This window comes from Prionailurus bengalensis, chromosome D1 (genome assembly GCF_016509475.1).
Source record: "Prionailurus bengalensis isolate Pbe53 chromosome D1, Fcat_Pben_1.1_paternal_pri, whole genome shotgun sequence".
NCBI classification, from domain to species: Eukaryota; Metazoa; Chordata; class Mammalia; order Carnivora; family Felidae; genus Prionailurus; species Prionailurus bengalensis.
The window spans coordinates 90,528,257-90,650,152 of record NC_057346.1 but is presented as its reverse complement, the minus strand read 5'-3'; the positions used below and the strand labels follow the sequence as shown (position 1 = coordinate 90,650,152).

The 121,896-nt window shown below is 47.3% G+C and overlaps 2 protein-coding genes across 2 annotated transcripts; one reads left to right on the top strand and one right to left on the bottom strand.

Annotated features, from left to right (window-relative positions):
- Positions 1-310: 310 nt before the first annotated feature.
- Positions 311-23,697, top strand: TRAF6 (TNF receptor associated factor 6). Its single transcript, XM_043580976.1, has 7 exons — positions 311-515; positions 4,021-4,338; positions 8,180-8,330; positions 11,418-11,576; positions 12,991-13,062; positions 15,060-15,137; positions 16,629-23,697. The coding sequence occupies exons 2-7, from the start codon at positions 4,043-4,045 to the stop codon at positions 17,496-17,498; spliced, it is 1,626 nt and encodes a 541-aa protein (XP_043436911.1). The 5' UTR covers positions 311-515; positions 4,021-4,042; the 3' UTR covers positions 17,499-23,697.
- Positions 23,698-37,944: 14,247 nt separating this feature from the next.
- PRR5L (proline rich 5 like) lies at positions 37,945-111,340 on the bottom strand. Its single transcript, XM_043580974.1, has 9 exons — positions 111,145-111,340; positions 90,878-91,166; positions 89,465-89,545; positions 75,116-75,164; positions 62,532-62,589; positions 57,544-57,635; positions 54,187-54,324; positions 49,205-49,331; positions 37,945-40,736 (listed from the first exon to the last, which is right to left on the bottom strand). The coding sequence occupies exons 2-9, from the start codon at positions 91,039-91,041 to the stop codon at positions 40,342-40,344; spliced, it is 1,104 nt and encodes a 367-aa protein (XP_043436909.1). The 5' UTR covers positions 91,042-91,166; positions 111,145-111,340; the 3' UTR covers positions 37,945-40,341.
- Positions 111,341-121,896: the final 10,556 nt, after the last annotated feature.

Below are 121,896 nucleotides of genomic sequence, written 5' to 3'. Positions count from 1 at the left end.
GGAGCTGGGGAGCTATTTAAGAATTCCCGAAGGTCAAGTGATCTAAGCCCATTTGGGGTTTTCTCCTGCTTGGATAGGGAAGCTATAAAAACACACCACCACCACACACACACCAGTTCAGGACTGCGGTGCAAGGAATTCCCAGATGGATACCTATCCAAGCGGCAAAGGAATCCCAGGCGGTGTGCACGAGATCCACAGCTGGCCCTGCCCCGCGCCTGCGCCGAAGCCAGCGCGCCCGTGGAGGACCGCCGCCAGGGGGAGCCCCACCCCGGCTCGGCCGCTCTGTCCCCGCCCCCGCCCGATCCCCGCCCCTCGCTGCCCAGGGCAAGCAGAGAAGGCGGAAGTAGGGCCGTCCGCGGCTGGGGCTGGGGCTCCGGGCGGCCCGGGGTCGCGGCCGAAGAGGCCTTCGGGTGGAGAGATTCGCGTGCAGGCAGTCTCAGCTCGGAGTGAGGAGTCTTGGCGGAGCGGAGTCGTGCGGCCGGGTGGAGTCGGCGGCCCAGCGGACGGGAGCGGTGAGTCTTTCTCGGACGTCTCCTCCCAGTGGCCGCGGCCTCTCTTCCCAGAGGTGGCCGACGCCGCCCCCTCTCCTGTTTCTCACTGGTTGGGGTCGCCGCGCCCTGTCCTCTTGCTTCCCTGAGGTTAGGGAGGCCGCCCTTTGTCCCCTCGCTCCCCAGAGGTAGGGGAGGCCGCTCTCTGTCCCCTCGCCGCCCCCTCTCCACTCACCTCTGCTCCCCCTGCTTGTGGGGGCCTCGTCATTCCATCTTCCGACGGGAATCCCGCGCCCCCTTCCTTAGCCCTACCTCTCTGCACCCCGCGTATTCCCCTTCCCAGAAAAGGACATCGCCTCCTGGATTTTCCCGTCCCTCCGAGTTGTTACCAGCTTTTTAAAAAAGGGGGGTGGGGGAGACCTTTTAAGTTCCCACCGTTTTCTGTCACTGTCATGGGAAAGCTGTTTTCAGGTTCCCTGTTGAACTCGATAGACATCCCAGGCAGAAAGTAAAAGAAAACAAAAAGGTTCAGATGACACGAATGTTTCCTCCCCCGCCCCTGCATTCGGCAGTGGTAGCGATTGTTCCAGACGCGGCGTTGATAAAGCTGTTCCTAGTATTTGGTTTTAGGGGAACTCCAGTTAAGAGCTAGGACTGTCTTGAATGTGAACAGAAAGCACCTAAAGTATGAGCAGCTTGAATGTATAGCCTTGGCGTGTTTCTCCGGAGAACTTGTTACTAATGTCTTGCTACACGGGCGTAGAAACGAGAAAAACTTGTAAAGAAAATCTGAATGTTGGCCTTGTGAACCTCACCACTGCCATATTATCCGCTCCCCTGTGATTACTGGGGAAGATAGAAGAGGTTTTTCTGATTTTGAGGTTGTGGTGGCCTTTTTGTGATTCAAGGAAGGAATGTGTGTATGTTTCATTCAGGCACTGGTTGCCCTTATCAAGAGCAGGGTGTCAGTCTTCATTCATTATATTCTCAGTAGCTCAGAAGTGTAAGGGCGAGGTCTTTGCAGTTTGGGCTACTTTGATTTCAAAAGAAGTTGTTCAAATCCTTGCCTCCAGAAGGAAAATTGTTCGTGCCTAGGAAGGGGAATCCCTCTTGAATTTATTCAAAATTAAGACGTAACGGTGGACTATTTTGCAGCACTTCTTGGTCATTGCAGGACATTTAACAAGTCTTTGCATTTTAGGAATAGATTTTAAAGAGGTGGTGAATAGTTCTGTTTCTGAAGCTAGTAGCAGATTAAAGGTACTTGCTCAGTATTTTGCTTTATATCATTTTACTTCATAGGAGTTCTGTATTTCGCCATGAATGAATTTTCCATTGACTTAAAATGGACCGATTCAAGACCTACCATGTTGATTTCTTTATCTTAGAACCTTTCTCCTTAGCACCTGTTGATCTTAGAGGAGCACATTTTTGTGCATCACCATACTACACCTGTCCCTTGCCTAAGATATTTAACAGTATACTCTTTGGATTATAATATGTACCCAGATACCATGGATGTAAGCCATGATTTATGACAAGGCCGTTTTCAATATTTATTCACTTTGCAGTAAAAATAAGTGGTTGCATCCCACAATATTTAAGGCAGTGCTTTGTCAAAAGTTCAGAAATAATAGAAGTAAAAATCAGTGAATCACTGAAGTAGTAACTGGTAAAAGTTTATTGTACACACCAAAATACTTCTGCAAACTAGGAGCAGCCAAACCAAAACATGGAATGAGGCCCAGGATATTATTATAAAGCAGCTTACATAATGAGAAGGCCATGACTGTGTATTCCTAACAGTAATTGGTTATAATATTAGAATTTTTTTTAATGCTAGGGAATTGGTCAGTGGATGTTCCTATGAATGTTGGGAAACAATTCAAGTATTACCTGTAACTTACTAGCAAGTTACTTAACCCTTTTATGCTCCATAGTTTCCACTTTGATAAAATGGGGACAATAAAATTATTAAATAAAATTACTGTATAGAGCTGCACATAATAATAACTCATTCTTTCAGGCACAGTTCCAAGTGCCTTGCACATATAATGCATTTAATCCGCAGTAATTCTGAGGTGGATTCTGTTATTATCCCCATTTATAGATGAGGAAACTGAAGCATAGAATGTTACCTAACTTGTTCAGGTCATACATCAAATGATGGAGAAGAGAGTGAAACCCAGATCGTTAAATTCCAGTACCTAAGCTTCTCATCACTTCACACACTGTCTCTCTAGCCAGAACAGTGCCTCCTCCTTTGTAGATCTTTTTGAGAAGAAGAAAAAGGTATCTGTAGTCGTAAAAAGATGCAGGATTACTGTCTTAACCCAGTGTTTGGCATAGTGGCAGCCAGGATTTTCACAGGAGAATGAAGCAGGCAGGGGGATAATTGTCTACCATATTGACTAGAGCCTTACAGTAGTTTCTAGAACTATAGCATATGTTAGCAGTTTCCCTCAGGTGTAATTATCTACAACAGAGACTTGGTTACATAGGCTGTGAGTTGCTTTTAGACATTAGCTTATACTTCATAAATACTATAATGGTTTAGAATTTAAAGGTTTCCCACCTGCCCGTGAAAGCAATAGTTTTCCTTAGGCAGATGAAACCTCACGTGTTTTTCCAGTCATTGATAATGAGACACAGTCACTTGATCTGACTGAAGGCAGAAGGACATACACGTATATATTTTTAATTCCATTCTTTCTACGTAATAGAAATCCCCACACTGAATATTTAGAAATACTTGGAGAATTTTAAATCTAGAAGAAACCAAGATCCAAATTGTTAGGTTGCCCCAAATCACGCATCTAGTAGGGCAGGTGATCACTTGATTCCTTGTTTAGTGCTCTTCCTTGCAGTGCTTGCTGGTCACACCATGCTCTTCGGTTTAGGATACTTGAAGGAACTTCCGTAGCATAATTCAGTTCTTCAGTAGATGCTTAATGAATACCGATTATGTGAAAGATCTTGTGCTAAGTACTGAGGATATAGAAATTCTTGACTTCAGTGACAGGAAACAGACATATAAGCAGATAATTATGATAGAGCTAAGCTTTACAGTTGAGGTGCTTCTCTTCTGTTAACTTCGTATCCTCTCTTTCTCCTAGATCATGGACTCCTTAGCTCATTATAAAATCATAGTCATGGGGCGCTTGGGTGGCTCCGTTGGTTAAGCGTCTGGCTTTGGCTCAGGTCATGATCTCATGGTTTGTGGGTTCGAGCCCCACGTCGGGCTCTGTGCTGACAGCTCGGAGCCTGGAGCCTGCTTCGGATTCTGTGTCTCCCTCTCTCTGTGCCCCTCCCCTGCTCGCACTCTGTCTTTCTCAAAAATATAAAAAATATTTTTAAAATAAGAATCGTAGTCATGAAGCAAAACTCAAAGAACTTTGAAAGTCTTCTGTGAATAACGTTAACTTAGCTAATGCATATCAACCGAAAGGTGAAGTGTACAGGTAGGCTATGGCATACGTGTGTGCCTGTGTGCACATGTAAATGCATTCTTTTCTCATTGTTCCTACAGAGCGGTTGATAATTACGTTACTATGAGTCTGCTAAACTGTGAAAACAGCTGCGGATCCAGCCAGTCTGAGAGGGACTGCTGTGCCGCCATGGCCAGCTCCTGTAGCGCTGCGGCGAAAGATGACAGTGTGAGTGGAACCGCCAGCACGGGGAACCTCTCCAACTCTTTCATGGAAGAGACCCAGGGGTATGACGTGGAGTTTGACCCGCCCCTGGAGAGCAAGTATGAGTGCCCCATCTGCCTGATGGCTCTCCGGGAGGCAGTGCAGACACCGTGCGGCCACAGGTTCTGCAGAGCTTGCATCATCAAATCAATAAGGTATGTAGGTGTCAGGGCCGTGTCCTGTAACGGAGCCAAGCACAGACAACATTATCACCTAAAACACAGGCCCTTCTGGGACTAGTCTTACACATAACAAGTTACTTAGGGAAAAGAACACTGGACAGCAAGTGGAGCAATTTAGATTCTTATTTCAGTTTCTCCTGCGGTGAGAAAAGTAACTGCTGTCTTGTCCCCTCCTGACCCTCAGGTAAATAAACAGGTAGATCAGCTACTTCTACTTAAAACACTTCTGTTGCACACTAGGAGGTGAGTCTCTATGCTCTAAGAAAATAATATAAAATAAATGTACCTTAGGGGCACCTGGCTGGCTCAGTTGGAATGTGCAACTCTCAGTCTTGGGGTTGTGGGTTTGAGCCCCACATTGGGTGTACGGATTACTTAAAAATAAAAGCTTATAAAAAAAATAAATGTACCTTAAATGATGATGCTACTAGAATCTGACAGTCTCAATCATACAAGGAATGCTACTCTTAAGTGATCAGTTATTTTAGTAGCCCTGTAAACTTGTGTTACCTGGTGCCTATAGACAACTGTAAAATCACCAGTATTTTTATTTTTTATTTTTTTAAGTTTCTATTTATTTATTTGAAAGAGAGAGAGAGAGCAAGCACGAGCAGGGGCGGGCGGGCGGGAGGGAGGGAGAGAATCCCAAGCATGCTATGCATTGTCAGTGCAGAGCCAGACATGGGGCTCGAACTCACAAATCTCAAGTGAGATCACGACCTTAGCCCAAATCCAGGGTCAGACGCTTAACAGACTGGGAGATTCAGGCACCCATAAAATGACCACTAGTTTTAAGGAAGTGTTAGTTGATGGCTGTACCTTCATAATACACCTAAAATCGAACTCCTTCTCATTGCCTCCACTGCTATTGCCAGCTGAATCACCATCAGCCATCACAGGCCTCTTGCTTCTACCCTTGCCTTCTTCCAGACTGTTCTAAATAAAACCTGGTAAAATAAGTAGGATGATGTCATCTCTGCTAAGAATATGGCATCAGGTCATCTGGGATGATAGGCTCAGTCCATTTGCTGACTGCCTCTCTGCTACGCTCCCCTTCCTTCCACCATTCATTCTGCTATTTCTTGGGACATGTCAAGTGTGCTCTTGCCCTGGGGAGTTGGCTTTAACTGTTCTCTCTGCTTGGAGCCCTCTTACTTCAGCTGACTGCTTAGCTGACCCTTCCCTTCCTCCAGTGTGGCTCACATCTCACCTTCTCATAGGTACCCTGGCGACCCTGTTTATACCACAGCATGCCTACCTTCCTCCACACTCCCAATGTCCCTTACCTACTTTTCTTTTTTCCTTAGCAATTTCCATCCTCTGAAATACCAGACAATTTGTTGTCTGCTGGTTTAACTGGAAGAAGGCTCCTTAAGAGCAGAGGTTGAGATCTGTTTTATTTCTTGATATTTTCTAAGTACCAAGAACAATGGCTGACACACAGTAGGTACTCAGTAAAACATGAGTAAATCATGGTTGCTTTAACCGAATGAAGGTGTATGGGATTTCCACAGGTGATTCAAGTTCATCTCCTGAGAAATAGATACATTTTACTATAATTCAGAAGTAGATGGGAATATTTCTAGGTGACTAAGGAGTTCTATTCAGAGCAAAAATATTGGAAGAAGTGGGGGTATTTTATGTTCTTCAGTAAATATCTAGTTATATTGGTAAAATCATTCTTAAGCTGACTATTCACTAGTCTTCAAGTTTTTCTCTTTCAACTTTTAAATTAACTTTGCTATAAAACTTGAATTTGGGATAACTACATCCGTATTTGGGACTTGGCTTAATTTAAGTTAGAAGGGAACATGTGGCTTGTATCACTTTTTGAAAAAGATGTGTCACCCATTATTGAATTGCTAAGGTCTGTTTAGGGCAGGTTTTCTTATCCTCCTCACTTTCTGTTTTGGGCCAGAGAACTTTTGTCATGGGAAGTTATTGTAGGATGATTTAGCAGCATGCCCAGCCTCTGCTCATAGATGCTGTGGTATCTCCGTCCTCCCTAGCTCTGAGACCCAGAGTGTCTCCAGATATTGCCAAATGTCCCATAGAGGACAGAATTGTCCTGGTTGAAACCACTGGTTTAGAATATACACGAGAATGATGTTAAAGGCTCAATTTTTTGTTGTTGTTTATTATGATTCTTATCTATATTGTATGTAGGTAACAAAAATGGATTGTTGATTTTCCTATAGGTAGAAATGTATAGTATTTTACCAAGTGTCATGCATCCCAGGAAGGTAACGAATCTTTAGCAGTTTTTTAATAGCAAAATATTCATGCAAGTAGTGGGACAGTGGTCTGAAAAGGAAGTAAAACCCACAAAAGGAAGTCTGAGCCTTTTTTTTGTTTCTCTCTCCCTCTAAGTTAGAAATGACCACTTAGCTTTAACTCTAAAATTCTTAAAGAAACAGCTCTGAAATTTCTCATCTGTTATGGTCATTCAAGGAATCAAAATACATCTCAGTCCAATTCCATTTCCATTTGGAGTGATTGCTAATGCTGTGGACAGTGGTTTCCAGTTTACTCTGTAAGATTGTTCTTATTTTCTTTTAGTCATCCATCACTTAGGTTTGGGGCACCTATTTATTTCCTTTTTTTTTTTTTTTTTAATGTTTTTATTTAATTTTGAGAGAGAGCATGTGCGCAGGAGCAGGGGAGGGGGCGGAGAGAGAGGGGGCAGGGGATCTGAAGCAGGCTCTGTGCTGGCAGCAGACAGCCCAATGTGGTGCTCAAATTCACAAACTGTGAGATCATGACCTGAGCCAAAGTCAGACTCTCAACCAGCTGAGCCACCCAGGCGCCCCTGAGCATCTATTTCTATGCTTGTCAGAAAGTATTTGATAATGTAGTAACAGTATGCATTCCGAGACAGGCTCCATAAAGACCATGCTTCTCACCTTTACTGCTTCTAAGACATTTGACAGCAGACCCCATTTTTTAGCAGTTTTTTACCTGCCAAAGCAATTAGTGCTATCGGTTTATACATAGGAGCTGCTCAACAAATTTTTGAATGATTGTCTAGCCTCCCCAACCTGCCACATTTTGTCAGTTAAAGGTTGAGACATCTCAAAAAGTTAAAAGGGAGTGACAGACGACCAAGCTTCCTGGGGATGGCTTTTCCATCATAAGATCGAATAAACCACTGGGAATCAGGACATAGAGGTTCTCTAACTTGTACCTTGAACATAAAGGAAAGCTTCTGTTGCCTGTGAGCCAGAGGATTGTTCAGAGTAAATCTAAAAATGTGGTCTGGTTAGGGGTACTGCTAATTGGTTTAACTTTTACTTGTAACCGAGCAACACATTGTAGACATGTTAGCACGTGAGCAGCACATCGAGCTCTGTCTCACTAGTACCCAGTACGGCTGCTGACAGAACAGAAACCTGCCAGACTGCCAAAATTCCCACCCTGAACTCTCATTTCAGCTCATGCCAGTCAAAATAAGATTTCGTTCAAGTATTTTTTCTCATTTTTTACTTAAAATCTATCCCCAAATCTAAAATCCCATAGTTTTTGATAGGTAATCAAAATTGGTGCTAGTTGTATTCATTTCAGTGAAGAACAATTGTTGAACTGTCCACCGAAAGACAGTTTATTTTGGTGATATGCAATATAAGGTATTAAATTATTTTCCATAGGAAATAGTAAGTGGAGAGTGTGTATGTGGCAAATGAAAGTTTGTGGGTTGTGTTTTCTTTTCTTTAGTTCTTTTAAATTTATTCAAGTTGTTAACATAAATTTTGTGTTTTCTAACGTTAACATTTGTTTAAATCTAATAAATGTATGTATCTTACTTGTTTTCTTTTAGGGATGCAGGTCACAAATGTCCAGTTGACAATGAAATACTGCTGGAAAATCAACTATTTCCTGACAATTTTGCAAAACGAGAGATTCTTTCTCTGATGGTGAAATGTCCAAATGAAGGTTGTTTGCACAAGATGGAACTGAGGCATCTTGAGGTATTAAAAATTATTTTCTAGCAGTTAGCATATATGCAAGGCAGTTCCTAGAGAATAGGCACTTTGCTGTGTCCCATTTGTGCCTAGCATATAGTGATTGGTTAATAAATTTTTGCTTATTACCCCGATTCTTTCATAATTGAGTATAAATATAATTAGAAACCATAAATTTTTAACGACCTTTTTTTAAAATTTAGTTAATTTTTAAAATTTACGTCCAAGTTAGCTAGCATATAGTGTGACAGTGATTTCAGGAGTAGATTCCTTAATGCCCCTTACCCGTTTAGCCCATCCCCCTCCCACAGCCCCTCCAGTAACTGTCTGTTCTCCATATTTAAGAGTCTCTTATGTTTTGTCTCCCTCCCTGTTTTTATATTATTTTTCCTTCCCTTCCCTTATGTTCATCTGTTTTGTATGGTAAAGTCACCATATGAGTGAAGTCATATGATAGTTGTTTTTCTTTGACTGACTAATTTTGCTTAGCATAATACCCTCTAGTTCCATCCACGTAGTTGCAAATGGCAAGATTTCATTCTTTTTGATTGCCGAGTAATACTCCATTGTATATACACCATATCATCTTTATCCATTCATCCATTGATGGACATTTGGGCTTCTTCCATACTTTGGCTATTGTTGATAATGCTGCTATAAACATTGGGGTGCATGTACCCCTTCGAAACAGCACACCTGTATCCCTTGGATAAGTGCTTAGTAATGCAGTTGCTGGGTCATAGGGTAGTTCTATTTTTAATTTTTTGAGGAACCTCCATACTGTTTTCCAGAGTGGCTGCACCAGCTTGCATTCCCACCAGCAGTGCAAGAGATCTTCTTTCTCCACATCCTCACCAACATATGTTCTTGCCCAAGTTGTTAATATTAGCCATTCTGACAGGTGTGAGGCAGTATCTCATGGTTTTGGTTTGTATTTCCCTGATGATGAGTGATGTTGAGCATTTTCTCATGTGTCGGTTGGCTATCTGGATGTCTTCTTTGGAGAAGTGTCTATTCATGTCTTTTGCCCATTTCTTCACTGGATTCTTTGTTTTTTGGGTGTTGAGTTTGATAAGTTCTTTATAGCTTTTGGATACTAACCCTTTATCTGATATGTCGTTTGCAAATATCTTCTCCCATTCCGTCGGTTGCCTTTTAGTTTTGCTGATTGTTTCCTTCACTGTGGAGAAGCTTTTTATTTTGATGAGGTCCCAGTAGTTCATTTTTGCTTTTGTTTCCCTTGCCTCTGGAGACGTGTTGAGTAAGAAGTTGCTGCAGCCAAGATCAGAGAGGTTTTTGCCTGCTTTCTCTTCAAGGATTTGGATGGCTTCCTGTCTTACATTGAGGTCTTTCATCCATTTTGAGTCTATTTTTGTGTATGGTGTAAGAAAGTGGTCCAGGTTCATTGTTCTTTATGTTGCTGTCCAGTTTTCCCAGCACCACTTGCTGAAGAGGCTGTCTTTATTCCATTGGATATTCTTTCCTGCTTTGTCAAAGATTAGTTGGCCATATATTTGTGGGTCCATTTCTGGGTTCTCTATTCTGTTCCATTGATCTGAGTGTCTGTTTTTGTGCCAGTACCGTATTGTCTTGATGATTACAGCTTTGTAAAACAACTTGAAGTCGTCTTTTTTTATGTTTATTTATTTTGAGAGAGAGAGAGACTGATCATGCACGCATGAGCAGGGGAGGGTCAGAGAGAGAGAGGGAGAGAGAGAATCCCAGGCAGGCTTACCACTGTCAGTGCAGAGCCCTATGCAGGGCTTGATCCCACAACAATGAGAGCATGACCTGAGCCAAAATCAAGAGTCAAGCGCACAACTGACTAAGCCACCCAGGTGCCCCGAAACCATAAATTTCTTATTCCATTTCCTGTGGCTTTGCCCCGGTGATAATAAGAAAGTCAGGGGTGCTTGGGTGGCTTAGTTGGTTAAGCATCTGACTCTTGGTTTCGGTTCATGTCATGATCTCGCAGTTTCATGGGTTTGAGCCCCAAGTCAGGCTCTCTCCCTCTCTCTGCTCTTCCTCCACTTTGCACTGTCTCTGTCTCTCTCAAAATAAATAAACTTAAAAAAAATCTAGGATAATCTTATTAAAAGAAAAATCAGTATTCTACTACAAGTTTTTTAGGTGAACATTATCTGCAGTAAAACTGAGGAGCATAACAATTTTTTTATTTAATTTTTTTAAATGTTTATTTTTGAGAGAGAGAGAGGGAGAGAGAGACTGTGAGCAGGGGCAGGGTAGAGAGAGGAAGGAGACAATCCGAAGCAGGCTCCAGACTGTGAGCAGAGCCCACAGGCACAGAGCCCGTCGCGAGGCTCGAACCCACAAACCGATCATGACGTGAGCCGAAGTCAGACACTCAACCAACTGAGCCACCCAGGTGCCCCAACACATATTAATATATTAACTTATATTTGAAATGCACATATAATCACCAACATCCAAAATATGTCTTGGGGCACATGGGTGGCTCAGTGAGTTAAACGTTGGACTTCAGCTCAGATCATGATCTCTCGGTTTGTGGGTTCGGGCCCCGTGTCGGGCTCAGGAAACTGAAATCAGAACCTGAGCCAAGATTAAGAGATGGGCACTTAACCCACTGAGCTTCGAAGGTGACCCAAAAGCATTTGCTTTTAAATTAAATAAGTCAGTTCTTAGCTTAGTTATTTTATAAGAAATTAAATATTGTTTATGTTCTATTTGAGATTAAGTGTTTAAAACATATTTGTAACTTGCCCCCCCCCCCATAATAAGTTCCTTTTGAAGGAATGGTCCTTTTGACACAATATTCAATTGATCATCAGAAAATCTGACTTCTTTCCCTAATTGGATAGTTTTATTCAAGTTCAAGTTGCCTAATTGGATCCTTTTTGTTCAGGTTCAATTGTGAACTTGAGAATTCACATTCTTTGTATAAATAATTCACAACCGTTATTTTTAAATTCTTTAAGGCCTTTATATGGTGTGTGTTAAAGCAGTCTCGGTAGCCATTTCTATAAAAGAGAACAGTACATTTTTGGAAGAGATTATTTTAGGAAATTTCAAAAGATTGGCAAATATTAATCAATTATTTCTTTCTTATTATAGGATCACCAAGCACATTGTGAATTTGCTCTTATGAATTGTCCTCAGTGCCAGCGTCCCTTCCAAAAATGCCAACTTAATATTCACATTCTCAAGGAGTGTCCAAGGAGACAGGTTTCTTGTGTAAACTGTGCTGCATTGATGGCATTTGAAGATAAAGAGGCACGTACCAGCTTGGATTTGTTAATTTCCCTACTTCTTAAAAAAAAATGTTAATGTACATTTGAGGGTAAGAGATGAAGATGTTACTCCGAATCCGGGTCTCTGTGATCATTTGTGGGGAAGCTTGATGTTTAAGAAAGAAGGTTCAGTAAACCAGTTAAGTAAGTGTAGGGTTTATACTTGTATATCTTTCTTAGAAAACATTGTTTATATGACGTAACCACTATAGATCTGTGAGTAACACAAGCTTCTAGGAAAGACTTGCTAATCTACTTTCCTATGTGATATGTTTTTTTAATGACCAGTCTTGGATTAGAGACAAAAAGTAGAATGATTACTTTATCAGACTCACACTTTTCACTTTGAAAAGAATGGGTTGTTAAAACCTTTAGGGAGAATAAATTAAATTCCACAAAGTGTGTTCCTTTGGTGATAATTCATCGAGCTGTACACATGTAATGAATTCACTTTTCTGTACATGTTACACTTCAATTAAAATGTGTATCTTTAAAAAGAAACTTCATGGTGCTTGACCACACCGTAACCATAGAACAGTTTTCCATTCAGAAACTGAGATGTGGAGAGGTTAAGTAATTTTATGTTAGTGTAGTCCGTGGCAAAGCTAGCACTGAGATCCTAGAACTGGATCCCTGTCTTATGCCTTTACTGAAATAACCTACTTCTAATTTATGTCTTTTTTTATAACTAATAAGATACTTCTTTAAACTTTATTTCTTATAAATTCATCTTGGTAATTTTTCCTACTTAGAAGATCAAGCATATTCATTAGGTTGATGAAGTACTAAAAAAACTCTGCTAACTTGCTAAAAATGTAGAAAGGTTTGAGGCATAATGAGAGCAAATTGATGTCTCTTTAAACTTCAGTAAATTAAATGGACTTAAACTGGAAGCTTAATGATTTCTCGGCATATCGACTGAACAGATCTATTGTGTTCTGGAACACAGAGCTCTCCGTCTGGAGCACATGAGAACCTGGGCACTAAAGCCTCTTGCCCTAATAATACTTGTCTTCTTTTACCCTTCTTGAAAAGAGTTTTACCTAAGTCATCATGCAGCTATTTGAAATTTTTGGAAGGGGGCCTTTGGAGACTCCTAGTATTGGTAAATTTTGTCCAAACTAGTCATAGATGCTGTGCCTCGGTTCAAAAGTGGTGTAGAAGATTCTCTTATGTGTACTCATACTCTGTTAAAGAGCTGGAAGGCGAGATGGATCTCTCATTACTCCACTGGCAGAGGGAGGGCAAATAACCTTTGTATATCATTCTTACATTTTTGTTTTGCACAAACTGAGGTCCTTAGCTTGTTTATAGTGAAAGAATTACTTTTTATAAAAATAGACTGTTCTTTTTCAAATTTTCTCATGCTTTTTACATATTTTTTTAATAAAATTTAGATCCACGACCAGAACTGTCCTTTGGCAAATGTCATCTGTGAATACTGCAATACCATGCTCATCAGAGAACAGGTATAATGATTCCCTTTCCTAAGTTAATATTTCCATCAGATGAAGTAAACAAGTTAGGTTTTCAATTAAAAATTTAAGTCAGTAAAGCACAATGAATATAGGTTGAAGAAGTATTAAAACTGAAAAAATTTTCATGTAAACTAATATAGTACTTTCAGAAAGAACAAAATATTCAGCTGTAAGTACTTAAAATTCCTGTCATTAACATAATACCCATGTTTATGTGTTTTCTTAAAAATTCCCACCAAACCCAGGTACTTGTCAGGTAAAAATAAAAAAATCTCCATGTAAAGAAAGACAACTCTTTGAGAAATACATATTTGTACACTGTGAAATAAGGATCTTGGGTCTGCAGAGAGAACAGAGAGAAAGAGTGAGAGAACAGTGAAACAGAAGAAAGCAGACCTGGTCAGTAGCAGAGCACTACTTGTAGCTGTAGGCCCTGAGAAACGTTGGGACATTTTGAGATTTCCAGGATTGGTAGCGCCTCTGTCATTTGTGCTATAGGTCACTAATGGCCATCATCAGAAGTAGTAGTTATAGTAGAACGCTGTACATTTGTATTAATAGAGAAAGGAAAATTCCATCTGAGTACTATCTTTTGACATTTGGAGAGTTTACCCACAAAATATGAATATTAGTCACTAAATATTTACACACCCATGAAATCTGCAAACCCAAAGATCATAATTGATTACCTTACTAAGTAGCAGCAAGCAAACCAAGTTTAGTCAGTCGACTGAACTTTTCCATTTGTTTTTTAACAGTCTTTTAGTTTCTTTCCCAACAAAGCCTTAATTTGAAGGTGTTAAACTTCTTTTTGCTTATGAAGTCTCACCTCCTTAGTTTTTGTTTTCTCTGTTTTAATATTTAATATGTATCACATATTAAACCCAGTAAAAATAAAACAATGTAGGAAAAAACTCTAGCTTAAGAGAGAAAACCTAGGTTTTGATTTTGGCTGTGCCACTAACCTGCCCATTGATCTCTGACGAGAAAGTTGACCTTCTAGATCAGGAATCAGCAAACCAACACACCAGCCAGTCTGGCCTACTGCTCGTTTTTGTAAATACATTTTATTGGAACACAGCCATGCCCGTGTGTCTGTGTGTTGTATATGGCTAGTGTACCACAATGGTCAGTTGAGTTGAGTACTTGGGACAGAAACCATAAGGCCCACAACGCTGAAAATATTTATTATGCGTCTCGTTACACAACATTTTGTAGACTGCTGTCCTAGACTATACAACATGAAGGATTGGAGTAAGTGGTCTCAAAGGTCATTTCTGATTGAAGTATCTATGAGGAGAGCCAAACTAAATTTCTAAACGGAATTTGGTACCACTTTCAAAGAACATAATTTTGCATAATGGGTGTCACCTTGAAGAATGTGTTTTAGAGTCCCCAAGTCAAAGGCTGTGACTTTCTTTAGAACTGTTTTTAATGTGCTTTAAAATACCTTCTAACATCTGCATCTTCCCATGGCAATCAAGGCATGCCCTGGTTAAAAAAAAGTAAGAGGACATATGAGACAGTCATGAGGGAAATAATGGGTGCAGCCAGTGGTGTCAGTGCATGGTCCCTATTAACTGGTCCATGCAGTTAACTGGTCCCTATTAAATGGCCTGGACCACAGCAGTCCTTGAGTTTGCAGTTGTAGTTGACATCAGAAGATGTTTTTTCTCTGAAGTGTCCCTAGAGGGCATTAGTTTCCCAGCAATAGAAACAAACTCGTTATCTGGAATTTTGAGCGATTTGGGGGGATGGTATGAGATGTTGCTATTTCCTTTCTCTGTGACTTTGGAAGTAAATACTAATCTTTGTGGGCTACACGCTTTCTGTTGTAACCACTCAACTCTGCATTATGCAAAAGCATCCATAGACAATACATGATTTTGTTTAGATGAAATGTAAATCTTTATTTCAAATGTGATCTCATCAAACTAGAACATGATATGCAAGGAAAACCATTTTTTAACCTTTGTTTTGATTTTCAGATGCCTAATCATTACGACCTGGACTGTCCTACAGCCCCAATTCCATGCACATTCAGTACTTTTGGTTGCCATGTAAAGGTAAAGCTTGTTTTTTCTTCTTTAATTATTGAATACCGATGAAGAAAATTCTGTTACATAGTGGATTTGAGAGTACCAGTGGACAGGGAGATGACTGGCATGCACTGTTGTATGAGTTTGGAGCTCCAAACGGAAACTGGGACTCAGGATATTGATGGGATGCCTGATGGTGATGGAAGGTGCGATTGAGATCATAGAGTGAGTGTGTACAGGAAGGAGAAGCAGACCGTCATAGGAGTCGTGAACAAACCGTATTAGAAATTGGAGGAGATGGTATGGTTATGTTCTCCAAAAAATTAGTTTCAAGACTAATGATCAGTTGTGTCATGTTTGAGATTGATGATTATTGTTAAGTCATTCTTTCTGGAGAGTACAACTATGTTTTTGGTTTTCCATTATACTTTTTTTGTCTGACTTTTTTACAATAAGCATGCATTTAGTAATTTTAAGAATAAAAAGAAGAGGGCCGCCTGGGTGGCTCAGTCAGTTAAGCCTCAACTCTTGGTTTCAGATCACGATCTCGTGGTTTTGTGAGTTCAAGTCCAGCATCAGGCTCTGTGCTAGCAGCACAGAGCCTGCTTGGGATTCTCTCTCTCCGTCTCTCTGCCCCTCCCCACTTGCACTTCTCTGCCTCTCTCAAAATAAATAAACTTAAAAAAAAAGAAAAAGAGGAAATGATATATGCCGAGATTACATTTCGTGAGAGGATTCTGTATGTGTGCATAGAGAAAAAGACTTAAAGGAAATGTATCAAAATGTTAATGGTAGTTAGGTGAGATAATAGGGAACTTTCATCTTGGTCGTCTATATTTTGTTTTTCTATAATATACACAAATTGCTTTTATAATAAAAGTTACCATAAGTATTTTTTCATGTAACAGGATGTTCTTGACGACCTAAGAAGAGTGTGGAGGCAGGGAAGATTATACTTTGCAGTAGATTTATAAAACAAATCACTTGGGGACAGTGCAGACGGACTGCTCTTGGTCGTAAAAGAAAGAGGGAGAAAATGGTATTAGCTAAAGAGAGACGTGAGATCAATAGAGAGGTGTGCCTCTTTTTCAGTAGGAAAGACTAATTGGAGGGAAGGGCCAGGGGGAGAGAATGAAGATAAAGGAAAAGGGGGATGACTGAGCAAAACCTCTGCCGTGTTGAAAATGCGAGTGCCAGCAAGAGCCCAGGTGAAGCATTAATGTTGGGCAAGCAGAGCGTCGTCTCTGAGTCAGATGAATGGGTATGGATCCTGATACTTCCGTAGGTGGGAGGGAGGTTTATCTGAGTGAAAGGTGAGAGTATTTGGCACATAGCCTCACTTTTCCAGTGGATGAAAAGATAAGATCGTCTCACTAGGTCAAGAATTTGTTGAAGAAGATGGTAGGGGACTGAGGGAAGTGATGACATTACTTAAAAACCTTTTATTTGGCTTGGCTAGGTCCCTTCCTAGTCCTCACAGTATCTAGTCCCAACCTAAGGCTTGTGCTTGGTTTTTAGATGCAGAGGAATCACTTGGCACGCCACCTGCAAGAGAATACCCAGTCGCACATGAGAATGTTGGCCCAGGCTGTTCAGAGTTTAAGCCTTGCGTTACCTCCTGTACCTCAGTGTGATATGCCTCCATACGATTCTTCCTCTGCGTCCCGGGTTTCCACTGGGTGTCACCCAGAGGTCCAGAATTTCCAAGAAACCATTCAGCAGTTAGAGGGTCGCCTTGTAAGACAAGACCATCAAATCCGAGAGCTAATTGCTAAAATGGAAACTCAGAGCATGTACGTAAGTGAGCTCAAACAAACGATTCGAACCCTTGAGGACAAAGTTGTTGAAATAGAAGCACAGCAGTGCAATGGGATTTACATCTGGAAGATTGGCAACTTTGGGATGCATTTGAAATCTCAAGAAGAGGAGAAACCTGTTGTCATTCATAGCCCTGGATTCTACACAGGCAAACCCGGGTACAAACTGTGCATGCGCCTGCACCTTCAGTTACCGTCGGCTCAGCGCTGTGCTAATTACATATCCCTCTTTGTGCACACAATGCAAGGAGAGTATGACAGCCACCTCCCTTGGCCCTTCCAGGGTACAATCCGCCTTACAATTCTTGATCAGTCTGAGGCACCTATAAGGCAAAACCATGAAGAGATCATGGATGCCAAACCAGAGCTGCTTGCCTTCCAGAGACCCACAATCCCACGGAACCCAAAAGGTTTTGGCTATGTGACTTTTATGCATCTGGAAGCCCTGAGACAGAGAACCTTCATTAAGGACGATACTTTATTAGTGCGCTGTGAGGTCTCTACCCGCTTTGACATGGGTAGTCTCCGGAGGGAGGGTTTTCAGCCACGAAGTACTGATTCAGGGATGTAGCATCCCTGCATGTGTTTAAAAAAAAAAAAAAAAAGCCGTCTGGAGAAAGCCGTCTTTCCTTGCCTTGTTCTCAATAATACGCAAACAAAAAAAGAAGTGGAAAGACATTGTACCCAGCAGCGAATGCTATTACTGAGGTCACTTACCGCTTCTTCCCGTTACAGATCTCGGAAGCGGTTTTTCCCTTGGAACCTACATGTTCCACAGTTTCACAAAGACTGGAGTGCCTGTGGCATATTGCAGCGGCTGTCTGTCTGTCTGTCAGTCAGTATACCTCTTTGTTGCACTTCATGAGCTTTTTTTGCTCCAGTGTGTTTTATTGTCAAAAAGCCCAGGGTTGGAGTAGTAAAGCTCAAACCTTTTAATAATAATGGACGTTCCTTAAAACTTCAGCTTATTTTTATATTATATGTAATATATTAAATTTGAGAATCACTACTGCCTCGTGCTGGTGCCAGCGAGAATTATTACTCTGGAGCTGAGTTCTCATTTATTTGACCTTCAGATTTCAGAGGATTTGAACCTTAATCCTTGGAAAGTTTAAGTTCTCATTTACTCCGTTTCCTCCCCACCCCCAGGGTGCGACTAGGGATATTCAGAAACTAGTTTAAACCCCAGGTATAACCTTACCTATTTAGTGCAGACATGTCTGTTGAATAATTCTTATTTGTTTCATTCTACGTGGCTTGCATATTTCCTTGAAGCTACATGTAGCATCTTCTCCAGAGTTTCGAATGCTGAGGACCATATGGATACTAACTGCCCAGTGTTATGCCATAAATCCCTTTTTGCCTGTTCACTGCAGATTGAATTCCACAGCCTTACGTATGTTCTCTGCTACTCACGGCTTATACGACAAGGAGATGCACATATATAATCAGCAACATACAAAATATGTCATGGGGTGCCTGGGTGGCTCAGTCGGTTGGGCGTCCGACTTCAGCCCAGGTCATGATCTCACAGTTCGTGGGTTCGAGCCCCGCATTGGGCTCTGTGCTGACGGCTCAGAGCCTGGAGCCTGTTTCAGATTCTGTGTCTCCCTGTCTCTCTCAGCCCCTCCCCCACTTGCACTCTGTCTCTCTGTCTCTCTCAAATATAAACATTAAAAAAAAATTTTTTTTAAATATATCAACTAGTCAACCAATATGGCATCTCCTGGTGGTGGCAGAAGCAATCTGAGCCAGAAATTTTCAGCTCTTTTGAACACTCTCTGGGAGTTAGTTAAATGGAACAAAACTGATTTCCTAAAGGCAGAATTTCTTAATATCTGGGAGATCCTTGGTGATACCTGAGAGGTCATCAAACCAGGGTGGGAAATCCTGGTGGTTCTATCAGGACTTAGCATGAATAGGTTCTTTAGTCCAGCAGTATATACCTGAGGAGAGTCATGTGGAATGTATCAAAGTGGCTAAGTGTTCCTAATAGAGATGGTTTTTAGGCCATTTGTTGGTTAAGGCCTATAGATATAAATATGGTGAAATCTCATTCTCAGGGAGTCCCACAGCTAGTCTAGGCTCTTAGAAGACTCTGAGAGGACCCACACACTCTGCTGTTTACACAAGATTGTTTAATAATGTCTGGTCATGAGAGATGGTACTTTTGTTTAGAGAAGCCAAATCTGAGCGTTCAAGATCAGCCTTAATTTCAAGAGAAAGCCAAGAGACCTTGTCTGTGGAGCAGAATGGTTTCAGTTCCAGGCTGACCCAGCAAGTGTCATTGTGGCCTTTCCCTTTACCTGTCTGTCTGCCCCTCTCCCCCAACATTTAGACTTCCTCTCTGATGGGTTCATGTTCTAGAGTGAAAACAAAGGTCATGCAGGGATCCTGTTCCCCAGAGTTACCAACCGTACCACCTGCTCATCACCGGTTCCCAGTTTGCTTCCTTGAAGTCTGTGTCCCTCAGCCGCCGTGCCTTCCATCTTAGCTCCCAGGAAGCGCTGCGGCACCACCATCTAGGTTCGAAACCCTGCACCGCTGCCCTTCTTGTGACTTTTTCAGTGAATAACTGTTGAGTTCCATTTAAGAAGTAAATGGTAGTTACTTTCATTACATAGAAAAAGCCTGAAGGAAATATACTGAACTATTTTTGAGGACTTATTTTTTTCTTTGTGCATTCTTCATATGTTTTACATTTTCTACTGCAAACGTAACTTTTATCAGAGGGGGAAAAAAAGGGGTTGCCACAAAACATTCAACCCTACCAAAAAAGGAAATGCTATTTAAAAGCTTCCTGGTCAAATTTCTATTAAAAGCATGGCTGTGCTTTAGGTTCTGAGGCCAGTCATTTCCTGCTTTGGTTATGTTATTTTTTTTCCTACTATACTTAATCCGAACAAAAACAGTTTTTGCTTGATTTCAACTTCTAGCTTCAGGTTTCTCATCTGTAAAATGAGTTGGTTTAGATGTTTCTAAGGTCCACTCCAGCCATAAAATTCTGTTTTAAGAAATTAAGTTGTAACCAGCAGAGTGTTGACAATACTTACTAAAGAGTTTTGCCAGTAGGAAATGGCCTAACCTTATTTTTTGCTGACATAATATTCTACTTCAAATGTGTCCATCAGCTGGGTCTCCTCTTAATTCAAATAAGCAATTTTTTTTTTTAACCCGCAAACATTTTGTAAGAAACCAGGCACTTATTTTATACTGGCCATTCATTGTGAATATAGAATAAAAGTAATGGTCAAACTGTCATTCTAAATAGAAACTTTTGTTAAGATTTCAACTCAGAATCAAGCGTGGGTTTTCAAATCCGCCCCACTCACACGTGCTGGTTTCACTCAATTGGCTCACCCAGTGTTTGCCCCATGTATTTTCATTTTATTGACCTTTTAAACATGTTTATCTTCTGACGTCATCTTGAACTTAGCGAAATTGTTTCCTCTTTTCCCAGAGGTGTCCAACCCAGTGTTGGATGAAACTTGTTGCAAGTCACATATTTTGCTGCAGGAAAACAAGTCAGGATGTCGATTGGTAGTTTGGTAGTTTTTACCGACCCTCAGCCCTTGCAGCAATGGCGGTTTCTGGCTATGCTACAGTGGGATGCAACTTTTATTGTGGGGATGAATAAAGTGAAGTAGAATGAAAGGCAAGTTTTGTTCCTCTAATACTGGATTAACATAGAGACGTTGGATGATAACCTGGCAGTTTCTGTGACAGGTGGAAAATGATGTTCTCCATTACTGTTTCTGTACCAGTAAGTCTTAGATGAGGTAAGCAGGAAGAGGTGAGGAATTATGCATCCAGTTAGATTACATTCTCCGTAAAGAGGAACAGTTATCCAGGGAACTGTCAATTCTCTGGTGACCAGAAAACACTTTTAATTAGTAGAGAAGTTTTTCTAACTTAAGACTTTCAAGCAATGTTCTTTACTTGTTACTCCTCATTTTTTTGGCTTGCCTCGATTAAGTCACACTCATCATTTTATACAAAACACCATTAGGTGTTTTTTGTGATGCCTAGCTCTACAACGCCTAAGCAGTGCAGTGCCTTAAATGAAAAATGGACAGTAGTCATTTGTATATTTCTTTTGGAATACATTTTTCTCTAAATTTCCCAGAGTCGCATGAAAAGCTTATAGTTAGCTTCACAGTTGATACCATTGCCATCTATGGAATGGGGTCAACACTTCCAAATTCCCAGTATCCAGAAAGATGATTTGATGAAACCTGGTTAGATGGATCTCTACAGATTGTAATATTCAATTCCAGCCTTCACTTATAGTCATGCACTTGCAAGGAGAGGACTACTGGTTTCTCTAAATGTCACCTAAGCCTTTAATGCTTTAAAGCTTTTTCCTCCCCCCAGATTGTTACTATAAATTTCTAAGATACTAAAAAATAATGCCAGATGGGGCATACATTTTGTAGAATGAGATGTGGTGCTCTTTTTTTCTCTCTCAAAGTGCTTTCTCAGCAGGACACTAGCCCCGCCTTGAGGACGAGGGAAGGAGAGGCGGACTCTTCTCCCTCCAGGCTTGCCGCTGAAACAGCCCTCCTGGAAGGTCAGCAAAGCACACTGCATTGCTGCTGCCCAGCGGGGTTTCTGGAAGGGAGCACCTGCTGGAGATTTCCTGCCCCTGCTGACCGATGGCATCCGCCCAGTGCTCCTGCCCATGGACTTCAGGGTCCAAGCTAAAGTGCCAACGGGGAAGAGAAAGTACGGATTCCTGTGTTACAAGAGAGAAATGCCGCTGGTCTTAGAAGCCTGTAATGACTTACTCCAGTCCTCAGGAGAGTGTAAACATTGAGGGACAGGGACACTGTCCCGTTCACCACCGAAGTGGTGAGTGCCACTGCACAGCGCCTGGCACAAAGTACATGCTCATAGACTTTTAGTAAGGAGCCACTAACGAAAATTCTGGTTCACGCCGGCCGATTTCTGGTAGTTTATTTGTCGCATGTAAGTTTTGGGTGGAAGTGTATAGACGGGTTTTTTTTTGTTTTTTTTCTTTTTTTGTTTTTTTGGTTTGTTTGCTTTTTACCTCTGCGCTTCATGATATTTTCAAACATTTCAAAAATGTTGAATGAATTGTACAGTGAACAACCACCACCTAGCCTCTACGAGTAACATTTTGGAACATTTGCTTTCTTACTTAGAAAGTGTTAATTTTAATGAGACTTCCTCAAGTTTGGTTTCTCTTTAAAAATCTAAGATAATTAGCCTCTACCGAGTCATCTTAAACTCTTCGAGGAAACGTGTGATATGTGAGCTGTAGCTAGAATTGTAGTCCTCGCTTTCAGCTCGTCTTCAACTTGGAAATCTATTATGCTGAATTTTAATCTTATTTATTTTGCCTGAAGGGATCCTTTTTATAATGGATTTATGTGAAAGTACTCGATCAATTGTGCAGAATATTCTGATGTTATTTTCGCACTTGATAAATTATCCAATTAATTTCTCTGGTGAGAATGTAATTTGGGGCCCATTTTGCTTACACAGGCTTCCAGGATTATGTTCCCAGAGGGCTGAGGAGGCAGTGTAATTTAGCATATATACCAGTAAATTAGGAGTGAAGAGACTTCGGTGTTACTGCTGACTGACCACGGGCAAATCTGTTCCCTTTGTCTCGGTGTCTGTTTAGGTACCTGTAAAGAGGAGGATAACATTTGAAATTTGGATATTATTAAGTAATGGGTAACATTTATTAATGCTTGGATCTGTTCAGAAAGATGCTTTATGAGCCCGGGAGGCTCTTCTAAGTGTGTAACTGTATGATAAGCTATGGGATGAAAGCTGACTTGAAAATGAAAGCATGGGCCGTGGTCAGAGTATCTTATCAAAAAGCCTGCTGTTGCTCAGAATTTACTATTGCTGTGGAATTTGTGAGCAGTTTTGCTAATCCACCTGGACTCAAAATAATGTGCTTTGTGAGAGGGAGTGAAGCAAAGGTGGCAGGGGGAGGCTAATCACAGAAAGACCGAAAATCAGTGTTGAGTAGGACATATGGAAGGGCGTGTGTTAACGGCATTACCAAGATTCACTGCCACACGCCCTCCACTGCCCCCCCTCCGACCACCCCCATCACCATGCACAACACAGACAGCAAGCCCTGCTGCTGCCCCGGCTCAGCCTCTGGTGATCTCCGTCAGGATGGCGGGGGTGGCCGAGCGATAAGCAGGGTCTACTCCACTGGTAGATAAGTGTGACCTGTTCTTTCCAGCCCAAGGTTATGCATATAGATTCACATGTATCGCACAGAGGCACTTGGAGATTTTACAGTAGATCATGTATTAGTAGTGGTTACAAGAGTATCACCAAAACAGAGTTTCTGGAATGGCACCTTAACTGAATATTAACTTAGAAGAAAACATGCCAGGGGGCGCCTGGGTGGCTCAGTCGGTTAAGCATCTAACTTTGGCTCAGGTCATGATCTTGCAGTTCCTGAGTTTGAGACCCGTGTTGGGCTCCGTGCTGACATCTCAGAGCGCGGAGCCTGCTTCAGATTCTGTGTTTCCCTCTCTCTCTGCCCCTCCCCTGCTTGCACTCAAAAATAAATAAACATTAAAAAATTTTTTTTGTAAAGAAGAAAACATGCCAGACTGACCTGCCTACCTGCTCCCACCTGTTGTGGATATTGTCAGCCTATATATAGCACCAACATCTTTACCAAAGGAGTACTCTTAATTAAAGTGAAATACATATATTAAAATATAACTGTTATTCTGGGTGTTTGTTTTAATAAAATAACTATACTGCTTGGATTTTTGCTTTATCTTTGTTTTATTTTGGAGACTGTAACTCACTATATTGGGAGGGAAGAATGATCCCAGGCGCTGGTTTACACATGAAATACAATTACGGCTTCTCCAGGAAATGGTAAATGAGGATTCATTCTAGCGCTCCATTTAGGCTGTGGTTTTCTTCCTAGGGCTTTTAAAACTGCATTTTGCAAAATAAGGCTAGGCCCAAAGAGAAAACTTTCCTACAACCATCTTAGGCCCAGTGAGAAAACCAGGTAAATAGAAAGTATGAAACCAATTCCAGGCTGTGGCTGTCCCCAGCCACCCCCTTGCTGGCACACTGTCCAGACATGGTTTTAAGCGATAGCTGCCTCTATCATATGCCAAAAAAGCATTTTCAGGAAGCTTCCTGTGGGTCAGTCCTTGTCTTTTCTAAAGGAGGCTCAATTTCCCCAAGTGGGATACGAAAGCTGGTAAAGCATGCACGTGCTTCACAAAATGCCGCCTTCATTTTTAAAGTTCCAAAAGTGAAATCCTGGTATTAATCCCAGAATAAGCCATAAAAAAAATTTTTTTTAAACATTCCACCTCTAATTTGGGTTAGCTTCCTGACACTTACTTCTAGTCCATTCTTGCAGATGTGCTGTTACACTTGTCACATTTTTAAAATTAATTTTTGCATGGCGACCAACAGGAACCAGGATTACTTTATAAAGTGACAATTGTAATCTTTTCAGGAAATGATGCATGATCGCAATAATTTTTGCTTGGTCTGGGTGGGGATTTGCACATTTTAATATAAAACGAGTCAGCAAGTCTGAGCTTCACAGAATTTATACTTCTGGCAGCTAAATAATAAAACCTTGCTGAGATGGTTTTGAAATGCTAAAAAATAATCCTCATCATTTCCCAGACTTTCTCCTGGCCGCTCCACCCTGACCGGCAGAGGTTGATTTAGAAAAAAACCAAAAAACAAAAAAAACCCAACTCTTTGTGGGAAGGTCTGGCGTGGTAATCCCAGCTCTGTTTCCCTCTGTCCAGTCCTCGAAGTGTCTAGATGCAGACAAAGCCCCATCAGCAGTGCTTAAGGAAGCTGAAGCTAGTCATTCTCTTTAGAATAGTTAGGGGCTTGAAAGTAAAGTTTATTTCAAACCTAATCTGATACTCTTTTGGAGCCTTTGTGAAAAAAGAAAGCAGATTTTCTGGGTACAACTAGGGTCAGTGTTTTGCAACGGTTTTTGTTGTGTGTTTTTGTTTGCTTTTTGTTTTTGTTGTTTTGGCTCATGAACCACAGTAAATGATATAGATATATAGATAGATAAAAGATAAATAATAGAGGTAAGATGAATAAATAATATGTACCCTGACTAAACTGTGACAAAAGGTATTTGAAACACTTGCTCTTACGCCATCTGATGCGTTCTGATATTTTCTGTTCTTTTTTAAATGTAGCCCCAGAACCCAGATGAGTTCATCAGAATGCAACTTGTCTTTTGAGTCAAGATCTGAGGATTTAAAATAGCCCAGATTGGAGGCCAAATTCATATGCATTCCATCTCTCTCCACCTAGTAGGGTGCTACCTGTTTGAATACAGGGGGGCTGGAGGGAGGGTGAAAAGAAGAGAGGCAGATTGCTTCCTGCTATGTCAGAGTTACTGGCAACCATTAAGTGTCTCCTTCATCAGACTATGAGCGAGCCTTCAAGGGAAGGGCCAGCCCTTCAAAATCTCTGCTATGATCCTGGCCCTCTCAAAAGAGAGTCTGTCTCCTACAGATCTCAAATGAACACAAGTTAAATTTTTTATTTAATTTTAAATGAGGGAACCAGGTGGACGTTAAAACTAGCAGAATCCAAAGAACAGACACAGTCCAGGAATATTTAAATGAATGTCCAAATGGACGCAAAGCTAGCTTCTTCCTCCACTGGGGAGGGATGTCAAGTGAACCTCTCCCCACAAGATATAATTTGCGCTTCTAAAAACAATAATTATTTTGCATTTTCTCAGTTATCTACAGGACAGAGCTGAAAAATAGCTTCCTTAGAGTCAGAATGAAGGGTGTACTCTAGACAGGATAATGCAGCGTCTCATCAAAACACAAAATTTCCCCCACCCCTGTCCTAGTAATAATTCATTGCAACATGTGAATTGTAAGTAAATACTTCTGGAATACCTGTTCCTGTACCTAGAAGTGGACTACTCTGACAGCTGGAGTGAGGTGACAGCTGGTTGTAGCTCCTACAAAGCTCCACACTGGGAGAGTCACAAGCCAAGCAAACCCAGCTTAAGAACCACATAGCAGTAGGGGGCAGCAAAGCTCCATCCCTAAAGATTGCAGACTTCAGAAAGAAAGTTGTAAAATAGGAGTGACCATGGACTTTTGAGTCCATAAATCTCTCAGAGATTGTATGCAAAAAGTTGTACTTTGTGCATTTTTCTGGTAGGAGAGTCTTTTTTTTTTTCCCCACTTTAAGTCTGATGAAACTACAAAGCAATTTCCCCAAATACTGGAAATTCCATGTCCCGATAATTATAGTCACAACTTAGTTGCCAAATTAGCTTCATATTGGAAACACCTTAGGAGTTATTAGGTTGGCCCCTACAAACCTGCTGTTTTTGTAAGGTCACTAGAAGAGATGAATATTGGCAATTTGTCAAGGTTCAACTTTCATATAGGGATTCCTGGTCATCCTCACTGTAATACAGCCAATGGGTAGAACGTCTGAGATCAACTACCGTCTTCAGGTTGAAGTTTAGGAAAATGGACTATTGGACTCCAGTCCATCCCAAGGCCTAGACGTTTAAGCCCAGCCTTTTCCGGCCACTCTGAACTGTGAAAACCAAGATGGCCTTAGGGCCATCACCCCCTACCCAGGTTACTGGGGGGCTTTCTCAAAGGGTCGGATCTCTGATCAAGGGCCTCAGAGTCTCCTGGGGTGCTTGTGAAAATGCATATCATTAGACCCCATGCCAAACCCTAGAATTAGAATGAGTAGTGGGCAAGGTAATCTGCATTCTAAATAGGCTCCCAGGTGACTCTTCAGCAAAACAAGAGAGTAAGTAATCACAGGAGACCGGAGAGAGAATGAGCTGAGGTTGGTCAGCTATATCAAAGTATAATTGTTAAAATGGTAAAATCATGGCTCTCATTCAAATATAGGATGGACACGTGTCAAAGGTTTTGTTCAGTTCATAAATTTACAACAGAACCAATAGATGGCAAAGCTGATTCCAAGAGCATTTGAGGAAAAAGAGTTGATATAATCTCCCAGAGAAAGCATTTCAAAACAAAAGAATGTTAGAATAAGATTGCTAGGTTAAAAAAAAAAACTAGTTAATATCCTGCAGGCTAATACAACCGTAACCTTTGGGGCTATCTTTCCTACCAGACAGAAAAATACAAATTAACCCATAACTTTGCAGTATCTGGCTATCACCAAACAATAAATAGCAAAGTCAAACACAGACATATTATGCTAGAAAATTAAATAATCCTGGGGTGACTTAGTTAAACAATTCCCCAGTAGGACTTTGAAAGGACTTGCAGCCCAACTTTTTGCCTTATTTCCAAGTTTTAAACACTTCTTTTTTACAGTGAACGAAGACAACACAATATGAAATGTGTGGACTCTGCTCCCAGAGGAGCAGCGAGAAAATTCAGGCTAGAGCAGATCTATTCAAATACAAGAAACACTTGATTCAGAGGGAGGAGAAAACTGACTGATATTCAGAATTCACGTACAGCCTTCTTGGATTTATTTCAGACACCAGCCACAATCACTTCCTCTTGTTTTGTAAATAAAGTGTTTGGTCCTCTTTCTAGTTATCTGGCTTACAACTTCGTCATTCCCTAATAATTTCTCAGAAGTCTCTCTGAACAGCCTGCTAAGGTTTTCAGCTTTGTTCTTTTGTTTTTAATCTAAAAATTCAGGCACTTTATTTGCTTAAACATGAAAAATATCCTCTGATTTTTACAAAACAATTGTTCACTTCGGGTGAACAATTAAACTTTCAGCTTCAAGAAACATGAACCGGAATGGAAATATCGCGTGTCCCAACTCAACCTCCATATTTTTTCATAACTTCTTTTGCCTTTAGAGGGCTAGTTTAGGAATGAATGTATCTCTGTTGTGAGTAAACATCTGAGGTTCAGCAGTATTTCATTTCATTTCAGTTCCTTCTACTAATTTCAGGTAAAATTAAAATTTAGTAACTTTTGTAAAGTAACCTTCCAGCAGGTTTTCTCTACGTGAGATTACAGAGATTTTTTTCTTTGTACTTTTTCGTGTTTTTCCTTTTTGAAAAAACCAAGAGCGTATCTTCTTCATTATTTTCTTAAAACTCGCTTTATTGGTCAAATTTACCATTCCTTAAGTTATTGATAATAACAGCACCTACCATCTATTGGCTCTTTAAGTTTTGACAACAATAAATTCTTAAAATTTTTTTTATAGTTTGTTGATCTTTGAGAGAGAGAGAGACAGAAAACATAAAGTTTTATTTTAAAATAACTTTATTGAGATATGTGCCACGTATCATAAAGTCCACGCATGTCAAGATATTTATACACCAATGTTCCCAGCAGTATTATTCACACTAGTCAAAAGGTGGAAACAACACAAGTGTTCATCACTGGATGACTGGATAAACGAGATGTGGTCTATACATACAGTGGAATAGTACTCAGCCTTAATAAGGAAGGATAATTTGACACGTGTGACAACATAGATGAACCCTGAAGACATTATTCTAAGCAAAGGAAGGCAGTCACAAAGGACAAATACCGTGTGATTCCACTGACCTGAGGTGTCTAGACTAGTCAGATTCAAAGAGAGTAAGGGACCGTGGGGAGCTGAGAGGGGGGGGTTTCTGCTTGACTGGGACAGAGTTTCAGTTGGGGAGGATGAAAACGTTCCGAGGGTGGATGTCAGCGATGGTTGTACAACGATGCGCACGTACTTAATGCCAGCGAAGTGTACATCCCAAAGTTATCAGAGTGGCAAAGTTCATGCTCTGTACATTTGCCACAAAAAAAAAAAAAAAGAAAGAAAGAAAGAAACCCCTGCAACCTCAGAGGTACAGTTCAGGTCGCTTTTTGTAACTTTACCCAGTGATGCAGCAGCATCATCAATCAGTTTTAGGGAGTTTTCATCTCTGTGCAGGATCCCTGGTGCCCATTCCCACTCCACCCCCAGGGCAACCACCGATCTACCTTCTCTCTCTAAACATTTGCCTTTTCTGCACATTACGTGTATATGGAGTCACACAAATGTGGCGTTCTGGGTCTGCCTTCTTTTATCCAGCGTCACATTTTTGAAGGCTGTCCGTGACATAGCACGCGTCCCTAGTTTGTTCCTTTTTCAGTGCCAAATAGAACTTGAGTGTGTGGATACACCTCGTTTATCTACCCGCTCATCAGTCGACAGATGTGTAGGTTGCTTCTAGTTTCTGGTTATTACACATCATGGCTGCCAAGAATAGTCATGATTTCACCTAACCCAGAGACAGCCTAAACCTTTTCTATGCCCTATGCACACACATATGTATGTGTGTATATATGGGTGTGTATGCATATGCATATGTCTAGATATTATTATTTTTCTCGAATCCTGCAAGACAGGCATAATTAGCTGCATTTCACAGAAGAGAAGAAAGGTTAAGTAACTTGTGAAGGGTCACCTAGCTCGTTTTGCTGGGCATCGACAAAGGTCTGACTGACAGCAGTGACATGAGGGTGACAGAGGAGACAGAGGTCTGTCTGGATTGTCTGTGGACTCGGCCCCCTCCCATGTGCTCACTGGCTCTCAGGCGGCAGGTTTTGGAGGCCTAGCCTCAATGTGCCTCACACACGCGGGTGGGGAGCCTCACAGAGGGAACTTCCCTCAAGTAGAACTTCCCTATGGGAAACCAGGAGTTCCAAGGGGCTGCCCGGCAAGCTCTTGCTTTTCTCAGTGACTGTAATTCTCCTTGGTAATTTAAACCTTTTTTTTTTTTTTTTTTTTTTTTTGAGAGAGAGATCGTGTAAGCAGAGGAGAGGAGGGGCAGGGGGAGAAGGAGGGACAGAGGGAGACAGAATCTCAAGGAGGCTCCTCCCTGTCAGCGCAGAACCCGACACGGGGCTCAAACTCACCAACCATGGGATCATGACCTGAGCCAAAGTCGGACACTCTGAGGCAACTGAGCCACCCAGCTGCCCTCTGCTTGGTAATTTAGGTTACATTTTCCAAAGAGTAGAGGAAGAGCGTATCACGGTTAAAAGCAAGGCCTCTGGAGCTGGACAACCTGAGTTCACATTCTGCTATTGCCAGTTTCTAGCTCCCTGGCCTCGGGGGCAAGTTATTTACCTTCTCTGTGCTTCAGCTTCTTTATATGTAGAATATGAATAATAATGGTGTCTACGCTTCTGGGTTGTTCTAAGGTTTAAATGAGATAATAGAGGGGCATCTGGGTGGCTCAGTCAGTTGAGCTTCCAACTTTGACTCAGGTCATGATCTCACAGTTTGTGGGTTCGAGCCTCGCGTCGGGCTCTGTGCTGACCGCTTGCTCAGAGCCTGGAGCCTGCTTCAGATTCTGTTGTCTCCCTCCCTCTCTGCCCCTCCCCTGCTCTCTCTCTCTCTCAAAAACAAATAAACATTAAAAAAAATAAAAAATAAATAAGGTAATAGAGAGGGGCACCTGGGTGGCTCAGTAGGTTGAGTTTCCAACTTTGGCCTAGGTCATGATCTCACAGTTCATGAGTTCAAGCCTTGCTTCAGGCTCTAAGCTGACAACTAGGAGCCTGGTGCGTACTTCAGATTCTGTGTCTGCCTCTTTCTGTCCCTCCCTTGCTTGTGCTCTCTCTCTCTCTCAAAAGTAAATAAATAAACATTAAAAAAATAAATGAGGGGCACCTGGGTGGCTCAGTCGGTTGAGCAACCGACTTCAGCTCAGGTCATGATCTCGCGGTTTGAGTTCGAGCCCCGTGTCAGGCTCTGTGCTGACAGCTCGGAGCCTGGAGCCTGCTTCGGATTCTGTGTCTCCCTCTCTCTCTGCCCCTCCCCCCCACATGCTTTGTCTCTGTCTCAGAAATAAACATTAAGAAAAACATTTAAAAATAAATGAGATAATAGAGAGAGAGCGCGCAAAGACTACACTAGCACCTGGCCATAGCAGGCCCTAAATAAGTACTAAATGTTGTAATTACTTGCTACAGAATTATCCTTGGAGTCCCAGGAGCTTAGAAGACACTTGGGGCCCCTACGTCATCCTGACTATCCATCACCACAGCACATTATGCCCCAAACTTCAGCCTGTTTTCTCTGTAGGCTTTTCCAGATGCGCCTGCCCAGGTAGTAAGGGAAGTGGCAACTGATGACAATACCCTCTGAGGGAAATACCCCTGGAGCTCGAGGGCAGAGAGGGCTGCAGCCCAGAATGCCCACCTCAGAGAATGCTTCATTTCATGGCTGCCTCCAGCTTCCCCTCCCACCCTAACGATGGGCCCATCTGTCCCCCACTCTCTCTTGGGGCTCCCCCAGCCTCTTCTGCCTGTTCCTGCTATCTGCCCACCCCCCACCCCCCCACTCCGGGCATCTTTGTGTTTTAGGTGAAGACCAGAGCTAGCAGTGGCTTGGGAAGGATTCTCTGGGGGTTTTCGACCCTGATTCCCACCCACCCACAACGGCATGACTTCATCATGGAGTAGGTGAGTCTCTCCTCTTGAGAACTGCCGAACCCTCCCCTTCAACTCCAAAGGATTGAAAAGCTCGAAACCTAAAACCAGATAAGATGGCACTCCTGAGCAGCAGGCAGCTGATCAAATCGGGAGTGGATACATGATTCTTAAACTACACGAGGTTCTCGAGAATTTGGACTGAGAAATTCAAAGAATCAGGCTGCAGTAGCCCATGAATTGGAAAGTCTCTGTACCGCTTGGAGACCATGTGTATAGAAGAGCAGCGCATTCGTAAAGCGTGAGAGTGTGTGACAGAAAATCTAAGGGTCTTAGCTCTTGAAGGCTTTCCAGTCCAGCGTCCCAGCAGTACCCACAGTCCGCTTGTGTTGAAATGGTCTCCTGCGCCCTCAGGGGCCCTCTCCAACTGGTTCGAGAAAGCACACCACAGGCAGCAGAGCTGTGATTCAAGCCCATTGGCAAGAGGTCAGACAGAACTAGGTTTGAATCTTCGCTACCATTTTCTAGCTGTGTGACCTTAGGAAAATGGTTGTCTCTCTGAGCTTCAATTTCCTGGTCTAATGGGGATGATAAAATTTACTTCATAAAATCACTCAGATGATTACACACAACAATGAATGAAATACTTATGGTGGTACTTGGCATATAGTTGATGACCAATAAATGATAATTTACGTATTATCATTTATTGAGTCATCCTTTTATGAAATATGCATGACTCTAGAGGTGCATGAGTGGCTCAGTCAATTCAGTGTCTGACTCTTGGTTTCAGCGCAGGTCAGTTTCATGGGATCGAGCCTGGAGTCAGGCTTGCACTGGCAGCAGTGAGGCGTCTGGGATTCTCTCTCTCCCTCTCGTTCTCTACCTCCCCCCCACTCACATGAACATGCACTCTTTTTCTCTCAAAATAAATAAACTTAAAAAAAAAAAAAGAAATATGCATGACTCTAAATTAACAGCACCAAATTTCTTTAGTGTTTACATGGTATATGTCTTTCCATCTTTTAAATTTTCAATATTTCTGTGTCCCAATATTTGAAGTTATGTCTCTTATAAGCAGCCTATTGTTATTTTTTAATCTGATGTGACCATCTTCATCTTTTCATTGGAGTCTTTAGCCCATTTACATTTAACGTAATTACTGCTGTACTTGTGTTTAGGTCTACCATTTGCTACCGTGTTTCCTTCCTGGGTTCTCAACCAAAAGTCCAGGAGGCTTGCCAAAGCTCCTCCCCCTCGGTGGGACTCAGGCCTCTGGCTCCTCGGCATTATGCAGCAGGTGAAATCCGTTCAGCTCTTTAGTTCCCAGCTTCTGTTCTCAGCTGGTTCCCTGGAATTCTCCCGGCATGCTCAGCTTAGGAGTCAGACAATAACTTGAGGGAAACACATTTGCAGATTTTTCATTTGCTCCTCTCCATCTTTCTCCCTTCAAGTTCCAGCTCCTCTGGCAGGCTTCACCTCTGATCTCAGCCCAGTAAGACTGCAGTTCTCTGCTATCACCCACTCCTCCCCTCCCCACCCCGCCCGTGATCTGGGAAAATGCCTTTGGGAAAAACCGGGATGACTGTGCATTTTGCTTCTCTCAGGGATCATAGCCACGTGGACTTGCACCCAGTGCTCTTCAGTTCCTTCAAACGGTTACCCTACATATTGTGTCCAGCTTTTGTAATTATTTGGACAGAAAGATTAATATGATACAAGCCATTGCCCTCTGGCCAGAAGAAGTGTTACTGTACTTTCATCTATTAAGCCCTTCTCACCACTGCCTTAGAGTGGACACCAGAAGTTTCCGTTGGCAGGCAACTGACTTGATCCTGTTCAGTCAACAGGGAGGGAGATGACCTCGTAAGTTGGCTCCCAGACAAAGCTATCTGAGATGTTTCATTCATCTCAGACTGAAGTTTAGGCATCTGTTAAGTTATGCGGCCCTGAGAACATGCAAGAATTCAGGAGCCTAGTAGGTACAAGGTATTTATATTGCTTAGGATTCTTCTCAGAGGACCAGACCTAGGCCAAAAGATCATGGAAAACGAGAACGAATTTAATGAGTGGCTTGGTGAGAGGGTCATATTTCCGAAGGGAGACCAAAGAACGAGGCAACTGGATAAGGCAATTGCCTACAAGATCACTTCTCTTAGGGTTATGAAGTCACTGAGTAAGCCATCAGAAATAGCATCCAGTATCTCTTGGGGATTCTGACAAGAGTCAAATATGCTTCACCAGTAAACTCAAGGATGCAGAGGAACAGTCACCAAAGTTACCTGAAAAGATGTCGTGGCGTCCTTAGGTCAGGGCGACCAAGAATCGCTGTGTGTGTCTGTGGCTCTGGATCGCACACCCAAAGGAAATTTCTGGTCATGAGAAACCTGGGTTAACTGAGAGGATCAGTGTCTTCTTTAGTGAGTGGTTTATCAGTCAGGGTCTATCATGGGGCAAAAGCCACGCCAACATCCAAACGGAGAATTTAACACAAAAAAAATTGTTCATCAGGTATTGGACAAGTCAGATGGCAAAGAGGAGACACGGGGGAATCGCAGACGTGGTGAATACAGGGAGCAGCAACCACCCTTAGGAGCCGGGACACAAAAGACAGATGTGGGGATGGTCGACGTTGAAAGGGCTAGAGGAGAGGCCCAGGCCGGCTGGCGCTGCTGCCTCTGAAGGGAGACGTCTGAGGCCGCTTCTGAGAGTGAGGAAAACTTGAGGCTGATCCTAGCCACTGCCATTGGACCAGCCATGTTGACAAAGGCAGGAGACTGGGGTAAGTCTGTCTCCTCTCCTTCCCTGGGCTGCCCAGCAGCCCTCCAGCGCCCCCCTGCAGGCAGAGCCTAACAGGAACCGAGCCGACAAAGCAGAAATGTGGTTTTAGATTTCCAGCCCCAGCATCCCAAAATACAGAAAAGAATGGAAGCTGAGAGACGACAGCTTAACAACCAACATACCAAGAAGATTTAGACTCAAGTGTAGGAAGATTTAAAAGAAAACAAACTAGAGCACTAAGACTTTTGTGTTAGGAAGGAATCTGTGCATATTTGGTATTTTAGACACATGATATTTAAGAGAATAAGGCCCTGTTCAGGGACAGTTTTATAATTCCACTTTAAAATGTATAATTGAGTAATTAATTAAGACTTATGGTTTTTTTTTTTTATGATGTCTTCTAAGCTTAAACAGAGTATAAAAACATTTAAAGTTTCCCTTAGTCATAAGTTTAACTTTTGAGTTTCTATAAGAATTTAGGATTGGGGAAGACTTTGTATGCCGTCAGAAAAAGTGAAGTACTTAAAAAAGAAATATTAAATTTATAAATGTATTTAGAAGTGTTTGAAGCGCTGAGCTAGGCTTGTAAATGGGAGCAAAGCATTATTCAAAGGCTCCTCCAAAATTAATGCTAAAATCTGCTAGACTTATAAATAGAATAATAAAATTTGTGAGTTAAACTTAAAAGCCTAAGACTTTTAAATTTGTATCTTAAATTGAATATTGACTCTGAAGACATTATTACCTGAATTATTTATTAAATGAATACTAATTATTAAACTTATTAAAACATTACTTTTAAATCCAAATTTAAACTTACTAATTTTTAAATTTTTTTTTTTTTTTCAACGTTTATTTATTTTTGGGACAGAGAGAGACAGAGTATGAACGGGGGAGGGGCAGAGAGAGAGGGAGACACAGAATCGGAAACAGGCTCCAGGCTCCGAGCCATCAGCCCAGAGCCTGACGCGGGGCTCGAACTCCCGGACCGCGAGATCGTGACCTGGCTGAAGTCGGACGCTTAACCGACTGCGCCACCCAGGCGCCCCTAAACTTACTAATTTTTAAACAAACAAACCAAAACAACCCACTGCAATCTTTCCTGCACAGGAAATCAGCTGTTCAGGACGGCAGAATCCCCCCACTCCCCCCCACCCCTCCCCCACAAGGTTTTCTAGAAGTGGCTGGAGAAGAGCAAGAGAGGCAGCTTTGTTTCTCGGCTCTCTGGAAACGCTGAAACCATCCCACTGTGTAGCGGGCTGAGGGAATGTGCTCCTGGCTTAGCTGTTCTGCCTCTTCATCCTCTACCAAGCCAGGACACCTCATGGAACACAGGAAGGATGGCCACTGGACGTGGGGCAGGAGAACCCAAGCCTCAGTTTTCCCATCTGCAAAATGGGGGAGATACCTGCCGCGCACAGTTGTTATGGGGATCAGCATCGTGCTTGGCACACCGGGGCAGAGTCTGAAGCTCCCTCGTGTTGGGCCTTTCTTGGGTTAGGGCCGGGAGGTCCTTGCCTGAGCACACGGGCCAGGAATACTCCCGCTCACTTCTTGGCAGGAGAACTTCAAAGAGATGGCCTCCCGCCAACAATAAGCACACGTTTCAGGCCCTGAAGGAATCTCTCACCACAGACAGAAAGGGGACTGGCGAGGAAGGAAGCAGCTGGCTCAGGAGCAAAGCAGCAGCCTGATGGACAGGGTCCGAGAGCTCCACAGGGACCGGCAGCCACCGGCTGGAGCAGGAAGGGGAGGGGCCGCAGGGAAGGGCCTGGTCCTGGCCCCCAGTGGCGTCCACGGGTCACCGGGCCACGTAGCCTCAGCTGGAACATGGTTCTAGAGAGCAGCATGGGGAAGGTCTCTGCCTACAGAGAAAGGAAAGGGGATGAAGGTCTTCTGTACGAATACATGGGAGGGAAGGAGTGGCGGTCAGAATTACCACCTTCTCACTGTCCAGTGCACCTGACTTAGAACTTTCTCTGTATTGCTAAGCCCTAGGCATGCAAACACAAGTCCTGCGTATCCTTGCCTTCCTGGGGAGGCACCTGCACATGTAGAGGCAGAAGTGTCTACCCAGAGAAGCAGTGGGCAGGGCGCCGGGGGTGTGGGGGCAGCAGGAACAAGGTGGGGTCGTGCACGTGGAGGATGCCTTCCAAGACAACGAACCATCCAGTGAGACTGATGCCTCACAGGGAGGGAGTCGGGGGCAGCAAAGGAGGCCGGGAAGGCAGAGGAGGGCCAGCTTGGGAAGGACTTTAAAGTCACGTTCCAGTGTGTGGATTTTATTGGAAGCCAGGGAGAAGTTTTAACTACGTTTTAGAAAAATCTGCTGGGGACGTGCATGAGGAGAGATGGAATCTGGAGACAGATACAGTGAGTACCCAGTTGGAGGAGTCCAGACGGGGGAGGATGAAGGCTTGACAAGCAAATAAGATTAGAAATCAGAGAAAGGTTGGAGCAAGAGACTCCAGAATCATGGTTGGCGTGGGAGTCTGGGCTAAGGCACCTGCCCGCCCACTACAGTCTCATCTTTGTAGGGTCCCCAGCACACTCTGTGGTGGCCCTTCTCCTGCTGGGACAGGCAGGCAGTGGAGACAGTGCCCATGACATCTCAAGATGGAGGTTATGCTGTGTCATCTCGGGGAGGGTGGGCAATGGAATCCCAGGGCCACCGTCGCTGGCCTGGAAACCTCAGGAGGTGGCCCATGAGCCCAGGCATGCAGGCGGCTTCCAGAAGCTGGCAAAGGCGAGGGGACGGATTCTCCCCCAGAGCCTCCAGCCAGGGCCACAGCCCTACCGACGCGTGGATCTTAGCCCAGTGAGACCCATGTCAGACTTCCAGTCCCGTGAGGCGATAACTGTGTGTTGTTTTCAGCCACTCAACGCCATTGCCATTGGCAGCCATTTGTGATGGCAGTGACAGGAAACACAAGCAGATCATAACGCTGGGCGTTTTAGAGAGAACTTCTCTAGCCACCTCACCCAGGATTGCCCTCTCATCGCACCCCCCAGCCACTGAGGTTTGCATTTGATTTCTTCCGGTGTCTTTTGTTATTTGAAACGCCTGTATTGAACCGATTGCCCACCTTCCCCCATTAGACTGTCTCCAGGAGGGTGGGCACCTTGCCTGGCTGTCCATCACCGCATCCCCAGCTCCAAAGCAAGTGCCTATGACACAGTGGCCGCTCCACAAACTCCTGGTGGATAGATGAGCGAGTGTGACGGTGCACCAGTGACATGACCAGAGATCTGCCAAGGCACAACATACAGCAGCTCTTTCCCACCACATAGCCTCTGAAGGCTCAACACAAATGTACATGCGCTCCCCCCCAGCCCCAACCCCCCACCCTCCCCCGGGATGCTCAGCTCAGGTCCCACCTCTTTGAATGCTCTTACTAGTCAGCCTTCAATCTCAGTCCAACTCTGCCCCAGCCCTCCTAGGAAAACACATGCAGAGAGTAAAATATTATGGATTCCCTCTGCCAAACAGATCGGAGGGGAGCATATGACGAGAGAGTCCGTGAACAGACACGGTTAAGTGTCCCCCTCCAGGTTAAAGGCTCGGGAAGAGCCCAAACTGGTTTTAGAAGAGGCCTTGCCTTCCCAGACTTTGTTCAGTGTTTTCCAAGCTCCGCAGACAGGCCGCCCCTCCAGGAAATGACTTGCCGATCCAGCTGAGGACGGCAAACAAAACCCAGGGGACACTGGCTGAGGTCAGGCTGCTGCCTAATCCTGGAGTGGAAGCCGGCACAGAGAGCGTGAGGACAGGATGCATGAAGAGCTGGGGGCGGTGGCGCTTGCAGATTCAGTCCGGCCACACAGCATGGGGACAGGGAGGACGTGTACAAAATGACGTTTATTGAATCTATTTTGGAAACAGGCAACATGAAAGGTTTTTGGTTTGTGAGCTCACTCAGAGCTCCGAGTCGTGTTAGCTTCCTGTCATTAGAACTCAGCCACTGGAAGATTCTAGCTTCATCTTCTAAAGGGGCAAAAAAGTGGTTGCAAACACAGCCATCACTCTTGCCGTAGCTCAGATGGCTAAAATGCCCATAAGCATCAACAAAATGGTGTGTGTAGGCTGAAATATTTACAGTACGAGATCAGGCAGGTACATCAAAGGTGAAGTTGTAAACTGGCTAACAGTCATCAGCAAGTAAGTACAGTGGGTCTGGACTGACACTCCCATTCTCATCCTAAGAGCTGACATGTTTAACCGATGACTGCTGTCCTCATCAGGGGCATTTAGTATACGGACAAGGCATTTAAAAGCATATAGATCTTGAACATTGTAAACTAAAAAGCAAACCCAAGCCTGATTAATTACCTTGCCTGGATCAATAAATACTAGTCCCAAGTGCCAAGTGTACCAGTAAGGACACACACCATCAGTTAAATAAATCATCATGTTGTTACTTACTGACGTTCTATTTGCTAACGCACGTTAGTCAATTTGTGGACTTTATCCAACACATACACAGAGATAATTTTTTGTTTGAAATTCTCAGAAGACTTCTTTTGGACACTTCTCTTCCACCCTCTCTTAGAAGAATAAAAATGAGACAACTTCTTAAAGTTTCCAAATCAGAAGCCATCAAAAAAGCATGACTCTGGTCACGTTCCAGATCTTCACCCAGAAGGGATGTGCCATCAAGGCTTCGATGTGCTTAGAAGGCCTCTTCCCCTGCTGGCAGCTTACACTGTCCTCGTCCTCTCCCAGCCTCCTCCTGCCATATTGGAGGCCAAGCTGGCTCCTGTCTCTGAGATTTCATAAACAGTTTCCAAAGACCAACAGCACACCTAAAAGGTGCCAGAAGGGTTCAGGGGATCCTCCTCGCTTTCCGGGATGTGTTATCAGTGAGGCCAACAGGCAGATACAAAGAGAAGAACAGGGGTTCTAGGTGGATCAAAAGCCCAGACCTGGGGGAGCAGTGTTAAGGATTCAGCACAGTACCAAAGCCTGCTGCCCCAAATAGCATTTTGAGAGCTCAGATGTTAGAAATTCCAGGCACTTCTGGCATTTCTTTAATCACAGGGAATGAACATCTCTCCAAAAGGTCCTGCCCACATTTCCCCCATCTCCCTCTATGGTGAAGCATTGAGACATTCCATTTGCTGCCACCCTCTGCTCACGAGGCAAAGTGAGGCTCCCAGCCTCAGTGCTGTCGACCGTGACACTCACAAACACAGGCCGTTCTGGATTCAAGTCCAGTGGCTTCCGGCACTCAGCAGCTGATGAGCCCTGCCCACCACAGATCCCCTGCGCCCTGAACAACTTCCAGGCTCCTTTCCTAGGGGGGCTATTTTCTAGTTTGAGGACACACCCCACTGGAAATGAGCAGTGCAAGATCCTACGTGCAAATATTTGCAAACACTTCCTTTTGAAACGATGCACATTTACAAAATTCAAGTCAAATCCAGGAACAGACTAATTGGTTGCTTATCAGCTGGCCCCTCACCCACAACAGGAAAATGGTCAGTGTCTGAAATGAAAGAGGAATGAAGGCACCAGCTACTCCACCCAGGAGGTTAGTTCCTTGAGCTTGGTGGGGAGGCCTGAGAGGGAAATGCTGAGGCTTTGTCAAAGAGGGGACTTCCCCAGCCCCGAAGCCCTCCTGGGCCAAAAGGCAAAAGGTGGCAGGTAGGATCTGGATACGGGTGAGAATGGCCCTCACCCGCGTGAGGGGGGCAACTCTTTCCAGTAATTGTGAAACTAAAATAAGGAAGGTACACTCCCAGAGTCATGCTTGGTCGGGCTGCTGCCTCCTTCCACTCCCCACAGAATAGGCGGGAAGGACACCCCTCCACTACCTGTTCTCACCTGTGAGCCCCGTGTCACAAGAACCTAACAGGGAACTCCAGAGGCCGACGCATCCTCGCTGGCTTTGTGTGTGGCTCAGCCGACCTCCTGCTATCATAACGCCAGGGGGGCCCTGGGCTGCATCATTGGGAGCGTCGGACAGTCCACTATCTGGGAGAAAATCCCGGGGGGGGGGTCTGGAGTCAGGCAAGCAGAAAGGGAACATTAGGCAGTTGGGTCTGTGTGGCTGCAAAGAGATGGTCACAGTCACAAAAACAGAGAGGTTCACACCCGGGATTTCCACTAGGGCACTTGGGCTAGGCCTGACACGGGCAGCGTCACCCGCAGGAAGAGCCCCTTGGTGAGCCCCTGGGGATGGGGCGGTCCTCGTGTCGGTGACCAGGCCGGAGCTGGGAAGTCCCAGAGGCGGGCATTCAGCCGAGGGAAGCACAGTTCAGCTCAGAGTCCCCCTGGCTGCCCCCTGTCACCTCCTCCAGCTCATCAGGGCTGTCGGTGATGTTGGGCTCACTGGAGCACTGTCGGTGGGGTGGGGAGAAGCTGGGCGGCAGGAGCAGGCACTTGTCCTCACCGCCAGGCTCCTCGCCTAAGCCTGAGTGCATCATGGTGGCCATGGCCAGCAGCTGGATGTCTGAGTGGGCGTTGGCCACCGTGTGCCTTCGGACGCTGCCACACTTCTCCAGGTAGGCCTCCCCCTCTTGCTCCGTCAGAGGGGTCAGAGCCGTCTCATTCGGCGGCCGGCTGACGGTGGCCGTTGGGGAGGCGTAGTTCAGGACAGCCACCTTGGGCCGGACCCTGGAGGGACGTCTGGCTGCAAGACAAAAACCAGCAAGGGCGGTAACTGCCAGGGACACAGGGCCAACCGCGCCTACTCATCAATTTGGGGGAAGAGGGAGGTGGTGGCTCCACCTTCAGGAGTAGCTTCAGGCACAGTTCGGCTGGATGCAAGGGAGGAACCAGAAAGGTCTGCCTGCTTCCCTCGCAGCCTTACCTGCGTGAGCCCGACACTGCCCCGCCGACATTCCCACCGTAGTAGGGGTCGCCAAAGGGCTTTCCGGGACAGACTAGCTTCAAGGGGATCTCCCCTCCTTCTCAGCTGCTGCCTGAACTTCACTGCATTTGCCCTAAATCTCCTTTCAACCGGTCTCCTCCAAAGGCCTGGGCACAGGCTGGACCAGCTTCTACAAGAAAACGCCCAGCTCTGTGGAGCAGGAAGTGGCCTCCCCAGTGTCAGCAGATGAAGTGGAAAAGGCCCCAGGAGCTTAAGGTCCAGCTTACCCGAGGGGGCCTCGGCTATTAAAGCTAGGGAATGGGACGTCCTCCAAATCATCTTGACCAGGGCTACAGCACTCCCCTCCCACCAGGCCACTGGCCCGAGACCTATGTGCTGTTCACGTCCTACTCGCTTCCAACAGCCTCTGGCACCATCAAAGAACGGGCTGGGCTCCACGGATGGCCTCGTGGAGCCAGACACACAGAGGAGGGCTGGACATGAATCATCACCAAACCACTGCTGCTTGAGCTCTCCCCACATTCTAGAAACTACGCTAGGCCTTGACATGCACTCATCTTTTGACTCCTAAAAACTGAGCTTAAGTCATGATAGGTTTATTGGCTCCCACTTTACAGATGAGAAAACGGGAGTATCAGAGAGGTGATGACTTACCGACGTGCGCATCGCTAGAACGCAGTACAGCGGGGAGTTAAGGGTGGCCTCCCTGCAGACACTGCTCTTCCCGGACACCCACACAACATGCATGTAACTACAATAGGCTGAGTACCACCAGAGAAGGAAGGACAAGCCAAGTGCATGGGCTTCAGAGGCAGGGACAAGTGTATCCATGTGTCAGGGCGGATGTAGCCCGGAGCCGGTCTTCAGAGTAGCAGAGCTCCCAGAAGGGAGGAGTGACAGCATTCTGAGCAGTGGGAACAGCCCGAGCAAGGTGCCGAGACAGGTGCACCACCGGGCCCCAGCCTGACCGAACACTGTATGCATGAAACAGTGGGGACGTGCACAAGCAGGCGGATGGCCCTTGGTCCTGCAGGAGGGCCCCTGAAAGCCAGATGGAACCATCAGTGATCAGACAAGCCCGGGGATACGGCACAGGATGGGGGCTGTGCTCCAGGAAGATGCACCCCGCAGGAGTTATGCAGGGTTGGAGCCCGAGGGCCCAGAAGTGAGGAAAGCCAGGATCACGACAAACCTACATCCCCTCCGTGTCAGGGAGGTCTCCTCCCCACGCTCCTGGAGAGGCAGCCCATCTCTTCTCTCACATCTGTATGTGAGTGGGATGACGAGTGGGATGAAGGACCCCAGCGAGAGACAGGACTGAGAATGGAGGGCTGAGGACCAAGTGGGTTCTGTTCAGCCTCTCTCTTTCTACCGGGCATACTTCTCCCGTCTTTCCAGCCACCCACCCCATTTTCCCATCACGACTTTCCACAGCTCCCACGTCCTTGAGACCCTGAAGGCCCCCCCAAAAGCACCCTCTCTCAGCAGGGGGATGCAGCAGGCCGCAGTGGAGAAGTGTGACAGGGCTGCTATTCCTGAACACTGGCAGGATCAGAGGGGAAGACTTAGTCCCTAAAGAGAAAGCAAACAGTGCTGCTCAGAGACTTTCCTTGGGGGACACACGGCCCACTCTGCTTTAGTTTACTCTTGGCTCTTCCTGTGGGTCTGGAGGGCCCAGACGCACACTGTCGTCACTTCCGGAGCTCATGCTCCTAGACGGGCATCACAGTGAGACGGGCCATGTCCCCTGCAAAGCTCTCCGCGACCCCTGTCACTGGACGGTTCTGCATGTCCTTATATACACATATATGCACAGGCAGCAACAAGAGAATGAAATCTTAAGCCCTAGGTTGGAGTCACCAAGTCTGCTGGCTCTGAGCCCAACAGGAAATCTTTGGCAGGTAACTAATTATTTCGCAAGACCCAAGTAATATGTAGAATTTTACTGTGTTCCCATCCACTTTCTCACTGCTGAGTCCCAATCTCCCTTTGAAACACCAAGGCTACTCTCATTATTCCCACTGTTCAGATGAGGAAGACTGAGGCTCAGCCCAACTCTCACAGGCTCTCAACAGCCATGCCCAGACTTTCCCCACTGCGTGCTATTGTGTCTCAGGGTTCCACTGCTGCCTGACCCCCCCACACCCCCACCCTCTGATGCCAGGTAATAGAAAACACTGTCCCCTGAGGTGCCAAATAAGAGGCTGCTACTGGCTGGGAGAGGCTAGTTCAGCGGCCTTTCTCTTTGGGGAAGAATGAAAAGGAGAGATGAGGTGGCAAAGAGCGACCAAGAAGCAAGGATCCCATTAAAGAACATCCTTTAAAAAATGCCCCTGAAAACCATCCATTCGTCCCCTGCTATTAGAAACAAGCACCTACGACCGGCAGTTGCAAAGATCTGTGTTGTGGCCCAAACCTTCAACCAGCTGGGCAGGAGACTGGGCTAGACTGTTCGGTGAGCATTTACTACACGCAGATCCAAGAAGGGGAAAGAGCTAGAGCAAAGGCTGGGCTGGGCCCAGGACACAGGGTAAGTTGAGGGCATGGGGGATAGATGGGGGACACACACAGCATCTCTGGAGGAAATGAGGATTGTTTGATCGTTTCCAGGGACCCTACTCCAGTAGAATGATCCAGGAAGGGTGTTTCAGATGGGTGCCTGGATGTTCTCCGTCTCTCTCCCACATTGTTAGCCAAGAAGCCCAAAGTCCTGGGGGCGGGGGGGGGGGGTTGGGGTTAACAGGCAGAAGAGACAAGAGAGGCCACTTTAGCTGCTGCTGCAAGCTGGAGCCACAGTGAGGGTGGCCAACATGGAGGAGGGGGTCTGGTCTCCATGACATCTGCCCTCTCCTGCCCCAAACGCTCTGAACTGCAACATGCAAAACACTGTGGTCACTGCTGGCAGGGAGAAATGTGAATCTGACATGGGGTCCGCCTCAGGGGCCCGAGCCCAGTGCACATGTGTGTGTGTGTGTGTGTGCACATGTGCATGTATGTGGTGGGGGGCTGGGTCAATGAGCATCTAGTACGTGCCACATACTGTATCAAAAAAGGAGGTGCCTCACCGACATGGTCATCTTCTGACCATTTTGTAGAAAAGGAACCTGAAGTGAAGATGTGAAATAACTTTCCAGCCAGTCAGCGGTGTAATCCGGATTCAAGCCCAGGCCTCAAGGCAGAGCTCCTGCATGCCCACTGGGAAGCCTACACACAAGTACCTGTTAAAACCAGATCAACAAGTGGGGGCACCTGGGTGGCTCAGTCGGTTAAGCGTCCGACTTCAGCTCGGGTCATGATCTCACGGTCCGTGAGTTCGAGCCCCGTGTCGGGCTCTGTGCTGTCGTCCAGAGCCTGGAGCCTGCTTCGGATTCTGTGTCTCCCTCTCTCTCTGCCCCTCCCCCACTCACGCTCTGTCTCTATCAAAAAATGAATAAACGTTAAAAAAAAATAAAACAAACAAAAAAACCCAGGTCAAGTATGGAATTGTTGAATCACTGTATTGTACACTTAAAACTAATATAACACTGCATGCTAACTCTACTGGAATAAAAAAAAAAAAAACGAACAAGGTCAACGAATGACAGGGCAGAGGTACAGGCAGGAGCTCTCTGAGGAGTCAGAGGAGGAGAAGTCTTGAAGAGGAGTCATTTCGGATGGGCTTGCTCCAGAGTGACTGACGGATGGAACCCAGACATTCACTCACACACTCACTCAGAGCAGACACCTACGCCAGGGCCTGGGGTACAAGAGGAACCACACGTTCCCTGCCCTCGACGAGCTAACAGTCTAAGGGGGAGACTGACAAATCATCAGGCATGACTATGCAGCATGGCAAGGGTCGGGATGCGGTCCGGGGAGAGGCACATACAATTTCTCATCTGGAGGCATTCCAAGGGGGCCAGGCTGCCTCTAGCTGGGGACTGTATCATAGCAGGTAGCAGCTCCGCCTGGGCCCTGCCCTGAGACAGGGTGGCATCTTCCTTCTCTGTGCTCAGCTCTCTGCAGCTCAGAGACATCAAGTAACTGACTCTAGGCCACACAGCCAAAGCGCAGCCCTTGTGGTTTCTGAGGCCCCGCTCCTTCTGGCCTTGCCTCTCTCCTTATGGCTGTTCCCTGCTGATGACTCACGGGAGAGGCCTAGGACTCTTCCTTCTGCCTGCTGGGTGGAGTGTTTTGGTTCCCAAGACTGGGTGTGGGCAGAGTGGAGACCACAGGGGCCGCTGGGCTGTGCCGAGTCCCCTGGGGCAGACAGCGTTTCCTCGATAAGCTCCCACCAGACTCCAGAGTCAACCTCAGACAAGCACGTCAGCTGCGGCCCCAGTGGGGTCAGACCACAGGCCGGGCTGGGGCTGAGACAGCTACCCACACTGTTGTTGCCTATCATCTTCCCGGCCTGCTCATTTGTACCAGGGAAAGGCAGGCCCTGCCACTCAGAGAAGAAAATCTCCCTTTAAGAGGCTGATTAAGCTGTGGTCACCCCTCGGGGGCTGAAATGGGTCCTTCCCTTGCAAGGGTACCCTTTGAGCTGGGAGAGGAGCCGTGTCCTGCCACCTGGGCAGGCACCCACCTCCAGACCTCCTCCTCCTCCTCCTCCTCCTCCTCCTCCTGCCTTTCACACGGGGTGGGGCAAGGGGAGCCTTTCTGCCTTCATCACTCCCCAGGCGCCCCATGAGCTCTGGCATTCATCCCCCTACACCGGAGCCAGCAATGGCAGTTCCTTTCAAACCCCAGAGAAGCAAAGCCTGGATGAGGCGGTCCTTGGGCCCTTTGTGGGGGACTCCGTTCCCAGGCCTTTGATCTCCCAGGCTCGAAGGAGTGGCCGCCATAATGCGGGTATTGTGCCCTCTGCACGCCAAGCCCATTGTGGACGTCCCTCTCCAGGCCCAGGCACCTGAAAGCCCATGAATGCCTACTTGTCACGAGGAGAAGTTACAGGGTCTTGAGGAAAAGGGCCCTCCCCTGGAGACACAATGGAGGAAGATCTGTGGGAGGCCAGGGCTTTTGTGTGAGAGAAACACAGCACTGCTGAGTGTTCTGAGTGTTTGCTGGGGGGCCCCCGGGAGGCAGCCAGGGCAGCAGCTTGGAGACTTGGGGAACTAGAAAGGTAGGACAAAACAGTTTTGTTTGTGTTTTTGTTTAAAGATTTTACTCCTCACCTCCACCTCCCCACAGCTCTGGAAAAGGGACTGCTTTGGAGGAGAGCCACGTGGCGCACACAGTTGCTCCCACGAGCCTCAGAGTCCTCTCCCTCTCTCTGCCAAGCCTCGTATATCAGGGGGTGAGGCTCGCTCCTCATCCCCATCGGCCTGGCTGACAGGAAGAGAGCTTTCCCCAGAATCCCCGTGGGGTCAAACGTGCCTGGACAGGCGCGGGCAATGAGGGGCGCCCCCTGGAGAGAAACCGCTTCTCTGTCTCTGGTCATCGACTCCACGCAGCCCTGGGGAGGTCTCTTCCGGAGTCTGAGACTGAGACAACCACAGCACTCCCCCACCCCTCAGCGGGCTGTGCAAAGAGGACAAGTGCCTGGTCAGCACCTGAAACATGACAGGCCTTCTGGTAAGTGGTGGCTTTTGAGATGAGCGCTCCAGCTGCCCTCGACCGCTCCTCACCCCTGGATGCCCCCCCTCCCCTTCCCCTTCCCCGCCCCACCTTTGCTCCCCTCACCACCACCACCACCACCACCACCACCACCACCCCCCCCCCCCGCCCCAGCAGACCACGGCAAAGCCCTCCTGTGGCTTCACACTTCAGTTGGTGGTCTGCACGCTCCTCTCCTTCGGGCAGGATAAACGTCATGGTCTCCATGTTTTACTGAGGGGAAGACCGAGGCACAGAGAATCCTCACTTTATCTGGCAAAGGGGTGTCCTCAACGGGGAAGAGATCCATTGTAGCCATGTCAACTTTTTAGTATCCAGAGGTTCGGGGTGAAATGTCTGGCCCCGGAGCCCTGAGGAGCTAAGGAATGAGGGGGAAGGATCACCTCCTCAGCTGTCCCTCAGTAAAATCACAATGACCTTCTAGAAACTGACAGGGGCGGGGGGAGGCTGGAGCATGTAGGATAACCGGTAAAGTGCAAACAACCTGGGGCTTTCAAATCCCAGCTCCAACAGCCAAGTGACCTGAACCCTCAGCTGTAAAATGGGAACGATGGTGCCCACTCTGCGGCATGGTCTCCAGCCCACCCAGCATAATGCCCAGGATGTAGTCTGTGGCCTGTGCCTTCCCTGGCCACCAGCCACTTTGCAACTCTGACGGCATCTTGGTTTTTCAAATGCTCCAGCCCCTCCCCCCATCCCCGCCCCGTTCACCACTCTCCCTACCCCAAAGGCCTCCCAAAGATCTTTCCCTCTCCCTGGGATAGCTCAGCAAACAGCGAAGGGAGACTACCTCAAATCCATCCTACAGGACTCAGCACAGGTATCACTTCCTTTGGGCAGCCTCCCCTGGTTCCCCCAGTCCAGGTGAAGTGCCCCTGCCCTGGGCCCTGTGGCCAATGTACTTCCCCCATTCAGAGAACTTGTTCATTAATGAGTCATGATGTACTGTCTGAGACCTCCTCACTGGACCGTGTGCACCACAGGGCAGAGATGGGTCGGTTTTACTCATGGATATACCTGCAGCACCTCCTAAGGTACCAGGGGTAAGGTTTCAGTATACATTTGCTAAAATAATCATAATCAAACAATCCATAAGAGTCATTTTCTTCCCCTTCTGTCCCTCCTGAGACAATGCCCCACACAAGGATTGTCCTTGGTATAAAAAAAACAAAAAAACAAAAAAACCTCAGGCCTTTGCTTTATACTTTGACAAAAGAGAATGTATTATCCTAACTGGGAAGCCAAAGGTGTCCCCTCTTGGAGTAAGTACTCCCAGAGCAAACTTCCAAATCTGTCCCTGTTCCTGGCTCTAGGCCCAGCCAATGGCAAAGTCCCCGACGTGGCCCAGCTCACCTGATGGTGTCCTGACATCTACCCGGATCCTCCCGTCCCAAAGTGGGTGAGCCGGCAAGCCAGCAGGCTGAGCTGAAGTAAGAAGGTGGACTCCAGGGAGGGCGTAGCAACGTGGCGCCCCGCTCACGGCCAGAGAGGCAGGGGACGGTTTGCCCTCAGCCGCCATTGCTACTCTGGCTCGTGCCAGCCCCTGGGCGGAGTGAGTGAGTGAGCGAGGGTGGAAGAGAGGGCGGGGGAAGGACTGGGCAGGCGGGCTGGGCCAGCACCCCAGATGTGCGGTGGCTGTGGCTAGGCTGGTGTCTCCAGAGAAAACACACGAAGGGGCCAGGAAGACTGGCAGCCAGCCCTGCTTTGCTTGCAGTAGCGAGGCCCAGGAAGGGGTAGGAGCCAGGCTGGAGGCTGTTCCTCTGCCCTTTCCTTTGACGCTCGGCTGCAATTCCATTAAAGCAAGGAGAGGAGGCAAAAGATTCCCAGTTCAGGGAATCGCTTTTCACCTCTGCAGCTCTGTACGGGCGCCAGTCAGCCCCGCCTTGGGGTGCAACTGCCTGTCGTCCATCCACTAAGTATTTTTTGAGTGCCTACTATCGCCAACCACCATTAAAGTCACTGGGGATAGAAAAATTCCTGCCTTTGGGGGACTTTCATTTCAAAGAGTGACAGGAATGTGTCTTATGATAAGCCTGTTATACGGCTATTTCCCCATCTGGACCGTGGTTTCACAGAGAGAAGGAACAGATCCCGTTCACCTCGAGATTCTCCAGGGTGCCAAATGCAGAGCCTGACGCTAATGCTAGCCTTACAGCCACCAACAGGATTTGTCCCCCAGTCCAGGAGCCCCTTTCCTTGGCATGTGGGCCCTGGCAGTACCTACAGACAAGGAGGTGGTGACAGCAGCTCAATTTCATCTGTCCCTGGCCGCACATAAAATGAGTTGGCTTCACATTTCAAGCTGCTTTCAAGGGAAAATCCATCACGGGTGGTTTCTGCACTCGAGTGTGTGGGGTGTGTGATAAGGCATAGTTTCTGGTGATCAGATACAGGAAAAGTATTGCAGGCCCACAGAGAAGATCAAAGCCACTGATCAAAGATGCGGATCAGACAAGCAACACCACAGAGGCACAGTCCCTGGGGAGGCATCGTCAGGCGGGGAGGTTTACGGCCACACAGGCCAGCAGGACACACGAGTGATTACCAGGCACAGATCTGCACGGACCCACATCAGAAGCCAAGGGCTTGGACATAATCCAGGCTCAGGAAAACAGAGCTGGCAGCATTATCACCAAAGCACCCGGCAGCCCGAGAGCCTTGCCCCTTACCCAACATAAACGCGGGACCCGAGACACCGCGGTCCTCACTGATGCCGAGGAATGGAGACACCACTTGCTTCACCAGTTCCTCCAGCTGCAAATAACCCTCACTTGGGCCTGTGGGCTCGTGAACACTCTGGAAATAAACATCCAAGAGAGACAAGGGTCAGTCAAAAGTTGCCAGGGCCAGCTGGCACTCAGCCACCAAGTCCTGATTGCCTTCCTACTATATACAAAGTGGTGACACCAGCAGGCGGCATCGCTGTGGCTGGAATGAAGGAAACTGAGGCTTAAAGCCCGAGTCACTTGCCATGGGTCACAGGGATCAGAACCGTCCAGGGCAGGTGGGACTTTGGTCCCAACCATGTAATCCCACCCCACTGCCACAATGCAGGCACTTTACACGGACCAAAGCAGAGGCCTCTCAACAACGCAAGGAGCCAGGGACCCTCCCTCATCGTCCACCTTCTGCAGATGAGGAAGTAGCACCCAGAGAGCTCAAGTAACTTTCCCAGGAACACTCAGCTGGTGAGTGGCAAAAACCTGGGACTGGAATGCCGGCTGTCTGGCTCTGAACCCATCTTACTGCCACTTGTTAAGGAGGTTAGAAAAGAAAGGGGGACAGAATATGGAAAAATCCAGAACAGTAGAAGAAAGGGAGACTCACTGTGGAGCCAGACAGATGTTAGGCACCAAGATGAAGAAGAGTTAGTTCAAAAGCCCAAAAGGACAGGAGTCCTCAGGGCTAAGCCTGAACAAACACCAACTAAAACACACGACAACGGTCAAAACCAAAAAGGAGACAAAACAGGACGAAGGTTCTCTAGAAGACCAGTAGACTCCTAGGGAATCCAATATCTTGCTGGAAAGGGCTCGAAGCCTTGCTCTGTGTTGAGGGACTGCGGAAAGACAGAGAGAAAAGGCTCCGTGGGGGCTCCCCTCGGCCCAAGAGGACGTCCCACCAAATTCTCAAATTGGAATTGATGTGACAATCACCTTTACCTAAAAAGTAAAAACTCCTCACTGTGCTGGAGTTTTCAGGGATTAGAGGAAAAGATGGTGGAGGGGTGAAGCGGGAAGGGCCCATCCCACAGGTGGGGGAGGCCTGGGTGGGGTGGAGCCTCCCCTGCACACAGGCTGACTTGGCCCCTTGTCAGCTCCCCCCACCACGGAGATAGGGATGGCTGGGGGCAGTCACAGGGAAGGAGTGGCTTAAGGAAACACAAAGGAGGTTGCAGAAGGGGGCTGTGGGGACAGAAGACTTGGAGGCTGGGGCCGGGAAGGATGGGAAGGGAGGAGATGCAGAATAAACACGAGTGGGCCTCAGACTCCCTAGCACTGGCAGGGGACAGGGGACAGGGGACGGTGGGAAGAAGGCAGGATGTTTCTCATGCCCCCCGGGCTCTAATACCCCTCAGCGTGGGCCGAAGCCACGGAAGCAAAGGGGGAAAGCACAGGGCCTGCTTCACTGGGGAAGGAAATCCTCAAGGCCACAGAGGGGAGAGCGGAGCCTTGTTAATGCTCCCCGGGAACCACCCAGGCCTCAAGAGTGCAGCAGTTTCAGCCCCAAAACCACCTCGACTGGTGTTCAGAGCTGAGGAGACTTTTTTCTTTTTCATTTTTTTCCTCCTTGTTATTTCTCAGGGATATTTCTCTGAGATATTTCTCTGTTATTTCTCTGCCTTCCCTCCCCCGCCCCCCACCCAAGTGTTTCCCCCACTACGATTAATAAACGCTAAACAGAGAGGGGCAACAGAGAAAGGAGAGGAGGCAAGAGGTGGGAAGAAAATGGGTTAACAAGTGCATGGTTTGGAGCTGGATGGTTTTCTCCCAGGGTAGCTGCTGGACAGCCTGGCTTGCACACAGCCCTCAGCCTGGCCGCCGGACTGCTATGTATTTGCAAGGCCCAGTGCAAAATGAGAATGTGGGGGTCCGTTACTGAAAAATTATTAAGAATTTCAAGATGGCAGTGGGAGAGAATTAAACCAAGCACAGGGCCCTGCTTGGCATGGGACCCCGGGTGACTGCACGGGTACCCCTCAGAAGGCACTGTTCTAGGATGATCTCAGAACCTGTCTGTACCTGCCAGGAGGAACCAGATCTCTCTAGTGGTCAAAACCGCTGGTTCAGCCTCTCCCTGGGGTAGCTTGGGAGCATACAGCCCATAGCAGGGAAGTTGGAGCCCCTTGCGTATTTTGGGGAGGGAGAGGTTTGTTCAGTGACATTTTGGAAGAGCACTGGAAAAGGGAGAGAAGGCCTGAGAAATGGCTCTTTTCTCTGTACGAGTCAGGCAGGGAAAAGCCAGCCCCAGATCTCATGGCACTGGGGAAAGTGGGGGTCTGGGGAGAGAAGGGAGCAATTCTAACTACTGGGACCCAAATTTCCTGCAGTTGGAATGATCCCAGGGCACGGCAACCTGCAAGGTGCATTCAGACCCAGCAGCTGCCATCCTGCTATTCAAGATGACAGGCCTGGACTGGCCAAAGATCCCGATTCGTCACTGTCACATTCCCAGCCCTGGGCTTTATAGCTCCCAGGGTGAGGAAGAACATGGGCCAGAACTAGTCCCACGAGACCCTTGGGGGAAATAACGCCAAATGCCCAGCATTAAAGGGGACCATCTTAGAAGCTTATGTAGCATCTCCCAGGACCCTGGGGGGACTGCTGGAGGGCAGGCAGTTGTAGCTGGGCACGGCTCGGTGGGCAGGTAGCAAGAGGTGAGGACTGGATGACAGATCCAGATCTTACAGATTAGGACGTGACCTTAAGCTGGTTGGCCAACTCTCTGAATCTCCACCTCATCTGCGAAAACAGGAAAACGGGGACTGTTTCCTTGCCCAACTTCCCAGACCTCTGTCACGACCATGGAGTTTCTCCGACTGTACTTCTGTCCGCCAAGAGACAAATCCCAACTATGTGATGGTCACTATCAGGGGATTTGAGGCCAGAGACCTGGGGTCAGTCCTACTCAGGCTCTTTCTGGCTGTGCCATCACTTGCGGAATGGCTGTTCTGTTCACCCTTCCCCGGGCCTGCTATGTGCTGAAGGAACAAGAGGGAGGAGCAAACATACAGACCTGCCTTGGCCTGAAGGGGACCGTGGACCCTGGAAGACTCTGCTGTGTAGGGAGACACAAAGGGGGTGCCGGTGTGGCCGCAGTTTCCAGGTGAGGCTGGGGAGGTGGGAGGACCGGAGGCCAGGGTACAGACTGGGCTGCTCTCCTAAGATCCCACCGGGAAACTCACAGACAGCGGTGTGGACTGGGGGCCAGGATGGATGAAGGAAGCATCTCCCAGGCAAGCAGGCTAACCCCTACAGGGCTTCGGGGGGATGACAGCGGCTTCCTCATGTGATTCTTGGGTTGTCCCATGTGGGAACGTGGTGGGTGTTTCTCATTAGTACAGAGACAGTCCTTTTTGGTCTACTGTCAGCAGGTGGGGACCCCCACCCCAGTTCTCCCTCCAAAAGAACAAACAGCAACAACAAAAAAGGAACACCTGTCATCCCTAAAATATTATAAATGGAAATAAGAGGGGGAAAGCCCAACTCCTCTTTCCCAATTGTCTTATCCGAACCCTAAAGGGCTCATTTTCTAGACTTTTTCCGTGGGATGCAAGCTCTGCTTTATGCATCCCAGACATGAGCCCACACACACACTTTCTGACCCCCACGCCTTCTCCTTCCCTGCCATAAACATGCCTGAGCTGGCTTTCCAGACATTTAGGCACCCCCTCGTCCTATTAGGCAGCTCTTGCTCCTCTGACTTCAGGAAAGGGGGAGAATGCCCAGAAGGATGGCCTAGCTTAGACAGCCAGAAGGCAACAGCAGCTGGGGGAGGGGAAGACCAGGGCCCCAAGCCTGCTGTTCTACCCCTGCCAAGAGGGCAGCAGGGTCACCACCAGCCTGACCAACGATGGAACCGGCTGCCCTGGGGAACGGCTCAGACCTGATGCTGTGGCAGCTGAACTTGTCACAGAGGTGGAGGCATAGTTGCCATCTTCTGGGGCTGTCCCTGGGCTGCAGCTCTGTTTCTTGGGAATTATGCACCCCCGTCCATCGGATCGGGCTCCCTGACGCCATGTTTATGGTACTCGACCCAAGGTCACGGCTGACTGGCAAAGGGGAGTCGTGTAGCCAGAGCTAGACAAATCTAATTCTTTCCCCTGAGTGTACATAGCTCCGAATCTTACCACCTCTTGCTGAGGGAGCTTGGACAAACACACACTTCCCGGGTTTCCATTTCTTCATCTGTAAAATGGGAATAACAACACTGTCCGCCTCATAAGGTGGTCGTTTTTGATTATCTGATTCAGAAATCAGCCAGTAGCATTAGCTCATCTTCCCACTGTTGACTCAGAACTGGGATTAAGAGACAACCATCTGGGTCAGCTCTTGGTGGAAACACGGGAGTTGTGTGTGGGATGCCACGTTTGGTCAGGCGCAAACCAAAGTACTGAATACAATTCTGCAGAAGGAGGGAGAAAGGGAGAGACACCAAGTCCACGAGGCACCGGGCAGGGCCAGGAGAGGTAGCAGCAGAGAGAAACAAGGCAAGACTGGTAAGTGATGAAAGGCTGGCAGCTTTGGGGCCCGATGTGGTCTCACTTCTGGCTGTAGTCTCTTAGGGTGCCCACCTGCCCGGGAACCTTCGGGGGAATTCCTGGTCTGGCTTCAGCTACAGCAGGCTCTGTGGTCGCGTGTGACTTATGGATCACTGACATGCAGGAAAGGGGGGAGGGTGCCACTTCCTGAATGACAAGACCTGCTTCTCTGGCCCCCACTGGGATCCCAGCATGGAGCACGGTGCCAGGGGCCTCACAGGCACTCAGTGGAGGTACAGCAAGGGAACAAATGCGCTAAGGCCCAGGAACAGCTACACTAAAGAATACGAGCTAAGCTAAGACGTTCAAGTTGTTTGGTCCCTCTGCCGTCCCACAGGGTCTCTTCCTCCCTTGGCCAGGTGGCCACATCTCCACCGGGGCCTCACCCACCTGCAGGACGAGCAACATCTGGACAATGGATGAGGGCGGCTGGGACCGGGCCAGCAGCAAGTCGCCCGGCTTCACCTTCAGCAGGACCAGGTCGCGGAAGCCCAGCAGAGAGATCTGGCGGATGGTCAGCTCCTGGCCCTGGAGAGGAGAGAGGGGGCAGGGCTGGGAGGTGAGAGCCCGCTGGATATGCCACTAACCACGGGGGTTCCAGGACAACCAGTGTGTACAGAGCACCACGATGGGCCGGGATGAGGTGTCTGCAGACCTGGGTGGGGAGAAGACTGCCAAAAAGTCGAAGATTTGGCCCCTTCCTCCCCCCGTCCTTCCGAATGAAAACTTCATTTAAGATTAAGGTGTGACTCAGAGGTGCCCCGTGGCTCAGTCGGTTAAGCGTCTGACTTCAGCTCAGGTCATGATCTCACAGTTTGTGGGTTCGAACCCCGTGCTGGGCTCTGTGCTGACGGCTCGGAGCCCGGAGCCTGCTTCCGATTCTGTGTCTCCCTCTCTCTCTGCCCCTCCCCAACTTGTGCTCTCTCTCTCTCTCTCAAAAATAAATAAAACATTAAAGGAAAAGAAGATAAGGTGTGACTCACTCAATCCACCTCAGTGACCCAAGATGGGACAAGATACATGGGGGCTATGCTGTCATGGGGGGCAAGGGGCATTCAGGAAGGAGGAAGAAAGGAAGATGGGGGGAAGCGAGAGAAAAGATCAACACTAGCCCTGCCCCCCACTTTCAAGGCTGCTTCCTCAACTTTGCTTAATATGTGAGTGCCTGGCGCATGACAGGCAAAGAAGGAAAAACACAGGGACTCGTTTTGACCATGCAGGGTGCAGGCGGAGGATGAACATAACTAATAATCCTAAGAGCTGATACTACCCAAGCTCCATGTGCAAGCCATGACTCTAAATATTTTACATGGAAGTAACACGTTTAGTCGCCACCCTTTCGGATAGGTACTATTACAAAACCTACCCCGCAGATGAAAACCCTGAAGGACAGGGTTATGGTACTATATCCAGGGAAGAGCTGGATCTCAAACATTAACCGGTTGATTTTAGAGCTGCCAAAGTTTCCCAAAAGAGAAAGGAGGGCCCCTTTCCTAGACTATCCTTTGCACATATATATACAACACACACCAAAGATGGGTTGCTCTTTGGAGAGCCAAAGATATCATCAAGGCACCTGCCAAACAGGATGTAGCTTTTCATCCCACAAGTCTGCCAAGGCTTAAGGAAGTTTTACGTTTCCCGTAACTCCTTAGGGTTACCATCCCCGCATCCCCCCCTCCCTCCACCAAGAGATGCACACAACCACCACGAGTGCCTTCCAGGCTCGGGTCAACCACCCCCCTCCCTGATTGCCTTCCCCACCGCCTTAAGGTGCTACAGTTGCTACCTTTTGCCCCACACGCCAGCACTCGACATTGACCGCCTGTCTCTTAGGTCTCTGCCTTCGCTTCCCCTCCAGGGTTCCTTTCCCCTTATGAGGTAGGAAGATGAAGGCAAGCTTCCACACCCTTGAACACAGTAGGTACTCAAAACCACACCTGTCCAGTGAGGAAGTAGGTGTCAGACACCCATCCAGGCAGGGGGCTCTAAGAAGGATCTAGCTGGACAAACAGACACCTTGGTGTGTTACCACCAGTAGTGAGAACCGCTAACTCAGGGCTTCCCGCGGTGGGGTGTCTGGAACAGCAGCGGCAGCAACAGCACTTGGGAAACCGTGTGTGGGGAAGCGGATGGACGGGCAGCATCACCTGTCACCGGAGCTTCTGATTCTTCGAGAGAAGCAGGACAGTAACGTCCTCAGACCCTCACAGCTGGGCTCCCGCTTGGATGTATGTGAGGGCCCTTCTTGGCCATCTGACGATTGTCCCAGGGCCATGCTCACTCAGGTGCCACACTTCCATTCTAAACCCATCTGGATACACCCACCCCTTGAAATTCCATGCCCACCAGGTCCCAAGAGAGAGACCCGGGTCTATACACCCCCGCCAACAGGATGCCAAATAAAACAGAGGATTTCCAGTAGAATGTGAATCATTTTTTAGTAGAAGTACACCCCAAATGTTGCATTATTCATTGTTTATCTGAAATTGAAATCTAACTCAGCATCCTGTCATTTTATTCGCTAAATCTGGGAATCCTACCCCTAGGTCTGTCTTCTTAGGACCCAGTGCTGGCCTAGTGACTATCACAGGGTACGGGGGCTGAACTGTCTACATAAATGCTGCAAACCCCCTCACGGGGGTAAAGGATGGACCCAAGGGTAAAGGAAGGGAATCAAAAGAGCAGTGAGCTGTGCAGGCCAGAGGCTTCTACTAAAAATTGTTAGGGGCAGGCCAGAAGTGGAAAGGAGCTCTGTAGGCATAACTTCCCAATGTTTAAATATTGATACATATTTAAAAGAATTCCAAGCTCCCATAAAATACCATTCAGAGCAAACAAAGCATGTGGGCCCTTAGGTCTGGTACCAGGGTCATTCCTACCACTGTTGATGGCTCAGCTGCTATGCCCCACACCCACACTTCCCCAAAGCCAGGTGAGATAGGAGCCTTAAGCCCAAGGGCGGGGTGGGGGGGGGGGCAGTGTTAATGCAGGATGGAGAGGTGAGTCTGGGAGAGGAACATCGATTGGTACACCTGCCTTCGGGGGCGTCTACTCTGCAGTGGCAATGCCTCGTCCTGCTATTAGACTCTGCGGGAAGATGGAAGGAAATCACCTCAAGTGTTAGGAGAAGCCCACGTCACACAATAATACCAAAGAGATGCTACTCACTGCTCACACGAAATTCCATATTTTGCAGACGAAACCGAGCTATGCTCAGAGAAGTGAAATGAGTTTGCCCAGGACCAACTACTGATTCTCAGTCTAGTGTTCTTTCTGCTACATCATGTGGCTACTTGTCTTCGGGAATCCCTTACAGAGGGCAAGAAACATTATTCCTTTCCCACAGTTTGGTACAACAGGAACCCTGCCTTAAAATTGTGCTTCAAAGAAAGGGAGGGGGGAGCAAAGAAAGAAAGGGACAGAAAAGAAAACAGTCTCCCTACCCCATCTCTGCTTCTGAAAAGCTGGAAGAAACAAACCACTCTGAGAACATATAAGGCATATTCAAAACCAAGAAGGTGAGGAGAGCCTACAAATTGCTAGTTACGCAGGCGCTCTCTCTTTGCTGGAGGTCAGATGCTAAACACAGACCAGAGAGCCCTTCAAAGAGCCCCAAGGTCCTTAGCCGACTCAGGCACCCAACGTCCTGCCTCTCCCCGGTTCACCAGGAGGCCCGAGCTGGCAAAGGCCAAGGAATGAGACAGAGTGCTGAGGCCGGCAGGAGGTCGTTCCTCCGAGACTGACCTGAACTGGATAAAATATTGCCTGTAGGGTGGGGAGAGTCTCAGTGAAGAAGTGGTCCCACACTTCAGCCAGAACCTCAATGCGATTTTCACCTACACGAGGGCGAGAAGATGGGAGGGGAGAAAGAAAGAAAAAGAATTTGTCATTACTTGCAGGAGAGGCTAGAGACTGCTCCGTGTCAAAGGGAGCATGGGGGCAGGTAACTCATGACCTACATTTCATCTAGGAGGCATTGCTACAAGTAAACGTGGGAATGAGTGGAAAGACTTAACTGAAAAGAGGCAAATATGTCTTCTTTCCCCCAATCCAGGAAAGGGAGCTGAAGTCTGGAAATCACAGAACAGCTGCTGCTGTGGTGAGAATGGTAACAACATTCTCAGGCACTGTACTAAACTCCTCATCTACATTTCATGAATAAACTATTCCCTCACTTTACAGGCTCAGAGAGACAGGCCAGGTGTCTAGCCTAACATCACACGACTAGAAGGCAGAGCTGGGATTCCAGAATCCATGCCCTTGACCAACATTATCTGGGACGATCACATGCACAATTATATATTGTTTTGATTTTCTAATCACTACGACACTGGGTTTTTATTCTGGATTTGAGCTGTTGGGACAAGGAGGTGAAAAGAAGGGCCTGGAAACTGTCACTTCCACCCACTGGTTTGCAATAACCAGCGGGGAGAGGGAGGCAGCGTATCACCTGCACAACTCAGGCCCCGCCTCCTGATTCTATACTTACGCTCACCCCTGGGATCCTGAGCCACTGGTCAGGCACCGCTCCCAGGCTGGGTGTACATGGGTCACCCAACGCCACCAGAAGGCCGTGCCAGGAACCCCGCACCTGCAGGAAAGGCCGGCACTGGCAGAGAGGAGCCTACACGGTGGCTGCTTTTTAATGACCTAGATAACAGCTGATTGGGCACCGTCTTTGCTCATCTGAGGCCGAGAAACTGGGTCGGCCAAGATTAGACACTGAAAGATGCATTTGGCAAAACACTGCCAGTTCCACTGAACAGATCTTGAAAGATTCATTTAGCCTCTTCCGCCTATTAATTTAATGGACAATAAAAGCAGCGGCTGGGAGAGAGAACAGAACAAGGGCAGAACCAGCAGCTAGCGGGGCCAAAGATGCATGGATTTTTGAAAGCTTGGAGAGACACACGCTAGGGGAAAAATGCAAATCCATAGTCCCCTGTAATTTGCCTCACAAAGTGCTAATTACACGTTGTTGGAATCACTGATTGACTTCTCTGTCTCCTCTCCTAGAATGGGATGGGCGTCTGGGTCCTGTCTGTCCTGCCCCACCATTATTATTTCTGGTGTCTGGCATGTTGCCAGATCAATAAATTACTTTTTAGAAATCTCTGAGTGAATGAATCACAAGTATCAAGGGTACAGGCTTTCGCAGATGCTGCGGCTGGTGAGTGAAGGGGGTTAACATTTAGCCCCAGCATGGGACAGGACACAACAGGACTTAATAATTAGCTCCAACATTTTCCTTTGGTCTTAGATCAAGGGAACATCCGCAACACGGGCAATCTGGAGGGGACAGTCTGTTTCCTTCTTCTGCATCCTCACCCTCCTTCTCTATTCCCCTAAGTATGTGGATTTTATTTCAGCCCCTCAGGCTCACCATGCTCTGTACACCACAGGGCATTTGCATGTGCTAGTCCCTTTGCCTAGACTATTCTTTACCCCTCTTTCTGCCTCACCTACACCTGCCTATTCTTTTAGTTTCAGCTCCAGCATCACTTCTATAGCAAAGTCTCGCCCATGGGTCAAACCTCCCTCCTACAAACTGTATTCTTTTTTTTTTTTAATCTTTTAAATTTTTATTTATTTTTGAGAGAGAGACAGAGCAGGAACAGGGGAAGGGCAGAGAGAAAGGGAGACACAGAATCCCAGCAGGCTCCAGGCTCTGAGCCCGATGCGGGGCTCGAACCCACGAACCGCGAGATCGTGACCTGAGCCAAAGCCGGACGTCCAACCGAGTCACCCAGGTGCCCCAGACTGTATTCTTAGTACCTGCTGCAGTTACAGTGTTATATTTCATAATGATTTGATTAATCTCTCTCTTCACCACTGGGTTATGAGCTAATCCACGAGGGCCTGGAATCCTAGGATGGTTTTGTTCACCACCGTGTCCCCAGCACCTAGCAAAGTGCCTGGTAGATGGCTGATAATCAACCAATGTCTGAACGAACCAATCTTTTCAAATGTAGGCTATGCTAGTTCGTGGCAGGGAGGAGTCGGGGAGCTCAAAAGGAACATCTGACATGTTAAGCCATCCTGGTACCCAAAACCAAGGTGAACCCAACACCCGGGGAACGTACTGCACAGGAGAAAAGGCCATATTCCAGCTGCTTTATTGACGGCCTGTATCCTAAGCCTTCCATTATAAAGCCCAGCAGAGGCCTTCCCGACACGAAGGAAGGGCAGGAGAATCCTGCAGATCTGTGCCGGTGCCCGCTTATTCCCCTCCACCGCCAGGATGGAGAGCTCGTCAGCACATGAGGTAATCTTTCAACCCAGCAGCAGGAAGGCACCTCTCCTGGGAACTCGGGTCTAATTGCTGGCTTCGAACTTCACAGAGTAATGGAGGTTTTGGAAAGTGTTCAGAGAAGAATGTCCGACTGACACAGGCTAACAAAACAGGGTGACCCCGGGGAAGAAAGAGTTTCAGGGAGGTGACTTCACCTCCAGAAACAGCCCCTAAGGACTTAGCTCCCCGCAAAGATGAAGGGGGCTGCACAGAAGCTTCTAGTCAACCACCCTATAAAAACTGTCCTCTAAATGTGCCACAGGAGTTTAGATCACCGGAAGCCCATAGAAGGGGAATCAGGGACTCCTTACGGTCAAGGCCACGAAAGCTCTGGGAAAGATTCCTGGAAGAAACACGGCAGACCCTGCCCACAAAAGATCAACACAAGGATCTTTGCCTCTGTCCTTTCTGCCTCTGGCTCTGTCCTTTCTGCGGCCATAAGGGACACATGTACAATGTGTCCATAAAACAATTAGGTCAACAGAGTACGGTCTGTTCAGTGATAGGATGGATCCTATAGCAAGGGAATCCTTTCTGTCAAATAAAATCTTTCGTGGGGTTGTAATACATGAAATAAAAACAGTGGAGAAGTTCTGGCTGAAGACAGGAAAGGCCCTTCAAGGTTCTCCACCTCTTTCACTGTGCAGAGGTGACATGCAGACCTCATGGCCAGCACGGACCCGGGGAGAACCCCCGCCCTGGTGCCCCATGGCGTGCTTTAGGGCAGAGGCAGAGAACCTCAGATGACCTTCATTTACCCCATTCAGCACCATTTCTGAGCCTTCACTCCAAATGTATCCGTGTCAAGCGTCACTGGAATAAGAGACATCGACTCTTCCCTGAAAACACTTACAGACCTGGTTTTGCTCGGTATCTTTTTCATGAAGCTGGTTTCCCACATTTGCAGGAGCATGTAGTAACCCCTCAGGTGACTTACAGACAAATAATGTGGCCAGAGACCACGCTTCCCTTCCCCCCCTTTACTAGGCAGCCACTGTCCGTACTTGTGTACTGGCCCGACTGTTAAATGCAAAAGGGGCACAAAATCCCTGTCAAAGCCACTCACTTAAAACTAAGACCCTGGGCTAGTGGGTGTTTATAAGGTTGAAAAAGCCTGAATACAGCTATATGGAAGGAAAACAAGGCTACAAGTTCAGTCAGCTGTCACATATATGGAAGTTAATTTCTAATCTCTATTCATCCAAAGGTCTGCTGAGCACTTACTGTGGGCCAACCACCGGAACTTTCCGGTGTCAGCTTCTCATTTGTCTCCTACTTTGTCTTCCCAGGGGACACTTCATGGAACAAGAATCTCTTTCCCAGGGAATGGAGGTGAAAAAAAAGGGATGCTCTATGGCCTGATATGTCTGGGACTAGTAGTAAATTTGACCTACAGATAGAGGTCTTTAGGCTAAAGTACCAAAAAAAAAAAAAAAAAAAAAAAAAAAAGAAACCAGTTTGTGGACCTACGGCATGCCAAGTATGATGCTACGCCAGGTACACTCCTTATACTCCTTATAACCCCTAGCCCATTTGGTCATTTTAAAAATGATAAAAAACTGGGGCGCCTGGGTGGCTCAGCCAGTTAAGCATCTGACTCTTGATTTTGACTCAGGTCATGATCTCACGGTTCATGAGTTCAAGCCCTGCACTGGGCTCTGCGCTGAGCATAGTGCCTGCTTGGGATTCTCTTTCTCTCTCTATTTCTCTCTCTCTCTCAAAATAAACTTAAAAAAATTTTAATAAAAAATTTTCAAAAATAAATAATCAGTAAAAACCAAGGCTCAAAGGAACTAGAAACTTGGCAAAAATCACCGAAGAAGTAGGTGGTAAGCTAAGGTCAGAATCCACCTTGGAGGCAGCTGAGAGGTAGCCCTTGATAGAGTCCTGGGGTTGGCCACTTCTTGCCTTGGTCCCATCTCCCATCTCCATTCGGTCCCTTTCTATTCTGTCTGCTGGGCTCTAAAATCTTTTCAGGCCAGGAATCTTCCATTGCCTATCAAATCATACGCCATTCAGCAGGGGCCTGTTTAGCCTAATGCCCCCCAAACAGGTAGGCCTCCTGTCATATAGGACCTCAACTAAGATGAAAAAGGCCAGTTAGAAATAGCCTGGGTCAGACGAGGGAGAACAGCACGTCAGGATCCGTGGTAGAATTTATCCCTCCACAGGGGACCGCCAGCACGCATCCCGTGAAACACCCTCGGCGAGGGTTCTCGGAGAAGACCACCCCAATCCCACCTCATTTTTCGAAAAACAGATCTGACTGGCACAGCCACAGTGGCTGGCTCCAAGCAAGTGAGGCCGCTCGCGGGGGGAGCGAGAGACAGGGTGAATCACTCACTTGGAGCCTGCCACTCTTGGACAGAAGCATTTCAGCTGTCCAAACAGCAGAGGCTGAGTCACAGGGCCCACTGTACGAGGGCTGCCTTGTACTTGCCTTCACACAGCTTAATCTTCTCCTCCACAAACCACAGGCCTTTGGCAAGAAGCTGATTCTGTCAAGAGAGAACAAAGAACACAAGGGTTGGGCTACTTCACGCACCGACAAAATCTCTTCCACGTCCAATGGGCGAGGGCGCGGGGCTCTGGGCCCTTGGATGCCAGTCACGCTTCCAAGTACTAGAAGCCATCTGTCCTCTTGGAAGATCAGGCTTCGGGAGAAGTCAACAAGACATCCCACGGCAAACGAGGGAGACGAGAGCCAAACTCAACCACCATTCCGTCCCTCCAAGCAGGGAGGAGGCATGCCACAGGCTTGGCTGAGTCCTACGGCAGGCCTGTGGTGGACACCCGATGTCCTTCAAGCCCTTCATCTAAACTCAGAAAAGGGAGCGTTGAGGTAATGGGAAATTGTGCAGAGATAATATATTTTTTTAAGAGATGAATTTAGGGTTTCCCGCGCAAGCATGAAAGAGACTGTGTGCAAAACCTTAAGCAGCCGTGAGTGTGTGTCCACCAGTGAGGGTGTGCATGGAAAGCTGTGGAAAGAGAGAGTACGGTTAAGTCCTTGTGCAATTGTACCTAGCAACTGCTGAGTGTTCTGCGCATGTCAGAGGGTTTATATCCTTCATTTCACCTAATTGCAACCCTCCCAACAGTCCTAGCCGGTTGGTGCCATGACCCTCACTTTACTGACGGTCAGTGAAGAGACCGCCTACAGGAGACAGACCAGGTCTTCTTAGCTCCAGAAGCCATGTTCTCTCCACTCTGCTTTGTTGCCTTCTAGCAAGTCTCCCCACCCAGAGCCCCCTTGAAGGGCTAGCGCTGGTCCCATAAGAAGTGGAGCAGCCTCTTCACAGGTCACAGAAGCTCCAAGAGCAAGGATGCGCTGGTGCCTCTCCACTCACCTCACATTATCAGATTATCAAAGTCCTATGCTTAGGGGGCAGGGGGCCCATGGTGATCTGTATCCTACAGAAAACCTAATGCATTTCTTAGTAGTCTCCTTTATAAAACCTTAAAACCCTGTTGCAACGATGACAATGATGCAAACTCTCGTGCATAGCAGAGTGGAAAGAATTTGGATATCAGACGGGGGCTCAAGTCCCAGCTCGGCCACACTCGAGCTGTGTGATCCTGAACTTTCTCTAATACTTGACTTCCTCAGCTGTAAAATGGCACCATACCAGCAACATCATAAAGTTCTTATAAGACTTAGTCATTACACACACACACACACACACACACACACACACACACACACAGTATCTCATGTCCTTAGTACTCAGTGGTAATGGGCATTGACGATAATAGCTGTTCTCTTAGCCCATCTATCTTCACAAAGGAGTGGGAGTTAAAGAGAGTCGGTAATGAATGGGCCTACATCAAATATATTAAAATATTTTGTCAAAGGAACTGTCACATTTCTGTGACTCACACATATAAACCAAATTTCAGAAGCCCTATTAAAATTCACAAGAGATGATCTAACTTCAAAAAGTAGTTGGCCAGCGTTTAGTGTCAAGATGGAACCCCAACTCAAAGTCAGAATGACATCTTCTAGGAGAACACCAACTCTGTTAAAGGAGACAAAAATCAATTCCTTTACACAGAACAATGGAACCGAGAGATAGTTCCAGTGAGACCCCACCTGCATTCTCCACCTTCCAGCCAAGCAAATGAATCCCAACAGCTTCTGGGTCAGAAAGCAAGAAAACACCACTGCACCAAATTTAGACTATCAGAAGCAAGGCTCTGTGACAGCCGGGCTGGACAGGAAAGGACTGTGCAGGTGCCTTCCAGAAGGCGGTCGCTCCACCTGCATGTTTCTGAGCAGCTGGGGCCTCAAGTCTCTGTGTGGGTCCCTATCACCCATCCAGGTGAAGTTCTCAGAACTTCCCCCTGGGTGCTCTGTGCAAGGGCTCCTGATGCCATTAGTCTCTGTCACCACCTTTGATGCCAACACAGATGTCCCAGGCTTCTTCCAAAACAACTTTACAACCTTCCAAGATGTCATGTTTCTGCAATGCACCTGTGGATGTGATTGTGCCTCCCTCTTAATGCAGTTTTTGTGACTTTGTCCTATGACGTCTACATTTTAAATGGCAGGGGTGGGGGTAGAGTGGTGGGAGAACAGGAACTACTGACAAGAGAGAGATAAAAGCCTAGTCCAGGCGATGTCATGAGTTAAAGAAACAAATTCAAACCCTGTATCATACTCACTAGGTCCTTAGCGGTGAAGGCCATTTCTTACTGCTCTGAGAACAGTGCCCCAAACATAGCAGGTGTTAATAAACATTGGCTGAATATATATATTGCCTGTTTTGGTGCTGAAGCCCATTTTGAACTTTTAAGAAATCAAGATAAGAGACAAAATATGTAGAAGAGGGGAGAAAGTGATACAGGGTCCCTAAATCTGTTGACGTTTTCTTTACTTGATAAAAATCACTCTGTATCTGTACCTTAAGGGATAAGCTTTAAACGATGGCTCAGGTTCTTCTTCCCTCTCACTCCTACTTCTCCCCCTTCAAGGAGACATTTGGGGAAAGGAAAAAAAGACATTTTTTTTTTCAATGAAAAGGAATGATTTGTGTATTATGGAGAAATGGAAAAGAAAATACTCTTTTAAAATCCTCATGATACACAGCATGGCAGTTCTATAACTTAGGCCAAAATAAGAGCAATAGAAACTTGGGCTCAGGAGGGGATTTAAGGAGCCTCTAGCCATATTCTGCCATCTCCCCAGCCCTGTGGTCAAAATCCACTAGTCACATGCAGTTTTGAGGCTATTTCGGTGGACTCGTCCTTTTCCAGGAAACTAAAGCACCTTTCAAAAGCATCTTGCAGATTCTTCTATCCGTAGGCATTTGTGGATTTTGCTCTTATTTTACAGCTGATTAACTGGTCTCCAGCTTTTGTTTGTCACGTGCACGCAGAGAAAGGATCTCTGGGCCCAGCCTAGCCCACAGCCCCTGCTCTCCAGAGAATCTCCCGCCAGGCACTCAATGGATCTGTGCCCCACTGTGCAAGCTCAAACCCCTTGATCACAGCCTGCATCTCCGACTTAGCTGATTGGCCTGTTTCCTATCCCGTTGCTGACCCAGGTCTCAAACTGAGCCAACAGTCTTCTCTCCTGGGAATCTGCAGTCCCCAGGCTCCTACCCTCCAAATGGTCCTATGTTCCTCCGGGCCTCATGGCCTGAAGGGCTTCCTGCTTGGGGTTTAATGCGCTGCAGTTGCCATTTTAATTCTTAGTATTTTTTATCTTCAAACTTGTGTTTTGTAAGTGAAATCTGATAGGGTTCACTTGTGGTCCTGCCTCCTATCACCTCCCCAGGAGGATTTTTCAACACCTGCTCGCCCCCCACTCCCCCACCCCTGCGCGTACTGGTCCCACAGGGTCTCCCTCACCCTGCCTCCGGCCCCACACTGTCCTCTCATTCCCCGAAATGCTGGGGGGCCCAGGCCCAAATGCAAGGAGGGTAGGGTTGGGGCAGGCCCTGCAGCACCTGGGGAGGGGCCCCGGGGGCAGGCTTCCCCGCCCCGGGGCTGGCAGAGCTGTGGCTCAAGTGCTGGTAACTCAGGGAGGGCCTCTTGACCATCCTGGATGTGTGTACTGACGGTGCAAAGGTTCCGATCTCGCGGGGGGGGGGGGGGGTCGTCTCCTGTCCACCACAGGCTGCAGCAGCAGGCCCACGGCAAAGGGAGACCGACCTCCCCAACCCTGGCTGCAGCCACTCTGTGTGCTGCTCGCTTCACCTCAGGATACGCCAACTGGACATCTGTGGGGCTTAAGGCTGCTGAGACATCCCCCTCCTTCCCCCCAGAAGGACAAAGGAAAACGAAAAGAACCAGCCTTGACTCAGGCATCCATCTTGGATGGTCTGTCCTTTTAAGCATCTCTTCCTGGAACTCGCCTCACCGCATTCCCGGCCCTTAACAAAGGCATGATTCTGGAAGGCGCTGAGGACATGCTTGCTGCAGGCTGTGGTGATGGAGCTGTGTGGTGCCAGGGCTGGGAAGAACCCGACCTTTCTCTGGTCCCGTTCCCTGCCCAATGGCGGCAACCGCACCACCTCCCCGGCCCGATGGCTTGGAGCCAACAACCGTTTACATTAAGTAGCAGCCACCTAGGAAATGACTTGGGACTGGGAACGAGGCCCATTGTTACTTGGTGCCTTGCCCCCACCCCATAAATGAACTTGGATGTGGAATACACATCACTTGAATCAACCAGCAGAGGAGCCTAGACATGAAAGACAGCTGACACGTCTAAGACATCAAAAAATACGCCACCAACAGAAAAATGAAGTTCAGCTAGGAAAAATGCAAAAAAAAAAAAAAAACCAAACCCAAAAAACAAGGATGTCTGGGAAAAGGCATCCAAAACCACCCAATCTTGAGTGGGTGGGACAGATTCAGCTCATCCTAGCTGATCATGGAGGGCAGGCAGGAGGAAGCAGGGGAGGACAGAGGAGAAGGTGGGCTTGTCAACAGTGTGCACCTCTTGTCAAGCAGGTACTTCCCCAAACCCACCGGAGGGACTCAGGGAAACAGGGAACCCACAGGCTGGGGGGTGGGGGTGGGGAGAAGGACACTAACCCATCTTCCCAGAGGAAAGAACTTTCCAACAGCAGGAATCCTGTAAATGCTAAGGCTGCCTGCCACTGCTTTAGCGATGATGATGATGATGAAGAAGAAGAAGAAGAAGAAGAAGAAGAAGAAGGAGGAGGAAGAATGACAGTAGAGTTATTCACTGGTTTTTACTCTTGTCAGGCACTGTATTAAACCCTTTGCATGCACTAACTAGCTCATTGTACCTTTCCCACAAACTATGCCTTTTGTACAGATGAAGAAACGGAGGCTCAGAGTAGCAACTAGCAGATGTGAGACCAGAACTAGCACCCAGATTGGTCTGAATCCAAACCCCCATTATATTCCCCTGGTTTATTTTAGCAATAATAAAACAATATATATAAAGATACAAATAGCTACCGTATGTTGACCGCTCCCTAAATACCAAGGACTTTGCATCTACAACATCTCATCTAGTAACCGCATCAACTTTTTGAAGTCGGTACCATGATCTCAGCTAGCGTATCACTAAGAGAACTGAGGCTCAGAGAGGTTAAGTGACATGCCTGCAGTTACCCAGCCAGTGAGCGTTCCAGCAAGGATGGGAATCCAGACCCACCCGGAAGAAGGTCTGGTGCTTTTAGCCATCCTGTTCTTCTGCCCTGTCCACTGGGGAGGTTTCTTGTGTCCTTGCCCAAAGGGGAAGGGAGAGGAGATCCACTTCAGGATCACACATACGGGGAGCAGTCGGTTTAGCAATCTCGGGTGACGGGACGGAGTTCCGCCATGAAACCTCTATCCAGCTGGGCCATTTCCACTGCCCAACCCTGCTACCAGCTTCCCAAATTCTGCCTCCCCCGAAGTACTTCCTCAGGGCCTCCCTCTCCGCTACCCACACACACTCACTGTCCAGCAAGGCTCACACATGGCTCCTAGGTGGGTTCCATTCCTAAATGAGACATTCTTTCCTACCCCGGAGGCATCTAGAAGCATGCCACTCTGCCTACAGAGAACTCTTCTTAGCCAACAATTCTTTTCTAATCCAGGCATGTTTCCAGTGATATCAAGATCCACAAAGGTTCCTGGCACTGGCACTAAGCCAGGGATGGAAACTATGGGCCACCTCCTTTTTTCCCCGCTGCAGCTTTGAAAGTACAGCCATCATATCTAAGGATGTCTGCATTTCCTGTGAACCTGGGTGCCTTCCTAGATAAGCAACAAAAAGCCTTATAAACACGACTCGTCCCCAAGCCCAGAGAGTTCCTAATAAACCAGTCCTGGTGTGTGGATGGGGGCGGGGAGGGGATGTGGCAGTGTGATGAGACCAGACAGAAATCCCCAGATGGGACTGTGAAAAAGACGAAAAACTTGCTACATATGCGAATCCTTCATTCGGCACCATTTCAGTGGTAGAGGGTGAATTTGGGCTTTTAAAAAAGTCATTTTATAGGAAGCTGGAAAACAGTCCCTGTCTGTTTCTCTGGACACCAAAAATAAATAAATAAAATTTAAAAACACTGAAATTTCTCTTCCGTGGAGTTTCTCAGGGAATGCCTTACGGGCAGTTTAACATTTAGGGTATAATCCAGAAGATTTTTCTTCCATGGCCAGAGGGCCTGAGTCTGACACTTGCTCTACATTTTACCAGCTGTGCGATCTTGGATAACCTCCCTTCTGAGAGCTGCAGTCATAGTATCTGCAGAACAGTAATAACAAAATCTTCCTCATCAGCTGTCAGGAGGAATAAGTGACTTGGCACAGGGAGAATGCTTCCAGCATTTTTCTCAGACTTGATTAGGTATCAGAATCACAGAGTTCTGGGCCCCATCCCCAGTGTCTGATTCTGTGAGTCCGAGGCGGGGCCTGAAAATCTGCCTTGGCAACGCACTCTCAGGTGGTGCGGAAGATGCTGGTCCGGGGACCACACTTCGAGAACCATCAGCTTTAAAGAGTGGCTGGTGCATAAATGCATGAAAATGTTTGCCGTCGTGACTATGGATTTTTGTCCTCCATATAGCCCTTGTTTTTTTTAAAAAAAAAAACAACAACAACATTTATTTATTTTTGAGAGAGAGACAGAGACAGAGTGTGAGTGGAAGAGGGACAGAGAGAAAGAGAAGGAGACACAGAGTCTGAAGCAGCCTCCAGGCTCTGGGCTGTCAGTACAGAGCCTGACACAGGGCTCAAACTCACTGACCATGAGATCATGACCTGAACCAACGTCAGACGCTTAACTGACTGAGCCACCCAGGCGTCCCCTCCATATAGCTCTTAAGCAGCCTCAGAGACAGTTGCCCTGGTGCTTTCCATGCTTAACAAATATTTCTCAGCCCTTCCAACTCAGTCTTTATCCCTCATGGCCACTGAACTGCTGAATGTTTGCACTTATCAGAACACATGTGCATTTCCAGCATCTACCTCTGCCTTCCAACCTTCCTTCACTGGTGCCTTAAACCTGGCTGCTGCCATTCTCTGTCTGCTCTATAGGAAATCACCCAATTTCACCCATAGTGGGTTCCTGAAAACACGTATTCGTGTGGAACAAGACACGTGATGTTCGGAGTTCTGTTCCCACAGAGCTAAGGATTATAAAACCCCTAATTACACCTCACCTTCGGAGCTCATCTTCGGGTGATAGATTTTCAGCATTTTGTACCTACGTGTTCCTTCTTTAACAATAGAATGTGCAATCACCCAAGTCCAATGAGGCTAAAGATCCGCCATTGCAGCATGCCCGCGGATTTTCATCTTTATCTCAATTATATTAAGACCTATGGTTATCAATTTCAAGGCCCATTTTCCCACTTATCCTCATAAAACATGAGAGAAAGTACAATAAAAATATTCAAATAATTGCACAGATTCCAGGCAATCGCCGAGGAGATTAAGCATGGCGGAGCTGACAGGGAACGCGGCTGGCTGGCGGGCAGCCCCACACAGTGCAGCCTGGGACATCCAGGGGTCCTTCTTGCAGCCCCCAGACTGGCACCACCCCATTCCCTCCCCTCACAGTGCCCAAGCAAAGTTTCTGAGCCACTCCCAAGTTTACAGACTCCACAAGGGCTTTCTTCCAAGTACTGGCCAAATCCAAAACGTAACCTCGCAACCATCTTCTCCCCTAAGGGTATCATCTTCTCCCCTTATCTTTTTGCTGGAGCTCAGCCCACTTGTTCAAAGCCCCATCTCTTGCTCCCCTCCATCCACCTAATCACCCCTTTCCTTTTGGGGAACCCCATGTGTTTGGGAAGACCTCCCAGGCTGACCAAAGAGGAGCTGAAACTTTTTGCCTCCAGTCAATTTGGGTTTGGAAAAAAAAAAAAAATCACATGAAAGTGATTTTCCCCAATCTTTATCATCTCTCCACCCAGGAAGAATCTGTGGATTCTTACAAGTCCCACCCAGCTTTGTCCCTACAAAGTATACTTATCCTGGGCCTGTTTGTAAGCCTTTACCATCCACTCAGGTTTTCAGGTAACACTACCCTGTGTGGTACCTGCATAGAGGTATCCACATCCCTGCTCTGTCTTCAGTGTCGAACTCCATGGTGACCATGACACTTCCATGGGTCTCCTCCTTTGGTTCTGCCATGTGCCACAAGCCCTTAATGAATCTTCCCTGATAATGATGAGCTAAGAGGGACTGGCCTCCTGGGGCTCTCACAAGACATGAGCAGTAATGGAAGTATTTAGATCAAACACTACCAGGCCATCTGTGGTCTTTGGGCACTGGGGTGACTAAATTTCCCCTTTTCCTAGGTACTATCTTGTTCAGAGCTACTGACTAGAAACTGAGTTTCTGTATCAAGCAAAACTCTAGTTTCACCAAAGGGAATTTAACTTTCCGGGCTTGGGGTAAAAACTTGCAACAAACACAACACAGCCAGCAGATACAGGAGCACAGAATACTCTATCTGAAGCCACTCCTCCCCCCCACCCCCCACCCCAACCCCATGCCCTGCACCACCGACGTGGTTAACCATTAATTAGGTGATAGAAAAATGTAGAGCACTTCTGATCATCATTTCCAAAGTTCTAAGGAAACAGTTATCCCACAGAGCTGTCTCTATGATAGAGTTCCCTGGGAAACCCCAGCTTTCCTTCCAGGCCCAAAACAGAGGGAAAGAGAAAATTCAACACTGGAAATGTCAGATTTTTTCCCGCCAGTTTCTTATGGAAATCTCTCTATGCTTCTGTGGATCAAATGGCCTGTCTTCTCTGTGTGCAGACACAAGATAAGCACTCTTTTCCCACCTGCTTCCCCTCTGCCTTCACCTCAGGTCATTTTCATTATTCCTGACTGAAGATACCCTTCAGTGAATCTTTCCTTGAAGCTACAAATTGAGAATGCTCATCTTCAAAAGCAGAGCCACAGAGAAGGTTCTGCAAGTAGAGATCTCTGGGTTGGAGAGATGCGACCCAACCCAACCCAGAAGAGATCTCTCTGGGTCCCAGGAGATGTGAGTTCATCGCTAAATGCAGACGGCAGGGAGGGGGCACCCGATCCTTCATGTCACACAGAAAAGCCCAGAGCCCAAAGAGCCCATTCATCGACCTCTCCCTTTGGGGTCTCACCTCCACCCTCATGTTCTGTTCCTTATTTGTCCATGGACTTCCTCCTTCCTCCTTGCTGGAGGCGTGTTCTTTCTGGAGCCCATTCAGACTTTTCCTTCTTCACAGCACGTCTGCTAGTTGAATGTGAAGGCTGGTCTCTATAGCCCTCCCTCCTAGACCTCCCTCCTCCCTTCCATCCTCCTTCATGGACAGTTCTTCCTTGCATGGCTTTGGAACCAGCCCAGCTTCAAGCAGTGCCCAGCATTGGGCTTTCCAAACCTGACTCTCTCTAGGACCACCTTCACCATCTGGCCATTGCCAGGGTCCCCTAAACTGTTATTCTTTGCATACTATTTTTCTTAAATCAGTCCACTTTTTAAAACATAAATATGTTTAAAAAATGAAACTATAGCAACATCATTTGCCATAAACAGAATGTAACTCAACCATCAACTCGAGGCAAAGAAAAAATATTTTATGAAATCCTAATCAGTGTTCCTAGCTGAAGACACTAAGTTCGAGGCGTGCTCTGTCTTTCTGAAACAAGGGAGATCTCTAAGTCCTGCAGGAGTGTCAAAGATACAGTGGCTCAAAGCGAGACTCTCCCTGGGCACAATCCGAAGCATGAAAGGAAAAGAAAGGAAAATACATTCTAGCCACGAAGACCAGTATTACTTAACGTCATTGTGCATACCACCTAATATCATCTCCTGTATCTGTGGTAGACAACCCCTCCCTCTCTCCCAAGAAACTTCACTGGGCATCTCTTATGTTCCAGGTACTTTCCAGGCACTGGGGAGCCAAACACCTTTTTTTTTTTTTTAAAGGGCTCTGCACCTACAGGAAACTTAAAACCTACATTTAAATAAACAGCGTCCAGGATAGCTTTCTCTCCAGTCTAGTACTAAGGAAAATCCCAGATTCAAAACTGTGAAAACCAGTTCCCACCCCACACCCCCAGAAAGAGACTCAATATTCACCAAGCCATTTCTCTGATTAAGCTCTCGATGGAAAATGACAGGTGGTTATTAGTTAAGTGGCTGGCATACTTTGTAAGCAGCATTAACCGACCCCCCCAAACCTCAGGGCTTCCCAGATAAACAAGTCCCCACCCAAGTGCCCTTCCCCACCCATCCTAGGGGTAGCCCCCCGTGCCAAAAGACAACTGACATTTAAAACCCGATTGAAACCACACCAAACTCTGTCTACTTTAAATGTCAGCGAGGAAGGCTGCCGGCCTGGCAGGTTTCTTCAGGACCAATTGAAAAACCACTTCTCTGTAGTTGGATTTAAAAATCAATCAGTACAGACAGCAAGAGAAGAGACTGAGGACAAGGCTGACCTTTGAGTCAAGGTCAACTGAGATGATTCACATTTGTAACTAATTACCTCTTTCTTAATCTTTATGTTTGTCTCTCCCTGGACAGGGGCTTTTTCTTTCAAGCAGCTGAGACATCTGACCCGATAGAATTCCAGGCTGCTGTTGGGTCTTGCTTTGTCCATATTTATAGTGGCTATTCTCTGCTGTGTGTGTGTGTGTGTGTGTGTGTGTGTGTGTGTGTGTGTGTTTTAAAGGACTAACATCTGTCATTCTTTAAAAGTGCACATAAAAATTTAAGCTTCCCGAATGTTGGTAAGGAAGAAAAAAAAAAAGAATGTCAGTATTGTTTTTAAGATCTAAAAATTCTTTAACCTGTCTTAAATAAAAGTATGTTCTCCGTGGGTATAGAATAGCACCACCAACCTGAAACCAAGATGTTAGGTATTTTTATGTTAATTTCCCATTAAAAGGGTTGGACGACACTTTAGAATAACAAATACGCATACAGTTAAGTTTAATAACCGCGTTACTCTGTCTTCCTCTGTGCTAGTCACTGTTCTGAGCACTTGACAAATAACACTTTATTTAGTCCTCACGACAATCTTATAAGGTTAGGGCCTAACACCCCTGGTTTTATAGAACAGAAAACTAAAACACACAGAGGTAAAGCAACTTGCTCAAGGTCACACAGCTGGTAAGGGGCTATGCTGGGCACTGAACTCAGGTAGTCTGGCTTTAGAGGCCACGATCTTGACCACTCCCCTACTCTGTCCCCCACCCAACACCCACACTATGCGCTGAATGCTTTGCATGTGTTATTTCATGTAAACCAACAACGACCTCTAAGGTAGGTCATGTTTTTGTTCCCATTTTACAGATGGGGAAAATGAGGCATCTTGCCCAAGACCTACTCAGCTAATGAGCGGGGAAAAGTATAACTCTGACTTCACTAAAGTATCACTCAGTCAATTACTCACTGTCAAACAAACGTCCACATGCCTGTGGGTGGAGTCAGGAAAACAACTTATGTCAGTCGATTAGAAACTATCCTCTGAGGGGCATCTGGGTGGCTCAATTGGTTAAGCTTCTGACTCTTGATTTCAGCTCAGGTTAGCATCTCACAGTTCATGAGTTCAAGACGCAGGTCAGGCTCTGCGCTGACAGCACGGAGCCTCCTCGGGATTCTCTCTCTCCCTCTCTCTCTGCCCTTCCCCTGCTCATGCACACACAACACTCTCACTCTCAAAATAAATAAATAAATAAACTAAGAAAAAACGAAGAAGAAAAATAAACCATCCTCTAGGGGAGTCTGGAACCTTGAGTTCATTAGCCTCATAACAACAGTGTTTGGGCAGGAGGGGTGTCAGATCGCTGGATCCAATCATCTTTAACAGAACAGACTAGGAGGCTTCGCGACAAGAAGTCACTTGGCTGAAAGGTACATACAGTTACACCGAATTAGATGCCATCCCCGGGGGGTGAGAGGGAATGTTGCTAGAGCAGCAGTTCCCACAGTGTGGTCTGAGGTCCCATATCCCCAGACCTTTTCCACAGGGTCAAAACTAGTTCCTTAATGACACTAAGCCACAATTTGCCCTTTTCCTTGCATCTTCCATCAGTGTACGGTGCAAGTTTCCAGAGACCGCATGATGCGCAATGTCACAACAGACTGAATGGGAAACAGACAGGAGGATCCATCCGGCTATCTTCTATGAAGCCAGATGGTGCAGAGATTTGCAAACGTAAAATAATGCCTCTCTTCTATTTTTTTTTATTCTGAAAAGTTAGTTTTCACAAAAATGCTATTTAGACTAACATGTAATAGGTTTATTATTTAAACGACTTAAATATTTTTAAGTTTCTCAGGTTCAGTTTCCAATACGGTGAAGACAGAGATAACCCAAATAACCGATCATTTTTAAGAGTGTAAGGATGACCAAGAAGCCTGAGAACCACTGCCCAAGACTGTAATCTCCATAAAAGCAGGGACCACACTGGCCCTGTGCATTATCAGGGACTCGGCATATGTAATCTTGGATGTTGAAGGAATGCCCAGGTGTATGGTATTGGCCGTCCCTTTAGGTGCATGTATCCATGTGCACTATAATGACAGATACTCAGACTCACACAACTTACCTGGAAATAGTCTGTAATGAATGATCCAAGTTCACTCTTCAGCAGCCTCCTGGGGAGAGAGAAACACCATCAAGCAGCCCATGATAGTAGAGCTCCCGGTGCCTAACTCACAGACACATACAATGATAGAGTGCTCCCCACAGTGGCATAGGGGCCAAGGCCAGGTCTAAGAAAGGAGTGTGCTAGGCTCTAATAATACCTCTGCACCAAAGTTATTATGGGATTCAGGCAATGGAAGTCCTAAAAGGGTATCTGTTCCTTAGTTCACTCTACAAAGACAACCATCGCCAGAGGGCAGTCGCGGGAGATTCTAATTCTAATAGAGTTGGTAGAAGCAAGCTAGGGGACTCTGGCTTCATGGGAAGCAAAAAAAAAAAAAAAGAAAGAAAGAAAAGGAAAGAGAGAAAGACCATAATTTTGTAATCTTCCATATTTGTAGACTTTATGGTTTAAAACATATTTTTCACGCATTCTTCAGCCAAGGATTGAAGAACTGTAAAGTATGTGTGAGAGGAGGGCAATTATTATCCTCCAGGATAAGTAAAGAAACAGAGGCTCAGAGAGGCCCCCAGTGGCAGAGTGAAGATCCAAACCCAGGCCTTCTGCAAATTCAACATCTTTCCTCATAATTCCACTCTGTCTCTCCTCCAAATCCATCAGAGACATTCAACATGGTGCCATAGTTTGGATGGTCTTACCACCCCCCCCTCCAAGTGACTGAGGCAGTCGTTCAAAGGGGGCTACAATAGGGAAAACAGATTTTATTTATCCAGTTTATTGAGCTTCCCTTGACGTGCCAGACACTGGGCCAGCACCAGGTGGACGGAAGTTAACAACCAAGACAGACGAGGTCTCGGTGGTATGGATCGATAGTGTGTTAATAAATACACTCGCAGGATAATTTCAAAGAGTCTTTAGAGCTAAAAAAGAATTTTAAAAATAGAGGTGTTGGCACCAGGTCCCCATCTCCCTGTGACAAATCGTGGGACCGCCCTGCCGATCTTTCTTTAACTTGATCCAAATAAGGCAATGAATCTAAAAACATGAGTAACTGGCTTTCCGGATCCAACGTGCTCCCTAGAGGGTACACTCCTCATTGACTTCAAATTGTTTCACCCCACCAGCCACGGTCATTAAGGAGCAAAGGCTCAGCCTTCTGACAACCCCCGCTGGATATCAACTCCCCCGCCCCCAAAATGTGTTCCCACATGTTCTCCGTGTCCTGGAGAAACAGGAAGTGACAATGAGGTATCATTATGTGCAGATCATCGATGCAACGGGATCAAAAAAGAGAAAGAGACACCCATGATCTCAATTCTCACACCAGAAAGAGCCCTGGAAAGCTGCAAACACGGGTGGCACACGGAAAATACCTTCTTTTTCCCAAGACAGACAATGTGCCTGTGTGGATACCGCATCTTGAGATCCAATTTAATGGCAGTCTCCTGGAAGGCTGCCCCATCAACACAACCCAGGAGCTCTCCCAGATGGTGGGCAGGTCTGACAGAAACAGGGGAAACTTCATCAGTCAGGAGGCTGAGGGCAGGTTGCTCATCGCTGCTCTTGGAGGCTAGAAGTGTCTCTCAGACAGAAAACAGAAACCTGGCGGGCAGCCCCAGATGGGGGCTCTCAAACAGGAAGAGTCAGAGAGGCTGCTTCTGATTGCTGGCCACTGGGAAGTCTTCATGGCCACTGGGAAGCCTCAAAACCATAGGTGAAGAAGCCAGGCTTCCTCAAAAGGACTTAGAAAACCAAGTCCTAATAATGGGCTACTTCAAACGAAGTTTCCCACACACATGTCAGGTACCCATAATGCTGAGGGGCTGAAACGGCTCTGAGAACAAATAATACGCTATGGAGTTGGCGTTCTGAGGAATCTGTGCTGGGAAACTCTGTGCTCATGAAGATGCTTTGGGTAAAATGGAAGGAGAAAGAGGTCAGGGGTAAGGGTAGTCCTTCAAGGTCAACAACCATGGAAAACCCTACTGGAGCACGTTGGAGGAGGGACCTATGCAAATGTAACGGTTGTTAATGGAGGCTAGACATGGTTAAACAGGCGATGACTGCCCAGGGACATTTCACAATGGCACTCTGAGTGCATCCTGATGTTACCCAAGTGAGGAATCCAAGAAGTATCTTCCCCTACCTATCAGGGCATGCAGAAAGGCTGGGGCCTCCAGTGAGGGGGAGATACAGCACCTTATCGTAAGGCGAGGGCTGCAGCAAGCCATGGCCACAGCCAGAATTCTGCAGAGCGTTAAGGGAACACAAAGCGTGGGGTAGAAATCAGCTGATAAAGGAGCGGAGGCTAAGGAGTGAACCTGACATAACCACCAAGACAAAGGCACAGAAGAAAGGACTCTGAAGCCACGAGCAGCCGCACCAGGAGCGATGGGAGGGTGACGGATGGGAACAAGCCACAGAGCACAGAGAGCTGCTTCCCGCACACTGATGAGGGCGATCCTCAGTCCTTTACCGAGGGGGAACCAGCACAGGAATGTGCACAACAACCCGCTTTATAAACTTAAAGAACCATGGACCATTTATAACCAGGTATGGTAAGAGAATGAGACACTTGTCCTTTCATCTATCCTGAGTTTAAAACCCTGTCCGCTAGGTATTATTGTTAGACTTAGCTGAACAGAACTGACCCCATCGGATCACTGAAGCCAACATTCTGTTATCCCGGGTAGGCGTGTCAGTAAGTTGCTCTGTCCCTTACAAAACCTGTCGGACTTCTGGGCATGCTATGCATTACACAAGGTCACTGCATATGTGTACAGAGTTTTTGCTGCAGGAAAATACAGGAATCAATAAAAATGGGCACCAATAGTGCTCATAAAAAATTGTGGTTCATTCATACAACGGAATTTTATGCAATTGTTAGAGACAGAGAGAGAGGGAAGAACTCTAACGATACAAAAATCAATTTTTTAAAAATGCAGGATACAGGGGTGCCTGGGTGGCTCAGTCGGTTACGCTTCCGACTTGGGCTCAGGTCATGATCTCGCGGTTTGGGAGTTCGAGCCCCACACTGGGCTCTGTGCTGACAGCTTGGAGCCTGGAGCCTGCCTTGGATTCTGTGTCTCCTTCTCTCTCTGCCCCTCCCCCACTTGTGCTCTGTTTCTCTCTACCAAAAATAAATAAATGTAAAAAAAAAATTTTAAATGCAGGATACAGAAGAGTGTGTATAATACGCTACTTGTGAAAAGATAAAAGGAAGAATATATATATATATTTTTATTTACAGAATACCAATGAACTCAGTTATCAAATCTGCTCTCTTCACATGCTGTTCTGCAAGAGCGATGTGATTTGGTTTCCAACAGGCCCTTTGAACTAAAATAGCACCTTGATTTTTAACCCATGAAGTGTGTATGCATTTAAAAAATTACATAGAGGATTATATATAAATACTGGGTTTGGTCTCCTCTTCTCCATCTCCCCAAGTAAGGACACGGAGGAAGCAGAAGTTGTTGCTGGAAATTTGGTGGGGCAACAAAACACTTCAGCAAACTTTATTCCCTGAAGTTAGGGGATATTCTCCTACAGATCAACCCAGTCTGTGGACCTCCTATGAACTGTTGAATATCCCCAGTTGCTTTTCCATATCGATGCTCCTTACATATGCCTAAGGAAGGTCTGGGAGAAAGTCCACTAAATTGCTGTTATAATAATTATCTTTGCGGGGGCTTGAATGAGAACTGGGTTTCTGGGGTACAGGAGAGGGAGATTCTTCACGGTACACCTCACTATATAAATGTTTCGTACCCTGTGAACAAAGTCCTATTAAATTTTTTAAAATTAAATTTTTAAATTTAAATTTTTAAAAATTTGTAATTAACAAGAACCACCCCCAAGGTTACCACGAGATGCAGCTGAGAAGGAATTCTGGGAGTGAGTTCCCATCAAGGGCGTGATGTCAGGAAGCAGGCAGTCCTAGGGAACGGAGCACCCCACAAGCAGAGAACCTGCCAACGCAAACCCTCCTCAGCCTGGCAGCCTGAGAATTCAACTCAGAGAGAAAAGCGGGGAGGAAAGGCCAGAGCTGGCCCAGCCATCGGAGAGCAGACTGCCGCTGAGTCATACCGCAAAATCTCCAACCTGTTTCTCTACTCGGTGTTTATTCTGCTTGCACTGGGTTTACAAGGAACGAGTACTTCTGAAAAACATGATCTTAGCTGAACTGAGAGAAAGAGGGATTTTCCACCCCTCTGTCATGATACACCATCCCCAGGGGGAACTCGGCAGTCGCTTCCCTCCAGAGTGACTGGTAAGAGAAGAGAGATCCATGAATTCATTCACTGAATCACAACCATTTCCTGAACACCTGCGGTGTGCCAGCCACGGTGCTAGACTAGACGCTAGGAGAAGGGATAGGCAGGGCTCGGACAGTGATTTTCTTCTCACCGGGGCCACGGTCTCAGGAGGCACCAGGTGCACCAACGTCTCCAAAAATGGAGAGCGTAAGTATCAAGGCATTAGAGGTATGCAGACCTACATTCACAGAAAAACAACTCACCCTGTAACTTCCTCACCAACTTTGCCAGTTTAGTCTGTAAAGCACGAGAAAGAAGAGCAAAGCAGGAGGAAGACAACAGAATTAACGAGCCTATGGTTTGTGGTTCCCTAGATGCAAAAGACAGGAAATCTCTGATCTCCAATCCTTACGATGCGTGCTCTGTCTCAGGCACGGGGGCCAAGAATCCAGCATCCCCCTTCCACTTTTTCCACCCTTTCCTAGGGTGTTTTCCCCGAAGACAGGAAGGTAGGGACTTATTGCAGCAAATAAATAAGGAAGAAGAAATAAACTGCTCTTAGGATGGAGCTGGACGATCTTTTCCCCCAGTTGAAGTTTCACTAAGCACTTACTGGGTGCCAGGCACTGTTTTCCACAACATACACAACATGTGTTTCCTCCTGTAAGCTAGAAACAAAGCCATCCGGTTGTAGTGACAGCTCCACTTTTTAAGGAAACCAATGCTCAGAGGTCACTCAGGAGGGTGTGCAGCAAGCACAGGACGGAGATGGGAGGAGCCTCACGGAGTGTGAGGACCAAGAGGCAGCTCCTGGGCCTGAAAACTGTTGTCAGCAATAACCTTTGCAAGTCAATGTCCCAGGTGAGTCCCTTGTATCTGCTCCCAGCTGGAGTTCAGGCGTAATGAGGATGCCTACTCCGCAGATAGCGTAAGGGTTAAGGGAGTTCATCCTAGACCAGTTAGTTCCCAGAAGAAGCCTGGCACACGCAAGACTCAGCAGGTGCATGCTACCCAGGGCTGCAGACCCTGAAGCCCACACTCCCAAGGACTCAATTTCACTGCTTCTTGGCATCTTTTTTTTTTTAAAGAGAGAGAAAGTGCATGCATGAGCAAGGGAGGGGGCAGAAGAAGGGAGGGAGGAAGGGAAAGGGAGACAGAGAGAGAGAGAGAGAGAGAGAGAGAGAGAGAGAGAATGTCAAGCAGGCTCTACGCTCACCACAGAGCCTGACATGGGGCTTGATTGCATGACCCTGGGATCATGACCTGAGCTGAAATCAAAGAGTTGGATGCTCAACCGACTGAGCCACCCAGGAGCTCCAGCATCTTCTTAAAAGGACAGCCGGGCCAGCATTTCCCAGACCTGACATTAAGGACCCAGGTGAGACTCATGAAGGGGGCTGGACACTAGGGCCAGACCTCACTGATTTAAGGGTAAAGGCAGAGGATGGGGCCACACTTGGGGGGAAATGTGGCTGTGACGAAGATGGAAGTAACATCTCAGCTTAATGAGATGCTTCATCTGTTTCACGTACGGGGCCTCCATGCCAGGTTTCGTGTGGAAACCGAATCCTGAGCCAACCACCACCACCCCTAGTGGCAGCTGCAGCCACGGAGCCAGAAGAAGGAAGTGGGGCCTCAGGAGTAATGCGCCCCAGGAGTAATGGCAAAGGAACGCTTACGTGGACCCGGCCCCAAAGCGAAACAGAGCATGAAGTTCAGTCAGAAGCCAAAAAGGCCACAATAGGGAAAAAAATGGGGAACCACTCACTGGTCTGTATTATCTCACCCCTTCTCCCTCCCAGGCTGACTGGGCGAGACACCACCCCAGATGACAAGATTTCCTGTTATTACACAGACTCGCCATCTCGCCCCTCACCGTCTTGTCAACTTCCCACTTCTGTGGACTCGAAAGTAAACAAGGCCCTGCTGGAGCTAGATGCTGGTTGGGGGGCGTGGGGACCACAGGGTGACAGGCAGCGCAGGAGTGGCACGAAGGATGTAGAGAAACCACCTCGGGTATGAGCCATGATCTCCCTTGCATGTGCGGAAAGACCCAAAGCAGCAAAATCCCAAGGGATGACGAAGCAGTTTGGAGACAGATGACACGGGGCTCGTGTTTAACCAGCACACATCAGGACAGCCAGATGAGTTGTTCGACGTTTCTGTGCCATTTGGCAATTAGGGGCTGCCCCACGTACTCGGGCCCTCCAACCTGGCCCCTTAGCGGGGTCCAACCCCACTTCCTCAGGATCCAGGAACAGCAGGGGACCTGCAGACTCGGTTACTGATGCTACGCTGATCAGTGTCCCGCTGACCCGACTGCGAAATCCTCCGAAGATGAGAGACGGGGCAGAGACAGAGAGGGAGAGGGAGAGGGAGAGGGAGAGAGAGAGAGAGAGAGAGAGAGAGAGAAGTGCAGCTCAAGCTCACCCAAAGCCGGGCTCAAATTCACAAACTGTGAGATCGTGACCTGAGCTGAAGTCAGATGCTTAACTGACCGAGCCATCCAGGCACCCCAAGGAAGTGGCATCTTTAAGCACTAACATGGAAATGCCCCATTTCCTCCTTGGGTCCGTTCTATCGGGGCCACTGGAAGTGGTGTCCATGACTCAGGTAAAATGCCAGGACTCCCATACATCTCAGTTTCCTGCACCCCAGTGGGTGGCAATGGGGACAGTGAAAAAGATGGAGGAAAGGTTGACCTAATTATGTCACACGCACGTTGCTAGGCAGTTGACACACAGGGCTGCTGATTCTCCAGTGCCTCTGTGGTAGGAATTTATCCTCATCTGCAAGATGAGACAGACGCTCAGAACCTTGCCCAGGGCCATGTATACAGATCCTCACTCAACGCGAGGCCAACCTGAAAGTCGGTCCATGGCACCCCACAGGCTCACAGGGGCAGGTAGGCAAGGTGGGTGAGGGAAGCAGGTGGGCATGAGTAGCGGGGGGCTGTAGTGGGCTTCTCTAAAGCCAGCAGCCGGGCCTTGGCTCCTGGAAGGGAGCTGATCAGTTCCAGGCCAGACTGCACATCCAGCGCTGCCCGACGTGAACTTTCCAGAGAGGCCTGGATTTTTAGGGGAGATATCCACATTTCTAAACACTGTGCAGACCAACCACCACACGGGGCCAGCCCCAGAGGCTTCCCATTTGTCACTTCCCTTTAGCTACCCTTCCCTCCCCCAAAATCAAATGTGTTTACCAACCAGAGCAGAGAGAAAAACAACACACACTCAGGCAGGGCCACCTGGGCTGAAAACAGACTCCACCTCAAGCCCTCCCAAAGTAGGGCCCTCAGAAGACAGCGCCCTGCTTGCCTCTGATGTGGTAACGATTCTGTGCCCTGGGATGTCAGGCCTAAATCTGGACAAGGCCATCTCTGTGTGCCTCCTGCAGCCTACTTACTAGGAGTTTAAGAACACGGGAGGCTCGGGTTCAAATCCCAGCGGTACGACTCTGGGCAAGTCATCCCATTTCTCCGTGCCTCTATTTCCTCATCCGCAAGACAGGGATACAGTACCCGTCTCATAGAGGTGTGGCGAGTTTTAGAAGAACTGACACAGTGAAAGCACCCAGAAGCAAGCCTGGCACGTACTAAACACTACGTAAATGTCTGCTATTATCATCACCTCAGGGAGTCTCGCCTCAAGCTCTGCCAGCCTGTGGGCCGCGGCCGGTCTCCTCCTTTTCCAGCTCTTCCCAGCTCTTCCCCGGGGTTGAGGGTCCTGCCACAGTCACCAGGCTCCCTCACAGAGATGGGAAAACCTGAGGTGCGTTCCCTTCGGGGGGACTCGGGCAGCCAAAGGACTCAGAAGGAGGGCGTGTCGACTCAGAGCCATCAAAGATCAAGCATGGTTCTTGGAACCTCCTCTTTCCTTGAAAATCTCTGGGGTTTCCTCCATGCTGCCTCCCTCCCAACAAGAACAGAAGCAGTGTGGTTGGAGACAGAAGGAAAATGTGAGTTTCCTGCCTCAGGCCAGCTGCAGATAACTCATCTCTGGTTTCCGGAACCCTTGTCTCTGAGCATTCATTTCTGCAGAGAGAGAGAAAAAAAAAAAATCCTCCTGGGGGGAGAAGCAGAGGGTGGGAGGCCATGGAGACAGAAGTACGGCAAGGAGGTCACGGCCTCAGTTGCCCTTTCCACCTCACCCTTGCCTGCTCCTCCTTCAGATTTCAACTGAGGTGTCACCTTCCCCCAAATAATTACGTGCCTATCCTCTGCCCTCCCCCGGCACTCTGGATTCCGCTAACACCCCACTGAAGACACAGTAGGGTCACGACCTACGCCGGGCCCCCCACTCACTCTGCAGGAAGCTCCCCAAGAGCTAGAACCACCTACTTCAATAGCTTCCTCCAAACCTGGCCCAGTATCCGGTACAGCATCCACCAATATCCACTGACTACATGAATAAAAGCACCAGTGGCCTCTCCCTCCACACCCCCCCCCCCACCAATCAAAAACTGAAAGCACTTTCAAGAATCTACTTGTACAGGTTCTCGTTAAGAACCAGCAAATGTAAATCATAGGTTTCTCATACTTCTCTAACTCTTCGTAGTCGCACACAATCCGTAGAACAGTTGGCTGAAAAGGAAGGAGGGTGCTCCTGTGTCAGAGAGGTTTGGACAGTCTGGTTCCTGGGAAAACCCAGGGAACCCAAGCCTCAGACCCAGACGCGTCCCCACTGCCAAAATGCAGCACATCAGGATTGAAGCTGGGAGGGTATTAAAAACCACACGGGGGCACCTGGGTGGCTCAGTCGGTCTTGATTTTGGCTCAGGGCATGATCTCACGGTGCATGAGCTCGAGCCCCGAGTCAGGCTCTATACGGACAGTGTGGAGCCTGCTTGGGATTCTTTCTCACCCTCTCTCTCTGCCCCTCCTCACTCACGCTTGCTCTCTCTCAAAATAAATAAGTAAACTTTAAAAGCAAACAAACAGAAAACCACATCAATGCCCCACGGAAAATTGAAACCAACAGGACACTCAGGGCCAGCCCCAGTCAGGGCAGATGGACTTTGAGGGCAGGCAGAATTGTGGACGCTGATGACCAGCGATCTCACTAGAATAGGTCTATTCTAAACAGTCATTTTCTTGCCTCTAGGGATGTAACAATATGCAAGGCCTGCTTTAAGGCAACTCTGATTTACAGTCTTCATACTGAATGACCACATGCCTGGACGTATTTGGGAAATTGCTGCTTTATTGAGGTGTGGACATTCCTGATCAATTTGCTCTTAAAAGGTCTCCACATCTTACTCTTGATCTAATAATGTGTTTTAGAACTTGCCCATCCTTACCAAAGTTCTTCCCCGTAACTACCCCAAAGTCTACCTGTCAAAATTTAAACTGGAATTCATCCTCGATAACTGAAAGACCAACTGTTTGTACTGACTGCATTATAAAACCTAGTTACATAAAGCCTCTATCTTCCTGGTCATCCTTTGCATCGGCTAATGTGTAAATGAATTCACATTTCCTGGGTACATACTAACTCCGCCATTAGAAAGAAGGCCAGGGCTGGCCAGGGTGGCCTGAGGAAGCTGATTTCTGGACTTGGGACAGTCCATCAAAGTTGATTACCATTTGGCTTGAGTAGAATGGAGAATGGAGTCATTTCCTCTCACTCTTGTCTCTGAGGAAAGGAGAAACAGCTGGCTCCTGGTTGGAACTCCGGCTCACCCAAATTTCAAGTCCAGCACATTCTTGGAGGGGCCTGTCCCGGACTGCTCTCATTCAAAGTGAGCTCCCCGCATCCAAATTGCTAGAGAAATCTCTACACAATTCCATTTATGCAATGAATCATCATACTGCCCCTCTGCTCTCACCCATCATTCATCACTTCATTATTACTAAAATCTCACAACAGTAGGAATAATAATGGTTAACATTAAAAAACATTTTTTTTTCAATGTTTATTTTTGAGAGACAGAGAGAGACAGAGCGTGAACAGGGGAGGGGCAGAAAGGGAGGGAGATACAAAATCCGAAGCAGGCTCCAGGTTCTGAGCTGTCAGCACAGACCCAGATATGGGGCTTGAACTCACAGACCATGAGGATCATGAATGACCTGAGCCGACTCAGGCACCCCAATAATGGTTAACGTTTCTTATGTACTGGATCCTGGACTAATGGTGTGTGTAGCATTATCTCAGTCTCCCCAAACCACCATCAGGTTGACGCTATTATTATCTTCATGTTATAAAAGGAAAAACAGAGACCAAGAAAAATGAAGTAACTTGCCCAACGTCACACAGCTAGTCTAAGTCTTGATCCCCAGTGTCTCTGAATCGGGACGCTACTCTCTTAACATGTTCACAAATTCTATTGGACCCACACAGATCTTCTGGGACAAAGACCTCTCACAACTGACTGCAAAGTGGGCTTGAGAATCACTAGTCTCCCCTCCTTCCACATTCTCTTCTCTACGTGCCTACTGTCCTGTTCCCCCACCCTCACATACACCCTCCCCACTGGTCATGCCTCAACCCTGTTGAGTGTATGGACCTATTCTGTGAACAGGTCTTCGAAAAGAGCAAAGAAAAGGAAAATCAAAGCCCAAATGTCTACCTGAATGTAACCAGCGAGTGGCATGCCCATTTTGGCATTTTAATTGCTGAACTAAGGGACGGTGGCATGTATTTTTGTGCAGGCACTTGCAGATGTGGGCACACGTGCCAGGCCAGCTCACTTTACTCAACTTGGGACCAGGTCACACATATGCCCTGGATGTGTTTCACATTCTCAGTCATGTAACTCTGAGTGTGATGTGAAAACCCATCTCTATTTTAATCACTATCCTAGAGGAGGCCAGAGAATAGAAGGTACACAATAGTGGCAACTCAAACTCTGGTTTTTGACAGTTTTGACTTATTCTGGACTCAGGTCATATCTGGACAATCAGTGTCAAACCCCAACTACATGTACTTCTCACCAGCCTGAAAACTGCCCCAAACATAGGGAACTAGACCCAACACTGGAAGGGAGTTTGGGGGAGGGTATTATGCCTCTCAGAGCGCATGATGAAAGATGGGGTCCCAGGGGCCTCGCGAAAGGAATGCAGAAGGAAACACCAAGACTGCCAGGTTAACCTTTCTTCCAGCCTAAAACCTCTCGGACTCTACAATATGGTACAAAGAACCTAAAGCCCTACCCTCCCAGTGATGATATTTGGAGATGGGGCCTCTGGGAGGTCATCAGGTTCCGATGCGGTCATGAGCGTGGGGTCCTCAAGATGGGATTAGAGGCCTTATAAGAAGAAACACAGAGAGGCTGCTAAATAGGAAGGAGAGGCCTGTAAGGACGCGGTGAGCCAGCGGCCAGGAACTGGACTCTCACCAGGGACCGAACCTGCTGGCATCTTGACCTGAGACTTCCCAGCTTCCAGAACAGTGAGAAATAAATGTCTATTATTAAACCCCCAGTCTGCGGTATTTGTTATGGCAGCCTGAGCAAACTAATACAGGTGCCTGAGTCAGCCAGGAGTTCAGATCCTGACTCCACCCTTTATACAGCTGGGTGACCTTGGACGAGTCATTTCATTTTTCTTATCCACAATTTTATGGATAAACTATGAGAACAATGGTTGCCTCACAGGGTTGTGGGACAGTTGAATGGGCCGATGTATGTGAAACGTGCCCAGAGCTTTTCCTGGAACGTCCATCCCTCACGTGGCCTTTGTGCTAGAACAGCCCCCATCAGCAATGACCTGATGCACGCTGTGGTTCATCTTGCCAATAGGTAGCCTATTGGTCACATTCAGCCCACAGATGTGTTTTGTTTGTCCTGAACTAATGTTTGGGGGAATTTTGGGTTATTTATCAACATTTAAAAGCCAGGAAGTTTCATGCAAAAAAAAAAAATCTCAGATTCTGTTTGAGACATGTCACCGGCCCTGCGTTCTGCCAGGGCAATCCCCTTTCATCAGAAGGTGACCTCTCACCTCCATGCACCCAGGAGACCTCACCCATTCAGAACACCCACTTGGCACCTGAAGGCTTCTGAGTTAGCAGCCCCTGGGCTGAAAGGGCTGGTGGAATCCGTGTGGCCGGTACTTTTCCTAGCTGCCCACAAACAAAGATTTTAAGTACAATTTCAGGATCAGTCTTCCAAAGTGAGGAACAATTAGCACATTCCTGAGTCACTGTTTTATTTATTTTTACTTCCACTGTGAGCTCAAGAACCCTCACAGAGAGGCCAGGATCTTAGTTCTTGGAGTAAAATAGATTTCTTACAACCCAGAGGTTGGCTGACCTAGCTTTGCCCCCGTCACTCAAGTTTGTGGGGCCTCAGTTTCCTCCTCTGTAAAAGGAGGCCTTGGGCTAGACAAGCTCTATTGTCTCTTCCCTATTTGTGTAATTATTAGGTGGAATTCAAGCTCCTGGGTAGAAATTCAACACACCCTGGTTTATTTCGGAGCCCTAAAGGTTTTAATGAGCTCTTAAAACACCTCACTGACCCTTAAAATAAGACTTAACTAAATGTAAACAGGACTCAGATAATGGCCTTGTTTATTGTTCTGCTCCCTCCAGGGTTGGGGCTTTAGCCTTGATGTTCTGCACTTAACACACCAGCGAGGAAAGAACACGAGGGCATTAAACAGCTGATGTGCAACCTCCTGTCCCCAGGAGGTCCTAGTGCTTTGGGCCCTGCTTGCCTCTCTGCCCTCATTTCACCAAGACACAAACCCAACCACCCACCCCCCAGCCTCTGGTATTCTATGCACGTTGGCCTTCTTTTGGCTTCTTGCTCACTGCCACCACAGGACCTTTGCACCTGCAGTTCCCACCAGCCGGAACCCTCTTCACCTAGTTAATTCCCACTGATCCTCCAGAAGACAGCATCGGCAGGACATCGCCACTCCTTGGCAAGAGCAAGTCACGCTAACATGCTTTCATCACATCAGCTGCATCACAGGAGCTGTCAAAGCGGCTCTTTAACATCTTACTTGTATGATTAGTTGACTAATGATCATCTCCCTGACTGGATATAAATGCCAAAAGAGCGGGGTCCACATCTATCTCTGCTCCAAGTTGTCTCTCCAGTGCCTGGCCAATAAGGAGGCACTCAAATATTTGTTGAACGAGTGAATACATTTATGAAAAGCTGACACTATTCTACTGGGAAGATCCTGGAAGGCAATAAACCCCTCAAGGACCACGTCCTGTTGAGGGCTGTATCTCCAAGACGTAACAGTAATGACAGCGACAATATGGACAGTAATAAGAGCTATCAGTTCTCAGTGTGCTCCAACCCTGTTCTAACAGGTCATTTATAGAATAACTTGATTTAAACCTTCATAAGAATCCTATGGGGGCACCTGGGTGGCTCAGTCGGTTGAGCGCATCCAACTTCAGCTCAGGTCATGATCTCACAGTCTGTGAGTTCAAGCCCCGCGTCGGGCTCTGTGCTGACAGCTCAGAGCCTGGAGCCTGCTTCGGATTCTGTGTCTCCCTCTCTTTCTGCCCCTCCCCTGCTTATGCTCTGTCTCTCTCTGTCTCAAAAATAAATAAAAACGTTAAAAAAAAAAAAGAATCCTATGGAAGGAGGCACGCTTCTCATCCCTGTTTCATGTAAGAGGAAACTGAGGCACACAAAGAAGTTGGTAAGTCACTTGGCCAGAAGTGTTAAGTCACAGACCTGTATCTGTGAAAAGCTAAGTGAGGGGTATAAACCACTTTATACCAAGTGGGTAAGTCACTTGGCCAGGTCTTAACAGAAGTGTTAAGAGTGACAAAATCCCAAGCAGTCTGGTTCCAACCACGAGGCCATCTTGCCTACAATGGCACCAAATGGTTAAGGAGGGCACAATACATCTTTACACAGTATGTGATATCTGCCTGTGTATCAACCCTCTGCCCCCCTTACAGATGTTATATACATGAATAAATGGATGAACCATCTATGGATCAGAAGTCTAGACAGGTAAGGGTCTCAGAACTTAATAGCCACATGAGCCACATCAAAGTCAACAGAAGCAACAAGAACCAAGCAGACAAAAACCTTAAGATAGGGCTCCCCGTGGGGGACAGTCCCCCTGCCCCAGCTCAATCCCACCAGGGGAGAATAGTCCGTGACCTGGCCATCCACGTACCTGATGTTTTCGTTCAGTGCATAGAGTTCGTTGCTTTGCAAGCCACCCCCTTTGAAGACGTTGATCACGGCAGTCTGCACACTACAGGGTAAACAGAAATGACCCCTGGTTAGAGGATCTGCCTGCCTGGGGCAAACTCAACAAGCAGCTCTGAGCTAAAGGCAGGTGTAAGGGCCAGGAAGCACATGGCACAAAAATGGCCCACTGTCCATCCCTGGAAACCATCATTTCCTTCCCAGGGTCCTTGGAGAGAAACAAAGACCGAGGCCAAAAGGATCCAAAAGCAGCTCCTCTCCCTCCACTCTCTCAAAGGCCAGCAGGTCTTCCTCGCTTGCCTCGCTGGTGGCCCTGATGGCAAACAGCACTGATCGAGGGCAGGTGGTGGGATCTGCTCTCAGGATCTGTGCCTGGAGGAATCCAAAATGGCTCTTGCTACAAGCAGGAGCCAACTGGGTTCCTTCACCTAGAAGGTCCCTGTCCTCACAAGACAGCCTCCATGCCTGGGGCTAATATGAAATGCTAATTCCTTGCCTTTAAACAGTTTTTCTTTGAAAGAGTTTTACCGAGGCCAGCCTCTCTTGCCCCTTCCATTCCCCCTCCTGTGAGGTGTAGGGGGTTAGTCCCTCGAGGAGCCACAGTTAAGTCTTAACTCTAGGTGCCCTGAGACTCCAGCCAGGTATTTCAGCAAGGAGCAGATTACAATCTTGTCTTTATCAAGGATCCAAAGCATTTTTTAAAGAACATGGATCCATCCATAGCAGAACGTTTCACAGCCCCCTCTTCTTCCCCATCAGAAGAGGTGTGCATTCACTGAGAAAATCCAAAATGAACCAAAGGACAAAGAATTCAGGAATGCTTTAAAATAGTGATGCATTTAATTCATCCAAAGAGTAACTGCTAGATTTGAAAAGTAGTAGCCCACAGGAACACAAGACACAGTGCTGATTCAGTCGCTACTCGATGCTTAGTGTACAAAAAGTCAGCCAGACACCCATAAAAGCGCAGTGTCTCCTTTCCCATCCACCTGTGGCTCACAGGTACGGCTAGTCCTTGGTTTATACTCCTCACTTAGCTTTTCACAGATACAGGTCTTATCTTCCCAAATAGGTTATAGGTGACTTACATGGCCCCAGCCCTAGGTACTCGAACAGTCTTGGGTGTGACTAAGGAGCATGAACTGTCACTGTAAATTCCAACCCAACTGTCCCGGGCTGGCTAACAGACTCTGGTAGCCCGGAGGCCCCCAGTGGCCCACCTCGTCTCCACCCAAACAAGGAAGGCCAGCGGATACGGTCTCCGCAGGAAAACGTGCCTGTATACATAATGCCGACCTTCTGAAGCAGGGCTCTCAGGAGGAGCAGACGCTAAGCCAGTCCCCTGGCCCTCCACCCCAGGACTACCGGCCCCCGTTACCTGTTCCAGGCCGAGCTGGAGCTCAGCTGCAGGGCCTGCCGCGTGGCTTGGAAGCGGGGCAGATCGCTGAGCACCGGGGAGCTCATGAAGCGTGGCCGGGGCCTGCGGAAGGAGCCCATCTCGTGGAACGCAGTGGGCACACTGGGCGCGAAGCCACGGGTCATAAGTCCGGAGGAGGGGACGGCTTCTCCTCTGCACCACAAGGTTCCAACAGCCCACGGGCAGGGGCTTCTTCTGGGGCTGCCTTCCGGCCCTCAGGCTTTCTTAAAACCACAAACTTAGCCCACACCTGAAAAGAGAGGGAAGCTTTTATTGAAAACTCCCGCGTCGGGCAGAACATTTCTTAGACGAGGTTGGCTGGGATTTTCCGGCCGCGCTATGTTAAAAACAACTCCAGAGTCCTGAAATAACATCTATACCCTACACGCTCCCACTCATGCATTTATACGGGGCTCCGTCTGGTTACCCCAAAGTGGGAAGGCAGCAAACAATGGGAACAGGTTGAGTCAATCCTACAGAAAAGTGATTTCTAAGTTGTGCTTGAATGTGGTTCTAAATGCCTACAAATGCCAAAGCATGGGCACTGGCTGGGTTTCTGTAGACCCTGCAACATTGCGCATTAAAGAGACGGCTTTTTCAAAAATGCCTGGGGGCGCCTGAGTGGCTCAGTCGGTTGAGCATCCGACTTTGGCTCAGGTCATGATCTTGTGGTTTGTGAGTCTGAGCCCCGCGTCAGGCTCTGTGCTGACAGCTTGCCCAGAGCCTGGAGCCTGCTCCGGATTCTGTCTCCCTTTCTCTCTGCGCCTGCCCCACTCACACTCTGTCTCTGTCTCTCTCAAAAATAAATAAACATAAAAAAAAAAAGTGCCTCAAGGAGAACACAAAAACTCCTTCTCTTGGCACTAAAGACCTTCCATGATATGCCCTTGGCATGCCAGCCCATGTGTATTGCTCAGTATTTTCCAAAGTATCAATGCCTCCTCACTCAGGCACATCTCACCATCCCTTACCTGCCATTCATTCATTCATTCATTCATTCTGTAAGAGCATATTTACTGAGTGTTCATTCTTTATTAACCACTGGGAGCTGTAAAGCATCCAAAGATTTCTAAGACGTGATCCTTGCCCTCAAGAGGCTCAAGGTCTATTGAGAAAACAGCTATCTGTGTATTCACACACACAATCAATATTTATTTTCTTTCCTGATTTTATTTTTTAATAACTTTTAATTCTAGTTAATTAACTTATAGCATTGTATTGGATTCAGGTGTACAACACAGTGATTTAATATTTCCATACAACACCCGGTACTCATCATGGGAAGTGTATACTTTTTTTTTTTAATTTGTTTATCTTGGAGCAGGGAGGGGCAGAGAGAGAATTCCAGGCAGGCTCTGTACCATCAGCGTGGAGCCCGATGTGGGGCTCGAACTCACGTCATGACCTGAGTGGAAATCAAGAGTAGGACGATCCACTGACTGAGCCACCCAGGCACCCCAGTAAGTGTACTCTTCATCCCCAACACCTACTTCACCCACCTCCCGTCTGGTAACCATCAGTTTGTTCTCTGAAGGGAAGGGTCTGTTTCTTGATTTGCTTCCCTCTTTTTTTTCCTTTGCTCGTTTGTTTTCTTAAATTCCATATAGGTGAAATCATACGGTATTTGTCCTTCTCTGACTTACTTCACTTAGCATGATACTCTCTAGCTCCATTCATGTCATTGCAAATGGCAAGATTTTGTCCTTTTTATGGCTGAATAATAGTTCATTGTATATATGTATACACCACATCTGCTTTCTCCATTCATCAGTAGACGGACACTTGGGGTGTTTCCATAGTTTGGCTATTGTGAATAATGCTGCTATCAACATACAGGTGCATGTATCCCTTTGACTTAGTGTTTTTGTATTTCTTGTGTAATTACCTGGTAGGGCAACTGCTGGATTGTAGGGCAGTTCGATCTTTAAGCAATCAATATTTATTGACCACACCCTATGCAACAGCCACTCACTTACATATCCGGGATATAATGGGGGCTCTGGACAACGTGGTGGCTGCCCTGTGGAGCTTACAAACCGGTAGGCATGGTTCCAGCCTATGCTTCCTCCCTCTCCCCACCTTGACTACGTTTACTGCTTCCCTTCCCCGGAATTCCCTTCCTTTTCCTTCCCCCATACTTATCTAAATCTACCCTACCTTGCAGAACTAGGTTCAAGGATACTGTCCCCTGAGCAGTTCCTAGGACTTAATGACTTTGTGGCTAATGGCAATGGCTTTGGAGTGAACCCGGGTTCGGGTCTTAACTGGGCCCCTCCCCAGCTGTGATGTGGGCACACTGAGTCCAAGAGTCCACAGCTGTTAGCAGTGCCAACTGCACAGGACCGATGAGAGACGACATGAGATGGTGTGATGTGTGCCCAGCAGAATGGCAGACCCAAGACCCTCGAGCGTGGTCCTGTTTCTGCTGGAGCCCAAAGCTTGCTTTCCTCAGAGCCTCTGTTCCTTTCATTTCAGTCTCTGATTCTCCAGTGAACCTAAAGTCTAAATCACTGAGTTAAAACGAGTTTGGGAGCCGGTCGGAGTAAAGGACAGAGGAAACAGCACCAAGGTTAGAGTCAGTTTTTTTTCGAGGGGTTAGGGTTGAGCCCGGACGTATTCTCAAGGCCACCTCTCCCACCAGCTAATGCTGCTGTTTCCCACGAACCAGTGCTGGAAGAAAAAGATGGATCCCAGCCATACATGTCAGTCTCCAGGTGGAGAGGGGAGTACATTCTGCAGTCCCAGCTACAGCATCTGAAGCAGGAGGAACCAAGGGGCAGCCCCCAGTTAAACACTCTGCTCCCGTCAGCAGAGGACTGAGGCCTGGGGATGGGCACCCAGGCGATCCATCAAGGAAGCGTGGGAGGTGCCAGATGCTGTCTGCAGACAGCGGGCACGCTGGCAATGAACTGGCAAGACCAAGAGCCAAAAAAGGAATGGCGCGGACTACCTCTTGGAAAAAAATTTTTTAAACGAAAGCAGGCTCATGTACCATTTCCTTTTCGAGTGATCTGCCCCTCCACCTGCTTCTCAGGGTGAACCAACAGTGACAAATTTATCGGTAAGTACCACAGAAGTCAAAACAGGCCTGCTCCATTTCAGAGAGTCTCAATGGCTACACAAGAGCCACTAGAATTTGGAAAGATCTATGCAAATCAGTGAATGAGGCAAAGAAGAAATAAAACCATGGGGCCCCTTCAGAATCCTTACCCCGGATGGCTTTGGGATTTAACTTGCCTGGTAAAGGTCATACTATTAAAAGAGGACCCATTTTGCTGCCCTTCTTTAAATGGGCCTGCTAAGTGCAATACATCTGCGTAATTACAGGATATGAACTCCATTTACGAGGACCTTAGACTCGAGGTGAAGGAGCCACCTCCCACTCAGAGGCACTCGTGCAGGGAAGTGGAAAGGTGAGCTGAATGGATCATCCAGGTGTTTACTTCCCGGCTTCCCGCTGCAACAGCCACTTCTCCAGGAGGCTGTGCGACACTGAGGACCATGGGGCCGGCTCCCATCCCCCTCTGCCGCTCAGCCAGCAGCCCCCAGGCTCCCCACTGCAAGCCGGGCTGCGTATCCAGCAAGGCACACAGACGGGCAGCCCCACTGGCCTGCGTCCCCTTTTAAATAAGGATAATTTTCAGCAAAAGAACAACGAGCGCGGCTCCCATGACCTTGTCCCTGGGTGTAGAGTCACACACGACAAGCAGGTGCCTCTGACTCATTTCTCACCCATACCATCTGCCACCCTCAGACCCTGACTGGCTGAAGACCATCGGAAGTCACCTTTGTTTCCACCATTCCTGCTTCCGGACAGAGCCACGAGGCCCCCCCAGAGCCCTGCCGAGAGGGGCTGCCAGCAATGCTGGTGGGATGACAGGAGCGGCCTCAAGGTCAAAGCCGGTGCGCCCTGGATCCACCGGCTACCACGCTGGCCCCTCAGGCACAGGCATGTCCTGACCCAAATAGGACAAGTCAGAAAATGACAAGACGGGTGGGGCCCCCGTTTACAGACGACAAAAGTGAAGCCCAGAGGAGCTTGGCCAGTGTCTCTGAGGTCGGAGAGCCAGCACTGGCCAGAACTCAGGTTCCCTGACTCCCGATCTAGAAAGTTCCCCAGGCCCCACCTGGGCCATTCTGTAAACTCCTCAAAGAGAGGTCCCAGCACTTACTCCTCTCTGTATCCCCAGGCCTAAGCTCACTGCTTAAGATACAGACCAAGGAAGGACGGGAACGAATAAGGAATCAACTGCCTGCCTGTCGTGGTGCCAGGTACTGTCACATCCAGTGACTGCCTCAGGGATGTGTGAGGATAAAACGAGTACCTATTTGTAAAGCACTTAGATAGGACGGTGCACGGTAAATACCAAGTGCTAGGTAAGTGCTTGTGAAATAAATTAAATACTTTGTTATGTCTAAATCTCCAAGCAATGACAGCAGTTGAAATACAAGAACATGTCCCCCCTGCTTCTGGCGACCTCAGCAACATCTGGAAAATACTCCGCTCGGGAGGATGCGAGGCCTCCAAGCGGGAGGATGCGAGGCCTCCAAGCTGCCGTTGTGGTCACAGAGTACTGAGGCCTTGCCTCCTCAGGCCTTGGGTAACTCACTTATTTACTGACCCTTCACCTCCGTGTGGGCATCCCTCAGTCTCAGAGTGTTTCCACACAGCCCCACACTTGTAAATCTTAACCTGACCCTACAAGGCAGGTTGAGTAGGGATTCCATAGGATCGGAACTCTAAGGATACATGATATGGCCATGGCTGGAAGGCTATGTGGTCAGGGAACCAGATCCCACCCAAAGTCTCCCAACCTCAAGCCTGCCCTGCCAGGAAATTCTTCTTTTTTCCCCTATATATTTTAAAATATTTTCATTAAGCAACATACGTAAAAAAGAGTTCATAGACACATACAAACACATGTATCTTAGGGGCACCTGGGTGGCTCAGTTAGTTGAGGATCTCAGGTGATCTCAGCTCAGGTCTTGATCTCAGGGTCATGAGTTCAAGCCCCGTGTGGGGCTGCCCGCTGGGCAAGAAGCCTAATTAAAAAAGAAAAAATCAATTGCATGTATCGTAAACAACAATACACTACCACCTGCTTAAGAAAGAATGTTTCCTTGGAAACCCCATGTGTTCCTATTTTTCTCATAATAGCACACCTACTTATTTATCACGACAAAGGTACACATGCACGTATACCTGTAACATACAAAGTGAGAAAAGCTTCTCGCTCTGGCCACTGAATGTGGAGAAGCTCTCTGCCCAGAACTTTCTAAGATGACAGAAATGTTCTATATCTGTGCTGTCCGATGTGGTGGCTACTTGTGGCAGCCACGTGGCTATTGAGCACTTAAAACGTGGCTAGTGTGGCTGAGGAAGTAAACTTTAATTTTATTTTGTTTTAATGTAATTTTTAAGGCCATATAGATGTGTACACACGATATTTCAATTAAAATGGGTAATTTGTTCTTTCCTTTTAACACATCATGGCTACCTTCCCACAGCACCATGGATTGATCTATTTCATACTTTATAATGGTTTCTTGATTCCATTTAGGGGACACCATATTTGATTTAACCAGTCCCCTATGGATGGGTATTTTGGTAGCCTCCAGTTTTTTATTGCTGCAAAGAATGAGCATATCTGCCAGTCTCAGGGATCCTGCCTCTTACACCCAATGCCACGGCAGCCAGAAATAGCACTGCAGAAAGGGACTTGAGAGGTCTCTTGCCTGTAGCTCCGAAGGATGGGTGGCTTGGGAATCAGGCAAGCCCTGGCACCAATGTTCATTCTGCTGCTCACTCACTGTGAGAGGCAGAAACACTGGTGTCCCAAAGGTATACTCACTTCCGAGTCCCCAGAGCCTGTAGATATTATGTTAGGTGGCAAATGATGTAATTAAGTGAAAGATCTTGAGATATGGAGCTCATCCTGGGTTATCCAGGGGGGCCATAAATATAATCACATGTCTCCTTATAAGATGGATGCAGAAGGAGACTGGGGACAGAAGAGGAGACACAGATCCACAGGAGGAGGTGATGTGAAGACAGAGGCAGAGCCTGGAGGGATGCTGTTGCAAGCCAAGGAATGCCAGCAGCCACGAGAAGCAGCTAGAAGAAAGAAGTAGATTCTCCCATTGTGCCTCTGGAGGCAGTATGGCCCCGTGACACCTTGATTCTGGCCTTCTGACATCCAAAATTACAACAGAATAAATTTTTGTTGTTTTAAGCCACCAGGGTTGTGGTCATGTCTTATCGCAGCCACAAGAAATAAATACACTTCACTGTGTGGCCCTGGGCCACTCTGAACTGCAGTCTCTACATCGGAAAAAAGGGGAACAGGAAGTGTGACCTTGGAGCGTTGCGGTGTTGAGAAAGATGATTTAGGAAGTGCCTGGCAGGGATCCGGGAACTACTGGGCACGACACAGGTACAGTGGAGGTTCTGAGCACAGCTGCCAGAGCCGGGCTGAGTGCCACCACTTATGGTGTGACCTGGGCAGGTGACTTAGGCTTGGTCTGAGGGTTGAATGAGATGACTCAAACAAGCCTTAAAACGGTCCCGGTATACAGTAAGTGCTGGATAAATACTACTTGTTGTTCATTCCTATCACCACCACCACCACCACTGTATCAGTCTGCTCAGGCCACTGTAACCAAAGACCACAGACTGCATGCTGTCAACACCAGAAATGGATTTTGTCATAGTTCCAGAAGCTAGAAGCTCAAGATCAAGGTGTCAGCAGCTTTGGTTTCTCCGGAGGCCTCTCCTTGACTTGCAGGTGGCCACTTTCTCGCTGCGTCCTCACATGGCCTTTCTTCTGTGGACACGCATCTCTTGCTGTGTGTCCATGCGTCCTTTTATAAGGACACCAGTTAGACTGGATTAGGGCCCACCTGACAGGCTCACTTTAACTTCATCACCTCTTTGAAGGCCCCATCTCCAAATACAGTCACATTCTAAGATACTGGGAGGAACACGACTCAGCCACCACCGTCATCATCACAAAAAGTTCTTGGCCTAATGTCTCTGAGTTAAAGAAACCGGTGTCTTGGCGGATATTCTCCTGTGAAGGGCCAATGCAGTTAACATGTAGAGAAATGTGCATCTAAAATGATTTAAATGGTGCAGCTTTGGGTGCTTACATTCAGCGATCTGGAAAGCCGGGGTCCTGGACACGGGAGGGGCTGTGGTGGTTACAGGGTTATTGGGTGTTATCACTGGCCTTACTCTCCCAGGCTCACCGCACAGGGATTTCTTTGAAAACTGCCACACACAAGATCCAGAATATGTTTCTTGGAGAAAAAAAAAATGTGGTGCCTCTCTTTCTTCTCCCAGCGGCCAGGGCACGGGGAGTGGGGCACAGCCCCGCAAACCAGCCCCGCGGGCGGAAGAAGGCAGTACACTTGGTGGAAAATGCAAATAAATTCCACTCAGGCTCCAACCCTTAACTCTGAAAAGGGAAGTAGAACCATGGCACAACTTAAAATAAAGAAGTGAGTGGCTTATAATGACTCTGAGGCTTCCAGGAAAAAGCCATTCTGAGTGTAAATAACAAAGAAGTCAAAGAAAACGGAGTCGGATGTGACCGCCCAGAAAACAAGGAGAAGCTAGTTCCCAGGGAAACTGTACAGATGGTACAATTTCCACGTTCCCCTCAGCAGTTCCTGCAGCCAGGAGGCCCCGGGTGCAACTCCTTTCCCTGTGACCTGAACACAGAGATGAAGAGCCAGTGTCCTTCAGCATCGGTCAGGATTTGGATACTGTCCCTTAACGTGACCGATGTGTTCTCTAACCGCAACCAGCATCATCTTCATAATAACGCCTGTGATGAGTGAGAGCACAGTTTACTGAGTGCCAGCCGTGAAGCATGCACTTGACATATATTATCTCAGTGTTTCTAAAAGGATCGTAGGGGTCTTAGCCAAAACCTTTAACAGACTAGGATAGAAAATATCAGCGTGCCTCACATTTTGGGGACACGTGTATACGACACACATGCCCATGTGTACAGAGTCTAAGTGAATTGCACATTTCGTATGTATGGATGTAACACTCAAAATGTTTGAAAACCCGTGTGCTGTGACCATCCTCACCTTACAGAGAAGAAAATGGATGTGCCCAATGTTGAACTTGTCTAAGGTCATACAGTCCATGACAAGAACCCCACAGCCCAAGGCCCTTGGTGCTCATGTTCCTTCAATGCCTTCAAAGGCTCCCCACAGCTCTTAGAATAAATCCCCACACCCCATCCTCTTACCTTCACCAACCACCTGCTACTCTGCATGCCAGCTCACTGATCTTCCTTCATTTCCTCCAACACCACCAGTTCTTCCCTGCCCCAGGACCTTTGCACATACCATGCCCTCTGTGTGAAATACTTTCCATCCACTTCTCCAGGCTCAAACCCACAGACCTTTTATCACTTATCTTGATAAGCACTTGCTCACAGTGCTCTCTTTCCCCTGATTTTTTCTCCTGATTAGGAGACCCCAGTGAACACCCTCCTCACCTCCTTTGTTGTCTTGTCATCCAATAAATGACTACAGAATTCTTTCTTATTTTTGTGAGGTCCATAAAGGCAGGGACTATGTCTATCTTGTTCTTGGGTGCTTATCACAGTGCAGGAATTCTTCAGACACTTGATGAATGAGCAAATGAACCAGCCACATGAGAGGCACTACCGGGAGATACAGGAACTTCCTGCATGTGTCAGCTGAGAATTCCAGCACCTAAAATTACATAAAGCTTTCCCATATGAGAATATCCTGGTACTGAAATCTGACAAGCCTGGCCTGGAATCCAGCATCTACAGTTTATTAGCTGGGTGGCCCGAGTAAATGACTCCCAAGTTGCCTTATCTTCAAATGAGTGGGGTATGCATCTCCACGAGATAATCTAGAGCATAGCTGGGCCCGTGAAGGGGCCCCCCAAATTATAGCTAGTGTCAATATTTTTGTAACACTCTGTGTTCTTCACAAAACGCTCGCCGTTTCCAAGAGGTGACAGAGGACTAGGGTGTTGGGCGACAGGCACTCTCACACATTACTGGAAGCAGAGCAGTTTGGGGCAGCTGCTGTGGATGGAAATGTGACAAGATCTGCCACAGTGACAAAGGCTGTGCCCTCTGACCTAGCAGCTCTACTTTCAGAAATTTTACTCGAGGCACATCCAGCGACTTACATAACCAGGGTTTTTACTACGGCCTCCTTTACAACAGCAACAGGTTGCAAATAACCTAAATGCCCGGCCACAGAGGACCGACTACGTGAACTGGAGTATCTCACACTCTGGAAGCCCGTGCAGCTCTAGGAAAGAAGGGGAGGGCTCTGTGTACCGACTGGCGTGCTCTCCAATCCGAAGGAAAGTGTGCTAAACATAGAACCGCACGTGCAGTATGCTACGATCTAGGTAAAACAGACAAAAAAGAGCATTTACAAATGTCATTGCATGGCATAAAGAATCTCTGGAAGGGGCAAACCAGAAACTGAGAACACCTGTTTCCCCCAAGGAAAAGAGCTGGGTGACAGGGACACAGTAGGGAGATTTTTCTCTATAAACCTGTTTGTGCCTTTGAATTTTGAAACGTGAACACGTACGACTTATTCAAAGAAATAAGTAAAAACAACAGTGATGCCTTCCCGCAGCCCCTCAAGAGAAAGACAAAAAAAGGTTATTGATTTGTTCAAAGTCCCTCAGCCGCTCGGGAGAAGTGAGGATTTGAACTTGGCTCTGATCCCAAATGCGATGCTCTATCAATTATAGTTCGTTCGTTCATTCATTCGACATAAGTTTATTTCTTTTTTAAAAATTTACCATCATAACCATTTTTTAATGTTTATTTATTTTTGAGAGAGACAGAGGGAGAGAGCACGCGTATGCAAGCAGGGGAGAGACAGAGAGAGAGGGAGACAGAGGATCCGAAGGATCAGTAACCGACTGAGCCACCAGGCACCCCCACAAATTTATTTCTTTAGCACTTATTCTATAACAGGAGCTTCCTTGTATATATACAGGGACACATAGGCCAGAAAAACAAACCCTGGGGAAAAAAGCAAACAAGAGGAAGACTGATTTCTTTCCTTTCTGCACGATATGCCACGTACTCGCCATACTTTGTGGAACATCACAGAGAGTGGGCAGGATCTGCCCAGGCTAAAGGAGGCAGTCACTACTCAATCCAGTCTGGTTTTTGCCACCTCGGGGCACAAGTTCAGTTTTGCCAGATCTGAATTTTCCAAGAGATGCCAAAAACCCAGATTTTTAAAAATGCTAAACCACGTGACTTGTAAGTGTTAGCAACGAACTCACCAAGCCCACTAGCACTTTTAGGAGCCGAACATATAGGTTTGGGACCTTTATTTTCTCCATCACAACTATGACCACCAGCCTTCTCACACCCCTTCCCCAGGGCCTAAGTCAAGTGTAACATAAGCCCTCACAAACCAGCCACTATGGGCTTGGGCACACAAGTGGTCTTCCCGAGGTCTGCTGGCTTATCAGTTGATTAAGAGTCTGGCCTGGGGCACCTGGGTGGCTCAGTTGGTTGAGCATCAGACTTCAGCTCAGGTCATGATTTCACCGTCCGTGAGTTTGAGCCCCACGTCAGGCTCTCTGATGTCAGCCTGTCAGCACAGAGCCCACTTCAGATCCTCTGTCCCCCCCTCTCTCTGCCCCTCCTCTGCTTATGCTCTCTCTCTCAGAAAATGAACATTAAAGAAAAGTAAAGAGTCTGGCGTAGCTAGTGGCCATGATTACCTCAGCGTCGCCAGCTCTACGTTCAGTCCCTACCCTCATTGCCCTACAGAACTGAGAGCCTCTGAGAGACGTGGCAGCAGATGACCCCCTGACACAGCACAAACCCAGAACTGGCCTCCTCTGGTGTTTCAGCTCCCACCTACCACGTCATCTAGTTGACCAGCCTCTTACCTCGTCAACTGTCTTCTCTCAGTCCTACCCCATCACTGATTCCGTTCTGGAACCACAAGCACTCCTGTAGTATAGACATATCCATATGCACTCTTCAAACAGGGCAAGCCAACAGCTTGCTGGCTTGGGATAGTTCTAGAAGAAACACACAGCAAACAGAAGCCACCAAGCCAGCCCAGGAAACTAGATCTGAACGCCACACACTCCACCCCAGCTCACCAGATGGAAACTGAGTCAGAAGTAGGTATTCAAGAATACTGAGACCATTTTGCAAATCGCCTACCGTGACTATTTTGTTAAATTTTCCCTGAAAAGCATACACTACTGGGGAGCCCAGATGGCTCAGTTGGTTGAGCGTCCCAACTTTTGATTTCGGCTCACGGCACGATCTCACGGTTTGTGGGTTCAAGCCCCGCATTGGGCTCTGTGCCCAAAAGTGTGGAGTCTGCTTGGGATTCTCTTTCCCTCTCTCTCTGCCCCTCCTCTGCTCGTGCACTCTCTCTCTCTTTCTTCCTTTCTCTCTCAAAATAAATAAATAAAATTAAAAAAAAAAAAAGGAATATACTACTTTTCATCATGGGCTGGCCAGGATGGTCGGGATGGTATCAACCCCCTATCTGCATCTAGCAGCTCGGTTCATCTCCACTTGAAAGTAACAAGGTAGGTTTAATTCATCCCATTTCGCAGATGAAGAAACTGAAGCACAGGGGCTAACTTGTCCAAATTCAGAGGAGTCGTAAGAGGGACCAAGAGTCAGATCCTACCTGATTCCAGGGCCTGACCTCCTACACCGCCTGTTTTAAGCAACACTCACGTCTGCCACATGCAGAGGTTAAGAGGTGACCATCACCCATGGCTTCCCTTCATCAACAGCTTCTTGCCGGGCCCGGGCATGAGGAACACTCAGTCTCTCACAGGATGAGGCTTTGTTTCTCAGGCCCTTACCAGCTTGTGAGGTCATCGTGTTTGTTTACTTGTTCACTGACTAGCCCCGATGGCGTGTAAGTTCCTCAAAGTCCAAGACCTGCCTCTCTTCCTCCCTGCTGTATCCCACTGCAAGCACAGTGCAGGGCACGTACAAGGTGAACATCTCCAGGGCCCCTGGGGGGCTCGGTCAGGCGAACCTCCAACTCTGGATTTCGGCTCAGGTCATAGTCTCACTGTTTGTGGGATCAAGCCCCACATTGGGCTCTTTGCTGACTGCTCGGAGCCTGCCTGGGATTCTCTCTCTCCAAATAAATAAATTAAAACAACAACCACAACCACATCTCTGAATGATGGAGTGACATGTGGCTTCTAGGCCACCGGGAAGAACAGGCTTCCTATTTTTCAGAAACCAGAAAAATTCCCTTCCCAGATGACTGAACTGGAGTCCACCTAAGTATCACTGTCCACAGGAATGTGGACCTTGGCCGCATGGGCCAGGAATCGTGGGTCTGTGTGCCGGTCAGCGGGGCCTACAGACACGGCAGGGGACAGGTGTCTGCTGCATAGCACAGAGCGTTTGTTTTAAGGACCAAACTTCACAACGCTTAGGAGACAAAAGCCGGCTGAGGGACAGACACTCCTACAAGCAAGAAGATGTCAAGGGTCAAGTGTGGACTATGCAAAAGGCTCCACGGGAAGAATGAGACCACTTTCTCAGTGCTCACACTGGACACCAATGCAGACACAGAGTCTTGAGAATCTGAACTTAGGCAACAGCAAATATTAGCGCAAACAGGATGCAAGCTCAAGCCCTTATCTTTGCTTATCAAAGTTTTCTTAGTGCCCACACGACTCAAAGCACTGACGATTCAGATGCAGCTAGCAGTAATTATTCATCAGATCATCACCATCAGCCTGGCCTGCAAACCACTATGTAATCACCAGAAAAATCCCCTCCTCTGGTACAACTCAAGCAAAACTGTGGGGAAGAGCAACACATCTCAGTTACTCATCTCTAAGCCCCACTTTAAGCATCAAGTTTCTTGGAGTGCAAATTGTTAGGGTGTGGCCCATAAATGCCATCCAGAGCGATTCCACAGGGCCTACCAGATGATAAACTGAAAAGTCTAGACACAAGCAGTGGCTGAGACTGACCATTACGTGAGCAATCGCATTTCTGACACGTACCCTCTAAAACCCTGGTGGGGGACACAGCGGACAAAAGCTACTGCCCGGCAGACAAGAGCTCTCCGTGTGGGGAAGCGTGCTCCAGATTAACTTGTGCTGTTTGTTCAAAAGGAGCTTCACCCTCCCATGGATGAAATGCTTTTTCATAAGAAAACGGGATCAAGGGAAAGGAAATTTCTCTTCATGACACGTAGCCAGGTGTAAAGAGAACTGCACAGAGACTCAGAAAACCGAAGAGGCTCTCGGGATCTGATCACTTCACGGAGCTCATGAGGTCAACTCAATTTCATTCAACAACCAAACATTAGGAGGTCTGGGTGTGTGCCAGGATCTGAGAAGAGGAAGCATAGAGGGTAAAGAAGAATAAAATACGTGCTTCAGTGGGGCTCAGGGGCTCACTGTAAACACTCAGAAGTTAACATTATACATGCAAGCTGACGACTATGAGGGAAGAACGGCAGTTGAGACAAGACTGAGGCAGAAAGGTTAGCTCGCCTTTTCCAGTTTACAAGGCAAGGCTAATATGCGGTCAACTGAAAAATAAGACTCTCCATTTTCTTCCTCTAAAGAACATGGACACTGGAGCCTAGAAAGGAAATCTGGGGAAGGAAACACAAGCGTTCATAGGTAAGCACTTCCCAAGCTTGAGTATCCTTTTTCATTTGTGACAGACAAGGACAGGAATGAAAAAAACCCACACGTTTCAACAAATATTTCATGAGCACCTACTATCCCCAACACAAAGACAAGCCAGATATAGTCTTACCAATAATAAAGAAACAAGAAGAGAGAGAATAATAAGTTGGTCACGATTAAAGACAAAGACAGGAAGGCCTGAAGCCAGCACAGTAAACTCGATTCTCAGTGGGGCCAAGGCAGGGAACGCCACCGCGTTAGAGAATCCAGTCCCCCCCCCCCAACTTTTTTTTTTTTTAAAGCTGGAAACCTGAGTTTAGATGTCAAGTCTCCCAATTTTTAAATTTTAACAGTCCAGCAGTAGGCCAATCCCATTATTTTGTAGCTAGGAAAACTGACACCCAGAGCAATCGAGCGACTCGTACAGCTTGCCCCCGGCAGAATGGAGATCAGGATTCAGATCTCAGTTCCTTGACCTGCGTTGTCTCCAAGATGCCAGCTAGCCCCCATGCGGGGACTCTTTCACCAGCTCCCCGCTCTTCAAAGTTGACACCGACACCTTTCGAGGTATCTTGAAAGGAATCAATTGTTCCGCTGGCAAGAATTTTCTTTTTTTTCATTTTCTCAGAACGCCACAAGGGATCACCTTGCTCACCCACTGATTTTGCCTCCAGATACTTCACAGCGAAAGGGGCCATACACCCCCACAGTGGTGGCCTCCAGCAGCTGGCACACTGGGCAGAGTTCCCCAAAATGATGGCACGGTTGACGTGATCTCCCCCAAAGACGTCTGGGGAATTAAGGTAAACCAGTTCCAAAGGAGTATTTGGAATTAAACAGCAAGCGTGAATGGGTTTCCAGGGAGGATTTACGCGGCTGAGGTCACGAGCAGGTTGCGACAGGGTTTGAGGCAGCTTAGTTCAGAACAACATACACACACATCCCAGCGCTTGCTGGACTCTGGCCCCCAGTCCTTGGGAAGAAGACAAAAACAAATGCTTCCTTCAGGTGCCCTCTCGGGTTCAGCTCAAGCTGACATATATATACTCTGGTTCCTGAACGAGGGAGCCCAAAGCGGTCCCTCCATCCTAGCGTTTACTAAAAACGTAACCGCAGTCACAGACGCCTTCAACAAGACACTGAACTCAGCGTGCATCAAAAGGAACGAGCCAAGCTGGACAAAGTTCTGTAACAGGTAAAGAGAAGCGGGAAACTGGAGATGTTGCTGCCATTTGGCAACGAGCTAAAGCGAAACCAGAACACTGATGAATGCATTCAAAAAATCATCTATTTGTACCCCAAAATTGAGGAGAGGGAACGAGAATGAAAGCCTAGAGAGGTAAATCCACGCTTTTAGGAAATGTACAATTATACGCAAAATCAATCGTACAAATACTTACGATAGGTTGTTTAGGGGTTGACCCTATCTTCCCACAGGCCATGGTCAAAAGAAGGAGAGATCTTTTGGTGAGTTCTACCACTCACTGAAACCCTCTGGGTGCAGTTCATCATAAGCACACCAGGGCCCACGAGAGGAGGAGGCAAGTAAGGCCCTGTCTCTCAGGGTCATGCCCTTCAAGGTTGCAGCCTTGATGCCTACCTAGTCTCAGGCCCAGAGCGTACCCACCACCCATTCCAACAAAGAACAACTCATATTTTCTATTCAAAGCTCAAGCAGAGTAAAGGTGGCTGATTTGCATCATAGGCCTATTCTTTCAGTACAGAGATAAAGGAGGAAGCCATACCCCATCCTTCACATAGGTGTCCCTAAATTTCTTTATTTTAAAAGAAACTTCTTATGTTTTATTTTTTATATTTGTGGGGGGGGGGGGGGTGCGGAGATATTGAGACAGAATCTGAAGCAGGCTCCAGGCTCCAAGCTGTCAGCACGGGGCCTGACGCACGCCTCGAACTCACGAACCGTGAGATCATGACCTGAGCCGAAGTCGGACCTGAACCACCCAGGCGCCCCTAAATTTCTGACAAAGAATTCATTCCACTGGCTTGCTTTCCAGAGGCTGACAAAGCTGGATGAACCTGGCTGTGAGTGTGCTTCTCAATGAAGCAGGTATATAATAACATCATTCATTATCCTGCTACAGAAATGTAATATTTTCAAAAGGCGGGGAACAAGAGAACGCCCTCTCCACACTTAAAGAATATAAAAAAAGCTTCCAAAATCCCGGAATATGTTAGAACTAGAACTATCCTGGATTTAAAAAAAAAAAAAAAAGTCAGCTTAAATTTAATAGACCGTTTAAATTCCTAGTTGACGGTAATTAGAGAGCAAGCAGCATTTCTTTAAACGCTGCGAGACAGAACTTAATCCAATTTAGGTAATCACTAACCTTTGCTGGTTTTTTCCTCCCTCTCCCTCCTCTAAATGGAATCCAAGGATTGATCTACAAAGGCCATAAACTGGCAAAGCATAAGAAAAGAATATTTAAAGCCAGAGATTGGGTGACTATTACCACAAAGGGCCAAGTCCAATTAAAATGGAAACAGGTCTCACAAGCTCCCTAAATTATATTGCCTACGAACTGGGGCTCCTAACCAGGCATCATCACAACAGAAGGTATGCTGACGGAGATGGGGGTCCTCTCTCTGGGTACGTCGTGCGGCATGCCAATTTCCAGGTCTTGGACGGTGTGACAGCCATCCCCTGCCAGACCAATGCTACCAATTCTCTACATTCAAAGTATCTGCAGGGCTTCTCTCCTTCTTCCATGGAGTAACAACTGTCAGAATGATCCACACTGTCCCTTCAGTTCCTCCACTGTTCACCCACCTCCTAACCCCTCATTTTAGAGCTCCCACACTGCCCTTGCACCCACTTCTGATCCAGGAACTTCCATGTGAACCGCTAGGCCTTTCTTGAGTACTTGGCACCCTAGGTTTTTCATGAAAGGCCTTCAAGGATAGATATCAAAATGTGCTGCAGAGGACAAGGGGCTTGGGTTAATGGCTGTGTTACATCAGGAAAGTAATTAACCTCTCTGAGCCTCCATTTTCCCATCTCAACATAGAGAAAAGAATATTCACCTGCTTACGTTGCTGAGAGGCTCAAATAACATTACCATGATTGTACCTGGCTCATAATAGTTGCCCAATACATAAGTTGGCTTGTTTGTTTTAACTGAACAAACCAAAGTAAACCTTGGATCCCCAGTCCCTGACAAAAATGTTAATTAACTCAAGTTCACCTCTGATGTCTCATCACTGCTTTGTATCATTTGCACTCCCAACCTCCTTTCTGGTTCCAAAGTGGAATCTTCCTTTGTAAAAACTTGCTTTCTGCTTATCAGGATATCACTCTCTCTGTTCCCAAATTCCTAACCCAGTATAAAATCCACAAAATATTGTGTTCTCAACCTTCCTTCAGCAATAGAGATATTCACACCGACTTGTTAACAGATGATACTTTTCAGCAAGCATTACTTTTAACATTTGCATATAGAGAGGCAGTTCTAGAGAACAAACTTTTAATGGCAAACATTAAACACAGTAGGGATCTTTGAGGGGCCCACACTCTATTTCTCAAATCAATTCTGTATCCGTCTAGCTCTGCAAAAACAATTAAAGGGAAAAAGTCAGTTCAATTCCATTCAATCTGAAATTCAAGAAAGATTTCAGTATACTTGATCTCGTACAAGGGCACTACAAAAGGAATGACCACAGGAAGTAATTAGAAAAGAGAAATAATGAAGAAATCCATCAAGTCCTAACAATCCAACTTTCCACAGATAAACGGTTTAAATGTTGCACACACACTGTCAGTGAACACACTGAAGATTATGACGTTGGGGTCTGGGCTCCCAGCATGAAATTGTCAATGGCAGTGAAACAGTTTTCTAAATATAAGATTAGGATTTTTTTTTCTTCAACAATTGAGCCATTCTGTGATATTATGCGACACAGAGAAAGTGTAAGAAAGAAAAAGGCACCAAGTTATTCGACCATAAGATGATCTAATTAACAGCTGAGGAACTGGAGGGAAAGTCATCTCCAGTACTGGCTGCCACTATAAGCCTGGAGTAGCAGACCCAGAACTCACCCTAAGCTCCACCCCTGCATGTGTGTGACTTTGAACAAACTACCCAAGTTCTCTAAGCCTCAGTGGGCTCATTGTTATAGTCATGGAGATATAATAGCACCTACCTAAACATTGTTTTGGTGCAGATTATACAACATCCTCAATGTCTCTTAGGGCCAAGTTTAAGACATAATAAGAACTCAAGAGGTGTTTGTCCCCTTCCTCCTTTTTTAAATAAAGGGAACATTTGTATAATGTTCAAATAATAACCATTATTGAAATCTCACCCACTGAAATAAATATATACGCGTGAACTTCTGGATGTGAACGAAATGAGGTCGTCTCGTTGAGAAACATGGTAGTCTCAACCAGGCTCTAGAGAAATAAACCAGTTAGACTAGCTCATTGCTAAGGCCTTTTTTTTGGGGGGGGGGGGGGGAGACAGAGAGAGAGACAGAGCATGAACGGGGGAGGGGCAGAGAGAGAGGGAGACACAGAATCGGAAACAGGCTCCAGGCTCTGAGCCATCAGCCCAGAGCCTGACGCGGGGCTCGAACTCCCGGACCGCGAGATCGTGACCTGGCTCAAGTCGGACGCTTAACCGACTGCGCCACCCAGGCGCCCCAAGGCCTTTCTTTTTTACACTATTCGTGGTTCTGGATGTTAGAAGAAGCATTAATAAAATCCCAAAAGGACAATCAATGGTTGCGGTTGGAAACACTGAAGACGATTTTGTGGATTGATCAAGCACTGTTTCCTGTATCTGCTAGATTCCTGTAGAAAAAGCTCTCAACAGCACCCTTCGCGGCTTAGAAGGGCTCCACGCTGCGACCAGAGAAAACCTACCAGTCAGGTTCCACGGAGAGGAGGGTCCCACCACACCTTTCTCAGTCACCATTCTCAGCGGTAGAGAACTCACCAGGGGCTAAATTTAATGTGTGGCTAAATTAGCTTCTGCAAGCTCCATTTCCCCTCCTGATCCACTGCTGCTTTATGGTGTCAAGAGCAGCCTTTCCCCAGACAGCAGCACTGGGACATTCTGCAGCGTGTAGGCCAACGAAATATCATGACAGCAACCCACCCACGGTGGTCAGGATGACCAAAGGGAGGTCAAAAAAGGCAGTGTTCGAGGCTTGATCCGCGAGCACCGTTTGAGGGGAAGCGGAGCAGACTATGAAGGCAGTGTGGACCACTGGCGTCCTTGACTGCTTTGGTCCTCCCCGTGGGCCATTTGAATTTGCACGCGGGCAACAGGTCCAGAACCCCGCCCCAGGAGGGATGCCCGGAGACTCCAGCACAGAGTTTTTTTCCATGCGGGTCTCCGGAGTAAACGTGCCTCTGAGCTGCCGCGCGTGAGCCTTCCGTCTTGTGGGGCGCATCGCAGTAATTGAAACCTTACGTACCGCAGGACTGCAGCGGCGTCTATAAATACTCACCGCTTTACTGCTGACAAACAAAACGCGGGCTCCCGGCACCGCGGAGGAAGAGGCGGCGGCATGTGACCGAGGGCAGGGGCTGGCTACAACAGGGGAAAAACCCTGTTGCCAAACAGGGAGGTACCCCAGAACCGATTCCTGAAGCACAGTTTGCAAGCACACAGCCTGATCTGACCCGGGGCGCCCGCCCTCGGGAACAGGGGCAGAGGGCGGCGAGGGAGGGTCGCGGCCCCGGGAGCCGAGGCTGCAGAGCGCCCCCCAGCGCGCAGGGGGCAGCCCGCGTGCGCACAGTGGGCAGCCCGCGTGCGCACAGTAGGCGCGCAGGAGAAAGCCTCGCCAAATAGAGGGCGGGCTGGAAAGCCGACGCGGAACCGGGGTGCGGCTGACGCCGACAGCCGCCCGCCCCAGCCGGGTGTCCCGCGGGCTGCGCCCCGGCCCGCCCCAGTCGGCGGAACCCAGTGGCCCGCGGGACAAAACGGCTGTCCTCCCTCCCACGCCTGCTTCTGCAAAAGGGGGACCGCAGGAAAAGATGGGCTGTTCTTGGGCTCCCAATCGCCCGCGCCCCAGCCGGGGCAGCTCTTTAGATTTGCACCCTGGGGCCAAGGGACAACTAGAGAGGCAAGCAAGCAAACTTTCTTTTTCGATCTCTTGGCCCAGCCTGGGTCCCGCGGTCGGCGGCATCCCCCCGCCCCCAACCCGCGCTAAGCCGCAGACGCTGGGCACCGCTTCCCCCCGCCTCAACCCGGGGGTCGCCCGTTCGGTACTCTACGCCCGCCTGCTGCGTGGGATCCGAGGATCCTTAACCGCACGGGGGTCCCCATCCGGCTGCCCCCAAATGTGACGCTCTCCCCACGCACCCCCTGCCCGCGCCCCGCAAGCCTGTGACCGGAGTCCACGGCGATTTCGTTCTCAATCCAGAGCGGTTGCTGAGCCGACAACGCTAGCCCCTCCCGGGACTTCCCCACTCACCCCCCTGGGGGTCCCGAGGCTGAGTCACCTCGAGTCGCACACACCCGCAGCTCCCCTCTGCGCGCCCAGGACAAAGTTTCCGGTGTTCCCGAGAAAGTTTTCTCACCAAAGAGCAACGAGGGACCTGGATGGCTCTCCCGCCGCGCTCTGCCCAGCTCTCCCTCCTCCCTCCCTGCGCAGCGCTGGCCTCCGCGGGGTCCCGTCTGGCCTCGGGTCCCCCAGCGCGGGTTCACAAACGCCGCGGCCGCGGAGCTCCCCGAGCCGGGCTGGTGACACGTTTCCCTCCTCTCTCCTCTCAAGGCCGCCTCCTCCCCCTGCTTCGTCTTCTCCTCCTCCTCCTCCTCCTCCTCCTCCTCCTCCTCCTCCTCCCACTTTTCCTGTCCTGTGCTCGTCGCTTTAGTTTTTCTCCTGCAGCCCCTACCCCACCTCACCCCACCTCAACCCCTCCCACTCCTCCTCCCCTGCAGCGACTCGCACTCTGCTGGGGAGGGGAGCAAGGGGGAGGGGGCGCCTGCACTTTCATCCAGATCAACAATTTCAGGAAATCCAACTCTTAACTTGAAAAGCGGAGGAGGATGCAACAGGTCAAGGGAGCTCCCACAAGACAACACACTCCCCACCCCCCAACCTCCACCAAGGGATCTCCGACGCGTCCCCCCACCCTGGGAAACTCTACCAAAAAGCCATGGGGTTGATTCTAAGGTTCACTAGAGTCCCACAGTTTAGGGACTTTTGTTGTTGTTTCAAGGAACAGTCCCCAGGCCGATTCCAGGAACAGTTGTTTTAAGTGTATTAATGAAAATATAATTCCGGTGAAGTCTCCCTTAGATTTGCAAAACCCTTTTAAAGCTCTCAAATTCTCTTTCCAGCTGAAGGTTTAGTGAGTTGGAAGGTCCCTCAGAGTTTGAAACAAGAGAAAGTCAACCAATCTCAAAATTAAAAACAATGTAAAATTATTTTCAATTTTTTTTTTTTTTTTTTTGCAGGTGGTAAGAATTTGAGGCAGCTGTTTTCAGGACTCACTGGCTTGTATAATTTCAGCCTATGGTTGAGCAGGAAATACTTTTAAAATGCTGCCCGCTCAAATATCACACTTAGGCTTTGAAACCACAGTGACATTTGCTGAAGAAAAGATGTATGTGTCTTTTTATGTCAAAACTGAGAGAAAAAAAAATAAGTGTTTATTTTGATCACTGTGTCCTAAAAAAACTTATGTTTGAGGATGGGTTGCTGGTCAGGGTGTGCCCAAGGGAAGGGGTTTGGTGAAGCTCCCTGAGCCCCACTTGTCCAATGATATTAAAGTATTCTCAAACCCCGGGGTGATGAAATCTCATCCCAGAAAGCACACACAAGGAAAGGACCGGGCTCCAGCACGTGCCTTGGAAAGAAATGCTTGAGGGCAGTGACTTGGGAGATATCTTCAAGGCAGCTGTGCTGAGGTCTTCAGAGCCCAAGCCTAGAGCCAGAAGGTCAAAGTTTGTATCCCACCTCCTCTTGTAACTAGCTGCAGGATATTAGCCAAGTTACCTAGCGGTGCTATGCCTCAGTTTACTCCTATGAAAACGAGGAGGAAAGTAGTAGTGATCACAGGGTTGTTATGAGAATGTAATGAATTCAGATGGAGGAAGAGCTTAGAATCTCTGCCTGGATTCAACAGAACTTAAGCCATTATTATTACTGTATTATCCTGCGGGTCAGGGAAGTGAAAAAGGAGCTATTTCTACAGGGCTACAGGAAGCCCTTCGCTGGGCTACATTCGAACTCATTCTACACTCATTCTACATGGCTAACTCCCTTATCTCCTTCAAGTCTTTGTTCAGTGGGGCCCATCCTCTTCTGTCCGCATGAAATTGTAACTCACGCAGCCCTCCCTCCCAAGCCCCCTCATTAGACTCTACTTTTTCTTTTTTCCACTGCATCTGTAACCTTGTAACATATTACAGATTTTACTTTTTTAAGAAAATTTATCTCTCTCCCACTGCCTCCTACTTCTAGGCCATACCATCAGCTCTCCAAGAGCATGGAATTATTCCATTCACTGATATTGCCCAAGATCCTAGAACAGGGCCTGGCACACAGTGTGCACCCAGTAAATATCAGATGAGTGAACCCGTGAATGGATTGGGCACTGTGCAGTAAGAAAAAAAAATGTAATCATTAGGCCTATCCAGGGATAGGGATAAAAGAGGATCCCTCTGGAAGAAGTATACTCCCTAGTAAAGAGAAGTAGCCACAAGGTAGGCAACACCAGCTTGGTGGGGACGCCATAAAAGCGTATTCAAGGACTGGAACGGAGGTTTAAAGAGGTTAAAGTCTCTTCTAAACCTAAGAGTTGCTAATTTTGTAATCTGAATGTTCTCAAAGTGAGAAGCAGCGGACACTGGTGTAAATCAGTCAGAGCTTCTCTCTAATAACGCTTCCTACCACCAATATCTTACACTTGTTACCACCCACATTTTTACCAAAACTTCAACTAAATGCCAATGGAACATTGCCTTTTCTTTCAAAAAAATTTTTTATTAAGTTTATTTATCTATTTTGAGAGCGAGAGCAAGAGCTAGAGAATCCCATGTGTCAGAATCCGCACTGACAGTGTGGAGCCCGATGTGGTGCTTGAACTCATGAACTGGGAAACATGACCTGAGTTGAAATCAAGAGTCAGATGCTCAACGGACTGAGCCACCCAGATGCTCCTGCAACATTGCCTTTTCTTAAGAAACAGGATTTTGTTAGGAGAAACCAACACAGAGATCATTCTATGTAAACATTCATTCATGGAGGTGAAAAGTCTAGGTCTTTATAAGACATATCAGGTACACAGCTTGCCATGGCCACAGCCCCTAGAATGGAAGTTGGCCCAATCAAGGTCCCTCCTGAAAAGGCAGGCCTTAGACAACGCCTTTAAGATCAAGGGCAGGTGCCTAACCCAAATGCAGCCAAACTCTGTGACAAACCTCTGTGACAAACTCTGGCCCTGCAATGGTACACTGGACCAATCAGATTCCGTTTCAGGAATGAGAACACACACACACACACACACACACACACACACACACAGCTAGTATCCAGAACAGAAGCTGAGAGGTCATGACTTTATCTAAACTCTGGATTCTGGAAGCTGCAGATTGGCCACCTGTGGACCAGCTAGATGTATATTAGATGTAGCATATTTTTTGAACCCAGTAACGTCAACGTTTTTTAACTTACTTGCCGATATGTAAAAATCAGAGCACCTCGTGCAAAAATATGGATTTTCAGCTTGCCTTGGAAAATCAGAAATATGTAGCACTGTTTGTGCCGTAGGCTGGTACAGCCACATCGGGCTACTGCTATAATGCTTCTCCCTGTAGACGGGATATGGGGTGTTCAGTTTGCCACAGTCCCAACCACTCATACTCCCTATTTCTCCTGACCCCAGCCTGCTTCACCCACTTCCCGGCCACCCGTGGCGGCACAGCGAGGGAAGGGATGCTGGCACCTAGGAGGGGCCAGAGCTGGGGGTAAGCAGACACGATGCAATAGAACAGCATAGGTTCAAATCATTTTTCTCCCTAGCAAGAGAACCTTTTCTTTAAAACCTTGCTTGACGTTGCATAGCTTGAACACTACTGAGGTGAAGGAAGCTATGGGATAAATACGGAGGCAAGTGGGCATCAAGCCAGGGAGAAGCAAAGGCCTCCTTGGGCTGCCTTGGGATCAAAACCACCCTCCGGTTCCCACTCTTCCAGAGGTGCGTCGTTCTCTTCTTTCTTTGTTTCTGCAACAATGCCTGCTCAACCCATCTTCATAACTCATTTCTACCCCCAGAAGTCTAATCGGGCCAAGTTCAGAAAGGGCAAGGTGACCTGTCTGAAGTTATACACAAGGTAAAGATAGGCTAGGGCAGGGATTCCCTGACTCCACCATACTCCCTCTCGGTGAGGGTAACTGCGTCTGTCTCTGAATAATAATTAAAGTCACTTCAGTTTACAAAATCAGACTATTTAATGCCTCGAGGATCTATAGTATACAGTGGGTGTGAAATACGTATCTGCCAACTTCAGGCATTCAAGGTTAGACCTCCTTCCATACTGCTTCAATGTCTCACACAATGTCTTAAAGGCATTCCAATGAAGAAAAACATCATAAATTTTCATACGTTTTCTCTTCTTCATAGGTAGAGAAACAGAGGCCCCGAAAATCCAAGATGCTTTGCTAATGCCTGGCCACAGAGTTTGTGAGAAGCACAGGTAGGTCCCCCAGGTACATGCAGTGTTAGAACACACAGGTTTTCAGGTTCTCAGAGCTCCGGTCATAAAATAAGTTAATGTCGTTACTCAGGATACATACCAATCTAGACATAGAACTTGCGTAAGCACGCAGTATACATCCACAGCACTGCACCATCCATGAAGGCAGAGCCATTGAGGGATAAGCTCAGCATCTGATCCAACACCAGGATGTAAAATCAGTGACCTTTGGTACAGCAGGAAGACTTATCACACAGATGAAAAAAAGCTTGGCTTCCTTCTGTCTTCTTCTTTTTTTTTAATGTTTATTTTTGAGAGAGAGGGAGAGAGCACGAGCAGGGGAGGGGCAGAGAGAGGGACACAGAGGATGGAAAGTGGGCTCTGTGCTGACAGCAGAGAGCCCGACGTGGGGCTCGAACTCACAAACCATGAGATCGTGCCCTGAGCCAAAATCAAGAGTTGGATGCTTAACCACCTGAGCCACTGAGGCGCCCCTGTCCTCTTTTTAACTTCTACAGCACAAACATGGAAGAAACCGAAGTTTGTTTTTTGAAGAATGTCAGATGATACAAACAAAAAATTGTTTTTGTCTGCCTCATCCTTTCCTTGGCAAACATGGGGTGTTTCTGGAATGTTGGTTTTAGTCTCTTTTTTGTCTTTTGGTGTGGGGAAGTATCTGGCCTCCACTAAAGGGGCTGGTATTTATTTTGAGACTGTGTTTTAAGAATCACTTACATGAGCAAATCTTAAAAGTGAAAAGAGCTTAGCAACCCTACATGAATTCTCCCTGGATAATCTGGATTTCAGTGATTCCTTCTCACAGTTCCAAGTCAGTCAGTTAGTTGACAAATACTAAGGGTCACTTACTGGTATCAAGTCCTGGGGATGTCACAGTGAGCAGGACAAAGGCTCTACCATCAAGGGGCAGAAAACAAACAGTCAACATGCAAATGAACACATAAGGGAGATTATTTCAAGTACTGGTCTGTGCACGAGGAGAATAGGCTATGGGGCACTGGCGTGACTGTGGGGAAGAGAACTGCTTCATCCGGGGTTGGCAGGGATGGCCTTTCAGCCCAGAGCTCCGACACTGAGACTTAAATGATGAAAAGAAGAATCCATAGGAACGAAGAGATGGTCCAAACAGAAGACGTGACCAATACGGAGACCTTGAGTCAAGAAGAAGCTTGACAAGAAGGATGAAAAGAAAACCATTGTAGTTAAAGCTTGGCAACAAGGTGGAGAGGGGAACAAAATAAGGTCCAAGAAACAGCTCCGGGTCAGATCGTAAAGGACCTGGTAAGTCAGGATAAGAGCTTGGCCACAGTTGGAAGTCATCAGAGGGTTTTAGGAATGAAGTAACATGATCCGATTTCTGCTTTAGAAAGATCCCTCTGGCTAACAGGTTGCAGATGGACTAGAAAAAGAGCAAAAGTGAGGGTTGACAGTCACTTTGAGGAGGTGGCCTCAGTAGACCAAAGAAGAGATGATGATGCTTGGATTCGGTCTGGAACAATTCTATTTGTAAAACATGGAATTGGAGATGATGGAACTTTCTGATGGATTTGCCACATGAGGAAAGATACATGTCACAGGTGAGGCTTTGACTTTTTTGTTTGAGCAATGGGATGGATAGCGGTGCCACTACTGAGATGGGAAAGACAGAATGGAGAGTGCATTTAGAAGGAGAATCCCTAGTTCTATGGCAGCTCTGTTATGTTTGAAATGCCTGAGGGAGAGCCAGGCGGAGATGTCAAATAGACATTTGAATATATGAGATGGCATTGAGGGATGGGTAAATTTGAGACCCATCAGTGTATATAAACAGCATTGAAAACCAAGGGACTATGTGCAATGCCTTGGGGAGTGAGTGTGGACGGAAAGCAGAAGCCAGAAATTATAGAGAGGTCTTATAGAAGAAGAGCAACCAGCAGAGGAAAAAAAAGAAATGAGTTGTTAATGAGACGGGAAAGTCCAAGGGAGTCTGAGACAGAGTCCTAAAGAAGAAAGTGTTCTGGAAGGAAGGCTTGGTCAAGTATGTCCAATGCTGTCAAAAGGTGAAATGAGAACAGAGAATTAACTTTTCTTTGACAAAGCCACATTGGTGATCTTGATAAGGGTCCTTTTGAGTGGAGTGGTGTGGGAAGAAATCCCATCAGAGTGGGCTGAAAGGAGATAGAGTTGAAGAGAAGGAAACAGGGAACACTAACAACTCCTTTGAAGAGTTCTGCCATGAAGGGAAGCAGAGAAGTGGGGCTGAACCTGGACGGGATGCAGGGTCAAGAGAAACTCTGTTGACTTGATGGTCTGATTACTTTAAAATGGGTGATACCTGGGGCACCTAGGTGGCTCAGTCAGTTCAGCATTTGGCTCTTGGTTTTGCTCAGGTCATGATCTCACAATTGTGAGATTGGGCCCCACATGGTCATGGTTGGGCCTTGTGTCGCCCCCACCCCCACCTCCACCCTGGACATGGCGTCTGCTTGAGATTCCCTTTCTCCCTCTTCCTCTCCTCCTCTTTCCCACTCGGCTCTCTCTCCCCCTCAAAATACATAAATAAACTAAAAAAATATATAAATGGGTGATAACTAATATAGTAACCTTACTATATAAATAAATAAATATATTTAAGTATATTTATTAAATATTTATATATATTAAATATTAAATATATTTTTATATATTTTAAATATTAAATATAATATTAAATAAATATATATTAAATATTATATATTTATATATTAAATATAAATAAATATAGTAACCTTACTATATTTTGAAGGCTGATTGGAATTATCCAGTGGAGAGGGAAATTGATTTATGTTCCTACTCACAGCTTGTTGGGACAGGGTAGGAGACATAAATGCTCTTTTGAGCACATTCTCCAAATATGGCACATTTAAACACGTTATTTAAAATCTTATTTTTTCTTCACTGAATGTTCATGTTTGCAAACTGTTTTATCTTTCCTGTGACTATGATGTTGTGCTGATCTGCTTGAAAGATTTAAACATTGTTAAATGCAATACATTCATGTGTTGAGACTATAATGAAAAGGTGTCTGGGTGAACACTGTCAAAGTCAGATTTTGACACGCACAGGGAGGGTTCCCATGTCAGGGTTTGTGCATTACACAACTATAGGGGACATCCGTCGCTTGAATTACAGTGTGAATAGTGTCTTCTGAAGTTGTGCAAAATGGCAGACTGGACCTAAAGATTCTTTGGGCTAGCCCCTCCACCAGCCAACTACTGGTGCAAATCTGTCTATCTCCACTGCTGCAGGAATCTGGCTGTGTACATCAACCCACTCACCACTGCCACATCCAAAGATGCTGCCATTGTGTTGCCCGATTCCCCTCTCAGAAGGCCTTTTGCATCCAGAGGCAACGGAAGAAGTTTGTAGCGGACCGCGTACCCCAATTTTTTTTGTGTCACAATGTAAGATCAGCACATGCTCAATCCACCTCTGCACCTTCAGGCCAGACTAAATGGGAAACATTCCAAATAAATACTCAGAGTTGCTCCAAAAAAAGTTGTTGTTGTTTTTTTTTCATTTCCCTTAGTCATTGTAATAGGCATTTGGGAATGCCTGCCCAGACCATACCCTCCTTTCTAGGAACCATTGCACACCTCAGATTTTGCAGGATGGGGTAGTGGATCATCCTACAACTTGTGACAGGTGACCGGTCTTGGGAGAGAGCACCTGACCCAAGAGAAGGTGAGGAGCGCCAGCCAGATTCTCTTCAAGAATTCAAAGACTAGGGGCGTCTGGGTGGCTCAGTTGGTTGAGCGTCCAACTTCGGCTCAGGTCATGATCTCACAGTTTGTGGGTTCGAGCCCTGCATCGGGCTCTGCGCTGACTGCTTGCTCAGAGCCTGGAGCCTGCTTCAGATTCTGTGTCTCCTTCTCTCTCTGCCCCTCCCCTGCTCATGCTTTGCCTCACTCTGTTTCTCAAAAATAAACAAACGAAATGTCAACGCCCCCCCTACCCCCATTAAAAAAAAAAAAAGAATTCAAAGACTATGTAAGATGGCTGGTCTCCTGGAGCCACATCTCTCCCAGCACGAGCTGGCTCGGCATGCTCCTGGCTTCCTGGCAGCACCCACAAAATCATCACTACCCTCTGCCTGTAGGTACTCAAGACTGGCCTCCCTATGGCCTTCACACCCGGTCTCTGTCCATCAACAGAGCTCAAGGCTCAAGGTTGCCCTTAATCCTCCAGACTGTCATCACCACATGACTGTTTCCATTCTGACCTGTTTCCCAGCCCTTCCCCACTCCTCAGAACCTTCTGTTGTGTGCTCTGGAGCCCACGGCCCATCATCAGAAAAATCTCCCATAGGGTCTTCAGCTTCTTTTCTGAACATTCCATTAGCCTTTACGCCCTCACTCGGTGGTTCTTGAACATTTTTGTCTCAGGAGGCTCTTAGAAATCACTGAGGACCCAAAGAACTTTTGTTTGTGCAGGTTATATCTATCAGTGCATACTGGATTCGAAACTAAACGTTCACATTAACTTAATGATTTTAAAATAACTAATAAAACCATCAAATATATTCTATGAAAAATAACTATTTTTTAAGTCATGGGAAGAATGTCGTTGTTTTACATGTCTGCAAATCTCTTTAACTTCTGGCTTAATAGAAGACAGCTGGACTCTCCTATCCACTTCTGCATTCAATCTGTGGTGTTATCACACATCATGTAGCCTCTGGAAAATTCCACTGTGCACTTGTGAGAGAATGAGAGTGAAAAGGCAAATAATATTGTAGTCTTACTATGAAAATAGTTTTTGACTTGTGGATCCCTGACAGGGCCTCAGAGACTCCCTAGAGTTCCTGAACTTTCCTAAACTACACTTTGAGAATCACTGTTCTTTTTTTTTTTTTAATATTTATTTATTTTTAAGAGAGGGGGCGAGGGGGAGCGGCAGAGAGAGAAGGGAGAGAGGGAAACTGAGGATATGAAGCAGGCTCCAGCTGACAGCTGAAAGCCCTACATAGGCCTTGAACTCACGAACCATGAGATCACGACTTCCACCAACGTTGGACACTTAACCGACTGAACTACCCAGATGCCCCGAGAATCACTGTTCTAATTGAACCCTCTGAGGACCTTCCCTCCCCCGAAATCCTCTCAGATGGTGGTAGGTTCTCTCCAACCCTCCTTCTAACACTGGACTGTGAAGGAGAGGGCTTGTGTTCTTTGCTCCTTGAGCCGCTTTTGAGATCACACTCCTTTCCTAAAAATCCCCATCGAACCATCGGACTAGTTTACTCACTTCCCCTCCTTGTTGTGGCCATTGCAGACTCCACGGTTATTCCTCCCCTTTTCTTGATGCTTTAACTCCTGGTTCATGGTCATTGTCTTAGCTACCGCTCTTGTCACAATTCCTGATGATTTCAATATTCGTAGACAAAATCTTTCCAATGTCCTGGCAGCTCAGTTCCTTGACCTCTGCTCCAATGACCTCATTCTACACTCTACCATGGCCACTCACTCTCATGGTCAGCCTTGACTTTGTCATTTCCTATTGCTACCCTCTCCCACTCTCTAACTTCCCAGTTCACCCCTCCAGTACCCGGACTCCCATGATTCTGCAACTCCCTGAAATCTATTACCTTTCGTGGCCATCACTTCCCTCCTCACCCAGATTAAATTCCATTATTATATTAACTTTCTCGCATGCATCCTAGACTCACTTCACTGTATTTGCTTTGCTAGGTCAAGGTTGCTCAGTCCAATTCTCTTCCTACTTGGTGCTTGCATCACTTTGAACGTGGCTGGAAAAACACACGAAACCACACTGCCTGACTTCACTTTAAATTCACACTCACCATCCTCCTGGGTTCTAATGTCTCTCAGCACTCACACTAGATGTCTTTAGTCACTGTCCCACTCTCTCCAACATTCCCAAATTTTCTCACATAGCCTCACTCGCATCTGAGAACCTTTTTTCCTTCTTTCAGCGAGAACATGGAAACAAAATTTCCAGAATACTATGGACTGAATGTTTGCATCCCCCAAATTCATATGTTGAACCCCTAGTCCTCAGTGTGATGGCATTTGGAGTTGGGTCCTTTGGGAGGTGATTAGGGTTAGATAAGATCATGAGGATAGGGCACTCAGCACCCTTATAAAAAAAGAAAGAGGGGCACCTGGGTGGCTCAATTGGTTAAATGTCTGATTCTTAACTTTGACTCAAGTCATGATCTCACAGTCATGAGATTGAACCCCGAGTCAGGCTCTGTGCTCAGTGCGGAGCCTGCTTGGGATTTTCTCTCTTTCTGTCTCTCTCTTTGCCCATCCCCTGCTCATTCTCTCTCAATCTCTTTCACACTCTCTCGCTCAAAATAAATAAACATTTTTAAAATAAATAAGTAATACATGAATGAAAAGAGAAAGAAACACAAGACTGTTCATCTCTCTCTGTCTCTCTCTTTGTCTCTCTCTGTCTCTCAGCCAAGGGAAGATCATGTGAGCACACAGCAAGAAGAGGGCATCTGCAAGCCGTGAAGAGGGTCCTCACCAAGAACTAAATCTGCCAGTACCTTGATCTTGGACACCTCAGCCTCCACACCTGTGAGAAAATGATGTCTATTGTTAAGGTTCCCAGCCTGGGGTACT

Bases quoted from the DNA above. Each gene is read 5' to 3' on its own strand.
- TRAF6 (XM_043580976.1), top strand. From the start codon at position 4,043: ATGAGTCTGCTAAACTGTGAAAACAGCTGCGGATCCAGCCAGTCTGAG. The intron at 4,339-8,179 runs GTATGTAGGTGT...GTTTTCTTTTAG, and splicing joins TGCATCATCAAATCAATAAG to GGATGCAGGTCACAAATGTC. The intron at 13,063-15,059 runs GTATAATGATTC...TTTGATTTTCAG, and splicing joins CCATGCTCATCAGAGAACAG to ATGCCTAATCATTACGACCT.
- PRR5L (XM_043580974.1), bottom strand. From the start codon at position 91,041: ATGACCCGTGGCTTCGCGCCCAGTGTGCCCACTGCGTTCCACGAGATG. The intron at 75,165-89,464 runs GTACGTGGATGG...CTCTCTCCCCAG, and splicing joins GCACTGAACGAAAACATCAG to GAGGCTGCTGAAGAGTGAAC. The intron at 49,332-54,186 runs GTGGGTGAGGCC...GTTTATTTCCAG, and splicing joins AGATGTTGCTCGTCCTGCAG to AGTGTTCACGAGCCCACAGG.